Source organism: Sinohyriopsis cumingii, chromosome 17 (assembly GCF_028554795.1).
Source record: "Sinohyriopsis cumingii isolate HCF-2022 chromosome 17, ASM2855479v2, whole genome shotgun sequence".
Lineage (NCBI taxonomy): Eukaryota > Metazoa > Mollusca > Bivalvia > Unionida > Unionidae > Sinohyriopsis > Sinohyriopsis cumingii.
Window position 1 is genome coordinate 26,318,681 of NC_142977.1, and position 121,896 is coordinate 26,440,576.

General features: G+C 36.8%; 1 protein-coding gene across 5 annotated transcripts; it reads left to right on the forward strand.

The window, feature by feature from the left end:
- Positions 1-59,215: 59,215 nt before the first annotated feature.
- LOC149778289 (uncharacterized) lies at positions 59,216-110,115 on the forward strand. Of its 5 annotated transcripts, none has more exons than XR_016415492.1 (3): positions 59,216-59,401; positions 93,727-93,821; positions 94,979-95,309. XR_016415492.1 is itself a non-coding variant. In XM_089939092.1 (3 exons), exon 3 carries the CDS (start codon positions 107,460-107,462, stop codon positions 108,276-108,278), a length of 819 nt encoding a protein of 272 aa, XP_089795218.1. In that variant the 5' UTR covers positions 59,220-59,401; positions 93,727-93,821; positions 107,387-107,459; the 3' UTR covers positions 108,279-110,115. The 5 variants fall into 5 exon arrangements, 4 of the variants coding, with proteins under 4 accessions (XP_089795218.1, XP_089795222.1, XP_089795221.1 ...); XM_089939092.1 differs by lacking the exon at positions 94,979-95,309 and adding an exon at positions 107,387-110,115 and having other exon boundaries at positions 59,220-59,401; XM_089939096.1 differs by lacking the exons at positions 59,216-59,401; positions 93,727-93,821; positions 94,979-95,309 and adding exons at positions 99,611-99,701; positions 107,387-110,115.
- The last annotated feature ends 11,781 nt before the right edge of the window (positions 110,116-121,896 follow it).

Consider the following 121,896-nt stretch of genomic DNA (forward strand, 5'->3'; position numbering starts at 1 on the left):
ACTAGTTATTAGCTTATTAGGTAGTTGGTTTCGGTATCTCAGCATCGTATACAATTCTCCATTTTTTGTTGTCTCTTCCGTTGACCGGAAAATTGACTGACTGCCACAAAGTTGTTGATCTTTCATTTCATATATGTGTTTTATGTTAACAACTTGGAAACGTCAAATTGGAGAAAAAGAAAACAAACGACAGTATTTGTTATCGTAATTGTTCAGATGATGATGTATTCATACGCATGAGGGTAACACAGCACAAAACAGAAAATAGTTGTTGAGCAGCAAAGAAAGAGGCAGACCTTTGTTTGTAGGCAAACATTATACTTTGTATTGTCCTTCTTATCATCGTCATTCACTCATCATAGTCATTCAATTTTTTCATTTTCAAGAAAGTCAAATAGGGACTAATGGCGTAAAATTTGTCTTACACAAAATTAAGATTAATTTAATAAGCTGTCAATACATTAAAATAACAAATTACCCAGGAATATTTTCGCCGTCACCGAAATTACTGCAGACTGCAGAATAAAGTTGTGGATGAAGATATTCCGGGATAATTAACTTCTAATACGTTCAGTAAACACCATACAAATTTTAGAATCTACATAAAGGATTTACAAAAAGAGTCACCAGGCAATAAAATAGGTGATATTTGAATCATTTCGTTTGTTTACATCCATTTCTAATTGTTAATCTTTGTTTATGGTCAGAGGTGGTTGAAATTAGTATATTAGTCAGTAGTTAGTATATAACATAATTACTATCGTTTCAAACTAATTACTAGATAACCAGAATGGCAGCGACTGCTTTTGATTTTTACCTACGATTCTTCCAACTCCGGGCAATCGTTCCTCCGCATCTTTTACATTTAGTACGTTTAAAAATAAATAGGGATTTAAAACAATGCGACAGTGTTATGAATGACGAGATCATGACAAAATATCAGTACGAGAAACATGATATTGCCACAGTGGCGATGTCACCTTTTGAACTAGACCGCTCCGGTGGCCTAGTGTTAGAACGTCCTCCTCGGATGCTGGAGGTCGTGGGTTCAATCCCCGGCCAAGTCATACCAAAGACTTATAAAATGGTACAAACAAGCTGCCTCGCCAGCAATAAGATGTTAGTATTAGGACTGGTCGGCCTGGTATCAGGATAATGTTACTGGGTGGGACATCATGAGACATGTCTGCGGCATGATGCCCCAGTGCTAGACATCACTATAAACTGCCACACTGCAGACATCGTAGCGCTATGACTGAATTTGTTTATAAAGCTACGTTAAAAGTCCAAATCACACACACACACACACACACATATTTGGAACTACTTTCTTTTCTCATTTAGGAATGTTACGACTCTTTGGTCTTAAACTAGGTAACAAGAAAGAGCGAAAACCAGCAAGTTTTGCAAAATTCAATAAATAATTTATTTTCCTATAATACGAGATGAAACGTTAAAGGTTATTTACGGATTATGAATTAAATCCCAAATTATCCAAAGAGCCCTATCACAAGTTCAAAACTATAAATTATTCCGACTCACTTTGAGTAGTGTTCCAAATGAATTTCTGTCTTGAATTTGCCGATGTACTAATACCATGGAATAGTGCCGAATGTATTAATAAGAACATTGCAATTCCAGTGAATAATTTAAATCCATAAATCCTCTTAAATATTAACTGGAACAGAACTAAAAGACTGATTCCACTACAAATGTTAAGACAGGAATGAAATAAGTATGTTCACTTCAAACTTATATAAAAGTATTTTTTTAAAAATAAAGTGACAGGATGTGGCTTTTTTTTCTCATCAAATTTGTATGAAGTAATTCTCTTCTAGAACATTCTAAGGATTGACCGTAAACTTGAACGTCAGTAAAACAACTTATTTATAACTTACAAAAAAGACAAGAAACATGTACCTGCTAGAACCTTCCAAGGTCAAATGCTATGCCAACATGTTTACATTATCTTAAAGTACAATTTACAATCATGGAAAAAGTGAACTATTCAATACGTTATTTACAAATGACCCTTACAATCTACAATCATCGACAAGTTAAACACACAATATAGACAAACATAGCAGGAAATATATCTGCCTTAATGTATCTTATACAAATATGCAGTTCCATATTTATACCAATTTCATTCTCACCCCCACCCCATCTCTCTCTCTCTCTCTCTGATTAGAGCGTCCGCCTCGGATGTGGGAGGTCGTGGGTACGATCCCCGGCCGAGTCATATCAAAGACTTACAAAAATTGTGCTAAAAGCTTCCTCGCTTGGCGCTCAGCATTAAAGGAGACCAGAAACCAATGGAAATATTGGATAATAATAAAGGTACTATAGCAGTAAACCTTATTCTGAAGTATCATCTGCGACCGAAATGCCAATATTAAAATATTGGCCTATCTTCTAGGAGCTGAATTTCCGTGACCTGGTATGCAAAATTTCCGCGCCTATTCGGTTACTTTCGGGATGTGACGTCATAGTAGCGACTCCAGCAGCCCAAGTGGGAGTTGCCAGAGTAAAAGACAATACCGTTTTGCGTTGCTTACGGGTGTAATAAAACATTAAGAGAAGCCAGTGGACAACATTTTTTTTTCTTTTCCGAAAGATAAAGGCATACTGAAAGAATGGATACATTATTACAGACGAGTCGATTTCAAAGCAACACCATACAGCCCTATGTGCTCGTTACATTTCTCAAAGAACTGTTACGAGAGGGATTCTGAAAAAATGGCAGCTCAAGGATACGCAAATGCTAGGCTTAGACAAAAAGTTGGCTCTGTTCCAGACATAACGTTGAATATTTTAAATCCTGGGAAAAGTGTTGAACGTGCGAGTTACGAAAATAGGCAGAAGGCCGAGTAAGTGACCACAAAATGCAACAATCAATTCACAGATCTTTTATCTACACCAGCAGTGCTAAAATAAATCGGATAGCCCGACACCCTGGGTCCCTCTGGTTTTAGTTCCGGCCCATCCTGTATTCAAAATGAGGTGCCCGTCAGGCTTGTCCAAACAAAAATTGTTTGCCTGAGGAAACTTTGATCGCGCTGGTGAAATTAGTAAATGTATTTTCAAGATGTTGACATGCATGCCTTAACACGGCACAATCTAAATCAAATCACTACTGTCCAAGGTGAAATTTAGATTTGATTTTAATCAAATGGAGGCTTTGCCAAAAATAATATTCTAAACCTGTCGTGTTTCGAGAAAACACAATTTTCAGTAATCTTATAAAAATTACAAATTTTAAAAAAAATCATTGTATACATGTAGTATGTATAAACGGTAATCTGTAATGATTGGAACTGATATAAAATTATTCCTTGGGCAGTTTAAATAACAGCGATTAAAAGAAAAGAGGTCAAAGTTTCACATTAGATGGCTGACAATAGAAACTGGGGGGGGGGAGTACTATTGAGCCAACCCCTTGCCCCAGTGTGCAATTGATTGCCAAAATAAACGATGCCTATTTTGTTGTTACTTACGATGCCATGGACTTCATGTTTAAGTCTTAATGCATGTAACACTGTATGCTGAACAAAATATTTATTCAGAATTAGTTCTTTAGGGCCACATATACTGCATGGTATATTTTGTTTTATTCCTTGTAATTTAATCATGGTAATTAAACTTTACATATACGGTCGAGGAATGTCAGGTGTTAACTGGCCGAGTTTCTTTGGCGGAAATGGAGATGCGATTTTTGTTTGCAGAGAAAATTTCACAGTGATCATTCATTTAAGCTAATTGGTGACAATTGTATTCTTTTAATTTTGTTATACTATAGTACTGTTGTAGTTGTTTAAAAACATCTGAAATTTACTTGAATAATGTTTAATTTTCACGTTCTATTTACTGAAGAAGAAAAAAAAAAGAAAAAAAATGTTGTGTGATATTAATTATTTCGTCCAGTGCCGGATTTAGACGTGTGTGCGTGTGATTTGAATTTTTAACGTAGCTTTAACAATTTTTCAGTCATATCACTACGATGTCTGCAGTGTGGCAGCTTAGACTGTGGATTGCATACGTTATACCTATTTATAAACGGTTTGGGGTTGGTTTTTTCTTCTTCTGACAAATGAAAATTGACAGACATAATGTAATTATCGGGACTTCGCTGCGAAAAATTTAGAGATATTACGAGATCGAGATGTAGATGAGGAAATACCCCCAAAATCAGGAGGTTTTTCTCCCGGCTTGAGAGTTGACAGGTATGAACTGTCCGGGCTTGTGGAATTTCAGTCAGGGCTTGAGTTTATTTAAGTCACCTGCCCGGGGCCTGTGCCTAAAAAAATTCTTTTAACACTGACCAGTACAGTACATAAACTATTATATCAGACTGCAGATTCAAGTTTTGAATGTGCAACCCAAATGTGGTCTCCTTCCGTCTGCCTCGCTCGCCAATGTTGATGTTTGTATTCGAGGACTGGCTAGTATTGCGTCACGGTACCACGTGATCTGTCGTCTCATTAAAACTCGGAAAAACTCGGCAATTTACGGAATCGTGGTATCTTCCATGCAATAAAATCACTACCCGCTTACGATATTTAATTTATAAACATGTCAGTCGAATTAAAATCTGTAGAGAATTACATACGTAGAAGGAAAATTGTGATTTCTAGTCTACTTTAAGAGGTTAGTGTTAGGACTGGTCGGCCTGGTATCATGATAATGTGACAAGGTGAGACATCATGATACATGTCTGCGGCATGATGTCTCATTGCTAGACATCACTATAAACTGCCACACTGCAGACATCGTAGCGATATGACTGAAAAATTGTTAAAGCTACGTTAAAAATCCATATCACACTCTCCCTTTCTCTGAACAGATCTAAAAATATGTCACGAATGTACACATTCTAGTATACGTTTGTTTAATCAAAAAGTAGGTGCCATCGAAATGGATAAAAACAAACTTCAAATCACATGACCAGAAATTCACGTATTAATTTTCTTTTAAACATTTCTAATTTTCCATATGAATACTGCAAATTATTAGCGACTGAATATTCACTAACTGTTGATGTCCGATAACTGTTGGTGTACGATATTTTGTCTCTCGTACAGTATTGCATGCCTGCTACACTCTACGCTGGAACTATTTTTTAAGAAAAACGCTTGGTTAGATATAGTAATAAACTTGCTTAAGTAGCAATTCTAAATCTCAGCACCATATTCATGTCTAAACTCAACACCATCATATTCATGTCTAAATCTCAACACCATCATATTCATGTCTAAATCTCAACACCATCATATTCATGTCTAAATCTCAACACCATATGCATGTCTAAATCTCAACACCATCATATTCATGTCTAAATCTCAACACCATCATATTCATGTCTAAATCTCAACACCATTATATTCATGTCTAAATCTCAACACCATATGCATGTCTAAATCTCAACACCATCATAGTCATGTCTCAATCTAAACACCATCATATTCATGTCTAAATCTCAACACCATCATGTTCGTGTCTAAATCTCAACACCATCATATTCATGTCTAAATCTCAACACCATCATATTCAAGTCTAAATCTCAATACCATCATATTTGTGTCTAAATCTCAACACCATCATATTCATGCCTAAATCTCAACACCATCATATTCATATATAAATCTCAACACCATCATGTTCATGTCTAAATCTCAACACCACCATATTCATATATAAACTGGACGCATAAATCTGTCTTACATGAGTGCTGATTGCAAACCGAAATTAAATTAAGTGACGATCGAAATTTCGGTGCAGCGTGTGTTGCCAAACTAGACTGCAAGCTTGCCACGGGCAAATATTCACGTTTGAATGTAGCAATGAGCCAAAAATTCTGAATCTAAATCTATACATGTGAAATGAACTCTTTTGTTTAAAGATACTACACTCTGAAATCTGTCGGATTTATCTGCAATGATGTTTGTTCGGTACTTCCACCCAACAATGTTCGCTCTATCAATCCGCACAATAAATGTGCTGACGAAAGTAATAATTGCTAAATTCTGCTTGAAAAAGTAATTAGTTTGAAATATACACAATTTGAAGCATTTTTTTTAACAAGTTAGATTTTTGCCTCAATAAAAAATGTGTGTGTGTGTATATATATATATATATATATATATATATATATATATATATATATATATATATATATATACAATAAAATGACAACTGACAGTGCGAAACTAGTATCCAAATCTTTGATGAGTCTTTTTCAAAGGCAAATACAAAACACAGAAAAGACAAATAAAACAGAAACAACGGTTGTGTTTGCGAAACTTTACATGGCTGATTCTACACAAATTAAACCTTTTCACTTTATTATATTTCAACTAGTTTATTTCAGTTTGTTGCTGATACTGGAAAATATTTGTATTGACCTCGAAATCGACGAGCCATAACGACAAATTATTTTATGTAAATTTATGTAAGCGGAAATTATATCCCGGATATTTTATTGTTATAGTAGTCCTATCCTATTAAGCAAATTTAGAGAATTATTTAAAAGAAATGTGCTGGCTGCACAGGCAAATATATATATATATATATATATATATATATATATATATATATATATATATATATATATATATATATATATATATATATATATATATATATATATATATATACATACATACATACATATACCAAGGAAATACTGGGTATGTACCTCTTCACATCTTAACCACATATTTTTATCTTAGGGGCGGACATAAAAATAGTGGTTGAATTGAGGGCAGTATGTCCATGTGAAGATAGATTCACCCCTCATATATGTGTGTGTGTGTGTGTGTGTGTGTGTGTGTGTGTGTGTGTCCTTATCTATAAATTATGTTTAAAGTGTTTCTGCATTGGAAGGGATGGGTCTTTTGCATTACGCCGTTCTCACTGGTTGTAATGTTATACGGAAATGTAGATGCATCGTAATTCCTTCGCGTATTTATTTGTATAGGAAACGCAGCTTTCGTGTGAACGCTAGTCAGGCAGTAAGATCCTGCAAGTAAGGTTGACGGTTGTTTGCGATTTTTGTTTTATATCAACAGGAGCCGTTTTGTAGAAGTTCAGTGTGCTTCTCTTCGCAACTCCCTTTGTCATGTGGAAAGATAAAATGCCTCCTGAACGACTCACGGTACTTACAATTTGAAAGAATGGGAACCCGTCTAGAAATGGGGAAGATAAAATTGGTTATATATCAGTTTGGCTGTCCAGAATTGACTGATAATGAAAGTACAAATTTAGTGAATAGAATCTTTTAAGATTTATCCTAGTTGTAACTGAAAAATTCCAGGCATTGCTTAACTGGTGGAATTTCAGTCCTTTTACAGACTTGATTTTGGAAAACTCATTACTGACATTAGCAGTGGACTCGTGTTTCAAACAAAAGTTGTCATCAAGGATGTGCATATACCGATAAATGCAGGTTTTATCAAGAGCATTCAGAAATTTTAACTTATTGAATTTGTAATATCATGATATTTTTACTATGGGAGCTGAATTAGTACGTGAATCCACAACGACTTCCTATATGTGAAGGGACAGTACTCTCGTACTATTAGACTCTTAATTGTAAAACTGTTCCTGTTTTAAGGCAGGTAGGGTAATGATTCCCATTTAATTCACTGCCAGCAAAAGTATTTGTATCACGTACTTCCTTATAAGGCGGTCTCACTATACAGCGGTATACTCTATGGTTGCCATTTACTGTATTGTAGGGAGAGAGTAACGTGTTTCAGTGGATACCTACATAGCACAATGGATTGCAAACTATTTATTTCTCCAATCAGACTTTGGTTTAATTACACACTTGTAAAGTGCACAGTAGCAAAGTTCTAATGCTTGTATAACAGGACAATTTAACCTCGTTTCGTCCCGACAGATGTCGAATGTAAATGAAGACTCGTATATGGTTGCCCCAGGCGCAGAAAGAAAGAAAAAAAATAACACTTGTACCTGTGAAAACAAACGATTTAAGAGTTTATCTGAAATCAGAGGCATCAAACTTGTTTTTTTACCTGGAAAAGACAATGACTATTTATCTATATGTGTACAAAATATAATCAACGTGTATATTTCCCTAATTGGCATTGAATATTGCATGCAGATCCATTGCAGGATACTGGCAAATGCTCATCCCAGATAGCATCAAGGCGGCACGTGCTGCATATCGCTAATGTTCATTTGTTTCTGAATGTACCCATTTCCCAAAGCTGGTACACACACGTTGGTATTTGCATTTACCGTAAGAGGAGACAAAACGTAGAAACGAGTACACTTGTTCGTCTTGTCGAACTCGTTACCAGATCTATGCGGTGAAACACTTTACAATTGCATACTAAACAGAAATTTCATATTTTTATCAGACCTATTTAAACATACAAATGTTTTTTATCAATGTTTTGTGTCAAAATTCTTTTTTAAAAATATCTAAATAGTCCCAATTAATATTTATATTTTTGGGACCGTTGTCTCAGCGGACCATTTGCGTTTGTATTAATTAACGTATTATCTTCCATAAAATACAAAATTCAAACTGCTTTTTTTTAAAGTATGCTTAAAATTAGCAAGTTCTCGTTAAGTAACTGTAAGACAAGATATGTCAATATTCTGATAATTGATTGCAGCGCCACCTAGTCAATGTAAAAGTGTCTGTGACCTTATCTAGAATTTACTAATCGCAGCGTTCTCGCATTACTCGCATTCCCACTCTCTATTATGTTGAGCCTAACTAGATTCTTATCGCAAATATCATCTCAGTATATGCATACATATTTATAAAGCATCTTCCTTGAGAACCTTTACAAGGACAAATGTAATGCTGTACATGCTATAAATAATAAATGTGTTGGTTGTGATAAGGATTTTTCCTTTTATATATATATATATATATATATATATATATATATATATATATATATATATATATATATATATATATATGCGTGCGCGTCGCCCTCTCTCTCTCTCTCTCTCTCTCTATATATATATACATACATGTATATATGTATGTATGTATGTATGTATGTATGTATAGTGTGAAGGCTAGATAGATAGATAGATATTTGCCATCTGTCATCGGTTTTCAAAACCAATTAGGCAAGACATTTAGGCAAGACATCCAAACTTTTCTAGCGAACTTTCCATTACGCTTAGTCCAGTAAACTTCAATGCTTTCTTTTGTCTTTATTATTTGTCTTCTTTGCCTGTTCTGCAATTGCATTCAAGAAAAACTCAATGAGAATCGAAAGCAGATAGGCTAATGAAAATTTCACTAAATCACTGTGCCTTCGTGAACCGCGACATGTGCTAAAACTAGATTGTAAATTATCTCATGTTACAAAAAAAAAACTAGATATTTTGAGACAAAGTAAGACGTATAAAACATTTCAAGATTTCACTTCAGGGTTGATTTACAGAATTTACTTTCCTTCGCAAAAGGTCCGCTGGAAATTAAATTACTGAATGGCGTTCTATCGTTGTGGATAATTTTAGACTATATCTAATAGTTCTTCCATATAGGGACTTTGGGTGTTTATAGCCCTTTATCACTTTCATTCTTCGGTGACTATACCTGCAAATTAAAAATTATATATCCCGTTGGACACCCTTAATGTCCGTACACGCTTGCTATGTTTTACGTCGCTGCAGGGTACTTGGGTCAACTCTAGCGGGAAGACACAAGCTCAAACGAGCTGTAAGACAGCTAAGGGATATTACAATCTAACAGTGTAAAGGGAGGATGGATCAGAACCCAATTTACGGCGCCCCTAAATTAGAAAGCTCTGGATCATGTGCAAGTATTAGGAGAAAAGTTTTGTATTACTGACTCACACCAGTTGTAACGTAATACGGTACTGCAGATGTTTTGCAAATGTCATCTCAGCGCGTACATACGCGGTTGTAATGATATTTGGTTGAGAAATCAAAGGGGTTAGTGCATATGTTTATTATGGTTCCTGCCGCATACAATCCCTACGTAACATCGTTATTTCCATATTGTCCAGCTTCAACATTTATACCTGTTCTGGATTTGTCTTTCTTGGTATGTGTGAAAACAAATTCAGATTATGCTAGTACTTTGTGGTTGTGGTGGAGTACCCTCTCCAAAAATCACCAAAACATATCCATTCAGAAATTTCAAAAAGTCCCGTGATTCTTAATGCGATTAAATATGCATTTGACATCTCGGAAATTAGCTGCATTCGCGAGTCATAGGGCATGTTTTCCCGGTATCCTAAATTAGCAAGCCAATATCACAGGCCAGCAACTAGCAGTCTTTGTCTTACAATTAGTCAGTGACGTCATTCACAGAACATTAACGCCATTTCCGTAACTGCAAGTTTAGAAACTTCCCCCTGAACTACAGTGATTGATTGGTACCTTTGCATAGCGCATGGTATCATTGGGGAAAAAAAGTACGGAGATTCCGTACTTTCATTAACGAAAGGTTTGACTCATATGTGAGCGAATAGACATGAAATGCATGCCAAACACTTGTAAGGGAGGCAACTTGCAATATCACTAATCAATTCTGTGTCCCACTTACTTCATTCTTTTTTATATATCCCTTTGATGTTTATTTTATGTTATACTTCTTTCTGTTTTTTCTCTCTTTATTTTCTGTACTTTTTGTTCATTTTCCCGTTACTCTTCGATCATTTTACTTAATTCCTTTCGTTTACGGTGATTAGACTTCTTCAGCTTTGCCCCATCACTCCCCCAACTATGACCTAACTAAAGATAATCGAAAGTAAATGAAGTGCGAGTTAGACGAAATGAATATGCTTGAGCATGATACCAGATCTGACTTCAACTGGAGCGCCGAAAAGGGTATTAATAAAGAAATCAACGGCACTATCCCCAGGACCGACAAGAGGGGGGAGGGCTACCGGGGATATATCACCGGGGCCCGGGCCAAACAACACTTTTTAGTTTGATAAAAGAACAAATATGCTGAACAAGAACTAGAAGAGGCCCAGGACTATCTTGTCCAGGGCCCGTGATCGTTCTCTACAGCCCTGACTACCCCCACTAAGTCCCCACCTTGCAATGTATGGTAAGACAAGGGAGAATACTGACTAACTGATTGAATGATCGCAGCTTTATTTTCGAATTTTAAACACCAGCTCCCGTTATATCCCATTGCGTCACACATGTTTACATGGGGCCCGCTTTCACGCCTCCAGTTTTCAAGGTTACGTCACGTACCAAGATAACGTGAATGCAGCCAGTCATTCTTAACTGCTCCCATGCTCATAATGTTGCTTCATCAACATTTTAACATCGTAATTTGTACATCTATGTTGGACGGTGCTGTTATGGTTTTTGAACAAGTCATGTCACACGTTTTAGACCATTTTAAAGCCATGGCGGAAAGTGAAGACATCCATGTTTGCTGGTCTTACTAAAGAAAGTTCATTGGGATATTATGAAAACGAACGTCAAATCTAATTAAGAGTTTTGTTCAGTTTGGCCTGCAAATTTAATTCTTCTTGAAAGCTTTCTACTATTTAAAGAACACTGCCTTGAAAATGCAAATTTTTCCAAGAGGTATTGCGTTGCTTATTTTCCAGGACATGTTCAAAGTTTGTTAAAAGAGCTTAGTTTTATGCAAAATATTCCTACAGTGTGTCAAACTTCATACGGACTTAAGAAGGTTGTATTGGGGTTTTTTTTGCATGCGATCTTTAATTGTTGTTCGCGATACGATGTTCTCTCTTATTTCTCATGTTCAAGGTCGCGTGATAAATGCAGTCAATTAACCATGTCTCTCATTCATTTCACCTGCCTAACGATTTCCACAATCCCCACCGCCGATTATAATTTGGGTATATTTGACCCAAGACTGTACTGACGTAAGTAATCAGTATCGCATTTGGTAACACCACTACTACTACTTTGGATTCAAGTCGCGTGCACCATTTGGTATGTGCGACTGGTTACTTTGTACACGTTAGTGCACATTTTGATTTTTGCGATTCACCGATATTAGTACAATGCCTCCCAAGCAAGCAACCGGATGCAGAGGAGCCCCAAAGGCCCCGCCAAGGCCCCCGTTACAGCGACTATTTTGCCAAACAGGTGATTACCACATTCGATTCAGATATTTCTGAGTTGTGAATTTTCCTACCTTATGTTAGTTCTTTAATTTCGTGTACTGTGCGTACTTAAAGTTTCCGAAAAGTTCGTTACATCGTGTAGGCTTAAGTAGCCTTTTTTTTGAGATCTCAGTCTAGGTAAATATTTCTCAAGTGGGAATTTAAACCAATCGGTGTTTTCAGGGCCAGCAGGTTGTTGGTCTAAAGAGGGCTTTCCTGGGTCGGAATGAAAGCCCTATGTTTTAAACTTGTGTGTATGCTATATATTTTTTTTTTTGGGGGGGGGGGGGCGGGTGAATGGGTTGGTGTGTGTGCCATATTTGTGTGGAGGCTATACCTATTTATGTTCGTGTTTCTGCTAGTTTTTACGTATATTCTGACAACACACATTAACGCACACTTTCTGGCATACATGTGTGGGTTGAGTTGAGGGTGTGTGTGTTAGTATTGGCCTTGTTTTTTGTTTCGGGATGGCAATTCTTTTCAGACGGGGGGGTGTATTGATTTTTTGTGGCAAGATCGTTTCGATTATTCTTTCCTTCCCCCAAGTCATCAGGAGGTTTCTGTCAGGTGGTCTGTTCTTTCTTCTCTTCCTTTAGGCCTTCTTCTTTACCTCTTGCTGTGCCTTTTCCTGCTCTTCTTTATTTCAGCTCTTTTTCTTCTCTTTCCGTGCCCGTTGATGTTTTTGGTATTCTTCTTGTCTCCTGATCTTCTTTAATACTGCCACGCTTGCTATGAGATGTCTGCTTCTAGGAGGGGGGTTGTTTTGTTTGTCTCCCTTATTTATTTATTTTATTTATTATTTTTTAATTTTTTTAATTTTATTTTTGTTAAGACAGATATCTTTGCCGATTGCTCGGGTCGCTAAGACGTGTCAAAGACATCTGATCTTATTTATTCCTTAATTTTAAGTTTGTTAGCCTGTCTACTAGTTGTAAATGATTGTTTGGTATTTATTTAGCGGGTCAGATTCATGTATAAAGTTAATTTTACTTTTTTATGTTAAATTTTTAGGTGTACTGGTTTTAACTTTGTACAAGACACATCTTTATTTCTAACACTACCTTAAGCTAAATTTGTCCCCTTTTGACTATTTTGTTAATGAATGCCAGGATGTTGTTATAGGTCTTTCCTATGTTATTGGGGTTTTTTTGCCACTAGTAACGCCGGGTACGTGTACCGTTCCCCTATTAGTTCCTGTTGGGTTTTTAGTTCGGCTCTTTCCTGGTTGTAGTTGGGGCATATATTTAGCACATGCTCGATTGTTTCTGGAGTTGGGCAGTAGGGGCGGTTTGTAGTTGATCCCCTTTTAATGTATTTCCCTGCGCATCCTGCCAATAGGGATTTACCACATCCGTGGAATATCAACGGAACTTAGAGCATGGTCTGGCTGTTGAGTACCAGAAGTTAGAACACTGGATTGATCATAAGTGAAAGCCGTCGTCATACAATAAGAGAGCAAACAACTTGCCTGCAAGTGACTAAAACACTTCTAAAAATAATATTATTTATTATGACGTACCGTATTTATTTCTGAACCTGAAAACAAGCGGTCAAAATCCGTCCCCACCCCCAGTAAGGTAGCTTGCATTGTCATCTGTGTCATTTTATTAACATAATCTTGAATCATGTGTGATCTTGTTTTATCTATTTATTTATTTATTTGTGTATTGCACATTGACCTCGTTATAACACTCTAAATGAGTTCACCCAGGAAGTAAATATTAAAAGAAATATCACAATCAAATTTTGCACCCAGAATTGAATAGAAAAATTCGATAGTATTTTGTTTACATTAGTATCGTATTAGTACTGGCGAATTAAAACAGGTAATGGAACTATCGCAATCACACTTCCTTTTACTGTGAATATCTTTCTAAAATTACATGAATGTCATACTAAATTTAAATAGTAACGTTGTTAAATTCTTATACTACATCCCTGATATACAAAACATTTAAACGGTATCAGGAGCTAAAAACTTTCAGAAACATTAAATATGTACATGTCGATTACGGAGTATGGTTCCACCTATGAAGTTATAATATTTATAGCTACGTCATGTTGAAATTACGTCAAAATTTTCCCCACTATCCTATGGTGGGGGTGAGGGTGCAATTTTGTTGATATTTATTTGCACTGGCCTTACAATTATTATGCAGTTAAACATGTATCAACAGTGTAATCGTCTGTGTTAACGACAGTGTCGACGCAGTACATATCTGTATATCAGGGAGCTAGCTTTCTTCTACAAAGAATTTCAGCACACACGAAAAATGAATACAGAACATGCAAAGCTAGAACCGAATGTTTAGTATCGTATGAACAGGACTGTGTTTTTGTTTAGTATGTTTTTCTCCCATGAACCCATGCAGATCTGTGGGAAACGATGTTCTCATTGCTCTGGATCATAAAGCTATGCATTTAACTAACACTGGAAAAAGAAGAATCGCATCACTGCCATGTAGTCTTGCAGTCTCAGGGAAACGGGACAGTTTCTGATGCACAAATATGAAGCCGTATAAACCTGCCCAATATAATAATTCAATAAGAAGATAAAATACATAATTAATGTCAAAATGGGCTATATCTTTAGATAGCCATAATAAAAAAGGCATTATAATATTATTCACATGACCTTGCAAGCCTATGAAAGCTCATAGGAAAAGTTTATGCACCCCACTCCCAAATTCATACATGCATAATTAATGACACAAAGTGATGCTCACAGAGTAAATGCAAGCGCCTTCCCTGTGCGATAATTTATCATCCACTGTATACTAAGCCCCTTCCATGTGTGATAAGTTATCATCCATTGTATATTAAACAGCATGATGCAATTCAAAATAATTGCAAATCCAAGCCGCTTTTTTGAATATTCTAATTGCCTTGAACCAACATGTCTACTGCTATGAGTGGCTAGCTCTTCTTCCCAGCCGACTATTAGCATTTCCCTGTCTACGTACTGAGAAGTAAATATGGTATGTGTATATGCCTCATTTCAGTTTCAAGGACAGCAGCAACTCCATAAACCTAATTCACAAATATATCCATATCTTTAATCACCAAACAATAATAGCTGCAAAAATCACACCACAGCCATAAATTAAGAAATTTGACAAGGACCAATGTGCGAAACTATCCCCTGCTTCCTCAGCAGCCAGACAGACCTGCTTCCTCTCGACTGACCAACTAACCCAAAGGACTATCTGCACCTACATCTCCAATGACGGTAATATTGCCGCAGTTGCTTCGTAATCTGATAACTGGATACTTGTTTGTAGCCGAAGAGGAAAATCTGAGGTATACGAGTTCTTCCGAATCGGGATACTTAACAGACAACACATGGTCTTGGTATTTGCTCCACTGTTTATTCAAACTGCCTATACCAATTTTTAACAGCAAATTAAATTGCTTTCAGAGTGGACATTCGATCGCCCATTGAGCTGACTAGAATTCCCCTAATGAATCTGCTCGTCAAGTCTCTGGTTCCAATACTGTATTGACAAAATTAACTGCAATGTATAAAGCATAAAAGTTACAACAACACCTTTGCAGATTTACAAATGTATACCGCCCCTAAAAAAGGGCAGGAAAGGAACTAGCGACGTGGTTAGTTAATGATTAGTTACTAATGATGAATTGTATGGGCTTGTTGCTACTTTGCTTGATGGACAGTGGGGGCGCATATTATACACCACTCCGTCATACATACTCTGTCAATCGTATCTCCCGATATGGTGTCGGACTAACGACGAATCAGCATCGTCCTGCACATACAGTGCCGAGGAAGTTAGGTATCCCGAGAAATGCACATTATATGTATGTATGTATGTATGTATGTATGTATGTATGTATGTCTAATTGTTCGGTACAATAAAAGAAACAAATTACTTAGGTAGCGGGTAGTATTAAATATATGCCCTACCCTCGGGACCCAGGCCTGACCAGCTGACAATTCAGTCATCTACAAGTAACAATCACTAAGTTATACAACACTTCATTTGTCAAGATAGTAGGTGTTAATAGCAACTTTGCCTCAACACAGTATACAAACGTTTCCATTCCTTAATTTAATAATAATTAATCAAAAGTGACTCAATACACGATTTTGTTAAAAAAAAAAACACAAATATGCTTTAGTTTGACTTTGGAACATTATTTTCAAAAGATATACTAGCCCAGTATATGTCCTGAGAAAACAGTTTAAAAAATTATTTTTTAAAAATCTTTCAATTTCACCATTTAAAACTGAGACATCATTACCATATATTTTGACTATATCGGAATTTAAAATATAAAATGAACGGCAGTTTTATAAAAATGGCTCATATTTTCTTTGTATGTCAAGAAACAATGACGGTATAGAATGTAAATCGAGTAACTGAAATTCACTTGTATCAGAAAATGTGTATTTTCCACAAATATACTACTTAGGTACTAATAGAAATCGCACCTGCATAACAGTTACGGAATACTGGCATTACCCCAATACACACAATATTCTTGATAATACACATGATAGCATAAAAGCACGATACCCTTATTAATATACAGAATATTCTTGATAATACACAAGATACCCTAAAAACACGATACCCTTTATAATACACACAATATCTTTGATAATACACAAGATATCCTAAAAACACAATACCCTTTATAATAAACACACTATCTTTGATAATACACAATATACCCTAAAAACACAATACCCTCTATAATATACATAAAACCTGCATGAATAACTCAAGCTGATGTATCTTCATTTAATACCTCGTTTGACGACGACGGCGTTTGAGCCTTGACCTGACAGTTACGTGTACAAATTTCCCCATTTCCATCAAGGAACTGATTTTATCAGTCAATTCCATCGGCTTTTGTATTTGTACGAACTAAATATGCAACGTGTAACATAACAAGTTGAGAACATAATCCGTTGGACTGATGAATACTTTTATATCCACATACAGGTTGTATTTAAATTTCTTGTGAATTTTATCATTATTAGATAAATGCAGAGTGTAAGACCACTTTAATATTCTCATAAAGCCAATTCATTTATTAAGAAAGCACACATGAACTATTTTTTATAAGAATAATCAATGACGTTTATTTTCTTCGACGAGATTTCTGAGAGATTTTCATGAGATTTCTTAAAGATTTCAACGAGATTTCGAAACTATTCTTCTTAACAGATTCTGAATAAATCTTTTGCAAATAAATATAAGATAAACCAATGCCAAAATCGCTCTTCTATTTTGTTTTCTTATTTTTCTTCCATATGTTTTATTACTCTGTTAGGAAAGGTGATCTTTATAATAACACTTGGCTGGAAGTTACAACTTAGTAGTTTAGTATTAGTAGTAGTAGTAGTAGTATCATCCTCTTCCTCCTCGTCGTCGTTCTCATGGCGATAATGATGAAGGCGACAGTCATAATACTAACGGCAATAAAGCGATGACTACCATATATTCTAGGCAATACTTCAAACAGCCTTTACAAAACAAGGGTGTACTTATCCAAAAAAGCTGTATTATATATGTAAAGAGAGTCGAGAGGACTGAGAAACACAGTGTATGCAAGAGTCGTTCAGCGAAAACAAAAAACAGTTTACGCAGCTTTATCGCTGAAGTGAAAGATGGTATTCACGTAACTTTCTCACAGCGTGGATAGTTATGTGAGGATGTGCAGACCTCTCTCTCTCTCTCTCTCTCAATGTTACTTTTAACTTAGATTGACGTAAAGGAATCTCCAGTCGTTTGTAATATTACAATTTCACTATCATACATTAGTCGTTTCGTTTAACATCTATTTAAAATTTAACCAAGTTTGATTTGTTGTTTATGTTGAACATCAGATTTCACAATATTATTGTACGTAATGGATATTTACCAAAAGAAAATGTAAGAAATCTCTAGTGAGCAAGAATTCAATGTTTGAAAAACATATTCCATCCCAAATAGAATCCTTCTGGCTTAACTCACTTGGGTAAGGACACAAACAGTAGACATTGTCCCCTTACGTATATGAATTAATCCAAAAATTCAAATCCTTTTAACTGATTTAACCCCAAGAAACAGGGGACACCCTCAAGCTGGAAACAGACACATTGTCGCACCAATATACATTATGAGGAAAGTACACCAAAACGTTTAGCGAATTGGCTTCTACAAGCGAGGGAGCTAACGTAACGGACAGACATATGTTTTCATTTTTCAAAAGTAGAGCTTTCAAGAGAATATAAAGGAAAAAAATATTCCCGTTGTACCCTTACTTTACCGCTGGAAGTATTTCCATCTATATTATATCATTGTTGATTTCCGTTGAACCTTTACTTTACCGCTGTATGGATTGACGATCTATATTATTATTATATCATTGTTGATTTCCGTTGTACCTTTACTTTAACGCAGTATGGATTTCCGTCTATAATCATGTCATTGTCAAGCTGTGATTAAAAAGTGTTAGCTTCTTGTATAGCCTTCGTACTTTAACCTCGCAATTCCCGACCACAACGCGGTTATTATTAAATCGCGAATTATTTCAAAGATTACTTGAAGTAGCATGTGCAACATTCCTCTTCAGATTCATTACAAAGCTACACTACGCTTTAAATTAAATGTGTAGAGTATGAAATATTCTGTCATTTCACATATCACCTCAACACGGTCCTATTATAGCGTATACAACATGTAATCGGACGCTTGTGCACATTCTAGCTAATACTATATGTTTAACATAACGAACGCGCGTACACGTGCTGGCTGATAATATATGCATACCACCTGTATGAATGCTTCTGCACATCATATATTATTATTATTATTATTACTATTATTATTATTATATCGGAACGAGTGTGCATATATACCTGCAAAGGATTGTCAGCTTTATATGCCACTCTAATGTAATAACTGATCTATACTATGTGATAGCATCTCGCCACTCTAATGTAACAACTGATATATACGATGTGATAGCATCTCGCAACTCTGTGTAATAACTGATATATACTATGTGATAGCATCTCGCCACTCTAAAGTAATAACTGATATATACTATGTGATAGCATCTTGCCACACTAATGTAATAACTGATATATACTATGTGATAGCATCTCTCCGCTGAGCTCCACCACAAATGGAATATGTTATTTCCACGAGAGGTTTCGCCAGACTAAACATCTGTAAGCTCTCTTCCTTTTCCTTTTCATGTAAAATCTATGTATAACCGGAGGTTAAACGCTCGTGTAAACCGTTCATAGACGTTACACTGATCATATCTGGCTACAAAGTGCAACATACTGGGCACGAGCTATATACAGTTCCAGACTGAAATATGACTAAACCTATTTTTAGTTTATTCAAGTTTTTCGTTCGTCTCAAATTTAAATACTCAAACACTTGAGTTAAATTTGTAAGAAAATTTTAGTAAATGTTGCTTTCATGCTAATTGCTATCTGGTTTTAAATGTATCATTTATTTATTTATTTATTTATTTATTTGCTTTCCTGAAGCGGGGGGGGGGGGGGGAATCAAAATAGTAGATATCTTTCTAAACCAGTAGTATGATTCATCACTATGAACTGTGTTATGTATATCTATATTTTTGTATCTCTTGGTAGATAATTGTGTTTATATTATCTGTAGCTTTTAATCATGATTATAAATTATAATAATAATTTATAGTCTATATATTAGATAGTTAATTTTTGTACACGATGTTTTCATGAATTCTTGTTTGAATGACCCAATTACAGCCGAAGAAATATTAAAAGTCGTTAACAATCTAAAAATAATAAAGCCAGTTCAGTCGATAATATGTTAAATGAAATATATAACAAGCTCAATTGCTGTAGTGTTAAATGTAAAGTAAAATAAACCCAACTTTTTTTCATATAATCTTGAATACTGTCTATGTACCAGATAGCTGGACTAAAGGCGTTATTGTACCAATTTATAAAAATAAAGGTCACAAAACTGATATCTCAAATTATAGACCTATTACGTTAGTAAGCTGCCTTGGTAAAGGATTTTATTTTACTGCAATACTAAACTTAAGATTGTCTAAATTCCTTGACAATAGTAAGTTATTATCTGAGACTCAAGCTGGATTCCGGAATGGCTTTTCCTCAATAGACAATATTTTTCTTTTGTATATTCTTATTGAATTATTAGAACATGCAAAAGAAACTTTTTTGCAAGTTTGTTCATTTTAAAAGTGCCTTTGATAATGTATGGAGAGTTGGGATATGGCATAAATTGTACTCGGTAGGCATCAGAGGAATATGTTTTAATGTTATATGAAGTGTTTACACTGATATAAAATCATGTGTTTGTGTAAATAATGAATGTTTGGTTTTCTTTCATGTGAAAAATATGTAAGACAAGGTGATAATTTATCTCCGTTATTGTTTTCCTGCTTCCTAAACGACTTAGAATCTTTTTTTCTTCTTCATATTAGTAAACGGATGTAGAGGATGCGCTGTCCCTAGTGCCGGATTAAACCCTGTGGACGCCCTTAGGCAGTCGAAATCTTGGGACCTACCCCCTCGCAAATTATATCCGAATATGTTTTATCAATACTATTTTGATCCGTTGTCGCGGTGCCCTAGGCCAGTGCATACTCTGCCTATTTGGTAATCCGGCATTGGCTGTCCCTTCCAAAGATACTGACTTTTTAAATGTGTTAAATGTTGTGTTGCCTTTATACGCTGATGAAACTATGCTTGTCGAAGATAGTCCTGCTGATATGCAACATAATCTTAGTAGTTATTGCGATAACTGGAAACTTACAATCAACACAAAGAAAAAAGAGTATCATATTTGGTTAAGAAAATGAAGCACACATAAATTTAAGACAAGCAATGTCGATATTGATGTTGCAGATGAATATAAGAACTTAGGTCTCATATTTCTCAAGAACGGTAAGTTCTCCATCGACCTGAATAGCCTAGTATCCAAAGTTAATAAAAGTATGCACTTCCTAAAACAGCGTATACACAATCTAGATTGGATTATTGATTGTCAACTGAAACTACTCCATCTAACCGTTGTACCGATTTTAACATACGCATGTGAAATTTGGGGATTCGTGAAATCTCATATAAAAATTCAACTTTCTTTCCTCAGAAGTATATTGAATGTCGAATAATGCACCCCTCTATATGACATTAAAAGTCGCATGGTAAATTGGTTAAAGTGGTCAGTGATTAAGAAGAAAAATTATCTTATTGTATATATTCTCCTTTATACAAACACTTTGGTGATAATTGGTATGACAGTAAATGGTTACATGGAGTAAAATCTATATTATTAGATCATGTTGGGTTAAGTTACGTATGGATAAATCAAAGTTGTGTATCAGTTAAATGGTTAACAAACTCGGTAGAACGATCAATACACATAAGCCTTAGCAGCTAACATCGATACACACAAGCCTTGGCAGCTAACATCGATACACACAAGCCTTGGCAGCTAACATCGATACACACAAGCCTTGGCAGCTAACATCGATACACATAAGCCTTAGCAGCTAACATCGATACACATAAGCCTTAGCAGCTAACATCGATACACACAAGCCTTGGCAGCTAACATCAATACACACAAGCCTTAGCAGCTAACATCGATTCACATAAGCCTTAGCAGCTAACATCGATACACATAAGCCTTGGCAGCTAACATCGATACACACAAGCCTTGGCAGCTAACATCGATACACACTAGCCTTGGCAGCTAACATCAATACACACAAGCCTTGGCAGCTTACATCAATACGTCATCTAAAGGTCTAAATTACAAGTTATTTAAAACGTGTTTGGATTTAGAAAAAGATCTATTTCTCATTACCAAAAAGTATATATCTCAAAATTTAATTAAGTTTAGAACTGCAAATCATAGGTTTCCTGTGGAAACTGGTAGGTTGGCTAATGTTCTCTGTAACGAAAGATATTGCACACTTTGTCAGTTTCAAGAAATATAAATATCACTACCCACTATATTGTTCTTATTTTCACGATGAAAGACAAAAATGTATGCCTCACTTCTATACTTCCAGGACTAACGTTTATAAATATAATCAATTAATGAATACAGGTAACGTAGGAATCTTAAACAATATTTTCGGGTTCTTAGTTTGTTTTCCAAATATTGTAAGCCCTGTTCAAGCATTATGTAATATCAGCACACGCTATATCTATTCATGTTCTTTTTTTTGTATACCTCATATGTTGTGACCTTTACAACCTGAGTGTAGTAAAATATTGTCTTGCTTTTTCTTGTCTTGTATTGTCTTGTCATGTCTTGTAAACAGGTATACAATTCTGTTTTAACAGATTAAAAGTGTAGATTGCGTAATTTCTATATATAGTTGTTGACGCAGGTGTTTACGACCATTGAAAATAGTATTAATAATGAGACCAGTTTATGACTTTGAGGTTGTTTCCATTAGAAAGGTCGATCAAGTAGGTTCCCAGAAGAATTAAGATATTTCCCATTAGATGGATTAGGTCACATGAATAGGTATTTTGAAATAATAGATTGAGTAGTTAGATCTGTCAGCTGGGGTATGTGTCGACATGATGTCGTGATAGACTCTTGAAGGTGTATATCAAGAGAAAACTGGGCATCAGACTCATTCCTATTTTGGATTAATTCCTATTTCAGATTCTTGTTTCATATGTTAAAATCATTCTGCGGGTGTATTTAATGTTATGTTTAGATAATTTGAGAGTAGACATTTGCTATGATTTTTCTTTGGAATTTCAAAGTGCACATTGTACTAAAACATTATTCTGGGACTATTGTGAATTATTCAAAGGAGTTCTGGACAATGCCATTGTGATACGTACATTCAAGGATCTGACATGCGTTCAAAACATTCGATTCTTTTGGGTTTGAATATAACTTTCAGGAATATTTTGGATTCAATTTAAAATACTGCAAGTTCCTCTTAGATTTTCATTTTATAACTTTGATAATTAAATTATTAAACGTTTTACAAAATTTGTTGGTTTTGCTTTTTTATGTTCCTTAGCTTATGACTATATGATTGTAACAAATGATATAAAACGAATATTACTGAAAACAAATAACTGTTCAAATGAGTTACGGAAAATAAACGTTAAGCCTGATAAGTTCATTGCGAGTAATGACGATATGGCAAATAGTTTTGATAAATTAATACAATAAATGACAAGTGGAAAATCGAACTACAATGACATAAAAATTAACACAATTCAGAAGATTAGAAAACGACACAAAAATTAGGAAAGGAAACATTTAGTCTTAAAAGGTTTTGATTTTCTTGGTATGAAGGCAGTTTTGGCTAATATGGGATCTAATTGCCTTTCCCAGTGACACACGGGCTATCCCCTGGGCGAGTTTCGAACCCGAGACCCTTAGATTACAAATCTGACACTCTATCAATTGAGGTACTACGGCAACCTCTTGTATAAAGATTGTCAATTAAACTTGTACAAATTAGATTAAATGAAATCTTCACTGTTTGTTGGATGACTTGCTTTTTTGATTGTCGGATGGTTGTTTGTTGGGTGACTTGTTTATTTATTGGATGACTTGATCTGATTGTTTGTTGGGCGACTTGTTTGCTTATTGGATGACTTGTTTGTTTGTTGAATTACTTTCTATAAATGTTTTTAATGACACGTTCGCCTGAATGTTTGGTGGATGACTTGTTCATTGGATTTTTTATTTGGTGACGTGTTGATCTTATCTTATGTACGTATTTACTTTTCAATACTTGTTGACATTTGCAAAAACATACATTTGATTTACTAGAAGAAAAAAAATATCCTGCCTTAAGATTGTTTTCAGACATTAAAACGGTTAGTGAGCATGCAATTTATAAAACCATGCATGGCGACATGTTACAATGCTATTTAAGAAGCTAATTTGGGCGAATGAATACAGCATTGACAACTTAGGATTAATATAATTCACTAAAAATCGTGCAACGTTACGATGCTCCAAAATTACATTAATATCATCAGATTAAATCGCGACAATTGTAGGTAAATTCCAATAACCTAGACCCAGACCCAAAGTTTCGATTCGTTCAGTGCAAGAGAAGCTGATTTTGGGGGATACTTTGTGTCCAGGTTAGTGCCTAACAGAAGTAAAATAGTCGAGATACATCCGACTGTATAAATGACTCACTGTATTTTATTACAAATGTAAAGTAATAATAAAATAAAAACAGTGAAGGAAATATACAAGGAACTTAATTCATGTAGCAATACCTTAACTAGCTTAACAGAGAAAACACAAGGCGAATTCATGTTTCAGTGATTATGTATCCTAGATCACTCAATGCTGATTATAGTATCATATGTTCGTAAAAATAAAATTTATTTATTTGGTGCATATTCAGATCAATGCTGAAAGATATTGTTTGTTTCCTTTAAAAGTTAGAAAGCATCCGATTTTAACAAGGTAACCAATAGAACACCAGCACATTTGTCACAGGGCTGCATACTTCAGAATTGATTTGAAACTTCATTTGTGTGCGCCTTTGGGATATTGATAAAGTGGTTCTGATGGATAATTTTCCCATTAACAATTACCTGCGGTAGACGGTACATATAGGTACGAGTGTCATGCATGTACTTTTCATGTTCCTCTGATTCTTATCATTATTTGCATTCCATCACAAGTAAATTGTGGAATTATGGACCTATTTTTCTTGGTAAATTTGGCTATGCCAAGTTTTTGGATTATGAACAGGCGATGCAGGCAAGACACATGTTTCTCAGAATTTCCTCTTAGTTCATTTTTAGCACAGATCTATCCGTTTTTTATGCGTGAATGACGAGAAAATTTTTTAATTTTGATTGGTTTCATGAATATAACAAAAAATGAATAGATCTGTTTCATGCAATTCACTCGTGATCTCTCGTGACTCTCCTTCTAAAATACCGATGTTATTCTTCAGTAACCATTTGAGACTGAGTTTGAGATTGTGTGTCGAACATTCGCAACAAGATATGACTTTTGAAATGTGGTTTTTAATGGTAGTGGAAATTCAGTCTCAAACTCACAGACCCGGCCCTAGCGCAAGGCGAACGAGCCAACTGCTTGGGGCGCCGCTCATCGCTTGCTGCCTTGGGTCCCGCTTGCTGCCAGTGAGCCCCGCACATCCTAGGATGCTGCCTTGGGCCTCGCACATCCTAGGACCGGGCCTGCAAGCTCATTAACTCGGAGCTCTTTGGCCTGAAGAATTTGTCCAGGCATGAGTCAAGTTGCTGGCATATGGAGCGTTTGTGCCTAGTACTGTAAAAGATCTGTCAATGATCACGAAGGATTAAGTATTCGTGGCACGCAGAAATGGCGGAAAATTCCAGACGATCTGACGTAAACAGACGGTTTATTCTATAGCGTATTGTCGTTTCATAAGAATATTTAGTGTAAACTAAGACAAAGTAGTATTTCTAATGTGCTGACATTGCTAAAGCGTTCCGAATGAAGAGCTGAATCAGTGCAATACCAATATTCTTGCATGGTTCGGATAGAAACATGCAAAAACATACTGCATAATACGTAGATGGGAACCACTCGAACGAGAAAGAAGAAGCAGATGCTGTGGGGCATGTTTATACCAAGCTCGGATTTAATAATTCTTGGACAGAACGAATTATCAAATCGGAATGATTTAATATTGTACATGTATTCTTCTGTCTTTAAGGTCATTCGTTTAATAGGAACACATTTCACCGACTATTGGTTTTCTTCTTAAAATATGATCTTGGTTCTGTCTTCAGCGTCTGTATTTATTAAATGTTATAGACCCTCCAGTATTCACAGAACAATATCGCTCCGATGGCCTAATGGTTAGAGTGTCCGCCTAGGATGCGGGAGGTCGTGGGTTCGAACCCGAGCTGAGTTATACCAAAGACTTTTAAAACTGGTACTTACAGCTGCCTCGCTAGACGCTCAGCGCTAAGAATTTAGTGTTAGGACTGGTCGGCATGGTGTCAGGATAATGTGACTGGGTGGGACATCATGCTGCCTGTCAGCAGCATGATGCCCCAGTATAAACTGGCACACTGTAGACATCGTAGCGATATGACTGGATTTTTTTTCAAAGCAACCTTAAACATCCAAACCACACACACAGAACAATTAAAGTCATTCGGTTACATTTTACATTTATCTGACCAATCAGTATGAAAGAAATGAACAAAGAAATTATCTGATTGGTAAAAGTGAAACATAGTTATGACTAGTTATCATATGACTGTCAAAGGTAAAAGACAGTATTCATCATCTGACTGGCAAAGGTAAAACACAATATTCATCATATGACTGGCAAAGGTAAACACAGTATTCATCATCTGACTGGCAAAGGTAAAACACAGTATTCATCATCTGACTGGCAAAGGTAAAACACAGTATTCATCATATGACTGGCAAAGGTAAAACACAGTATTCATCATCTGACTGGCAAAGGTAAAACACAGTATTCATCATATGACTGGCAAAGGTAAACACAGTATTCATCATATGGCTGTCAAAGGTAAAACAGTATTCATCATCTGACTGACAAAGTAAAACACAGTATTCATCATCTGACTGGCAAAGGTAAATACAGTATTCATCATCTGACTAGCAAAGGTAAAACACAGTATGCATCATCTGACTGGCAAAGGTAAACAAAGTATTCATCATCTGACTGGCAAAGGTAAAACACAGTATTCATCCTCTGTCTGCAAAGGTGAACATGGTGTTCATCATACATTTGGTAAATGTGAAAATGGTGTTCATCATTCGACTGGTAAACGTGAACATATCATTCATCAATCCACTGGTAAAGGAGAACAGAGTTTTCAGCATTCGAATGGTAAAGATGAACACACTGTTCATTATTCGTTTGGTAAAGGTTAGCGCAGTGTTCATTAAATGGCCGTGTTGCTGTAAATATTTTAAAATATGGGACTGGTAAACGTTAACATATTATTCATCATACAACTGGTAAAGATAAATTGATTCGTAAAGTTGCTTGTTTGTTTTGTTACGATCTCAACAACAGTGCTCATCGTGTGACTATGTGGCTGTAAATACTCAGGGGAAAATGTATAATTCTGATGTTTCTAACCTAAATACAATGGCAATGAGATCTAAACAACATTTGTCTCATTTAGGGTTTTATTAACCCTGCCATGCACTATGTGACATGGTCACGTGACTCATAACAAAATATATGGTTTTTGTTTCTTTTTGAATTACTGAGCTTAATTAAGTCCCAGTTCCTGTACCTTTTACCGCCCACTGCGACATGGTTCTGATGTAATATTTCAGCCATGAAAATCCTAATTTTTGTTTAACACAAGGACATCTATAAAGCCCTTACCGCTGATTTAAAGCGCTGTACAAATTTGCCCCAAAACCCAAGATAGCAATAATAATAATAATAATAATAATAATAATGAGGATTTTGTATAGCGCCTAATCTTTAGAAGCTCTAAGCGCTTTATAATATCAGAAAACACCTATAACATAAAAAACATAAATAATCATATGATTACAAAAACAAACACCATAAAATTACAAAACATAAAAAAAAATGCTGAAAATATTTAAGGTAGGAAACATCATTAGGTATTTAAGTTTGTTCTTGCAGTCGAAATAAGTGAGTTTTAAGAGCACTCTTGAATGTGATCACTGTGTCTTTATGTCTAAGTTCAGTGGGCAATTCATTCCACGTTGCTGGGCCCTTGTATGCAAAAGAACGCTGTCCATATGACTTTGTTTTCATAGTGGGAATAATGAGTATACGACTGTCAGAAGAGGAGCGTAAGTATCCTACTGGTGTGTACACATGGGTGAGGTCGGATAGGTATGTTGGACTGGAGTCCGTCAGTGAAACGTAGCACAGAGAACAAACCTTGTGTTTGATTCTGGATCCTCAGAATATAGAGATACATGAATTTCCTCATGATATAGAGATACATGAATTTCCTCAGAATATAGAGATACATGAATTTTCTCGTGATATAGAGATACATGAATTTCCTCAGGATATAGAGATACATGAATTTCCTCGTGATATAGAGATACATTGATTTCCTCGCGATATAGAGATACATGAATTTCCTCAGAATATAGAGATACATGAATTTCCTCATGATATAGAGATACATGAATTTCCTTAGAATATACAGATAAATTAATTTCCTCAGAATATAGAGATACATGAATTTCCTCAGGATATAGAGATACATGAATTTCCTCATGATATAGAGATACACAGATTTCCTCATGATATAGAGATACATGAATTTCCTCATGATACAGAGATACATGAATTTCCTCGTGATATAGAGATACATTTATTTCCTCATGATATAGAGATACATGAATTTCCTCATGATATAGAGATACATCTATTTCCTTATAACAGAGAAATGCTTGAATTTTCTCTTGATAGGGAAGTGCGTGGATTTTTCATGTTAGAGAAGTACGTGGATTTCTTCATGGTAAGGAAGTGCATGGAATTCTTCATGGTAGGTAAGTGCATGGAAATCTTCATGGTAGTTAAGTGCATGGAATTCTTCATTGTAGGGAAGTGCATGAATTTTTCATGGTAGGGAAGTGCGTGGATATTTCATGGTAGGGAAGTACGTGGATTTCTTCATGGTAGGGAAGTGCAAGGATTTCTTCATGGTAGGGAAGTACGTGGATTTCTTCATGGTAGGGAAGTACGTGGATTTCGTCATGGTAGGGAAGTACGTGGATTTCTTCATGGTAGGGAAGTGCAAGGATTTATTCATGGTAGGGAAGTACGTGGATTTCTTCATGGTAGAGAAGTACGTGGATTTCTTCATAGTAGGGAAGTACGTGGATTTCGTCATGGTAGGGAAGTACGTGGATTTCTTCTTTGAAGGAAAGTGCATGGATTTCTTCGTGGTAGATAAGTACATGGATTTTTCATGGTAGGGAAGTGCAAGGATTTCTTCATGGTAGGGAAGTACGTGGATTTCTTCATGGTAGGGAAGTGCAAGGATTTATTCATGGTAGGGAAGTGCAAGGATTTCTTCATGGTAGGGAAGTGCAAGGATTTTTTCATGGTAGGGAAGTACGTGGATTTCTTCATGGTAGGGAAGTACGTGGATTTCTTTATGGTAGAGAAGTACGTGGATTTCTTCATGGTAGGGAAGTACATGAATTTCTTCATGGTAGGGAAGTGCAAGGATTTCTTCATGGTAGGGAAGTGCGTGGATTTCTTCATGGTAGAGAAGTACGTGGATTTCTTTATGGTAGGGAAGTACATGAATTTCTTCATGGTAGGGAAGTGCAAGGATTTTTTCATGGTAGGGAAGTGCAAGGATTTCTTCATGGTAGAGAAGTACGTGGATTTCTTCATGGTAGGGAAGTACGTGGATTTCTTTATGGTAGGGAAGTACATGGATTTCTTCATGGTAGGGAAGTGCAAGGATTTCTTCATGGTAGGGAAGTGCGTGGATTTCTTCATGGTAGAGAAGTACGTGGATTTCTTTATGGTAGGGAAGTACATGGATTTCTTCATGGTAGGGAAGTGCAAGGATTTTTTCATGGTAGGGAAGTGCAAGGATTTCTTCATGGTAGAGAAGTACGTGGATTTCTTCATGGTAGGGAAGTACGTGGATTTCTTTATGGTAGGGAAGTACATGGATTTCTTCATGGTAGGGAAGTGCAAGGATTTCTTCATGGTAGGGAAGTGCGTGGATTTCTTCATGGTAGAGAAGTACGTGGATTTCTTTATGGTAGGGAAGTACATGGATTTCTTCATGGTAGGGAAGTGCAAGGATTTTTTCATGGTAGGGAAGTGCAAGGATTTCTTCATGGTAGAGAAGTACGTGGATTTCTTCATGGTAGGGAAGTACGTGGATTTCTTTATGGTAGGGAAGTACATGGATTTCTTCATGGTAGGGAAGTGCAAGGATTTCTTCATGGTAGGGAAGTACATGGATTTCTTCATGGAAGGAAAGTGCATGGATTTCTTCATGGTAGGAAAGTGCATGGATATTTCATGGTAGGGAAGTGCAAGGATTTCTTCATGGTAGGGAAGTGCGTGGATTTCTTCATGTAGGGAAGTACGTGGATTTCTTCATGGCAGGAAAGTGCATGGATTGCTTCATGGTAGGGAATTGCATGGATTTTTCATGGTGGGGAAGTGCGTAGATTTCATCATAATAGAGAGATACATGAATTCCTTCATAATAGAGAGATACATGAATGTCCTCATGATACTAAGTTACTTGGATATCCTTATAATAGAGAAATGCTTGAATTTCCTATTGATAGAGAAGTGCTTGGATTTATTAATTGTAGAGAAGTGCATGCATTTCCTCATAGGAGAGAGGTGCATAAATTTCCTCATAATAAAGAAGTGCATGGATTTCCTCATAATAGAGAAATGCATGGATTTCCTCATAATAGAGAGATGCATGGATTTCCTCTTAACAGAGAAGTGCTCATAACAGAGAAGTGAATGAATTTCCTCATAACAGAGAAGTACAAGAATTTCCTCATAACAGAGAAGTGCATGGATTTCTTCATGGTAGAGAAGTGTATGGATTTCCTCGTGAAACAGAAGTGCGTGGATTTCTTCATAATAGTGAAGTGAACGGATTCCCTCATACAATAAAGGTGAATGGGTTTCCTCTTAATAGAGAGGTACATGGCCTCCTCTTAATAGAGAGGTATTTGGACTTCCTCATAATAGAAAGGTACATGGCCGCCACATAATAGAGAGGAACTTGAACTTCCTCATAATAGAGAGGTACTTGGGCTTCCTAATAATAGAGAGGTACATGGCCTACTCATAATAGAGAGGTACTTGGACTTCCTCATAATAGCAAATAAGCCCTATTTGTGTAGGAAAAAAAGAATGCTTCACAATGACCCCCTCGATCCGGCCCTGAAAGTCCTTTTCAAACACCTCACCCGTAATAAACTGGCATTGTAAGTTGTATTTCTGTCTGTCTGTAATAAACTGGCATTGTAATTTCTCTTTTGTCTCCATAAAGAAAATGATTTGGCCGTAGGGAGACAGATATATGTACCAGTCTAACACACTATCAAGCCTGTTTATTGTCCATTAAGTCCCTGAACATTTATTTATAGTTCCTCTTAAGACCGGTTTCTGGACGGGATCAAAATGTCACGGTTATCCACATCACATACAGTCTTATCCCAGTTTCTTTATATAAAAAAACTTAATGTTTGTAAGAGGCAATAGTTTTAAAGCTGTTGATAAATTCGGATGCTGAGCTCCACAGTTGCAAATGTATGCCTTCAGTATTTATCTCCCTTTGACATTCTGAGCGTAGTAAAATCAAGGTGTAACACCACAATTAACATTTTCTTGTATCATGTAATTACCATTCCTAACAGGAAATAAATATTTCGTGAGTATTTCCTTTGTGTGGACGACACTTCAGCAGGCAATCCCAAATACCTACCATGTTATGCGTCACGTGGTAGAGCTGCAAATAAGCAAATAAATGTAAATTTGCCTGCTACAACAGGTGCACATATAAAACGTGTATGACCAAATGAAGTCGTAATAAAATGGCAAAATTTGATGTCTACCAGGCAAGAAACATTCCTGCGAAGTTTTCGCAGAGAATGAGCTATTTTCCTTTGGATCGCCTAGCAATGGCTCGTTTACCTTACTAAAACGAGACATACATAGCTACCGAAGCAAATATAAAAATCCACTATTGGATCACATTACAACAAGAACCGTTTAAGTATGTAAACATCAAAGTGGTTAAATATATTTATAAAACAAAGTCAGCCACTTTGATATTTTCCAAAAAATGCCGAATGTTGAGGAAAGGCGAAATACTGTTTCGCGATTTTCCCAGAATTTATGAATAGGCACATTTGTTTTCCATCATCATCTCTATCCATGTCAATAAGGCGCTCTAGAGTAGATAAGGTATAATACTACAAGTTAATAAAGAACATGGTTTTAGCAGGAGGTCATATCAAAGTCGACAAAGTCTCCAAATAAAATTTATTTCAATTTACCATATATCGATGTAGTAGTGCTCATCGGGAACAAATCACTTGCTAATCCATTTGTTACTGCTCTTCATAAGTGATCCCGGGTCTAAAATGCACGCGTTTACCGATCACTGCCATCTCACCTCTGTCCGCGTGGGGTCGAGTCTCGGGCTCAGCCAATGTGGTTATGCGAGAAAAATTGCGTGTAGCTTCCCGTGGGTCGGTGGCTCTTACCGAGGTTTTCTCGGGTTCTTCTACCTGCTATACTGGCCGCCATGTGTAAGGGTATCGTGTGCTGAAAAATGGCGTTACACCCACAACATTATCATCATCATCATCATTATCAACAACAACACTTCTTTACAGTTCGTCTTCAGCACGAAAAGCGTTCTGCCAGTTTTCGTCAACATTATTTCACTTTTTCAAAATTCGTTTTCATTATTTTGTAATATCTTAATAATGTTACTTTACTGCTATCTCTACAAGAAACAAACATTTGAATCTTTCTACTGAGAATACTTTTCCCTATATGCCACCCACCACCCCAAGCCTTATTAGGCAGACAACCTGGCATTCCTGGACTATTTCTCGTCACAAATCTTTACCGGGCTATACTTGCTTTATCTGAGTGATTATTTTAGAAAGTACATTTCCCGCTAAAATGTGTATACCTAATATATTTCTACGAATATTTATTTCGTTAGGTACCGTTAATCTAGAAATAACGTTGCAACATTTCATAAATTTTGTTCCTGTTTATTCAAGACAGGTGGATCTCAAAATTACGTTGTTTTGACATTATCCATGTGGGGGGAAAAAACGTAGAACTGGCATTATCCATGTAATAAATATGTTGTATTGGCATTATCAATGGAATGACTACGTTGTGTTGGCATTATTAATGGAATAAATACTTTGTGCTGATATTTTATGTGGACTAAATACGTTTTGTAGGTGTTGTCCATGAAATAACTACATTGTGTCAGCTTTGTAACTACGCTGTGTTTGCATTATCTATTGAAAAATTACGTTGTGTTGGCATTATTAATGGAAAAGTTACGTTGTGTTGGCATTATTCATGGACTAAATACGTTTTGTTGGCACCAACCATGGACTTAATACGTTTTGTTGACATTATTCATGGACTAAATACGTTTTGTTGGCATTATTCATGGACTAAATACGTTTTGTTGGCATTATTTATGGACTAAATACGTTCTGTTGGCAACATCCATGGAATAAATACGCTTTGTTGGTAATATCCATTAACTAAAACGTTTTGTTGGCATTATTCATAGAATAGATACGTTTTGTTGCACTATCCATGGACTAAATACGTATTGTTGGCATTCTTCATGGAATAAATGCGTTTTGTTTACATTATCCATGGACTAAATACGTTTTGTTGGCATTATCCATGGAATAAATACGCTTTGTTGGCATTATCCATGAAATAAATACGCTTTGTTGGCATTATTCATGGAATAAATAAGTTTTCTTGGCATTCTTCATTGAAAAAATAAGTGTTGTTGGCATTAACCATGGACTAAATACGTTTTGTTGGCATTATTAATTGAAAAAATAAGTGTTGTTGGCATTAACCATGGAATAAATACGCTTTCTTGGCATTATCCATGAACTAAATACGTTTTGTTGACATTATTCACGGAAAAAATACGTGTTGTTAGCATTATTCTGGAATAAATACGCTTTCTTGGCATTATCTATAAACTAAATACGTTTTATTGGTATTATTCATATTATAAATACGTTTTGTTGGCATTATTTATATTATAAATACGTTTTGTTGGTACTATCCATGGAATAATTACGTTTTGTTGGCATCATTTATAGAATAAATACGCTTTGCTGGCATTATCCATGAAAAATTACATTGTGTGGGTGTGTTTGATTTGGATTTTTAGAACGACTTTAACACTTTGTCAGTCATATCGCTGCGGTGTCTGCAGTGTGACAGTTTATAGTGATATCTTGTACTGGAGAATCATGCCGCAGGGGTTCGAACCCACGACTTCCCCACGTGTGAGGCGGACGCTCTAACCATTAGCCCACCGGAGCGGTCCAAGTTGGGTTGGCATTTTCCATGGAATAAATGCAACTGCAACGCACGATCTACTGCTAATTTAACTCTTCAGTGCATCTACATGTTTATTTAGCAGTTCACGATATATATGTACAATTTAATAAAATAATAATTAGTACTCATTTTCCCTTTTAGCTTTACCGCTCCAGTGGCCTAGTGGTTAGAGCGTCCGAAACGGATGCGGGAGGTCGTGGGTTCGATCCCCGGCCGAGACATACCAAAGACTTACAAACATGGCACTAGCAGCTGCCTCGCTTGGCGCTCAGTATTAAGAGGTTAGTGTTAGATCTGGTCGGCCTTGTGTCAGGATAATGTGACTGGGTGGGACATAATGATACATGTCTGCGGCATGATGCCCCTGTGCAGACATTATTATCAACTGCCACACTGCAGACATCGTAGTGATATTAGTGAAAAATTGTTAAAGGTACGTTAAAAATCCAAATCACACACACATCACACACACACACACACACACACACACACACACTTCTGTCTTTCTACTGCGCACTCGCAAACTCAACATGTGTTTCTATCTGTAGAGTAACACATGTAAACAAACTAGATTCACTACGATATCTATCCACTTTCTGGAGTAAACGAGTAGGCAAATCCATGTCGATAGTTGATATTCCAACTTATTGTGACATGGACTTACTAATGGCTAAACACTAATTTACATAAATATACAAATTTATGCCTGTTGAGAATCATGACGAAAACTAATTGCCGACCAAAACTGATAGGAAGTTAGTAAAGACACCTTTCTATGGTACTAACATTAAAGATAAACATGGAAAATAACACCCATCTTGCATATGAGTTTACGAGAAAGGTTTCCAAGATAATCCTTAAGCGATTTACATTACTACATTCAGTCTTTGCGATACGGCTTGGCAGGATATGGGGCTAATACACACCAAAGTAGACAAATTAAACAGCATGGATTTGATACGTTTATAAGCATCGCCGAATATTGGAATTCGATTTGAATACATCAAACAAATACGGCATTTGTTCCAGCTCTGAAGGTAACCGTGCTCAATACACTCAGTTACCTCCCTTTGATAAGATAGTTTCTAGAAATATCCACTAGATTGGGCTTTGCATACTGTATTTAACTTCCTTGTCATATAAGCACTGTCTCGTAGCTATAAATTTATTCTTTTTATCAGGGATGTCTGCGAAAGATGTTGTATCCAGGGATCGATCTCTTGTAAAATTGCCTAGAATCAAAACGCCAAGCTATGATAAATTGGGTACACAAGAAGAAAATTGCATCGTGTGGTATTCTTTCACGCATTTTTAAATCCCCAATTCTCTATAGCCCCAGTGTTTTCCTTGATAACCCTTGTGATTCACTCTGATCTTTAGACAAATAGTAGGCCTCATTAGTTACTTAGTAAATAAATCTTTGTGTGTCTTCATTGTTCATTAATAAGCAGACAGTGGGCGATCCTAAACTACCGTACACAAACACATACACACACTTTTGCAGGTAAATACATATGCACGTGTACCTACACACATCAGATATAGAAATTTTCGCCCGAATACTGTACATGTCACTATTAGATGTCGGTGCATCTTGGTACACCTTCCCCCTAAATTACATCTTGACCATGCCATCTGTGCTCTTATGAGTTATATGAGATTGTTTCACACACTGCTTCATTCTCAGATATTTTTTATATTTTATTTTATTTGTATAAGCTGACACTTTGTACAATGTTCACTCCTCATCTGGTTTATACTTCATAATATGTAAATAGAAATAGAAAAATAAACAACATATTAAACCAAACATTTCATTGTGTGTTTTAGCGGCAATGTTTGACAGTAATTCGGCACAACGCTCAATCAACATGAATTATTGTCAACCAATATTCGCGTACGCCCGGTAATTTTGCACGTAGACACCAATGAATTAAAAAGATTAAGTTAAATAATATCATTTTGCGAAAGTATCATATTAAGAAAGCGCATATATACGGTACTTTACGGTACTTGCTACTATATCACCTCATTACCAGTTGTATGGTATTGACCCTAAAGAAAGTCCATATTTGTCAAATTTAGAAGTTCTATTCAAAACGCCAGGGGGTAACGAAGCTTATTTATTATATGTGACGAAGATACAAAAAGATTCGGTTTTTATTTGATAACTATAAAAGGCTGGCTGTCATATTTGACTATTGGTGTGTTTCCACAATGATTAAAAAATGCGCTTATTACAAGTCGATTAGGAGCTCTACTGGAGATATCGATAATTACAACCCGACACTGAGAAGTAAAATAGATTATTGATGTCAACGACTATTTGAAGAGAGATTAGTACTATCCGTTAATTGTGATAGTGAAGTCTATGGTGTTGATTTGAAATGACAAACCAAATACATGTCTTGGGCTGTTAGACTTCGAAGACGAGCCAGGAGTTTTGAGGTAAGTGAATAATATAATATGTATCTGAGACTTCTAAACCACCATATATTTATTTATTTATTTATTTATTTATTTATTTATTTATTTATTTATTTATTTTGTTGTTGCTGCCGGTCTATAACTGTTGTTATATTGCAGTCAAATCTTCATTGATGGTCACAAGGGCCTATGAACCCACCTACTGTAGAAATTAACCTCATCACACGTCTGTAGAGCCCAGATATTAGCACTTCACAGGTTTGACTTCTCAGTCAGGTTTGACTGTATTATTTAGTTTTCCCTCTGTTTTGTTTGCTCTCTGTTTTGTTTGCTCGTTTGATTGATCTTTGGTTGTTCACTTGCCTTCCTTTTGCTTGATTGTGCTGTTGTCTTTGTTGGTTGTTGGTATATTACTAGAAGAACTGTCTAGGTATTCCTTTCTGGTTGTCGCTGTTGTACAAGAAGCCATGTCTTGGTATTCATTGCTGGTTGTTACTATTGTACAGGGAGAACTGTCTTGGTATTGATTGTTGGTTGTACCTATAATACAGTGAGTACTGTCTTGGCATTCCTTGCTGGTTTAACTATTGTATAGGGAGTACTGTCTTTGTATTATTTGCTGGTTGTACTTATTATACATGGAGTACTGTCTTGGTATTCCTTGCTGGTTGTAACTATTGAAAAGGTAGTACTGTCTTGGTATTCCTTGCTGGTTGTAACTACTGTATAGGGAATACTGTCTCCGTACTCCTTCCTGGTTGTTACTGTTGTACAAGACGTACTGCCTTGGCATTCTTTGCTGATTGATATTATTATACTATAAGTATTGTCTTGGTATTCTTTGCTGATTGTTACTATTGTACTATGAGTATTGTCTTGATATTCTTTGCTGGTTGTTACTGTTGTACATGGAGTATTTAAATTATTCTGAATAATAATGCTATGTACAACAAAGTTCTTTTTAGTGAACTGTATGAGTCAGTGCATCCCGATAATGTACTCCCCATTCACATATGTGCACTTTCTTAGTTTGATTGTCCAATTATTAAATACCATTTGGTATTCACTTTTTAGTACATTGTTCATTCACTAGAAACTGTACTTTCCTCTGCATGGCAGTTTTCAAACTGTCTGCTTCTCAGCTAATCTCTTAATATCGGGATTCAGCCAAAACTCAGTTGGAGATATATGGACTGTATGGAGGATGCGGTGAAGATTGGATGTTGTGTTCCAAGACGAAATTTGTCAAGACGGCTGACTTGTGCGTTGATATGGAGTATATATGCAAAAATTGGGCACCGATGCGCTTGAATCAGTAATGTTTTTAAAAAAATGGCAAAATATTCGAGGCATAAAAATATCCGATGACACTAACAATGTCAGGCACAGACACCTGTTTTACCAGGCCCTTTGCATTAAAAACTGTGTTTAAAAAGCCCTTTTGACAGTTCGAATACGTAGAGCAATTTTTTTTTTCGTTCTGCTATGAAATAGAAATATCTAATTGGAGACAACAATCTTCCAGGTCTCAGGCCATCTTCCATGGATTCACAACCACCTTTAAAACGATGAAACCACCTCAATATTGTAGAATATTAAAGAAAATTACATCGTGATTTTTTTGGGGGGCCCAAGGCCGCACTATACAGGTCAGAAAGAACACTACGATCGCTTGTACTCTACAGTATGCTCTTTTATTGTAGCAGAATTGTTTCTCCGACATTTTTTAACGTCGTTGTAATCTACCTATTTGACGTCCCACGTGTATATATATATATATATATATATATATATATATATATATATATATATATATATATATATATATATATATATATATATATATATATATATATATATATATATATATATATATATATATATATATATATATATGCAGGTGTATGGACTGCTCGGATGCGGGAGGTCGCAGGTTGGAACCCCAGCTGAGTTAAACCAAAAACTTATATAAATGGTTCTAACAGCTGCCTCGCTTGGCGCTCAGCATTAAGATTGTAGTGATAGGACTGCAGACATCGTATTGATATGACAGAATATTTTTAAAGACTACGACAAAAATCCAACACACACACGCACGCACACACACACACACACACACACACGCACACACACACTGCAAGTGCCTGTCGTGCTGTAGGTGCAGTTCAGATCCTTGTATAGATCGTAATTTTTTCGATTGATCGGATTTAAATTTTGTGAAAGGGTCAAAGAAGTAAAAACGTGACAACATAATATTTAGAACTTTTAAATACCCCTTGTATGTATGGGACAGTAACTGATCACTTTCCCTAACTTCTTGATTTTGTATTCTATGAACAGTGGACACGCTTGCAATGCAACCCACGTTTAAACCATACATTGTTTTAGTTATATAAAAAATAAAAATAAATAAACGAAAAACATCAATTAAACGTACTATAATTAGTTGTAGCCATAGATTGATTAAATATGGTAAAAGGAAAATGAAAATGGACAAAGAAATAAAAATTCTAGTCACCGCTAAAATATAACGATGGTACTCACATCGACGAGTAATACAGAAACAATGTACACATTTGCATATTGTTCTCAAAGTTATCGCTGTGCAGGTACACAAAAGGATATATTATTTGAATAAAAGATCTCAAATAATCTTAAAAACTATTTGCATAACTTACCTTTCAAAAACTACTAGCACACAACAATATAATTGAATTCCTTCAGAAAAATAACGGAAACTTATTTTCATCGATATGTTTTATGTTGATCTTTAACGATTCCTTTTCCATCCATATTTAGTCATCAACATTTTCTTTTGCAACAAAGATTGAGCCGATGTAGCTCAATTGATAGAGCGTCACGGGTTCGATACCCGCCCAGGCCAGTCTGGGTCGACTGCCTCTGTGTGTCCTTTGTTAGCAGCACGTGACTCCAACTACCTCTGCATGATATAACTAATAATGTGCTAAAACATTGCTGTAACGATTGGTGGAGCGCAGAGAAGGTAGGATTCGTCGATATAGCCCTAGATGATATTGCAAATTGGATGCTTGGATACCGTGACGGTCATTGCTGATTCTAACTGACAAAATTGCAGACAACTGTTTAAAAAGAATTTATGAATAGTGGGGAATATGTTTTTTCAAGATATCAACAGTTTTTTGTGATCGGTTCTTAAAATCAGCTACAATACAGAACTATTAGTAATTTTAAATAGACTTTGGAAAATTGTTCTATTTTCAGAAGTTACTCGTAATGAGTCGTTCTTTTATACTAAGTTGTTAGACTAAAAGTTTCGCCTATATAGACCAAGTGAAATAAACATTTAATTCATAGGTAAAATACATCAGTGTCTATTTGACAATGATTAAATTGAATTCTGCCAATTAGGTGAAAATTTGAATCACCTCCGACCTTGAAATTGGAAGATATAGAAGTTCTAGATCTAGTCGCTGATCTCTTGAAATATTTGTATAATTGGACCTGATTTGAAGGGTAATTTAACTGAGAGATTAAGTGATCAAAGATCTTCTTAACTTTTTTCCATTATTTTCTTTATCAATGACCTTTGTAAATCAAATCAACAAGTACATTGACCTTGACTTGTCGTATGCGATTTTGGAATACTTGTAACGATATTTTACACAACTAATCCAAAGACTCCAGGTACAAATGCATAGAAAATTAATGAATGTCATGCCTTTGATAAAATATATTATATTTATTCAATACATATTTCATTTTTAGGTTACGCAGTTTAAATAAATTGCCCCTTAATTGGGCACTAATATTCAGAAGTCATTTCTTCATTGCGAGTCTTCTATTGGCAACAAATCAATCAAACATTAACTGGAGACAGTGAGATATGCATACACACACAGACACATGTACATATTTCTATATAGTCTTTTATATTATCTTTTTATTTCTAGTGGTGATAGAGGATACAAATACGATAAATGACCTAATATTTGAAATTTTAAATTAAGGTGTGTATAAAATAAGACAGATTGATAAATATATAGACGAGGCAGAGCAAGCTACGTGAAATAAAATAGACTGATAGATACAGATGACGGTCGGGCATGCTACATTCAATAAGGTGGTCTGATCGATACATATATAACGGTAGGGCAAGCTACATGGAATAATACCAGGTACGGATATCTTAGAGACAGGTTGATTGAGACATTGATGACCGTAGGGAAGGATACATAAAAAAATACAGATTGATAGATACATACATGACTGTGGGACAAGCTACATGGAATAATACCACGTACGGATATCTCAGAGACAGGTTGATTGTGACATTGATGACCGTAGGGAAGGATACATAAAATAAGACAGATTGATAGATACATACATGACTGTGGGACAAGCTACATGGAATAATACCACGTACGGATATCTCAGAGACAGGTTGATTGTGACATTGATGACCGTAGGGAAGGATACATAAAATAAGACAGACTGATAGATACATACATGACGGTCGGGCAAGCTTCATGAAAAACGATATTTACATAGATGATTGTCGGACAAGCAAGATGAAATAAGATAATTGATATATTAATATATGTCGGTCGGGCAAGCTACACGAAGGAATATAAAGTATAAAGTTCAATGAATCAGTACGTTTGTACTAGTGTTAAGGCTAACACACGACGAAAATTGCAACGCATTTATTGGGTTAAGAGTGGCTTCTGGATTTCAAAACAAGTGTCAGTTCGTCAATTTGAAGGGGAAGTAATGTTGGCTCGAATTACCCCAACCTTGATTGTTTTTGTAATTTTTAGATTCGTTATCATCTATCATATTCAGAAAAACTTCCATGACAAAACTAAGATAATGTATTCATTGCTGTCAGGTTTGTAACCCATATTTTGGCTTTTCACCATTGATAACAAGATTTCATGTTTCACTTTTAAGCGTAACATTTTCATGATTTTAGCGAATTCATTTTGATAATTAACACGTTTCATACCTTCAAGATCTCATGAAATTATTAGTCTTTATTTCATCTTTGGACACATTTTGCAGTGTTAATTACAATAAAAAATAAAATTATGAGTAACTGTTTTCAACTAGAAAGATTTCTTAGTACAAATATTATTGAAAACACATAAGTTTCGAAATACCAATCTTTGCGTCACACTCGACATTAAAGATTGCCCAGAGAAAAGTGTATAATTTATCATTCAACTTACTAAATGTTATATCGAATCATCGTAATTTTATATTTATTCCAAAATCATGTTTGGGAGCCGCAGTAGCTCATTTGGTCGAGCTTCGCACTTCGTAGGCCAAGTGTCGCGTGTTCGATACCCGGCAGCCTCGGTGTGTTCTTGGGAAGAATCTCATATTTCATCGGCATGATATGGCTAATAATGTGTCAAAAGTGCCATTGAAACCATATATAAATTCGACAAAAAATATTATCTGTCACATGTCTTTACCTTGTATTTCATGTGTCTGTCATTTGTGTTAAACAGAATGAGAAAATGGAATATATTCAGAGTAGAGATATTCCGAATCAGTTTATCTCGCCATGTCTCAAATGTAAATTTTAATACTGTCATAGTATTTTGTGTATCTTGTTGCATGACATCCGTGTCCAGCAAGTGTTTTGTGAAATTTGCCAGATGTCACAAAAAACATTCCTAAAATGCACAAGAATCCACCAAATCCACTGCCTAATATGATTTCCATTTCTTCCGCGATAACATGCCCCCAGATCACTAATATCAGCATACTAGCTTCTTCGCCATTCACGACTAACGTCGCCATTCACGTCTAACGTCGCCTATGTTCCTCAAATTTCTTTCAGAAAAAAGTACAGTTTCTTAAGAGTTTGCAGCTGAAACTAGTTCATAAACTAATAACAGTCGGTAATTATATCTTGTATTTTGAATATAATTACATAAATTGCACATGTTCCAATGTCGACAGACCTATCTGGGCTGGCATACATGAATATAGTTAAATAGCCCGTTAGTAAACTGTTGACCTCCACCATCCCATCCCATCCCACATATATACATAATTTATTATATTTTACATTATTTATTTTGCATTTCGCCTAGGAATATATACAGTGGTATCTGAAAGAACGGATGCAATGCAGCTTACCATTTATTACTTTGCAAATTATTACGTCCAAAATAGTAAATAATTCTACAAAAGATATGTTGCTGCAGAATATGTCAATCAGAAAATCTCTGTCATTATTTCTCATGTGTAAACTTGAACCTGTCTTTATTCTCGTATCTTTGGTTACTGACAACAACATAAATGCTCATTGTACTTGTTGTTGTCAGTGGCACTTGTAGGTTTTAACTGTTGCCGATATAGTACCGACACCCAGAACCCGTCTTACCCTCACAGCCTTACCGGCAATAAATGTCTTATTGGTACTGCGTTCCTGACCGCACCTGCTTACTTGCACCACTGGTTGTTCTTTTATGCAAACCATTTTAAGAATTTTAGCCTTTGAAAGATTAGTTTTGACGCATTTTATTGTATTTTTGCTCCAACATTAGAAACGTTGTTCTTGACACTTTAATCGCGACATTTAGACTTAAACCCGTCTGAAACAGCGTACCGAGCCTCCCGTGAAGATTTTTGCCGGTAAAGAAACGAACATAAATAAACGTCAGTGTAATATGTATATTCTTTGAATAATTGTAATTATTAAATATCTCATAATGTGTTTTTGATACTGTAGGAGTTTATGTTTTTTAGATTTATATTGCATGCATTAAGGGGGGGGGGATGGGTGAGAGAGAGAGAGAGTAATAAAGTGTGTGTGTGTTTGAAAAAAATACGGATTAACGAGTAGTGATACCTGCCGGTGTTTCAGTGGCTATAAATGTCCTGTCATCTAACACGAAGACAAAATATTAGCAAAATTAAGGACACATCCTTTATTTAATATTTTATTTATGAAAACGTAAACAACATACAGAACCTAAATATTGCTCGAACATATCATGAGAGGTGACATTCCAACTTTCGAACATTCTTTTTCTATACGAGGTTTGGCATTTTTTGCGAACAAATTATTCTCTGACAGATCAAGTATTAACCTTTTCTCAGCCGCGTAAAGTACCGAGTTTTGGAAAAAGCTGTTGGCGAAGATTCTGATAAACAAAATGTGCTTATTGAGCGTGGATAGAAATTGTTTTCTGTTGAAACCTGATTAAACAATGGTGATTGACCATATAAAACCTATTCCCTACATCATTATTGTGAATTAAAGGGTACAAAATTGGACATCACTGACCAGTTTCCCAAAAAGATAGCCGACTGACGCAATGTTCTTCTTTCAAAGTATAATGAAGCGAGGAAAAACAACTGAATAGCAGTTTTAGTGAATGACAGGCCTTACGTAAGCAGAAAAATCTGGAAAGGACGGGATTCAGAATAAGCGCAAACATTGCCCCTGATAATCTTATTGTGGAATGTTGAAAGACTAGAGTGAATTTTTAACATGTACTATAGGTTATGATTCTGCCTTAGCTGTGGAAACAAGGCAGAAAAGAAAGATTGCCTTTTATTTTGATGAATTTGAGTGTATTTTGTGCACTAACATAGAAAGTTCTTCAAATGAAAATGAAAACTAAAACAGGTCATGGTGGATGAGTTTGACTTTATAAAAAGAAAATAACTAAATGGAATAGGAAACATGTTTGCGGTATTTGGTAAAAATAGAAAGAAAGTTGTTCAAAAATGACCGTGATATGCTTTTATAGATTTGGTTTATATACCTCCAGAGAATTTCAAATACTATTATAAAACGTTTTTTAAAAAAATGCTGAAAGTGATATTAGGCAGCTCAAAGAGGAAGTGGTAGGATAATACAAGTCTAATTGATTGACAAAGATGTGTCGATTGGCCTGCCGGAAGAAGAGTGCAGTATCAGTGATATTGCGCAATGGAGTATCTTTGAATAAATATGTTAATATATATGTTACAAGGTTTTAAATGGGCAGATATAAAATGAAATAGAGATTAGTCGTTCTACACACTATTCAAATAGAGAAATAGTGTAATTATTTATGCGATTACCTCACCCTCACAATTTCATAACAATAAGTGTCTCATCTAGAATGCGGGATTGCGGGATTCGCGCTGATTTCTAAAATTCTTAATACAAAGTCAGCCAAATGTGTGACAATTGCGCATGATACATTAGAAAAACCCAACCTTCATCTCTTTATTAAACTTCTTCTATATTGAGAACCCCTCCATCTTATTTTGAGATGTCGGTAGAAATTTGTCCCTTTAATTTTCAGTTCTAGGATAGACCCTCAATCATAGATCTGTGTGTTCATAACTTTACTCTCTTTACGGCAATGCAGCAATCAGTTGTATATTGGAATCAACTACAATGCGTAATTGGAAATGCAATATACTTTCTTTATCGTTGGGGTAAAAGATCAATGAGAGTAGTTAGGTTCTTCTAATTTGATTGGACCGTTACATTTTGCTTAAAGGCACTGGCACAATATTTATAGTAATGCAATGCCTGTCTTTAAAAAAAGTATGAACTCAGACATGTCATTATCAATTTCTACAGACCGCTGATATCTTTTCAATTTTGTATTTCTGGATATGGCCCATGGATCTAAAAACCTCTTACAATTTACCTTGGGATGCGATCCACTTTTTTTTCGATCCAATTATTGAGAAATTATCTTTACCATTTTTAAACCTTTGGGTGCATCTTACTTCAAAATGCAACATCCTCTAAGGAGATTTTGCGAAAATGTTTGATATTTTGTCATTTGAAAGAATTCAAATATAAAACACGCATACCAAAATTGAATAAAATCCGTATTTACAAACGAAATCATTATTTACTTGTAAAAAAACCCAACATAAAACAAAATATATCACAACTAGCTAAAACTATCGCAGAAGCTAACTTCTTTAATCGGTGTTGTAATTGTGACTATTTGAATGGACCTTACCTTTGTAAACTATAGCAAGACACTCAACTATATATGTTTTATAAAATAAACTGTACACAGCAAGTGCAAGCAAATTTGGCATATAAACTTTATTATTGCTACACTTCGAGAAAAAGCCAATAGGTCCACGTCAGAGTAATGTAATGTACAGGAGAAAAGTACGTAATGTGTAAACAGTAGAGTGTACACGACACAAATCAATGACACGATGTCCTATCTCTGCTTTATATAAATACTTAAGGTGGGGGGGGTGCTTTAGGTCCAGCCAAATCGTGACTATTTACAAAATTAGGTCAGTGTGACATACTTTTCAAAGTCAGGCAAACACAAACACATTTGTATATACAGTCATGAAATATGATGGGTGTGTTTACATCCTACATCACCTCATGTACAAGGTATCTACAGATAGAATAGACATGCATGTACTTTTCATCATCGATATCCTCCAATCAGCAATAGCACTTTTGCATTTTCATGTAGCTCATTTTGCAATACACTGTTGGGTGTATGGTTATGAAATCTCATGTGTGCATTCACCTTTCTCATTTATAACAAGTGAATTGTGGCTACAGTGACCTACTTTGCTTGCTATTGTGTGCTACTTTTTGGATTATGTACTGTCTAACCAGGCGTGACACGTGGTCTTTTACGTGGATTCTTATCTCGGACCTATCAGTATTTGATAAGAATGGAAGAAGAGAAGAATGGTTTATTTGACAGATTCCACAAAGAAGCAAATCCGTTTCATGCAATTCCCTCGGGTCTGTTTTGATACTGTCCTAAAAGCACCAATGTTATTCTTTTCAAACATTTTGAGACTGAGTTTCAGATTTTATGTGGACCATTTTCAAAGACTTATTACTTTTGAAATGTGATATTTTATTTGCTTGTAGTGGAATTTCAGTCTCAAACTCACAAGCTTCGAATTTTATGCCCAGCAGTATCTATCAGAATATGAGCCAAGTTACTGGCATATGGTTCGTAATTTTTTGTAGCTGTGTACCATTAAAGTACAGTCAATGAGCACCCTTGGGGATTATTCAAAACAAATATTCGTGGCCCGCAGAAACTGCAGAAATTTCCAGACGATCTGACGTAAGGAGACGGGTTATTTTATAGCGCATTGTCGTTTCATAAGACTGTCTAGAACGAACTAGCTAATTAGTAAACATATTCATAATGTACCGATATTGCTGAAGCAGTCCGAATGAAGAGCTGAATCGATGCAATGCAAATATTCTTGCATGGTTCGGATAGAAAGATACAAAAACATAACGCGTAGATGGAGACGCTGATAACGACAAAAGTAGAAAATGATACAGTGGGAACCGTTTATAACGAGCTCAGAGTTAACGAATCCTCGAATTAAAATATAACGAAGTATCAAACCAGGACGATTTAATCTGGTACATGTATTTTTTTCTTCCGTTTCTAATGAAATTCGTTTATAAGGAACAACATTTACTGGCCATGTTGATTTCGTTACACCAAGCATTTTACTTGAATTTGTTTGCATGCTAGCATATGGCTTTAAAACGTCAGTATTTGATATATATTCAGCAGAACAATACATACGGTAATGAAAGTCATTCAGATACATTTTACCGGGCCGGATTGGGGATGGGGAGTCTCCAAGGTTTCCGGACTCCCACCCCGCGTTAAACGTACACACAGACACACACACACACACACACACACACACTTTTCACTTGAAATTTGACCATCGTTTTATTTTTGCGCATGTTTATTGAGTATTATACTCACCTTCAGTAAATATATTGACTTTTTTGGTGCCCTTTCGAATAAAGTCAGAGCCTTTTTTAAATTTTGGACCCGTCACCACCAGTTTACCCGACCCGTCCCCAGGCCCCGCACTAGGATGTGGGCCCAAGGCAGCAAGCCGTTAGCGCGGGGCCCAAAGCAAAAACATTGCATTGCCTGAAAGCGCGGGGCCCAATGCGGTTGCCTCATTGGACTTGCCCTAGGTCCGAGCCTGCCCGGCCCTGTTTTACATGTATGTGACCAATCAGATTATATTTCAACAAACATGGAGTATTACGAAATGAACAACTACAAAAATATCTGAGTATCCATAAAATACATAGCTATGTCTGCCTACGGTTCGATGAATCAAATGTCTTAATGGTAAATCCTTTATCAAAGCTTGTTTCCTATTTATTTATTTATTTTTATAAGTATGATCTTTTCTACTATGCATGATTTTCTAGAATTAAGCAACTTAAGAACATGAACACATCATTACAAATACTAAATAATGGTCTATGTACTAAGATGTAGCAAGATATACCGTAGTAACAGTGATACATTTGTCATAAAACATTAGAAGCTCCCGCTGTATGACTCAAGGTACTATCTGTATGGAAAAATGGGAACCATTCTCAAAATGAGTGTTTATATGGGTTCGGCTAGCCATGATTGGTTGATAATGAAAGATATATTTTGTAAAAAGAATCTTTTGAGAGCTGATCCTAGTTGCAAACTGACAAAAATACAGACATTGTTATATTCATGGAATTTCAGTCCTTTAACAGACTTAAATTTGGAACACTCGTTACTGAAATTAGCACCTGACTGTTTGGTACTGAAATAAAAGCACACGTTTTAAACACACATAGATCCAGAAAATGCCGTGGTTCATATGGTTTTCTCTGCACAGAAGCTGTCATCCAGGATAAAGCTATGCTGATAAATATAGGTTTGATCATGAGCACTCAAAAACTGAAAGTTGTTGAATTTTTAATATCATGTTGTTTGCATAGGTTTACTATGGGAACTGAATTAGTACCGTGAGTCCTTTAAGAACCGCCAAGGACCTAATTTGTTTGAGTATACTAATGAATTTATGCTTGTTTTAAACATTGAATTTCATATCTGATATGATTAATGAAGACGTGAATTTTTAAAGTGAATTCTGCAAAATATAAAATGCAATTGCTATAATTGCAAACATTCTAATCACAATATCGAATCTCAAGAAATAAATGAAAGATTTTATTTTAACAGTTTTTTTTTACAAATGTTGCCATAGGAAACAAGAAAAGCATATCCTTCATGGTGTTATAAACAATACCTTAAACTTTTTCATTGTCATATGATGCTATTAAATTTTAAACACAGAGTATAATTATCAAATAATGGACATTCTCTGAAAATAAGCATATGATCAATATTTTACAATTCTTGCATGAAGTTATCATTCAAATGAAACTACCGTTATCTTTTTTCGTTAATTTTAAAATTAAATTATAACGTAAAATGCTAACGCTGTAATGTAAATTAAATTGTTTACATTATATAAAATCACATAACCATTTTGCTCAAGAGCCGATACCTTGAGTATCATATGTGACGTCATCATTTTTTTGGGGGGAAGGGGTCGTCAAACAAAATGCGCAACTACTCGCTTTTAATATTTCAACGATAATACATATTAATAACGTTTCTTATTTCATTTTGAATGCAGTACAATGCTGTCCTCAATAATACGTTCAACTGATTTGCATGTCTTTGATAAAACCACCCAACTTCATCGAAAGTAAAATTGGAAGAATCAACATTTACGTAATACAGTCATTATGTGTTCCTGTCAAACAACACTAAATAGCACTTTGTAACGTACAAATGTAAAAACGAAACATTTGGCAAGATGCATGTGTGGGTTTTCTGTTTGTTACGGGGTGTGGGTGTGAGTTGTTTCATAAATAGGGAAGAAGAAAAAAACGTTTCTCAAGTGCTGGATGCCCTCAACAATCCAGTCTATCACACGTTTTGGAATTTACCTCTAGTCAATATTGTTTGAATCAGCTACCTTACACCCTGATACTATCGGTGACAGATCTTGTAGGCATATTCTAGTACAAGCAAATAAACCCTATTTGTGTAGCTATTTATGTCAGCAAAAATGTAATGCTTCACAATTGCCCCCAAAAAATGGATTTGTCATACTTACTCTCAACGTGTCCACTAAACCAAAAAAGAAAACAAAAGAGTATTTCTTAATATTTAGTATATATCAGCCCGCCACTTTCAAAATTATGGGTGAAAAAAATCAGAATGAGAGTTTGAACAAACGGGATGGGCCACGATGGATTTCAGTCTCTAAGTCAATTTGGTTCGTAGTTTTGCTATCAGAGTAGTCTATCCGTGGTATATGGTAAATCGAGTTGCCTGTTGATAATTAGATGTATTGATTATTACCTGAAGAATTGAGAGTAAACGGAAACTATGCTCAGTGCCAGAATAATCTAATTTATGTCAAAGGACACTGATAAGCAGTTGCAACAAATAAAAAGTGACGAACCATCTGATGATGGAAATTGTGGAACTGAGTTATTGACCTGTGTGAAAGAATGATGAAGACCTCAGTCACTGTTTGATTCAGAGACAGCAAGGCAGTCTAGATACTATATTTTTACCACGACATTTAAGTTATTTAGAATCGTTACCAGACGTGAACCATTACATCATTATTTTATCGAATCACTTTTTAAAGACTTTACTGAGTGTAGTGATGTTGTATAAATAATCAGCTGATGACACTGCATGGATCAAAAAAAGGGAATACCTTCGTAGATAAATGACGCAAATCCTTTCTATAAGAGAGATGTAAATTTCGAAGGCTTAAGCAAATTTGGCTTGGATTGCACCTGTAACACACATAAGGGCACTAAAATTTAAGTTTCAATCCAGCAATGCAATTGGCTGACATCTAAATCTAATTCAAAATTGCCCAGTGAATTGCCTCAAGTCGAAGCATGATTATATTTATGAAAATATCGCCTATAAAGTTATCAGAATATTTGCAAGGCAGAACTCTTTTACAGTCTTTTTCAAACACTCCACCCATAATAAACTTGCATTGTAAGTTGTTTTTGTCTGTCTGTCTCTCTGTATGTCTGTACGTTATCTTCTTTAAGAATCCCATTTGGTCATACGCCGACAGAAAATCATAGTTGTACAACATGAAAAAAGGCACTTTCTTATTTAAACTTTTTTTTCTGTTTCCAACACGTCTTTGAATGGAAAATTTCTATATGTTTCAGCTTTTAAGATTGGTTTTTATAGAGCGACAAACAAAATGCTCTGTCTTCAACATCATACAGTCATTATTTATATAGTCTTAATCCAGTATATATATATATATATATATATATATATATATATATATATATATATATATATATATATATATATATATATACGTTTTATTTTCTGCCATTTATCAGCTCGAATACTTAACTCGACAGTTTCGAATGTATCCCGCATGAGTAAAATTCGTTTGACAATGCAGCTAGCCGTATAACACTCAAGGTCTCACACCACGATTAATGCATATGTGATCCTATTGCCGTATGGTGTTCACATCGATTGAAAACATTTAAAAGAATAATTCTTGGCTTCCACTGTCATAAGTACTGTTAATACTTTTCAAAGTGTTCAAGTAAATAAAATCAATACGTGGCCATTTTCTGAAAAATGCGGAATAATCGAGAAAAAGAGAGGTAATATTTCGCAATGTTTCCATGGATCTATGAAAGGAACGTTTAAGGGAGACTAATCCTGTTTTCAGAACATGTATGATGCTAACCGAGGACAGCAGAGAAAATAAACTGTATTCAGCTAATGAATCCACTCAGAGTCCACGAGGCGAAGTTAGCCGTGGTGTCTCAGTTTTTTGCGTGGAAGACTCTTGAATCCTACCGTCGAACCGTTTTGAGTCAGCTACTGTGATGTGTACTCGGTCAAGACACTTGATTTCAGTTACTTCGGCACCGAATGATCTACTTGTTTTACTATGCCGTAAAACACAAAACCAATGACAAACAAGGAGGCTATGCTCAATAATTGGTACTACCGGTACTTCGAATTTTACATAAAATATATAAATATTCTTTTGGAATTAAATGGTTCCAAGATGAGTTCCAAAGGCGACAATACCTCTGTATTTGGAATTAAAATCAGAACTTTCTCAAGTTGCTGGACTGGAATAATCAACAGCGAGTAAAAAGAATGAATTTTCATGGACCACAACAATTTATAACAATGTCGATGACGATGATGATGATCAAAATGACGATTATCATAGATACCATAAAGAAAATAAGTTAAATGAAGACAACCAGTATGTTCTCCAACATTGCATCAAATATAGGTGTACGAATTTTCAAGAGAATCCGGACCCACCCACCCCTCTCGTAAGAATTTTTGGACCGCATTTGTTCCATGCTGCCACCTATCGGTTCCAAGGGAAGATGATTGGCTAGATCCCTCATTATCACCCAAATACTGTACTATGGGTGATATCAGTGCACTGTGCAGCAATGTTCTTTATTAGTGAACAAAATTCAATGCATACCTCCTACAGTAAGTCTGTCATAATGGCGGAATTATACGCTAGTGGGTTGTCATGGCGTAGATGGATGTCTCGGGTACAGAAGCGCGGACAAGTGGTTCTCTCTCTCTCTCCACGTTGATTTGTTTGTTAACGATGTACGGAACAACTACATGATCATTAATTAACTGTTGGTGGTTTTAAATCTTCGGCGTATTTACGCAATGTTATAGAAATAACACAAGTCAAAAATAAGGAAAGAAATAAATACGAAGAATCTTTGAAGAGTCTTTAGATCTCTAATATCTATCTTTTTTGCATAAGGTTAATCAATAATCCTTTGCAAACGATTTTCGATTTCTCGATGTAAGCTTTAGCGTTCAGTACTCAGTAGGCGTTACATTACTCTGAGTACTGAAAGCAGTCTGGCTTAACTATGCTTGTCACAGAGTACCAATTCAGCTTCCATAGTAAACCTATGACACCATGCTTTTACAAATTCAATAACTTTTACATGTCTGAGTCCTCACGATCAACCCTATATTTATCAGTTAAGGTATATATTTGATGCAAACTTCAATGTATAGAAAACCACTTGAACAGCGGCATGTGTGTATTTAAAACGCGTTTTCAATTCTGAACAGGTGATAATTTAAGCAATTTTTCCAAAGTCAAGTATTAGAAGAACTGAAATTCCATCAATAAAACATTGTCTCTATTTTATCACTTTCAAATGGGACAAAGTCTCACGCAATTCTCTTTAATAAAAGTTTACTTTTCACTGTCAATCAATAATGGCCTGCCAAACCCATATATACGTTACTTTTTATCTTCACTTATTTCTAGACTGGTTGCCACTCTTTGATTTAATTAGTAACGTGAGTGTTATAGGACACACGGCACTAATTGTATCCAAAAATGGGAACCAGCCTGGAAATGTTTGAACATAAAATAGAGTATATATGGGTTAGGCTAACCAGGATTGGTTAATAATGTAAGTTATTTCTTAGGAAAAAGAATCTTTTGAGAGCTTATCCTTGAGGTGAGTAAATTTTTTTTAAGACATTGTTTTATTGATGGAATTTCAGTCCTTTAACAGTCTTGAGTTTGGAACACTCATTACTGAAATTAACTCCTGACTCTTTGGTGCGGAATATAAATCACATATTTCAAACACAAGCAGATCCAGAAAATGCCGCGGCTCATATCCTTTTCTCTGCACAATAGCTGACATCCAGGTTTCATCTATACTGATAAATATAGGGTTGATCATGAGCACTCAGAAATTTAAAGTTATTGAATTTTAATATCATGGTGTTTGCATAGGTTTACTATGGGAACTGAATTAGTACCGTGAGTCCTATATTCACCCTTGATTTCCCTAATATACCTATGGATAGTAGTAGTATGGATACGTAAACAGTGCACATAGTTCTGCTTGTCAAAGATTCCATTCGTGAATATTAATTATATTGCGAGTCCATCTATACCAACAATAGTAATAGTGCATTCTAGGCAAAATTTAAATCGCTTCATTTCGGAAAATCAAAAAGAATAATAAACTAACTCTGTCTAATAAGAGTAACCTTATTTGCTATGACCATTTATCTCTCTTCAATTTAAGATTGAAATATATTATCAGCATTGTCATGTTATGCAATCAATGTCTAACAGTTTTATATGGCCATATCAATATGTGTATGTAATATATTACATATGAAAAAGAGTTTTTAATGACATAAATTACTTTTAAAATTCCTTCACAACACATAATTCAATACTAAAAGTAAGGTAGGCTAAACCAATTTTAACAAAATTTTTTTTTTAAATTCACCGGATGAAATTGGTGGGATAATAAATCTCGAGGGGTCATCAGCATTACGTATGGTCATTGAGCCCTAAGTGATTATATCCGTACCATAATGTTTCAAAACACAACTAGGAAATATCATATTGCTTACCATAATTACTCTATGAATGGTAAATTGTCTCAGCTTAATATATTTGATTACATAGATATTAACCAAATTACAAAACACCCAACTAACATAGACAAATCTACTCTTCAACATCCATCCCATTTCATTGCAACTGTTGCCATATCTAAAAGTGTTTTTAATATCCCAGTGAAAGTCGTTCTGAGGTAAACAAAACGTGTTCATTTTGCTTTTGTTCACAAATAGAAGCAGAGGTTGCATCTATAGGTGGAACCGTTGTTTGTTGTACTCTGGAAGACTCGCGGTATTAACTCAGCTACCAGGGTAAACCTAAGGAAACACCATGGCATTAAGAATTCAACAACTGTAATTTTCGGAATGGACATGACCAAATCTATATTACCCGTATATATATTGTATGCATATATATATATATATATATATATATATATATATATATATATATATATATATATATATATATATATATATATATATATATATATATATATATATATATATATATATATATCCTTGACGCAAGCTTCTGTTCAAAGAAAGCCATTTGAAGAGTGGTATTTGTTTAATCTATATGTCTTTGAGAGTCAGGTGCTAATTTCAGTAATGAGTTGGTTTTGTTTTAAATCATGCCTTTAAAAGGACTGAATATCCATCGATAAAACATTGTCTCTATCATTTTTTTTCTGTTACAAATAGGATAAACAACAAAAAAAAAACTTTTTACGAACGCTTTCTTTTCATTATTAACTAATCATGATGAGCAAAACCCGTGCATACTCTAAGTCAGGGGTGTCCAAACTTTTTGCAAAGAGGGCCAGATTTGATAAAGTGAACATGCCCGTGGGCCAATAGCTCCTTCTGATGTTTTTGTTTTTTTTTAAACACAAAAGTTACATGCAAATATACACTGTCATAGAACAGTAAATAAATAAAAAAAACAAATAAGCAATAAATAAATAAAACAATTTTCATTGTCACAATTATCTTTATTTTTCAAATGGCAATGTAACTAAATATAAGCCACTCAGGCAGACATGAACAACTCTAAAAACACAATTATGCCTTTCATTCATATCTGGAGAGTCTTTTAACATTGAACTGTATGTAATACCTTAAATTTCCATGAGTTAGATAAATATCTTTGCCTCATGGTCATTTTAAACAAGAGTTATAACTAATGCAAAGTTGTCTGTTATCATTAAAGTTTAAAACAAGTGAATTTTGCTTTTGTTTTTTTAAAGATCTTTCAGAAAATAATAGTTTGTGCCACATATACAAGTACATAACATCAAGAGTTATATCCAAATCTTATTCAAGAGTTTAATAAAATAAGTGTCATAAGTCCAAGTACATAAGTGTGCATCAGTCGCCATGGCAGAAATGAGCGGAGAAGGGTTCGGGTGCTAGCGGGCTATAAATAATACATTATATGACCGAAGCTGCAAGCCGTATGAAATCTTACCGCGGGCCGTGATTGGCTCGCGGGCCGGACTTTGGACACCCCTGCTCTAAGTTACCATCAGGAATTACATCACAATTAATACTTCCAGTTCAGTACCCACGAATGTAGTTCTAGTCTATTTTTAGAACATTTTTTCCTCTCTCATTTTGGTGGTGATAGAACAGTTTTATTTATGCATTTTTGGTAGGGATTTAAAGGTAACTGTTTATTCTTGATAATATGAGCTCGGGGTGTTGTTGTCTGTATGTATTTTGGCGACAGTGCACAGTGAGTAATAAGGCCTTGGTGATGATCCGGAAGTGAAATTCGTGTTCTGGTTACATGCTGTTATGTTGACAGTCAATAATCTAAAAAAGAGCAGGTCAACCTTTGACAAGAACTTCACCGTGAAGTCATCTTTGAAGGTATTTTAGATTAACATATGATTTGCATTGATTGTCACACAGTGGAAAGGTCAGTACTGAGAAACAAATGTAGAGAACATATAGTAAAATTAATTGTGTACTATGTCCTGTCACCCATTTCCAGACTGGTTCCCAATCTTTGATATAATTAGTACCTTTCGTCCAAACAATACATCACTGCCAATAATTCTTTGTTGAACCGTCTAGTCATCCTAACCTTAGTCCGTCGTCTTCGGGCATACTACACGAGAACATGGACTAAATCCAACCTTTAATCTCTAAACAGTGATTTAAATTAACCAAAAATTGAGCGAAAGCAGAATGTATACGGCGGCTCAAATATGCTTCATTGTGACGTTATCGGTATGTTATTACGTCTGCTCCGTGTTATCGAGTAACATCGTCAGCAATGTGCCCCATCGCTAAAGTAAATAATTTCCTGTCATTTTCCTCTATCTTATTGCGACTGGGGTGAAATTTTAACACAAAGTCAACAACGTTGTGGCAGTGGTGTTTCCTTTCATATGGGAGATAAGCCACTGTGCATGATGCCCTTTCACAGGATAGTGAAAATTAACCACACTTACATACATTGGGTTACCTCGCTTTGGTAGTGTAGTTTCGTAAAATGTGTACCAGACTGAACTGTACACAAGTAACTCCCTTGTTAAAGAAGGTTGTATCGTAGCTATGGAATTTTAAATTTAGTCTTGTTATCAGAGAGGACTAAGTAGCATGTCGTATCCAGGGATCGATTTCTCATAAAATCGCCCAGAATCAAAACGCCAAATCTATGATAAATTGAGCACAAGCGAAGACAACTGCGTCAGGTGGCATTCTTTCACATATTTAAATTCCCAGTTCTCTATAGCTCCAGTGTTTGCCACGATAACCCTTGTGATCCACTCTAATCTTCAGACAGATAGGAGGCCTCATTAGTTACGTTGCAAATAAATCTTTGTGGATCTTCATTGTTCATTAATAAGAAAGCGGAGAACTATACTATAGCACCGTATATATCCACGCATGCATTCATTCACAAGTAGAAGAATACACACACGAACACAAGAGTACAGGTACGAACGTATATTTATGTAAAAGTGGCACCAGTAGAATTATTTTCAAGGGGAGGGAGGGGGCAAACATGTAGTGGTCAGATATAACGTTTTACCGATATAGGCCAAAACATGTTTAGAGGTGAAATCCGGCCCCCACCCTTGCCCCTATGTGCGGGCGACAATGTCATGTACCTCAACACGTACGGTGTGGTATCGCCCAAACACTGTACGATGGGTATCGAAAAAGTTGTAAATATTAGTGCGCTGCGCAAAAATGTTCTTTAATAATGAACAAAACGTCAATGCATACCTCCTTGAGCAAGTCTGTCACAGCGGCGAATTATTTATACGCCGGAGAGTTGTCATGGAGAAGATGGATGCCTCGGGTACAGAAGCGCGAACATGTGGTTCGGTAGGGTTTCACAATTTCTGGCAACACTATGGATTAGCTTGGTACCCTGGCCTCCCGTATGCTTCGTGCGAAGCATCATCGGAGGCCGGAGTACTACACTACGCTATGTAGGCGTAAAAATGTCCAGTGCACTAGTACGTTCACGCATAGGACTTTTGCGACGGGGCCTTTCCATAACTAATAAAGCTTTTTCTCCCATCTAAACTTTAACATTTTCTAGAGTCTGGTCCGAAAGAGTAAATCATGTTTCAGCTCCTCTGAAAATTTACTTCAATCGTGTCTGGTCGCTCGTTTCATATTAATGCCACATAACAGAAATTTCTTCCACTGATTATCGCAGATCTTCCTGAATTAGCCCTTTACGACAATCACTTCCCGCTCACCAATCGCAGACATGGGTCTTCCCGTAATGTCCATCATCTGCGATGGATTCGCGACCATCTTTCAAACGACGAAACCACCTGAAAATTGTTGGATATGAATGAGAATTGCATCCATAATCTTTATCCAAGTCTACCTTGACATTAGTCAGTATCCTAACAGGCCATGAATTTATAGTATGCACTTTGCTCAATGGCAAAAAAAAAAATTTCTCCCTCTGTGACATTTGTGAGAGACTGGCACTTAAGTATGTCTCATCAAACGTAATTGTCACTTTCTTATGTTACTTCATACGTAACTGTCACTTACGTATGTTATGTCACATTAACTGTCACTTACGTATGTCACGTCACACGCATATGTGTACACGTGTCCGGTGTGCTGGACTTGTAGCTGCGGATCAAGTTATAGAACGTTATTTTGTCTATCTATCGGCGTTAAATTTAATGACATGTTAAAAGAAACAAAAACATTCTAACAAAATAGTTATGTCTTCCCCAATACTTGTCGTACATATCAATATTAGATTTTCCGTTCATCTTTGTGTATCTCATTTTGAAGTGAATTGTATGTTGATCATATCAGCCGTGCTTTTTTTCATGTGGTCTATGTGCTGGCGTAGCTAGGATATTTTGGGCCCCTAAGCAAAACTTACCGTTGGGTTCCTGCAATGTTAATAGCAATTTTGCGGTTCCAAAATGACGGTATTGGACGGGTGGTATATTGCCTGTTCCTAGTTTCTTTCTATAGTGTAAAACAAAAGTTTATTTGCATAGGCTCGTGGCCCCCACCCCGTATTCGTCGGCCCCTATGATTTGCATACTCTTGCTATATGGTAGCTACGCCCCTGGTTTAATGAGACTGTGTTGTGCACATCCTTTCCTTCTTGGTTATTTTATAGTTGGGGGGTTGGGGGTTGGAGGGGGGTGTCTGTTTTGTTTGTATATGGCGACACTTCTAACTAAATTCACTCTTTTGTTTAGAAATGGAGTTTGTTAATGGGACTAATGTCGGAAATATGGGAGAAAAGATCTTGCTTTCAGCTGATTTATATTTCTTAAAGTTACCAAAAAACCATAAGTAGAAAGAAGATGAGTCGAGTGTCATTCTAACTTGGTAATTGTTGTTCATTATATATTTTACGCCTATTAACAACAGTACTTCCAAACAACGCTCAGCGAACATGATCTTCTGACTACCAATATTTGATTTTCACCTGTAATTTGTACAGCACTGAATTTAAATTACAATCATAACCTTTAACATATGCGTCGTATTTAGGACAGCACACATACGGCACTTTACGGTACTTGCTAATGTATGCCCTCACTGCTAATTATATCGTACTGACCGTAAAGGAAGTCCATATTTGTCACATTTAGAAGTTATATTCGAAATACAAAGGGTAAGGTAGCTAATTTAAATATCCTGAAGAAATGTATAGGTACAGCCTTTGTTTAACAAAGCTAAAAAGTCGGCTGTCATATTTGACGATTGGTATGTGCCACAGTGTTTTGTAAATGTACACATTAGAAGTCGAGGGAACACTAAGGGAGATACTCACAAAATAACCAGACACTGAGAACAAAAATAGATCATTGATGTCAACGACTATTTGAACAGAGATTTGTATTATCCGTTAATTGTGACGGTGAAGTCGGGGGTATTGATTTGAAATGACAAACCATATACTTGTCTTAGGCTGTTAGACTTCGAAGACGAGACACAAGTTTTGAGGTAAGTTCACAGAAATAGCTATAGCAGACTTTAAACCACCATTTATTTAATTTTTTAAATTTATTTATTTATTTATTTATCGATTTATTTATTTGTACGTCCGTTCGTTTTATTTATTTCGCAGTCAACCCTTCACTGACGGTTACCAGTTTTGAGCAATCACCCCTCTCAAACATACTGGTTTTTAAGAGAATCTGAACCATCCCAGTTGTAGAAATTAAGCATCGCTATTCGCTCGAGACCAATCACCACTCTCCAGATTTGGCTTCTCAATCAAATTTTACATTTTTCACCCTATTTCGTGTTGTTGTTTTTTTTCTTCCCATTTCATTGATCGGATTTTACTTTCTTCACTCTGTTTTGTTCCTTCATTTCGTTGATCGCTCATTGTGCTCTCTCTAGCCTCTTCCTTCATTGCTTTGACTTAACTGCCGGTTGTTACTATTGTATCTGGGATATAATAAATATTATCGCATTGTACAACTATGTTCTTTATTATTAATCAAGTACATCAGTACATCCCCTCGAAATATTCCCCATGATTTCTCAACCTGATTATCCAATTACTAGATGCCATTTTGTATTCACCTATTGGTACGTTGTTCGTACACTCGAAAACTGTACTTTCAACCGCAAAAAAATATATTAATTGCCCAAATTCAATGGTTTTCACGTAGACCAGTGCTCCACGAACAAAGTAAGCATTTGTTTAATGTATACAAAAAGCGCGCAAATTTAATATGTAGTTATTGTGAATATGAAATATGACTAACGGCCATTAAAACTAAATTTGTTCAGTTATTATGTCCAAACCTACTAGCACATGACAATGGAATGCCTTCCCGAAAGTAGCGGTAACATATTTTCGTGTATAATGTGTTTTGTAGTTTATATGTGACCTATCTTTTGCCCTCAGGTTAATTGTTTGTGTCAATTTGTAAAGATACGTTTCTTCGCCGATCTGTATTCAGTCATAAAAACTAATACTAGAGATTAGCGGTAACTCAAGGTCGTATGTTCGATACCTGCCCAGGATTGACCGTGTTGGCTACCTTGGTGTGTCCTTGGAAAACACACTTAGCTCCAGTTTTGTTGGATTTATAGTCAATAATGCCGTTTAAAAAAAAAACAACCCACCCCCATCCATCACCCCAACAAAAACCCCGTTGCAACTGTCAGAAATGGTATGATTAGCTTACAAAGACTTGCTGATAGTGGCTGGTTAACGTGAATATGTCGCTGTTGTTTCTGATTCTACATGACAAAAAATGGTTACAATTATTGGCAAACTAATTTATAAATATCGGCAAAGCTTCCTTTTCAAGATAACAACAGTTTTCGTGATCAATTATTTGAATCAATAACAAAATAGAGCTATTATATATTGAATAATGTTAAAAAAAAAACTTGGAATTTTACTATTTTTCACGTGTTATTGGTAATGAGCAGCATGTGCATGTTTCAGGAAGTTTGAAATTAATGTCGAGTGCATGGACCAAGTGAACTAAGCGTATAACTCATAAAAACCGCCAGTGTATGTTCGACAGTGATTAACGTAAATTTTAGCAATTGTTTGATCTCCGACCTTGAAATTGTTCTACATCTAGTCGCTGATCTGTTAAAATATTTTCCTACTTAGACCCCATCTGAGGGGTAATTTAGTTCAATAAAAAAAAAATGAGTAAGTGATCAAAGATCATTGCAGATTTTTTCCACAATTCTCGTTATTAACGATCTTGTTTTACAAATCAAACCATAACATAACACTGGCCTTGGCTCGTCATATGAGGTTATGGAATAATTTGGCATCATAATTTAGGCTACTAAGTCAAATCCTATAACACAACTGCAAAGAAAATCAATAAATAATGTGCCCTTGATAAAATAATATACCATATATATTAAAGCATATCTCGTATTTAGGTTAAACAGCTTAAATAATTTGCGCAATCATTGGACAAAAATGTTCAGAAGTCCTTTTTTCTTATAGACACATCTATTTGCCCCAGTCAATCAAACATTAATTGGAGACAATGTATATATATATATATATATATATATATATATATATATATATATATATATATATATATATATATATATATAGTGAGATGTTCAAATATATCAGTGGGGGATAAATTATAGATCAGAGGAGGGTAAATGAGATCGCCACAGCGATATCTTTTGGAACTACTTTCTTTATCCATTTAGGAAATATGTCTGCCCTTATGTATGTTATTAAGATCAGTATTTCCACACTTAGGCATATTTGTTTTTTGGTTTTCTGCTTCTCTCTCTCTCTCTCTCTCTCTCTCTCTCTCTCTCTCTCTCTCTCTCAATCAGTATGAAAAGAAAAAGAACCCCAAAATGTGTAAAGACTGCAGACCCTCTGTTTAATCAATAGGAGATTCGCTCTTAAAGAAAAAACTCCGAACAACAAAAAGTAGACTTCAGTTATTCACATTTAGGTTTAAAAAAAAAACATTTCCACACGAATCCTGCAAAGTATTAGTGATAGAACTTAAATGAATTGCTGATATTCGATGTTCTCCGACAATACCGTATGCTTTTGCACTCTACGACAAACGGACTCGTTTTTAGGAAACACGCTTGGTTGAATATAGTAATACAGTTGTTTAAGTAGCGATTCTAAATCTCAACACAGTCTTAATCATGTCTGAAAACGATGGAAAAATTGGCCATTGAAAAGTGTTGGCTGCAAACCAAAATTAAGCGATAATAGAAATTCGGGCGCAACTTCCGTTACAGAAGTAGACGGTTAGCGTGCCAAAGCCAAAGGTTTGAATGCAGAAATGAATTAAATGAAGAAACAAACAAGTAAACTCACGATCATTTAAGTATGTCGTTTAAAGATTATACACGCTGACATCTATAGTATGTAAAAGCTCTGTGATATTTCTACAGTATTCCCACCCCAACAATGTTCACTGTATCAATCCGCGTAAGAAGTGTGTTAACGAAAATAAAATATTTTCATTTTTGTTTGAAATAGACATTAGTTTGGCAAATACGCAACACGAAGCATCATTTCTGCAAGATAAATTTGTGAAAGGTACAATTCCTGAAGTCATTCTAAATTTTGGAACTTCTTTTTTTATAAATGTAGTAATGCCCACGTAGATTAAGAAAATAGTTCACTCGTACAATAAAAAATGTTTCCACTTTACGAGTGAAATAATTCCTAATATCTGCTAAAAAAAACAACAACATTGATTTTATTTTTATTATGTATTTTAAAACGCAAAAGAAACCGTAGATTTACAAGGATTTATTTCTTTATTATATGTCAGTGGTATTTGCCGTTGCATTACTACATCGATAAAAAGTAGGTCCACAATTAAACATTATTATTGGACATTAACTAATAAAAATAGATTGCACATATAATGAGTCAAATTGTGCATTTTTGGCCAAATTGATGAATATTTTCATGCGAAAATGAAGATATCTTTCTTTTCATTAGCACATTTTTAATGAATAATATTGATACAGTGAACATCGCTAGAACTATAGCAACATGACAGTACGTTCCAACTGATTTCAGAATGTAACTTCATTAACATCAGATTCTTACGATTGTGAGTACACCTATAGGTATTTTGGCTGCCTATTTTGTTCTTGTTTTCATTGAGAAGTTCATTTTGTGTGTTGGCAGGCTTGCAGAGTATTTCGGCAGCAGACGCGGAACCCAAATTTTGATTATGGCCTAATTTCGGTTTGCAATTGACACTAATCACTGCAAAATTTCTCCGTCGTTTTCAGATACGATTATGGTTGTGATGACCGTTAAGATCGATGCATACAGATTTTTTTTTACTGTATTGAATCAAGAGATTTTTAAATAAAAAAATTGTGTACAACTTGATCGTTGAATGTAACAGATACACAATATTGTATGGGTAACACAAAATATCGAATAGCAACAGTTCATGTAACTAACAATTTGCATGATTCATATGGAAAACTTATTATAAAATACCTGCTTTTATTGATTGGGTTCATTCTATGCAATGGCTCCAATATATTTCCTTTTATCTAGTATACCTATTCAAAAAAGAAGATATCCAATACGTATATATATATATATATATATATATATATATATATATATATATATATATATATATATATATATATATATATATATTGCTTCGTCATAATCGGAGATATCAGAACTTTCACTGAAAAACAGGACTTTTTATCAGATTAGAATGATACAATGTCAGACACAATTTATCCCCGTATTCTTTCAGCGTTTACACCACATGGGAAGAATAATTAGCACGTAGTCTTTTATCGGTTATTTCATCTAGATAGGTAAATAAATAGGTAGGAAGGTATACGCTGTTTGAGGATAAGAATATGATAGGTGACCTAAAACTTAAAGGTAAAAATGAGAGACTGACAGATATATAGACGATGGTAGCGCAAGCTACATGAAATAATACAGTTTAATTGACACATAGATGACGGTCAGGTCAGCTAGATGAAATAAGATACGTTGATAGATACATAGATGACAACAGGGCAAGGTACACAAAATAAGATACATTGATAGAGACACAGATAACAGCAGGGCAATCTACATTAAATAAGATGTGCTGACTGATACAAGAATGGCGATACCAAATGAGAAGCAAATGCATAAAGTAGTTCCTGTTTTTGAAGGGCATGAAACATTTCGCATAGGTTTAGATATTCTGCCGCATTTGAAAATTCTGTCAGCGATCCAAGGGTATCTCCGTTTTGCAAGCCTGTATTGATTTGAAACCAGACACAGACGGTGATAGATATGTATATTGTCAAACATGAATATACTTAGCTCAACTTTGTAAACATATTTTCAGGTTTTTGCATAGTTAGTTCAAAATCTACGTCATTTGTCCACTTTAATTAATAATAATTTTCACAGATATTGAACTGAATTCGTATCCTTTTCGATGCCATGAAAATAAAAATAATTGAAGATAAAGTCGATCTATTTTTAATATGCTCATATTTGCAACAGAAATAAACATAATTCGTTAATGTACTAGGACCAAATCACAAGAATCAATAACTTTTGAATTAGACTTCAAGTTATGCCATGAGGTGAACTGGGACTCATTCTTATTAAGTTAATAATGGCTTCTGGAATTGAAAACACGTGACAATTCGGCAATAGAAGGGACAGTAATGTTGGCTCAAATTACCGAAAACCTTGATTCTTTTTAAATTTTATGTTCATGATCATCTATCATATTTGTCAAAAGTTCTCCTCGCCAAAACTCAGATAATTTTTTCATTCCGGCCAGGTTTGTTACCCATATTTTGGCCGTTCGCCATTGATAGAAAAGGTCAGAAAGTTCATTTTTAAGAGCAATATTTTCTTAATTTAAGCGAATAACATGTTTTATAATGAACACGACTAATACTTTTGATATCTCACAACAGTTTTAATCATTTTGGATTAGGATAAATCCAAGGATACGTGAACATTTTTGTAAAGAAAATAGATATGATAAAGGCAAACACATATTTAATAATTTCAAAAACACTTCACTGAAATCATGCACAACATGTAAATAGACTCTAGTCATTCAGTTCGGTCATTTTGAACAGCGGAATCCTACATAACTTTCATTATCCCAAGCGTACTTGTTTTTATGTCTTGTAAGTAGTGGGTGCGGGCGAAATAGGGTCTATGGGACTTCTACGTTAAAGTAGGGTCCCGCCCCATAGGGTTTATGGGACTTTAACATGGGTGGGCTAATATAGGGTCAATGGGAATTTAACATATGGAATGTATAGCGACAGTAGATTGGGCCTGTCTTGGGTCAATAGGAATTGGAGAGGGGTGACGTCATGTTACTGGACACTGGCAACAATGTTGCAAGTGGCTGACCTCAATCAGGCGGAATAGTGTGGCAAAGAGAGCTGACCTGAATACGCTTTACTCCATGGACAAATAGAGACATAGACATAGAGACGTGGTTAGAGACAGGGTAGGAGACACAGATACATAAAGAAACAAGCAAATGCATCAATATGGCAAAGAGAGGATTCTTTTGCATACCAGGGCCCAGAAACGTGAAATGAATTGCCAACTGAATTTAGACACAAAGACACAGTGATCACATTCAAGAGGTCTCTCAAAACTCACTTATTTCGACTGCAAGAACAAACTTAAAGACCTAATGATGTTTCCTACCTGAAATATTCTTAGCATGTTTTTTTATTTATTAATGTTTTTCTAATTTCATGGTGTTTGTTTTTGTAATAATATTATAATGATTTTTATCTTATAGGTGTTGTCTAATGTTGTAAAGCGCTTAGAGCTTCTAAAGATTAGGCGCTATACAAAGTCCTCATTATTATAATTATATATCTTTTCGAGGCAATGGAGTGGAAAAGGGTCTTTGGGTTTCTTCTTCTAATTTCTGCCTTCTTTCCTTCTTTTCCACCAACACTTTATCTTGTCCCTACATTATTCTTCTTTTTCTGACACCTTTGTCCTCCTCTTCCTCTTTCTTTTTTTTCTCTTCTCGTTTTCCTCTTCTTTCATTATTTTCTTATTGTAAGTTATTATCTGTTCCTTTTCCTCTTTTTCATTATTTTCTTCTCTTTCCTTCTTTATCATTTCTCTCAATCTTTCCTTAGCCTTCATTAAACTGTTAATCTCCATCTTTACACGGTGTGGGCTATAACACCCATCATCCAATCTGATCAGCATCTCTTCTACCATCTACAACTTCCTTCAATTTAAGCATCTTGTCCATATGATATGTCGCCATGGCTAAATTATGCAATGTTTAATCGCGCGATTACGTTACGGTAGTTGGATTTAAGTCGCATTCTCCCAACAGGGCATGCGCGACCAGTTAGTGCCCCCACTTGATTTTTTCGAGGGGGACGTAATAGTACCACGTCCCCCATCGTTATAATGAACACATAGTGTGCTAATTGATTTGTCCGTTTTCGGGACATTAATGTCACACGGGACATGTGGTGAGTGGAAATAGACCAACACGCACTCACAGAGGTACAAAATGTCCGGCAGTGGAAGGGAGGATCGGACTTTATAGGAGGAAGGTGTTGTACATCCGGGATCTTTTCGTTTTAGCTCCCCATTTTCCGCAAGGTAAATGATGTCGTCTTGCCGTATTTATAATTTTGAAGAAAAAAAAACATTATTTGTGCTGTTCGTAGTAGAAGTGATGATACAGTGGATCTACCTAAGATATTTACTTGGGAGTTTATTTAATGAGTTAATAATTAGGGAAACTTATTTTAACTTTAATATTTTCCGCATTGTGCGGGGGGGGGGAGGGGGCTGATGTTGGGTTTAGCCACCTTCTAATTCTACATTTGGGTTATATATCCTGATTAACTTGTTTAGGTGCCACATTGTGCGGCTGAACTTGATAGCTTTGGATTTTTAGCCACCTTATAAAGCAAATTTTGAGTCTTACGCTATACTTAATAGTTAGTCCAATGGTTGCCGCATTGTTCAGCTGGTCCTAATGGCTGTGATTTAATCCACCTTATAATAACTAAGTTTAGTGGGCCAGTTTTGTTTGCTTGTGTTTTTAATGATCCACTGTATCAAGAGATGTTCACTTCTTTTTACCTACAAACACACTTTACTATCACTCATACATATAAAAAGCACATACTATCTTACAAGCTAGAGAAACGAAATGTTTATAGGCATACTTCTATTTTTACTTACAAACACACAAACATACATACACACACTATCTTACAAGCCAGAGAAACGAAGTGTTTATTGGAACACTTATATTTTTACTTATAAACACACACACACACACACACACACACACACACTATCTTACAAGCCAGAGAAACGAAGTATTTATTGGAACACTTCTATTTTTTAACATACCAATACACAAATACATATAAATTTGGCTCACATGATGCATGTATTTTCTAGATTTTTGGGGGTAGCCCTGAAAAGAGCTGTTTTGTTGTGGTTGTGGCAATCTATTATCGTCTAAGATTGCGTCCCCGTCTGGCTACAGGCTTTCAAGACAGGATACGATCTGCTTCTTCTGAAGGAGAAGAAGAACTCTTTTGTGTCCACTCTACAGTCCACAAAGCCTCTGTCTGACTTCTGATGTTGTTGTTGCTGTTGCTGCTGCTGCTACTGCAGCTCTCTCTGCTGTTTCAGAAGTCTGTACTTCTCGGACCACTCGTATTGCTCCTTCTTGATTTCATTTCTGAAGACCTCTTCTATCAGGTATTGGGCCACATTTAACATCTTGACATTCTCTATCTCTTCAGGCTTGGGTATCAGGTTTTGCCTGACACAATGTAATTTCACGTGTGCTTCGTGCAGCTTTCCTAGTCTTGAAGACGTCCTCACAGGTTGACGCATTAACAATGGATTGTCAGGCTGGAGACCTCTGCGCTTTATATGGCCTAAGCGCAGACGCGATAGAAAACATCCCTAAGGTTGATGTGTAGGAACGCTATAGCTCATCTCATGGTAAGGGATAGAGAGAAGTCAAACAGCATTTATAATGATAATTGTTGGTAAAAACAAATCACCAACAATTATTTTTTTCATAACATTTTTATTCAACCATCAAACCATCAACCAAAAATATAACAATTCATACAATATCAAACAAACTATTTTTGACAAGGTTGACAACGTTTGAAGTCACATTAGACTTCCAGTGATGGAGGTTATTTGGTCATTGATGTACACTACATTTCTTAGCTAAAGACAAGAGATATCCATAATTGTCACAAAACAATCGATCCACTTGTTCATCATTTCTAGAAGAGTCTCGATCAAAATAAGTCACTAAATGTTCTAAGAGATATCCAAGACTACGTTGACGAAGAAAATACACACAATACCGTCCACACACCATGGAATATGTGCCATATAATTTCACATTACTAAAGCGTGTCGTCTGGGCATTTTTTCTTCATAAAGTTGATGATGTCGTCTTCCATGGCTACACAGTGGGTTCCTGGGTGATGACTTTCGTCCGTGTTCCTGATATAAGCTTGATGGTTTTTAGGTTTGTGATGTTGTGTTCAACTTTAGCGCACACGACAGGATTCCAAGAAGCGGTGTATGAACTGTTTTTCAAATGGTAATAGAGTTCCCAGGTAACCTATTTGTTCTGGTTTCACACGTAATGATAAGTCATCAGTTAAATCCTGAATTTTCACTTGAAAATCTCTGTCAAGTAATCGTTTGTTCGCTTCGTCTCCATGCTCTGTGCAAAGAGATTCGATGCGATGGATCTCTAGAGCAGTCAATGGAGGGGAGGAATAATCACTCAAGTCATTATACCACTGATGCAACACTGCTTCTTCCGAGATAAGGCCCCAAGCGTCATTCAGATACTCGTCAAGTTTTTTTCTTGATTCGTCATCAAACATCGATCGTGTTGAATTTGACTGGGATGATCGTTTTGACATCCATAGCAATCTTTCTTGGTAAACCCTGTAATGGTTTCTGCCAGGCGTTTGGCAAAACATGAGACTAAATGTTGTTCTTGTTCTGGACATCTCGACATGACCATCACCTCTTTGTGTTTGTCTTTCTGGTGCATGGGTCTGCTTCCCTGATATCTTCCCATTCAATTTCCAAAGATTCTCTACCATTCAAAGAACGATAAGCGTCTTCCATATTTTCTAATAGTCTAGAATGACTTCTCTCAAACTGTTGATTTCTAGACTGTTGTAGGATTTGGCATAAAAGATGACATTCACCGTCTCGGTTAGAGCTGCAAACTGAAGTTACACACGCAGTTGACCGCCCACAAAGCGTAACCTCCTGAATAACCGTTGTACGAAATAACGTAACTGGTGTTGGTCCCTAACTCTCCCGTGGCTTCTTACACTGACAAGTACGATCTCAAGTAATTCTTCTCGGCAAACTTAGGTTCGAACCGTATGGTACACAAGCTTAAGCCATCGCAACTGACTTCGATCTTGGACACTCTGTAGTACTTAAACTGGAAGGGATTGGCAGTATCGGCTCCGTTGAGAGCTTCGTTGCTGACGATACCAATGATTAAACGTTTGGGTAACTGTCCTTGGAACACATGCTTTTTGTTCTCCTCAAAGTGTGACTGATGTTGTTTCCCACTTTAGGTAACACTTCCATGCGTCGTACGCAGAGTCTGGCTTCTTGAATAATGGTTTTGTACTCGTTATCCCATCAGACTGAAAATGGTACTACAGACGTATATCCACTCCGTTCAGCAAATACTTTTCTTGCAACCACCTGTCCAAATGCAAAAGATCCACCACTTCTAATGTACGTCCTAGCAGGATTTCTTTTGACGGACGTTAAAGCCCACATTGTGAGGATCGTCAGCTGCTGTCACAGCTGTGTCGTTAAACTTGTCCTCGCCTGCTGTCAAGTTTCCATACGACGCAAGCATCCAGATGAGTGTTCTTGGCATCCGTACGTCAAGAGATTTTCCAGGTACGCTCGCTAAGTGTAAGCATCCATGTTGCTGATGACTAGTTAGTTATTCAAGTACAAATCCACTTCGCTGAACAAGGAATACATGAAATTGTTGACGGGAGCTACTCTAGCATCAGCTATTGGAGCGGTGTGATCATTTTGACTTTCAGGTACAAGTAACTGCTGTTCAGTTCGACGTAATCTTCTGGCTGTCCTTTGATTTCTAATTCAATGGGGGCTAAGGTTGTCAAAGAGGAGATGGGATCAAATTATATCCATTGAGATTCTTGCATCGTCATCATGGTGGGTGGCATGGCAAACATATTTAGTTCCAACTTGGAACATTCGCAAGACTCTCGGTGCATCATTTTTTCTCTCTGTTATTTAATAATTAAATACGTCTAATTTTCGGACGGTTCTTTTCCTTGGTCTTCTGGAGGGGTGTCTTCGTCGTTTCTTTCTGGCTTGTCTTTGCTGTGGCGTCGGGGAAGAAACTTCCAGGGCGTTTATGGGAGTTTCTCGTTTGCCCAAAACACTTTTCAAGTTTGAAGGAAAACATTTTTGCCTGCTTTTAAGAAAGGTTCTTTGGGATTTTGTTTGTCGATGAAGACATTTTGGAGAAATTATTTGCCTTGCGTCAAAGCGGCATCTTTTAAGGCGTACAATCATAGTATCACCATCCTTTCAAACGGGGGCAACCGAACGAAACGCCGATTTCAACATATCCCCTAAACCATGTCCTCGCAGTCCAGCGACTCCTCGGTACACAGGATACATGACTTACGAGTCGTTAGAGAATCGTTTTCGAAAATGGAGTTTCACCGTAACTTTCCCTTTGGAGAATGGAATATTTTGTCCCAGATCTCCTTTTATAATGTTGACACTGTCGAAATACGACTTACTTTTAAATAGTGAGCATGTGCAAATTCACGGTGAACGTGACAGGTGTTTCCACCTTCCTCCTGATTGGTCGTGGCAGAATCTGCTTTGAAAGGAATGAATCACAGCAGCTAAAGAGGTGGAGGGTGTCGACGCTGAAGGAGAAATTCCTGGAGACACGGGTTTCCTTTTTTTTTATCAAATTAGGAAAGACGCATCACAAATTTGGTTTGGCTGGCATCACTAGCAACGGAGAAATGGAAGAACCTGAAGCTACTGGAGACGCGGTAACCGTCGCTTCAGGTCGTTGCTTGGGAATGTAAGTTTGCGTCCTGGCCGCAGTGCCGCTCATGCGGGTAGAAGCTGCTTTCATGGCTCTTTTCTGGGACTTTTCTTTTTCTGGGGTGGTGACCTGGTCTTGACACCACTGCTCCTTTTCTTCTGGGCCCGTTTGGGTCGGGGAGTGTCTTTTTTCTTGGGTAATGTATTTTCTGGCATTGGGATCCCATTTTAAGCGCGAGCGAATGATGACACCTCCTAGAGAATCGCTACCTCCAGGTTTCAAAATTATTTGATTTTTGGTTTGAATGTCGATGCGGGATCTTCCAGTTGTGTCAAGGCTACTTTGTTTCTCTCAAAAGGCGCTTGGTTTGACGAGGAATGTGAATGACGCTGTGCAGTAGTTGACGCTATGTCACCGTGAACCATCTTAAGACTTCTGTGAGACTAGCTTCTAAGACACAAGCACGCATTTGTGGATTTTTTTCCGCGACTGATGCCGTACAGTGCACGAATCAATTTGACGGAAGATGAGACAGACCAAACGTGTCCTCTGTCTTGGCACCAGTGGTGAAACAGATGGGTACGAAATCGCAAATAATTAGGGATAGTGGGTTTTAAATCAACGAGTTAATAATCGTGAGGGGTTTGAGTGGCATCGTCGTAAGCCTGAGTCAGCCAAGAAATTCCTAACCGTTTAGCTATCACTTGCACTTTCATTTTATCACTATGACTTTTAAATAAGACCACGTAATGAGCATTTAGACTGGTGTTGCGATGGACTTTACTTTGCTGAAACAAATTTTGGGTGATGGAAATGACACTGTGATGCCCTTTGCGCGTAAACCACAGTTTAATTTGTTCTGCGTCTTCTCCTAACATGTTGTCGAAGATGACCAGATGGGTTTGACTGGTGTCAGATCCGATCCCGTCGTCTTCCCCAGGAATGCCTATCACAAACACGATGTAATCGCCTTGACTTTCTCGCAGGAGACTGTACGCCGACTGCCGATCTATGTAACACCACACGATACGCTAAGGTGGACGATCGATCAAATGATTATTACGTTCGATCAAACGTTTGACAAATTCGGTTTTGCCTGAACGGCTCGGTTCAGCAATTAACATGTTAAAGGGATGGCGAAGATACAAGGCCTTCCAACTGGCAAGATCTAAGTTTTCGTTGATGGCTTTGAAAGTAGAGGAAGAGTGAGCAGAGACAGCAGAGGCAGTCATAGTGCAAGGAATGTCACGGTTGAAAAGAAGACAGAGAAAACAAAAGTTTTATACTTTTTTCAGGACACGTTTATTTCAAAACATTTTTTAAAATTGAACACGAAGGACAAAAATACATAGAAGCCAGACGGTTAAGTACATCGATAAAATACACATCAAAACGATCAAAGTGGATATAAACAAGTCACATTTTTTGTGACGAAGGACACTATGTAATGTTCTAAGAGTCTCTACACTTGGCACAGTCACACAGGGTTCCTCCCGGAATGGCCTTTCGGGGGTGTCCATGTCGATGACAGTCCTGTCCTGAATGGAGTGGTTTTCCTCGGTGTCGAGTTATTCATCTGGCACTGTGGCTAACACAGGTTTAAGAGTGACTTTTTTCACTGAACGTTTGACTTTATGATTACAAATCTTGGGCATAGTTTGCCACTTCTTTTGTCCACTCCTCGAAACCAAAACTTTTCTAGTCACGTACATCTTGCCAGTGAGGGTGTAAGTCACAAGCTACACACACATCTTCGTAAACATCTTCAGTGACTAAAAGTTGACGAATTTGTTTTCCCGTATAGGTAGAAAAGTATCGAGATGAAAGCGCAATTTTGTTTACATAATGAGTCTTTCGTGTACATTTAAAGGTACCACCCTCATATTTTGGAGGTTGGTACAGTTCGTAAAGAGTCCACAAGGAATCGGCTGGGAAAAGAAATCCCAGAAAGGAAGTCACTAAGACACACACCACAAATCGACCCCAATTCAATGGACACAGTTCTTGTAATAAGCGTTGGTAATTCTCCACTGTCTGAATAGTATCATTGATTTCATTCTACGGAATCTGTTGTATCACAACTGATAATTGTCGTGTCATGGTAGCAAGTTTTTATACCCTCTTTTGTTGAAGGTAATAAACGTACTTTTTGAAAAAAGTGGTTTTATTTCAGTACCTTACCGAAATTGTCTAGTCACTAACTCACACATTACACGTCGCACTGAAGTTTCATCTTGAACCAAGATTTGTTCGTGTAAAAGAGTTAGGTAATCCTCTAACTCTTCCGTAGGAATTTGGTGAACTATAGTCACCTTATAATTAGAATTGGTTGCAGCCAAAACTTTATTAATCTCATGTCATTCATCAATGTCTTACTAATGGAACACTTTTAAATGAATCAATCCTCTGATACCATTCAGGTACAAGTGGTTCCAACATCGGTGACGCAAAGGAAGCAATTGTTCTTTGCGTTTGACTTGTATTTTGACCAGCTCTCGGTAAATGCGTTCTCTCAGCTCCAGAGGTATTGTAGATTGTATTCTTCTAAAGTAGACATTCACAGCAAGTATGAACACCTTGTAATTAGAATGAGTAGCAACCAAAGTCTTCTGGCCCTTGGGTAGTTGATCAATGTCTGACCATTGGTACGCTTTCAAATGAATCAGTCCTCTGATATCATTCAGGTACCATCAGTAATTTAAAAGTTGATGATTGTTCGGATGCAATTGTTTCTTGTGTTTGACTTGTAAGTTGACGAATTCTCGGTAAATGCGTTCTCTTAACTCCACAGACAACCCACGAATGTTCTCTTGTAAAGTATCCATGAAGAGATTACTGAGTCGTCCCACTAAAGGTAGGTAGTGACAGTGCGGTGACCATCGAGCATGTTTTAGGTAAGCTGAATATTTCTGCTCCTATTAGTGAAGTGAACACCGCCACTGAAGCACTTGACTTTATCACCTTCTCCCAATCAGATAAATCTGGCTCTGGCTAGTTCTTCGGGGGTAGGTCCTCCCAGATAGTTAGGCCATTTTCCTTGGAAGGTTTGGAATCGACTTTCAGAGTCGCAGTATTCAGACAAACGCACAGGAAACGAATATTCTTTCACAGGCTCATTTAGATGAGGGAATGGAGAAACCCGCAGTAGTTTGCTTAGGCATAGATGACAGCCGTAGGGTGATAGCCGCAGTGATAAGATGTACGATAACGAGTGTCATCGCTTTCGCATCCGTCAGGTTTGACACGCACATCATAACTTTGCACGGTAGATGTAGTAGTAGTCATAGCGAAGTTCCCATGATGTGATACTGAATCGATGAGTCAAGGTACAGCATCGCACTCCACGTGAGAATCACCGTACTTGAATTGTGGTAATCACAATGAACTATCGGTCTTGAACGTTTTCTCTTTATTTACTAGTTGTAATGAAGTCTGTAAATCTTTCCTTTTTTATGCCTAGTTTAAGAATTCTTCCTTTATTTCTTCCTGGATAACTGTACTACCTTCTCTAAGGTACCGTCACAAATGTTCTGCAGTGTGATAGGTGAAAAGGCCATGGGAATGTAAGGACAGTGCGGAAACCATCGAATATGTTCCAGAATAGCTGCATCTTTATAGATACATAGATCCATACTCAACATCAGACCACAACTGAAACACTGTACTTCGTATCCCAATCCAGTCTCAGGTCCCAAGTAGACAAATCCTGTTCTAGCTAAAACATTCGAAGTAGTTAATCCTTCCCTATCCGTGGGCCATTTTTTAAACGTTTCCATTGGACTGGCACAATCATAATAGTCTGGCAAGAAGACAGGAAAATTGTATTGTTTGAACTTGTATTTCACAGTGGGGCTCTCACTCGATTCTCGCTTTGTCTAATTCATCCTTCTTAATGGTGACAATCCTCTTGGAACCATTTTTATACCAGTGTGTCCGTACGGCAAAGTGAAGTGGTTAGGTCGACTGACGATTTGGTTTGTGGCTAAACGAACAGTCTTGTGAGGTTCGTGCGTGGACACTTTAACATTTTGATCCTATCCAGACTCCAAGGCTTCTTTCTCTATCCCAAACTTCACCACTTGACTGGTGCGATCATGGAGAGTCAATCCTTACACTTTATACTCGGTGTGCACTTCTCCTTGGGGGTCACGGTGTTCGTAGCTATAATGTGTGGGACCGCCACAATCAAAACTTAGAATCTTATCGTCGGGGTCCTCGTCTGTCCAGGCTCCTAAACGGTCGCCTTCAATGTCAGGGCGACAGCGATCACGTCGATCAATGTAGATGCAACTGTCCGTGTAAAAATACAGCACACGATCTCCTAACTGGTGTAAGGTTTCGTGTAATTTTAAGCAAGCATGGGCTCTCACGTAGGCTGCAATGATGACATTTCCAAACTCACCGGCCTGTATAAAGTCCAGTTCTTCTTCATAATTGACTAAGATCAAGTCCTTGCGAAGGACGTCCATGTGTTTCATGTATTTGGTTTTCTCGTGAATCATCTGGAAGTAGCGGCAAGGATCTGTCAAATAATCCGTCTTGGGTAAACACGGTCGTTGTGCCATTTTTCCCCACAAACAATTCAATATCACTTTGGCAAACAAACGCCTTCCTTCCTTCCTCTCGATGTGGTCTAAAGTGATGCTTTCCAGTTCTAAGTACTTCTCTTTGAATTTCCCTTCGTCTTCGAGAGTGTGGCACCAGGAAGGATAACCGCTGAATATTGTTTCAGTTTCGTAAAGGCATCCACGTAGTCTGCAAAAAATGCCTTTCTGAGTCTGGTCGCCTTTGTGGTACTGTTCTGTCTTGGAAAAGTGGTAAATTTCGTACACTTCTAGCAATTGGTATTCCAGGTCCAGAGCTTTGAACAATCCAAGCTGACCGACGTTCCTGCCAAGGAGCGTTCTTCCTGGGTATGCTGACAAGTTTGGTTTTGTTTGCACTTTTCGGCTCAAGGGAGACATCAGTTTTCCTTGGCAATGGTGACGTAAAACGGGACGTACGAGTCTGTGGGAGGCAAGACTTTACACTTAATCAATCCTTCGTACTGTCGAATGTTGTCCATATCGATGTGTTTCGTCATCATTTGTGGTTGCCCTGCTGGAAACAGGCAACATTTAAACGTGTAAGGATACAGCGAACGCACGTCCAAGTATTGTATTTCTTCTTTTTTCTCCTCGTCGGCGTGGTACAGCAAACAGGTGGCATTCGGCCACCCTCCTTACAAACTGTTCCGCGGGTTCAGAGGGTCCACCAATTTGTAACTTTCCACGATACGCTTAAATTCGAGATCGGTTTTCAAACGGTGATCGTACTCGTGTTCCTACATTTCCACCACTTGGTATCATTGCTGTTCTAACTTTAAGCCTCGCTGACAAGTGGCCTTGTACAAATCTTCCATGTAAAGACTGATTTTGGGTGTACCGTTGAGGATATCAGGTCGGACATCCGCGAAATAAACAACCGTTAAACTCGTACACCGAATACGTTGCAATGGTCTTTTCACCTACTCCTTTTCGGGCGTGGTGGATCCATTTGTCTTCCTTGTTTCACAAATAATGTAGCTAGCATAGAGCTCTGACCGAGTATTTGACGTTTGACAAAATTCGTCGTTTTAGGGCGGATGACAGCCAGGGTATTCTCGGGCATGAATCGGTTGTGGTACACTAAGGAACACGCTTTGGCGATGGCTCAGGTTTTTATTCAAAGGATCTATCCTTCCGTGCTCATGAACAATTCTCGAACTTTTCCACAGCAACGCCGTACGATTTCCACGTCCGATCGAAAATACTTTAACATATCTTCCTGAAAATCGAAGGGACTCGAGGTGTGAATGTGGTACTAAGCGTAGAAAGCTTCTCGTTGTTCGGCGCGCATGTTGTCGGGGTCGTAGTAGTGAGCATTGGGCAAATGGGGTAGAACGGCATGTTGATTGGCTTCGGTATTGAAAAAGTGCGGAAATAGCCTTTGGCCATTTCTGTCATTCCAAATGTTTAAGACATTCGACGCAAAGGCGTGGCCAAGTAACTCATCGAATCTTTAAACTGCACTTGCCCCACTTGCATGGAAATGAGCTTGGTTCCGTTCAAAGTCACTTTCGGACGTTCGGTAATTTGGTCCGTATAGTATTTGAGAAGAAGCTGTCCATCGTATCCCTAGAAATTGTGAGCCATTATCGTTGGCATGGCGATGGCAATCTCCATAACGTTCATTGTTTTCTTGACTCGACATTTCGTCGATAGGGTCTATGATCCATTGGGCGAAATCGGACAACGTGTTCGGTACCTGAAAGATTTTTTCACGAAAAGTAGGAATCTTGCTAAAGTGGGGGAAATGACAAACGATTGGTTCTTGGATGTACTTCTCTCACACTTGATGAGCCACGCAGAAATTATGAATGTGAGTAACGTTCTCTTGCATGTATTCGAAATCGAAAAAGGTGAAATTGCCTTTCTTATGGTCATCTTCTTCTTCCTTCCATGGTGGTTGGTATTTTTGAATGTAGTATTGGTATTCCAAGTCCACGATTTGGTGACAAATGTGACATCGTTTCTTTCCTGGACATAGGAGTGCCTTGGCACTATTGGTACATATGACTTTTCTACAAGCAGGACACAATCACAGCAGTTGACAAGAACTTTTCTGCTTAGAACCATGCATTATCAAAGGTTGTTTGTAACAGGTTGGGCTAACCAAAGTTCGCTGACATGCTGAGCAATGCACTCGTTTTTGTCCTTCGTCAAGGCCGAGTCAAACATCCTGGACATTTCGATTCACAATCATTGTGTTGCTCTCGATTGTTATACCCAATGTCACATGTCTCGCAATAATAAATATATCCCAGGAATGCGGTGATACTGTTTATGGCATCGAAATGTTCATCACGATGATAGACGTGAATGTATTTTCCGTCTTTGAAATGTTTGCCTCGAAACAACAGAGTTTCGTGCACCTCTTGAGGGTGTACTTCCAAGGTGTAGCGTGGAGCCAAGACCTCTTGAAAGTTTTGCATTTCAGGAATGCCACAGGGTGTGTCTTTGGATAGGCCAGCCTGCTCTAACAAGAGTTCTGATTCTCTTCGTTGTTTGGCTCGGTCCGATTGCCGAATGTTCTCCCAGACTCTTTTCCATTCTACCGTGTCGTTCTTGTCGGAATACGTTCGCCCCACCACGATAGCCTTTACTAAACACATCTTGTCTTGTGTGTTGCTAATTCGGACGAGACTGTGTTAGGTTCTGCGAAGGTCGTCCGCCAATAACACTTGTTTGCGTTGTCCGGTCCCTTTGGGAACAGAAACCTGGGCTATGTACAGTGTCGCTTTTCCGTGCGTTGAATCTTGTCTACGACTTTGGAAGGTATCAATTCTGCTGGTCTGCTAAACTCGATTCAAACGGGGAACTTCGTACCATCGTGATAAATGGAAAGTGTCAAGCGATCGTCTTCGTTGGCTTGACGGTTGCCGTTTCAGTTTGGTTAGCAAAGAATCCCACAAATCGGTGATGAACCCCTCTGCATTCTTTAGCAGCACGTCTGGCTTGAAATCTTTAAACTTCGCCGTGTATGTGTAGGCCGTGGTTCTAAATTTTCTAAAGGAAGGTTTATCCGTCTCTCGAATGTGGTAGTAGTTTTCAGGAGTTACTGGGGGTGGACTTTGGTTTGACGTCGATTCTCTGGGTCTGGATTCTCGCTCACTCATGTCATCTTCAAAATCGCTGGCATTGATTTGAACCAAGACTTCAGCTACTGTGCGAGACGATAGATCACGTTTCTACCTCTAACTTTCTTTTCCTTTCTTCGTGAAATGATGCGATCGTTTCATCTTCATTGCAAAAGGTCATTTTAAACGCAATGATCCCCTTTATATAAATGTAAGGCCAGTGTCTTCCCTATGTAAATGGTCAGTGTCTTCCCTCAAAGTATTCATTTCACTCTCAATCCTACCAGAAAGATGGAGGAGTTAACACAGATCGAACTTCTGATCAGAGCTTTGCGAGTTGTCATACAAAAGTTTCTTCAGAGAAGCCGACGGTCTACTATCCCTCCAAGGCCTACTTCTGGAACTGCTAGTGTCGATGACTTGGTAGAAATAACTAGTGTTGGTATCTCAGGTGTAGTAGGTGTGTGGACGGGGTTGAAGTGCTTGCCTCGGGAAGGTCTATTTCTATTGTGTCGTATTAAAGAAGTATGATACATTTCTTTCAGACTCCTTAACTCTGCCAAAATGTCTAAGAGTACCGTTACCGTTTGACTTTCACCGTCCTCCTTCTCTTGTTTCTGCTCTGCTTCTTCTTCCTCCTGTCGTTTTTGTCCAGCTCATCTTCTTCTCACTGTTGATGTTGAATGAAAAAGGCTTGTTCTGCTTCTTTCTGCTGTTGCAAAAATTTCTCCAGTTTTTCTTTCTGCTTCTGTTTAAAATCCTCAACGTACAGTAAGGAAGGGGAAATCGGGGAAAGTACTGGTACCGGAACAAATTATCGTAAAGAGAGAAAATCCTCTAATCACAATTAAAGTTGTTCTCTTCTGGAAGTAGGATTGTTGTTGTTTTAGTGTCCGCTGCTATACCATCACTCCTCGTCTCCACAGCCGGTGCACCTCAATTCATTGTCTTCTTACTTTGCATCATGTTCTAACTGTCGCACAGATTCACTGCGCACAGACGCTAGCGTACCTAATATATGGATTGTAACGTAACATGTAGCTCTCATCGGATTGGAAGAGAACCTCCGCACTGTGAATGAATTTTGTAACGCATGTTAGGATTGGTGAAAGAACTCAATCCGTTTCGATCCGCTCTTCCAATATAAACACCCATGGTTCACTTCATTCCATTCACCTATTCTCGTCACAAGGTGTGGACTAATGTAGAATCGTCTACCCTCCTATCATCGATGCTGTTCCACCCGGACTATCCCATATTTGTCAAACCATCATAGGCTATCACCAAGATCACCAAGACGGCTCTTTGAAAACGTAGAATCTATGTGGAGAGGCAAGGCTGTCTGAAGCGAGTCTTAATCTACGGTCCAGAGGTCAGAAGAAGTTTGAGGAAGAGAAGAAGACCTGTGCGATGTTTCCTATGTTAACTGAGTGGTGCTAAAAAAAGAAAACCAAATGCCCTTTTCAGGGCCATTCCATTGTCTCGAAAAGATGCATATTCTCTCTTGCCTAAAATAATGTTTAGTCTATTTTTTGTGTGATAGATTTATGTTCATAAAGCTATGCTTGCTTGATATGCTATGTCTCTTTATGTGACTAACCCTGTCTCTAACTACGTCTCTGTCTATGTCTCTATTGTCCCTAGAGTTACGCGTATTCAGGTCATCCCCATTTGCCACACTGTTCCTCCCCGATTGAGGTCAGCCACTTGCAACTTTGTTGCCAGTGTCCAGTACCGTGACGTCACCCTTCTCCAATTCCAATTGACCCTAGACAGGCCCAATCCATTGTCGCTATATATTTCCAATGCTAAATTCCCCTTGTCCCTATATTAGCCCACCCATGTTATAGTCCCATAGACCCTATAGGGCTGGGACCCTATTTCAACATAGAAGCCCCATAGACCCTATTTCGCCCCCACTTACTACTCTTGTACGTCCGTCTGACATTAGTTCAGTTTTAGTTTACTTTGGTTTCTCAAGCTCTGCTTTCTACAGGGTAAACAACAATTTTCTTGAGATATTCGTTTTTTAGTTTTGAATATCATAAAAATAAAACTATGACTCTACGAAGTAAGTTTTCAAGCGAAACGATTTCCTTATCTAAATGTTTTTGAGCAAAAATAACGCATAGATGCATGGCCCATGGTAAAGTGTATACCTTATCATTCAGATCTCTAAATGTTATAATAACTCCTTCTATTTAATCCATGTTAATTATTCCATATATTTAATCCATATTAATTAATCCATATAATTAGTCCATCTTAATTAATCCATATAATTAATCCATCTTAATTAATCCATATAATTTATCCATCTTAATTAATCCATATAATTAATCTATTGTAATTTCATGTTTATTCCGAAATCATTTTGGGGCTGCAGTAGCTCATTTGGTCGAGCGACACACTCGTGATCCAGGTATCGCGTGTTCGATACCCTCCCAGGCAAATCTGAGTCGGTTGTCTCCGTGTGTCCTTGTGAATGGTATTCAGTTCCTATTTCCTCAGCGTGACAAAGACAGTAATGTTTAAAAAGTGCCGTTAAGGCCATCAGAGACATGCTATGCATAAACAGGACCGAAAATCCTCTACCATGCATTTGATTTTCACGTCATTTGTGTTGAACATTTAAAGGCATGAGAGGACAGAACTTCTCCAGAGTAGAGATATTTCGAATCAGTTTGCTTTGCCATGTCTCAAATGAATATTTATGTCTGGTTCACCTTTCTTAATCCTTTGTGTATTTTTGTTGCATATATAACGGACATTTCTTGTCAATGTTTTAACATATTGGACAGATGTAGGCACACAAAAAGCACCAAAAATAACGAACAAACAAACAAACAAACATTTCCAAAATGTACCCGAACCCACCAAATCCACTGCTTAACACGAATTTCAATTCTTCCAAGCCTGCATGCCCCCTGCATCAGACACCAACAAATTCCATCCCCAGCCTTTCACGTCCGTCGTCGCTTATATTTTCTTCAAAATTATTTCTGAGAGGAAAAAAAACATCTGGAATTCGGTCAGCTACAAGAAGAGTCTGTCAATTTATCTTATGCAATAATAGAACTCTGTCCCTCCCCCTCACCCCCGAGATAATTATATTTACCATATTTTCTTATATTATACTCAGGAAAATATGCGTTGGTATTTATTACTTGGCAAATTATCTACATTTACTTACTCACTTTCAAAAATAGCTCAATAATTATACAAACGGAACGTTGTTGCAAACTATATCAGTCAGTAGATCTCCATAATTATTTCACAAGTGAAAACTTGCTCCTGTCTTTATTCTCGTTTCTTTACTGTCAACAACATACTTATTTATTTTGATGTGCTGTTCTTTTACGAAAGTAGTTTTATGAATTTTGGACCTTTGATAAGTTAGTTTCTACTCATTTTATTGCCTTTGATAAATTGGTTTAGAAGCATTTTATTGCTTTTGATAAGTTAGTCTGGAAGTATTTTATTGCCTTTTATAACTTAGTTTCGACGCATTTTATTTCTTTGTACTCAAACATTGCAGACGTGATTCTTCTCGGAATTTAGACTTTAACTCCTCCAAAATAGCACACAGGATTCCACATTAAAAACAATTTGTCTCGCAAAGAAATGAACAATGAATAAATGTTAGTATAATAAGAGAGAGAGAGAGAGAAAGAGAGTTTCACAAAAATGTGTTTAGCCCACTCATCAGGACATAAACCAGTGCCGTACTAAGGGTAAATGACGCTGGCCGATTATGGCCCAAAGGCGTTTTGGCGCCCCAAGTCCTCTTTCGTCCGCAGTTTTGGCGCCCAAGAATTATGCCGCCCCGTCCGCCAATACCTCCAATCCGTCCGTTAGTACCCTACTATTTGTGTTATAAAGCTTTAGCTTTTTTTTAATCCTTTTTATGATAATGTACTAGGTTATGTTTTTGAGATTCAATGTATTTAGCCCACTCATCAGGGCATAAACTAATATGCAAATTAGTGTCGTTGATGATGTCTCGGCGACTAAAAATGTCGTAGTCAGTTAGATACCTAACTCGAAGACATAATGTTACTATAAATGTCGAAGTCATTTGGATACCTAACTCGAAGACATAATGTTACTATAAATGTCGAAGTCAGTTAGATACCTAACTCGAAGACATAATGTTACTATAAATGAGGACAGAACCCTATGATTAATATTTGATTTATGGAAATAAGAACCACACCTAAATGTGGCTCAAAACCCCACACAAAACATCTAAATGTGACTCAAAACCCCAAACAAAGCACACAAATGTGGCTCGAAAACCCCATATAAAACACTTAAATGTGGCTCAAAGAACCCACACAAAAACACCTAAATGTGGCTTTAAAAAAACACAAACGCACCTAAATGTGGATCGAAGAACCCACACAAATGCACCTAAATGTGGCTAAAAAAACACAAAAACGCACCTAAATATGGCTCAAAGAATCTACACAAAGCACCTAAATGGTGCTCATAAAACTAAACAAAGCCCCTAAAAGTGCTTAAACACACACACACGTACACACACACACACACACACACACAAAGCAGCTAAATGTGGCTCAAAGTTACAAAAGAGGTGACATGTCAAACATCAAACAATCTTTTTCTACCTGCATTTGCCAATTTTACGCGCACAAAATATTCACTGACAAATCAAATATTTACTTTTTTCTCAAAAAGCGCTGTTAAAATGTTCTTCAATGTCTACCTTTGCAAAAACTTCTTTATTTTAAATTAATCATGACATATAAGTCTTTAAGCGATCTTTCTCCGATTATATCTCTAACATAATTGAACTTAGATCATTGAATACTGAGTGTGATCTCCGACATAATTGAACTAAGATCATTGATTACTGAGCGTTAACTCCGATAAAGAACTAACAACGATCTCCAGATTCCGTGGTCAAAAGCCACTTTTTTCATAAGTTATTTTACTCTATCAGCATCTACTCTTTGAAATTCATTAACCCTGAGGATGCATAATTCAAATTCCCTGGCTTCATTTATAACCTAATTAAAGAAGTTCTTTCTTGACCAGCTGGAATGCGAATTTTATCATTCTGTCCAAATAATATGTACATGTTGTACGCGATGTATGCATATACGCCTTCTAACAAGCTGAAATGCGTATATATGTGTGAAATATATTGTTCATAGATGTATGTGTTGAAAAATATAGTTACACATATTAATTTATTAATATTTATATTCGAGAATCATCGCACACGTACTCACAGAATTTAAAAAACAAGTATGTGTGAGTACGTGTACGAGGATACATGAGTATACGTAATATTTGTTTAAAATTATAACAAAATTGTAACATAAGTTGAGAAACACATGGCAGATGGGTCTTTCATGACCAAGTGTGTTATCCTCGTTGTATAAAGATATTATTATTATTGTTATTATTATTATTATTATTATTATTATTATTATTGTTATTATTATTATTATTATCGCGACGTGTTTCTGGTTATGGTACATATACCTCCAGAAGACCGCAAATACAATACTAATAAACTTGCTTCAATTTTTATGTTGTTTTGTTGTTTGTTGTTGACATTTCGGAAAGCGATATATATATATATATATATATATATATATATATATATATATATATATATATATATATATATATATACATATATATATATATATATATATATATATATCGCTTTCCGAATATATATTTATCCAGTGTCAGTGTATTTGAATAAGTGTACTATATGGATAATAACCTAAATAGGAATTGTTATGATAACATGAAATTGGGAATCTTTCGATAAATGTATTAATACACATGGTAAAAAAAAATATTTGAATTTACTGAATGTTACAAACACCAGAGTTTTCAGTAGACAAATATCAAAACATACAGATAATGTTCCTTCTGATTACTATCCTAACAGGCAAATAGTGTAATTATTTACGCGTTTACACCACCCTCATAATTTTATAAATTACTAAATTACTTAGAATCTATTATGTGATGTGCGATTGCGGCATTTGCGCTGATTTCTAAAATTCGCGCTGAAAAATGAATTGAATCCGTGTAAATCGCACTTAGAAATAAATGCGTGGGAATAACTCCCCATAATTTTTAGTTCTAGAATAGGCCCTGAATCATATAAAAAATGGGGTGTGATGATTTTACTCTTTTTAATGACCATGTTTTACACTGACATTAATTTTAAGGCACGAGATAAATTCTGGCACCAAAATATTCGGAAAAATGTGTATATGATAGCAGTAAGAATTCTGATATCAAAGAAAAAACTGAAAGTGCAGCTGCTGAATTAATGATAAATGTATTGAAATTGCGGTCGCTGAAAATTATGACATCTATAGTGAACGTACGGCTGCTGAACTGAATGACATCTATAGTGAAAGTACAGCTGCTTAAATGGATATCTGTAATGAAAGTACAGCTGCTGAAAAGGATATCTGTTGTGAAAGTACAGCTGCTGAAATAGATATCTATAGTGAAAGTACGGTTGCTGAAATAAATAGGGGTGGCTTAATGTGGAAGGTTAGCCTAGGGCGTTATAATTTTTAGTGAAGTGGAAATTCAGAACGTAGTTTTCTAAATTTAAAACGAATAAAAGTACATGTTTTGACGGATTGATAAGCGAATTGTTTATAAAATGTAAACAGTTTCGCCTCCATTTTTCACAAGATTATTGAATCACGTGTACTAATATTAAATTTGCTTTGACACTGAAGAGTGGGCTCAAAAATAATTGCTTTAATTTTTCCTATACCTTGATGAGTAGGGTAAATTCATAATTGTATAACGTATTTAATTTGCCCTTTACTCTGATGATTGGACTAAATACATAATTGTATTAAATTTGCCTATACCTTCGTGAGATGGCTAAATGCATAACTGATTAAATGTACCCTGGTGAGTGGGCTAAATACGTAACAGATCCTGCTTCCATGAAGGACGATGCTAACAATATTGAAAATTGATGTGGTCATACTTCAATTAACGGGCTTGAACATCTTGTTGTTGTTGTTGTTGTTGTTGTTGTGGTTGCTGTTGTTGCGGGATTAACGCCATTTTTCATCATAATTGAGGCTATAAACGAGGACCAGTATATTTGTGTGAGGAAGAGCCCGGGAAAACGCCAGGAACCTACCCACGGGAAGACTGGTAAACTTTCTTCCATACCCACACTGGCCGAGCCCGAGACTAGAATCAACGCAGACAGAGGTGAGATATCGGTAATCAGTAAAGGCGAGCGCCTTATACCATTTGGCCACTCGTTGCCACATTGGGTTGCGAATGATTATAGTATGAGTAGATTTTAAGGTAGTTCTTAGTCTAACAAAAACAGCATCGATGGCACATTTATTCTTTGTTTTATTATTAATACGATGTTATCAGCAAAGCAGAAGCTACCGTATATACTCGAAATACACAAACATAAACCCTTATCTACAGTCATATTAAGCGATAGCAGATAATTGGCAATGATATTTTTTTCTGCTGATTGCTCAAACAAAGCTATATAGAATCAGATCTGCCGCCGCGTTATGCGACAGCAGATCGTGATCTGTGCAGCTGTGTCCAACGTATAGGGGAGTATAGAGGGTATACAAAGCTTTCGTCGACTTCCTCGCCAGGAGCGTGAATTACGAATAAAGTATGCCATTCTCTGCCATTGTCGTGACAGGCAAGAAATTGCATTGTCCTGTAGACGTTGCTTAATAAATCCATGAACTGTTTAATAACGACATTAATAAAACAAATATCTTTGACACAAATCGTTGTCATTATTGCAGCAAAATGAACTGTGTCACAACTGCTAGAGGTGAAAAGGCGTCTCCATTCAAATTAGACTTGGTCCTTTTGTTCATCATTTGAAGGCCTGTGTTCATCACGTCAAGGCCTTTTTATTCATCATTTGAAGACATTTGTTCATCACGTCAAGGTCCATTTGTTCATCATTTGAATGCCTGTGTTCATCACGTCAAGGTCTTGGTAGTTATCTTTTGAAGGCCTTTGTTCATCACGTCAAGGTTTTTTGTTCATCATATGAAGACATTTGTTCATCACGTCAAGGTCCTTTTGTTCATCATTTGAAGACCTGTGTTCATCACGTAAAGGCCTTTTTATTCATCATTTGAAGACATTTGTTCATCACGTCAAGGTCCTTTTGTTCATCATTTGAAGGCCTGTGTTCATCACGTCAAGGTCTTTGTATTTATCATTTGAAGGCCTTTGTTCATTCGTCAAGGTTTTTTGTTCATCATTTGAAGACGCGTTCATCGCGTCAAGGCCCTTTTTGTTCGTCATTTAAGGCATGTGTTCATCACGGCAAGGCCTTTTTGTTCACTATTTTAAGGCGTTTGCTCATCGCGTCAAGGCCTTTTTGTTTATCATTTCAATGATTGCATCGTCATAACTGAGTCTGTGCGAATTTTTCTTCATCCAGAAAAGTTATTTAAATTTTCCGATTGGAATGTCGCCTGCTTGTGTTGTATTACACTGGTTCTTATAAATCTGATGACCCCAATACATTAAAATTTGCTCAAACTTTATACTAATTCGAAGTAATTAACGCGCGGTCGAACAAAATAAATAAAGTTTATACTTTAAAGACAGGTAGGTAGGTCGGGAGAGAAAGAGAGAGAGGGGGTTGTATTGGATCAAATGAAAATGTACCTTCATGGTGTATATGTATATATATATATATATATATATATATATATATATATATATATATATATATATATATATATATATATATATATATATATATATATATATTGGAATCAATAGATGGTGCGTCTAATTTAGTAACGAACTTTTGATTCCCTCTCTTCGTATGCATAGATCCCACAAATTGCATTTAATATTCTTTGTTGCACGGAATGTGGTCTTTCAGAGTGAACAGTGCAAATAATAATAATAATAATAATAATAATAATGTGTGTTTATGGTTTGGATTTTTTAACGTAGCTTTAACAATTTTTCAGTCATATCGGTACGATGTCTGCAGTGTGATAGTTTATAGTGATGTCTATCACTGGGGCATCATGCCGCAGACATATATCATGATGTCCCACCCAGTCACATTATCCTGACACCAGGTCGACCAGTCCTAACACTAACCTCTTAATGCTGAGCGCCAAGCGAGGCAGCTGTTAATATCATTTTTGTAAGTATATGGTATGACTCGGCCGGGGAACCCACGACCTCCCGCATCCGAGGCGGACGCTCTAACCACTAGGCGACCAGAACGGTTAATAATAATAATAATAATAATAACAATAACAGCCCATGAGACATAATGCACAAGCAATTGCGCATAAGATGTGTTGGCTGCTCATATGTAATAAAGCTGGAATATAAATTCTTGTATATAAAATCTTCACCCCCACCTCCAGTCCCATCTTAGGAACCCAACGCGCTAGACCCAATTAATGTAGATGGTCACCACAGGGACAAAATAACTGCAAAGTTTTGCGAGCCCCTGCTTAGTGGTACATTAGGACATGTGCTAACGGAAAGGCGGAGTGTATCAATATGCCCGATCCGATCTTTTTCATTCAAAGAGCAGGGGATGATGACGATGACGATGACGACGATGTTGATAATGATAATAACGATGACAACGCCGAAGACGATCAATTGATTACATATTGGCTACAACTTACACTCCTATATGACACAAGAATGTCACGCAAAAAAGTAATAAGGTTATTTGTATATTTGTCCGGAGTATAGTTTTTTAACCACTGAAGAGATTTTAATCAAACTTCAACCAACTAGCTATCATGACTAGTCAGTGTGTCACATATCACTGTCACGCCATCTGTCTTAAGGCCAAGTTCATGACCAGGGAATAAATCGGTGATCCATATATGTATATGTGAAACTTGCGAAATAAGGAAATCGTTTCATTCATATTCATACCTCGACATTACGGGCAATGTTATAACAAACGATAATGTGAGTCGCATTAGAAACCATAAGGTCAAGGTTACGGATAACACCTCGAATGTATGCCGATAGCTTCCTGTTTGGAATCCTTTGGCTATTTACAAAACAATGTCGACCAAGAATGCATTGAACTATTTTTTTTTTTCATTCGCAACTTCTCGTTAATCCTATGGCGAATACAATCGTAGAAATAGCCGATGTTGTCACAATAGAAAGCGGTTTCTTCTTTTGCGAAGAAACTTCTGGCGAGCAAAAATGGGTGCTTTTATTGCAAATTACTACGCCAAAATACATCGGAAGCATATTTTGTCTCAAATAAATAGAAGAGGTCGTCCGAAAGTGTAAGTCAGTGGCTTTTTTCCTCACCCAGTCTTCCACTTGTAGTACCCTACAGATCCTTTAATAAACTAATTTTACCCATGTCCACATCGTATCAAGACCCTAGCTTATAATGTGTTGAGGTCATTAGTACAGAGAATGTCACGAGACATGCTCATCGTGTACCGTTTTGCTATACTCTTGTTTTGCTTTCTTGTTTGTTTGTTCGTTCGTGTTGTTTCGTTATGCTTTTATGTTTATGTTAATTTTAATTTATTTCTTGCTTAGTATCATCAGATAAAGATGTACCAGGGCTATATCTGCCACATTTCTTTTAGTATGGCGAGTCCATAAATACGACCATGAATTAAGGTCGGGTGTGGGGGACAAGGGGTGTTAGGGATGGTTAGCATGAATGATCCCAGTGTCAGGCCTAGGGATTTTAAATCGGTTATATTTTACTGCCAAAATTCTGGATATGAGTTTATATATTGCCTGTCCGGCACGAGGTAAAAATTAATAGTAGAACATATTTTCACGGATAGCAGAACGTTTGATTTTCACCATGTAAATTGAAGTAGGATATAAAAGAGATGAAAGGAAATAAGACACGTACAGTAACAACATTTCTCTCCCAATGTATATTCCCAGTTTTTTTGTGTCCGTTGTTTACTCGCTTCACACCTAGTTGACATTAACTATTTAAAGACATTGCGTCATTCCATAAAGGTGTGTCAAAATATGTCTGGAATGAACCATGGGTCCAAAATCTCCAGCGACACCCCACTCCACCATTTTTCAAATGAGTGCACACACCCGACCGCTGTTTCCATGATAGGAAAAAGAGTTAACAAAATTAAGCGTTTAAACAGAACCCCCACCATCGCCACCCAACAAACTTTCTTTATGGGTGATAATTTGATCTCAGCGCGCTCTTCTTTAAAAGCTCAATACATTTCCACAAATTTGACTGTACCATAAAGTATCGATTATCAGGGCCCATTGGGTGCATATATTTCGTCCTTATGCTCGATTTTGCTCCAAAAAAGCGGAACTGTGAATGGAAGCATATGGATTAAATACGTCTAATAATTAAACTGTTGATTTCATATGTATCAATAATTAAAGAAATTTATAAGTTCTTTTTATGTAGATATTTTAAATATTTAAGAGCAACAAAAATTAGAAACAAAAACAATTGTATTACTAAGATATTTTAATTAAATACTAAACATTATTATTGACGTATGAGCCGTTTAGTAATTACATTTTAGCACCCGTTTTGTCACCACTGATATCGTTGATCAACAGTTACGTGCGTAGGCTTGCACTTCAAAATGCCTTTGATCAGACCTTTGTAAGTCTTTATTCATCATTGATTAGCTTGGTATTTGTAAATGATAAATTACATATTGACATAACAGAACTGACTCAGTGACAATTTGGGGTAATAATAGACTTTCTCTCACACTATCTTCCTTCATCTTACATTTATTTTTAGTTTCAAGAGTATCATTGAAAATTCGTAATACCTGATTGTAATTAAAATCCTATCGGATTATAAATTTACAGCGTTCTGTTTGTTTCTGAAGTTTGTTTATTATGTGTTGGCATGGTGATCAGAAAATTAATTTAATTTATTGGTACATATAACATTGTAAAAAGTACAACTTTCGTGGGAAAAGGAAGTAGCCCATACAAACGAAATCCGGATAAACCGCGTCCGGATAATTTACGTTATCCTTATTATAGTCCCGGTCCAACGTTTGATACGGTCATGGTTGCACCGACTGTACTTCCCTTACGGCAATGTGTACGTAGTTAGATTTTAAATTTCGTTGTCATCTCCATTAATATATATCTTTTAGACTCTGCTGGTGTCATTTGATACAATTTTGAACCGGGTAACATTACTGCACTATTTCAACTACAAAATTAACATGGACAACAATAGTATTCCGCTAGAGTTTTATGGTACAAATATTTTACATCTTTAGATAAGAAATACGAGATGCCCTGTAAACACAGAGATCTATCCGTTGACTGTTATTTAATCAATAAATCAGTTGATACCCGTGTGCTGTGTTATATGTCATAGGTTTTATGTCCAAACTTGCCGACAAAGTTCATTGTCTGTTATCTCAAAAATTCATTAGTCTGAGCACAGCTAAAACTGAGATGTTTCTAATTAAAGGCCCTTCAGTCAGAAACTAAATCCAGCTTCGACTAATTAGTGGCGGCATGTTACCGGCAATCGTGGTCTTCCTTGTCTCTTCACGACTTCCCGTTCATAATTAGTCAAATCGTACTGTTTGCTACCATCGTGACGCTCAAAAGCTGGCCTTTAACAGCAGGTGGTTATGTGTAGATATGGAGACCGGGTGTTTTTTGTGTTTTATGGATTTTTAACGTAGCTTTAACAATTCTAGTCATATTGCAAGCGTGGCAGTTTATAGTGATTTCTAGCACCGGGGCACCATGCCACAGACGTGTAGCACATTACCTGATACCTCCTTGACTGTCTTAACACTAACCTCTTGTGCTGTTAGCTGAACGCCTGGCGAGGCAGCTGTTAGTACAATTTTATTATTCTTTTGAATGACTCGGCCGGGGTTAAATCCCGCGACCTCCCTCATCCGAAGCTAACCACTTAGGCCACTGGAGCGGGCAACATGGAGAGAAGGCTTGGTTTGGTTTTATTGGTTTAACGCCATTTTCAGCACATGACTTGCTTTACATGGCAGCCAGTATAATTGGTGGAACATCCGTGCAAAAACACCGAAAAGAACAACCGACCCGCGGGATGCTACTGGCAAGATTTCTCACATAACCAAAGTAGACCGAGCCGAGATTCGAACCTATGCGAACCGAGGTGAGATATCGGTGATCTGTAAAGAGAGCGATTTAGACTACTCAGCCATCCTGGAGAGAAGGACAGTTTGTGTAAATACATAGACTGATTGATCGATATATTTTTAATATATATGAGTGGTTGACATGTTCCACATGACCTTTGTAACAGATCGTTGATTGCTATTACAAGGTGATTGTATAGGACATTTGTTTGCTTTTTTATTTTTGGATCCTCGTACTTATAACATAACCTTCATGCGGATACTTTTGATAATGATCCCATGGAACACATCAATATTCATCCTAAGGGAAACATCAAAGAAAAAGATTCACTATTCCAGCGCTTTTTGACTGATACGCTCATTATGTCTGTGCGTTCGTAAGTCTGTCCGTTACCGTATCTGCTATTATTTTCCTTTTGCTTCAAATTTACTCAGTTTGGTAGTTATCTTTCCCATATAATGACAATATCGAAGATTGATATTTCTCTCTCGTACATCTCTTAATAGCCTCGCTTAGGTCAAAGCATTTGATTGACGATGATTTATGACCATGTTATGATTTTACTGACTGAGTTAATTATGTAATGCAGTTCGCCGTTGGGAATGATCAAGCTTGTTCTTGCTGGAATACAGTCTGTTTAGTAAGCCCAACTGTGCATCCAATACATGACATTCTGAAATGACGAACAATGGAGCATTTCGTCTCAAGAGCTGGCCCAATTCTAATTTTGGAATCAAACCGTCGTATCAGCCACCAACACAATCGCAAAAATTAAGTGTTTACAATCTTTATAAATGTTAACATGAACATTTCAGGAATCTCCATTTATTAAGATTGCATTTTATATTACACATGGACATAAAGTTAGCTTGGAGAATATGAATTATCCAGAGGAAAAAGCACCAATCAAGCGTTATCACGTTTTACAGCTTTTGTAATCTTATTTGTCACATCACCCTGGGTCACACTCAGGAGAAAGAGAGGGTCCAGGATATTTTGTTTTTGGCTTGAAGATTCGGTGGAGGGGTTTCAAAAGAGTGTTCGTTTTGCTGTGTTACACTGAAAAATGTATTATTTTTTCTGGATAAATGGTGTTCAACAGGACCCCTGAACATCTTCCACATCCGCCCCCTGTACAAACAGAGAGAGAGAGAGAGAGAGAGAGAGAGAGAGAGAGAGAGGCAATTTTGGCGTGGCAATTTAAAGTGATGTCTAGCACTGGGGCATCATGCCGCAGACATGTAGCATCATGTCCCACCCATCCACTCAGTCACATTATCCTGACACCAGGCCGACCAGTCCTAACACTAACCTTCATGCTGAGCGCCAAGTGAGACAGTTGGTAGTAAGTCTTTGGTGTGACTCGGCCGGGATTCGAACCCACGATCTCCCCATCCGAGGTGGACGCTCTAACCACTTAGACCACCAGAGCGGTGAGAGAGAGAGAGAGAGAGAGAGAGAGAGAGAGAGAGAGAGAGTGTGTGTGTGTGTGTGTGTGTGTGTGAGGGAGAGAGTATCCCGAACACATATATACCATATAAACTATTCATCCTATGTTAAAATTACCTGTATTGTCGCACGCACGGCAGAAAATACACTGGATATTTTCCAATCCAATTGGACAATAAAGCATCAATCTACCGAGTCAATTATCTATTCAGAGATATACTCTGGTATATTAGAAAATAAAAGCGGAAAGAAATATGCTATTAAATGTCAATAAAAATTCTATGTTCGACTAGTGCCTTTGACTACTTAATTTATATCAAGATTCTGGGGTTATATGGTACCATAACGGGAGAGTGGAGACGTGACAGGTAATCTAAATAACAATATATAAAATGGGCGTGAAAATGGGTGACTATATAAACATCCTGGTTAATATTTTACAGGTATTGGACTGTATGCTAGTCACATGTGAACCTACATGCAAGTTTAGCTGTATTGGATGATATATACAGTGAGATACAAAGTGGTTACGTCTAGGGTAAGAATATCTCTCTCTCTCTCTCTCTCTCTCTCTCTCTCTTTTCCGTGTACATGTGTTGTGGGGTCATTTTTATGCATACACAGATAACTGCGCATTTTGAACATGTTTCCATAAATTTTGGTTTACATTTGTATTAACTAGAAAATTATTCTCGAAATTCTGACAATCTTTGGTACACATTTTATTTTAGTACCAGTATGACACAAATGTAAGAATATGTTGGGTCGCGCTGCTGTTATTTTCTACATACCTTTAACTTTCCTATATACATGTCGTATTTGCCCTGTTTTGTTCTGTTAGGTTGGTTGGCTAGTTGGTAGGTTGGTAGGCAGGTAAGTGAATTACATCAAAGTATAAATTATAACAAACAATTATCACATTAAGTATTAAAACAGAATGATTACATAACATGTTTCTGATCCTTCGAGTTTTCTGGCATTTCTATTTTTTTATTTAATTTTTTATTAATTTTTACATTGTCGTGTTTTGATGTTATTTGCGTCTCATGTATGATACTGTACTCAACTTTTATTCTTTACGAGCGAGGAAAATAATGCGCAACGCAATTTTCAAACATCCGTGCAAGCAAAGTATAATTAAGTTGTGCAGTGCGTGCTAGCTAAGCACAGGCATGAGCAAATTTACTCCACAGCACGGGCCAGAAAGCCATTTTAAAACCACACCGTTTGACGCAAATGTAATGGATAAAACCAGGTCACGTGCGGCCCGCGCGCTGTAGGACTCACGGTACTAATTCGGTTTCCGTAGTAAACCTATTCAAACACCGTGATATTAAAGAATCAATAACTTAAAATTTTTGAGTGCTCATGATCAAACTTATATGTATCAGTATAGATAAACCTGGATGTCAGCTTCTGTGTAAAGGAAATGATATGGCATTTTCTGGACCTGCATGTGTTTGAAACACGTGCTTTCAATTCCGCACCAAAGAGCCAGGTGCTAATTTTAGTAATGAGTGTTCCAAACTCAAGACTGCTAAAAGACTCAAATTCCAACAATAAAACAATCTCTCTAGTTTTTATTCACTTACAACTAGGATAAGCTCTAAAAAAGATTCTTTTTTCCTAACACATAACTAACATTATTAACCAATCCTGGAAATCCTAACCTAATACTCTATTTTATGTTCACAGATTTCCAGGCTGGTTCCCATTTTTCCATACCATTAGTACCGTGTGTCCTGTATGTTACATATGCCGGAGCTGAACGTCTGATGTCGTCAGCGCCTAAGCATAAAAAACAGCCTCCATACACTTAAAAAATCAGGCGAATCGCTGGATAGAAAGATAACATGTATTCAGCATGTAAGCTGTTCCGCACCGTACGTGGCAAGTTGGTTGTGTGTTTTACGTGTGATACGCGCAAAAAGGGTACTGTGGCACCGCCTTTTTAAAAAAAAATCTGATTGCTTCTCTTGCTTGTTCAGACCATGAGTCGATACCGCGAAGTTGTAAAACGTCTGTGTTAAAGTCAAACTGAAATGATTATAGTCTGTCGTTGCTTGTTATCTATTAAACAGAAGTGTTATTTTCGGATATATAGGTAGATACTAACAGCCAACAGCAGTCATAAATAAGATAATACAGTGTCAGTGTATGAAAGAATTTAGCAGGTTATAGATTAGTAAGTAAAATGTATGTGTAAACAAACTTGATTGGAAGTTAAATTAAATTTATTTATTTATTTTATTTCATTTTATCTTATTTTATTTAATCGTATTTTATTTTTGCTCTCCTCCTTCTCCAGGCTGTTAGAGCCCAATTTCAGAGTACCAGTAGAGTGAAGCGAAGTTGAAAGATATTGATTATCGAATCCTACGAAAGATTGTATTCGTGAACGAGAATCCGAAATGGCAGTAACTAAAAATGTTCTAAATTATTGATGGATTAATTAATATATTTGTTAATAAGGTAATTGATAAACTAGGTAATCCCTTTTTTAAATGTATTTGTTTCAAGTCCCTTTCGTTCCTTCTGACCGTATACATGACTGTGACAAATGGCGGTTTGCTTGTTTTCTACCTCATGTGTGTCGTGTTCTTATTTTTTGTTAATTCTTTTTTTCCTCTCGAATTTTTCCCATTTTCTCTGTTTTATTCCCGTTTGTAACATACTATTGATAACTAACAATTCATAGATTGGAACTTTTTTTTTTGCAAATCACAAAGGAAAATCTCAAGAGAAAAATGCATGCATGAAAGAGAACGGAGATTGTAAGATCTACAGCAGTGTTTTTTTTTTATTTTTTTTGCGGTGGTGGTCTTAAATCTTCATGAACAAGTATTAAGGATGGGTGGATCTGGAATTTGGCCTACTAGTCAAGTTTCGTTATAACTTGATTATTTGTTTCTTTTTTCATCCGTTTCTAACATGTAGGCCATCTTTTTCACAGTATCATTTTTTTGAATGCACGAGACTGTAACATCGTCTGTCATTCAGATCAATAAATTGTGAGTGTGTGTGTGTGTGTGTGTGTGTGTGTTAGTGTGTGTGTGTGTGAGAGAGAGAGAGAGAGAGAGAGATCATCTTTTGGCCTTTAAGGGGGCAATACTTGTATTGGTGTTTCTAATTATAAATTCAATTAATATGGGTGTCTGGATGCAGTTTTCTTTAGGTTAGACCCTGTTTCACTTAGCAATATCTAAGTGATCTTCATATTACATTTACGTGTAAAGTACCTTTCAGATTCTAATTAACCCTCCTAAGAACATAAGATCATATTTCCGATTGAGACCCTTCAGATGAAAAGAACCGTTCTCACAGGTGTCAAAAGTTTGGATATGGCAAAGAAATAGAATGGTTTCATGACGTTAATTTGAGGTTTTATTAGCGTCAGATAGTTTATATTTTTTTCTCCTGTAATGGGCTAAATATTTACATGTAATTATATTAGTCTGAAATAACTGTTTGCCCATGTGATCTGGCTAGAGTTTAAATAAAAATGTAATTAACTTGACGTGAAAGTTATTCATTGGCGCCAGCTTTCCTTGTGAGCCTGCCTGTTTATGATGGGATGACTATTTCTATTAGTCTGTTCATCTGCTGGTTTGACCATTTCTGCGTCAGTCAGACTGTTTGTTCATTTGCTGATTTGACTATTTATGTGTTAGTCACACATTCCGTTTATTCACCTGCTGGTTTTAGTATTTATTTGTCAGTCACACATTCTCTCTGTTCATCCGCTACGTTTTTTTAAAAGTATGTATGTGTCAGTCACACATTCTCTCTGTTCATCTACGGGTCTTAGTATTTATGTGTCAGTCACACATTCTCTCTGTTCGTCTGCTGGTTTACCGCTCCGGTGGCCTAGTGGTTAGAGCGTCCGCCTCGGATGCGGGAGGTCGTGGGTCCGATCCCCGGCCAAGTCATACCAAAGACTTACAAAACTGGTTCTATCAGCTGCCTCGCTTGGCGCTCAGCATTAAGAGGATAGTGTTAGGACTGGTCGGCCTGGTGTCAGAATAATGTGACTGGGCGGGACATCATGCTGCATGTCTGCGGCATGATGCCCAAGTGCTAGACATCACTATAAACTGACACATTGCAGATATCGTAGCGATATCACTGAAAAATTGTTAAAGCTACGTTAAAAATCCAAATCACATCACACATCACATCTGCTGGCTTTAGTATTTATGTGTCAGTCATACATTCTCTCTGTTCATCTGTTGGTTTGACTGGTTTTATGTGTCATTCAGACTTTTTTGTCAGCTCATCTGTTTGATTGAATAATTTTGTACCAGCCAGACTGTCTGTTTTTCATCTGCTGGCCTGGCTTGTTCTTAAAAATCCATGTCTGTTGTTTTTTTGGGTGGGTGGGGGTGGGTGGGGGTTTCTCTCTTCTTTTTTTCTTCTTCCTATTATGGTCTGGTTATTTCTTCATCATTCTACTTGTTTTGTTTTTTGACGCATGATAACTCCTAAAATCTAAAAATCTAACTTTTATGAAAAGTCACTGCTACTCCCGCTGAGATTTGAATCCAATTAAAACTTTTTTTTATTAGCACTCTTGTGTTGAATTTAATTTCGTATCAAGTGTAAACCGATTTGCACCTGTACAATTAGTATTTTAATTTACATCTATTAAAGTGAACACTGCCTATTCATCATTCAAAAGTCATTCATTGTCATAGAGCGTATTCAGACTGGTACTCTGATATGATATAAAAAGGTCTTGATTGATCTTCAGCTGTAATAATGGCTTGCCTTCCATTCTGTGTAATTGATAAACCTTCATCCTATCAGTGCCAGTAGCATATAGGCAGGGAATCCTGGCCGGAATTTCACCACAGGTAGCTCACGCAGGTTTAATGTTTAAAACGAAGACATATGTCATACCGTGTGTGTGTGTGTGTGTGTGTGTGTGTGATTTGGATTTTAAGGTATCTTTAAAACATGTTCAGTCATATCGCTAGGATGCCTGCAATGTGGCAGTTTATAGCGATGTATAAGCACTGAGACATCATACCGCAGACATATGGAATCATGTCCCACCCAGTCACATTATCCTGACACCAGGCCGATCAGTCCTAACACTAACCTCTCAATGCTGAGCGCCTAGCAAGGCAACAGCTAGTACCATTTTTTTTTTTAAGTCATTGGAATGACTCGGCCGGGGTTAGAACCCGCGACCTGCCGCATCCGAGGAGGACATTCTAACCACTTAGGCCACCGGAGCGGTGGTCATACTGAGTGACAAAAAATACCAGAGAAAGTACTGCTGTGACCCTTCACACCTTAAAAGAGACAAGGTTTTCAACTAAGAAACATACCGTTGCACACCTGCTCCTCGATCTTTGGTTGTTATTTCCGTCCATGAAAACGCTTTGCCATAATATACGGTTCATTGTAATCCTGATATATTTTTCAAAAGTAGAAGGTACAAACGACAAGGGTACAAACAATAATGGTACAAACTACAAAGCTACAAACAATAATGGTACAAATTGCAAAGGTACAAACAACAATGGTACAAACTACAAAAGTACAAACTAAAATGGTACAAGGGGGCCCCGAGTGGCCGAGTGGTCTAAAGCGCTCACCGTTATGGATCATTGTCATCTCACCTCTCTCTGCGTGGGTTCGAGTCTCGGGCTCGACCAATGTGGGTATGTGAGAAAACTTGCCAGTAGCTTCTCGTGGGTCGGTGGTTCTTCCTGGAGTTTTCCCTGGTTCGTCATCCACCATTTATACTGGCCGCTATGTATAGCCTATCTTGTGCTGAAAATGACATTAAACTCTACAACAACAACAACAACAAAATGGTACAAACTACAGTGTTACAAACTACAAAGGTACAGACAACAAAGGTACAAACTACAAAGGTACAAACAACAATGGTACAAACTACAAAGATACAAATAGCAATGGTACAAACTACAAAGGTACAAACTGCAAAGGTACAAACTACAAGTGTACAAACTGCAAAGGTACAAACTACAATGGTAGAAACTACAAAGGTACGTTTCTACTTACCATTCACTCGAACACACTCGGAATTATATTACATTCGAAATGTTGCTACTTAACATAAAAATATAATATAATGAATCTACTAACTGTTGCCTACTTACATGCAGAAAGATGTAAGGAGTGCATTTTTGAAACAATCAGCTTCTGCAGCTGACGTGTTGCCTGAAGACTCTTTATTCAGGAGGTTGCGAATTTTGTTTTCATGGAATTAAAAGTGGCTCTTTGCAAGCTTGCGAGTAAGTATTCCGTGGAGTAGGATTCCAAGCGTTAATTCGAGGGAATGGTATTTGGAAGCGCACCATTGTATACAATACCGTAGTGATAAAGAATGTTTCGTAGAGTCGAATAACTCTGTTAGTACCGTGTAAGTACCGGTAATTAGTAGGTGAGTGTTACTTTTTTTTGAGATTTGGCAAAGCTTTCCGTAATTCTTACATTTCGGAGCCAGTAACTTGGTCCACGACAGACAAATAAACTAAACGACTGCTCATAGAGTAGAAAAACATGTCAGAAGTGTTCTGAGTCATAATATATGGTTGAGCGCCTGTGACTGGGTCAGGTGGGAAACGGAGTGTTTTCGAAGTTTCTAACCATGTCTCTTTTACAGCAATATTGACTGGGTCGGGTGTGAAATAGAGTGTTTTGAAGTCACTAACCATATCTCTTTTATAACAAAATAGACAGGGTCAGGTGGAAAACAGGGTGTTTCGAAGTTACAAACCATGTCTCTGTAATAGTACGTTCGACAGGGTCAGGTGTGAAACGGAGTGTTTAGACGTTACTAACCGTGTCTCTTTTATATTGTGATAGACATATCCCAGTGTCAAAACGGGTCATAGCAGTAACCTGAGAAATCTTTATCGCTCAGTATAATATTTTGGTTTCAGGCCATTGCTGTTGTTTCAACATTAAACTTACATCTGGCAAAAGTGCATTTCACCAATAAGAGTTTGTTGTTGTTGTTGTTGTTGTTGTGGGGTTTAACGCCATTTTTCAGCACACGATAGGCAATGTATGGCGGCCAGTATTAATGGTGGAGAAAGAACCCGGGAAAACCCCAGGAAGAACCACCGACCCACGAGAAGGTACTTGCAAGCTTTCTCACATAGACACATTGGCCGAATAAGAGTTTTAAGTATGGACTTAAAATAAGGTGTAGAATTCATACATCTGATGAAATGACGTTGAAGGCATGCTTCAACTCGCCTATGTAATAATGTCTGTAATCTTGACATAAAGTTTACGAAGTTTGTAAACTATGGCATAATTGATTGAATGTTAAGTGATATAAATTTAACCGGTCAACATTTATAATGCGCGTGTATATGAGATTGTGTAGCTTTTGTACATCACTAATTTTACTCTATCATAAGATACCATAGGCTGAATAGCTTTTTTTAATTTAATGTGAAATGCATAATTTATTATGTTTAAATACAAACACTACTACGTGCTGTTTATAATCGTATTTTCTTTTCTTCCTATCTTATATTATCTATTATATCGCCTTCGTGAGTGCGTTGTTTTGGAATGGCTAAATTTCGATACCTGAAATCCCTTTCATGTTATTGAGAGTATCGTATAGATGTCTCAAAATGAATTCATTCCCGTGCAATAAAAGTTATTTATCTTTTCATCGAGACGTGATATTCTACCTGAATATAACTGGACCAGTTTCTCTCATGTATTATTTTGTTAGATGTGTGCGTACATTGGAACTGAAAGAGCTGATTCATCAAAATTAAAATGACCGTTTTCAGTGTTTTGTCTCCAAATAAACGTTTTAAGAGGTACAGCATATATAAATAGGCTCAGACGAGTTAAAAAGCTATAAACTGATTTATTACAATCAGTTAATATAAAATCACGCCAATAATGTTTCATTTCCCTATGAAGTTGATATGTTATCTCTCTCTCTCTCTCTCTCTCTCTCTCTCTCTCTCTCTCTCTCTGTATTTATCACACTGCATACGTACCTGATTTGTTAATGGGGTACTTTAAAATTTCTTGGTATTTCAGATATTCCAGTTTGTTTTAAAATTCTTTACTTGTTATCAATATTTATTAGGAGATAAATTAGTCAAACTATCCATGAATCTGTTCTATTTCCATCTCGTATACTAAGAAAGCAATCGTAAGAGCGATATTATCTTACTCACGCGCAGCGAATAACAGACTCATGAATATGTATACACAATAATGCACATAGAAATCAATTCCCTGCTTACGGTTGTAGAACACTTGTTTAACAATTCAATAAACTGGTCCCTCTGTAATCTGGTCACCTCTGCAGAAGCAAAGAGGCCAAATATTTTGGTCCCATAAAGGCCATACTTGTGCCAATCGAATCTCCATATATTTGAATATTTTTCTAAAACGGCCAAATTGTTTGGTTATAAAAGAGTTAGGTAAAGGGACCTCTCTTATGACTCATTGTATTACCTATCCCGAACTGAAGATAAAAAGCAACCCTGGCATCTAATTATCTTTTAGTAATATTTTGCTTGCCCAATTTTGTGCCTCTCCAATTATGTCGACCACCTGGTCAAAGAAATCAACCGAATGAAATGTAAAAGTGATAGAATTCTACTCTCCAATTAGGTCAAAGATTTAGGAAACTGATTTACTGCTTAGCATAGCCCGAGGCCGGTACAATTTTCAGATGCATTGTTCCAATGTCAGTTTATTATGGCCTTTATGTCTTAAAATTGGTTAACCTAAAATTTTCTCGTTAATGCTCAATTCACTCCAATAGTCCATTATTATCTAAATTGGACGCGATTTGTCACTTTTTTATGCTAGTGCAGTTTATCACGGGCTTTCAAATTCGACACCATTACTTATCCATGGTACGCTGCTCTGATTACACGACCAAGTACAACTAATTGAAATATTATCGCAATTAGAAAAGCTGTTGTACAATATTAAGTACGTATATATAAGTAAACACGCAGGTATGTATAAGAAAGACGTACTGCGTAGGGTATGTTTGCACTTAGTTAATGGTTACTGTCTGGTAGAGGAAGGATTATTGGTAAATTACGGCGAACTATTGTGTAGGAAATGAGAGTGCACGAACATCTAACAGTGAGTAAAGGTACAATTTTAAAAGAGGTAACTTCTTTACACAATCTCATTTCACTACTTATTTTTGAATATTAATAAAAGAGTTTGTGATGTTATAGAGTTGGTTATAAGTTCAAGTTTACATGCTGAAAACTGTGACATGTGCTTAGTAACGCTTATTTCGCCAAGAACCAAACAAGAAATAAAAATAGAAAAAAAGAGAATATATTCTGTCAAGACAGTTTGCGAATACTGCGTGTCTAAGCTTCACCTGATGCAGAAATGACATTGATGGCACCCCCACCCCACACACTTGCTCTAGCATAATTGTTTAAAAGGGCGGGTGGGACCAATTTCGCTAACTTCGGGTTGTCGATCTATTTCCGTCCACATCAACCTTTGGCATATGTACCTTGTCAAAACAGAATCTGCCGCTCCGCTATCTGATTGATTGCAGCTGAAAAAGAAACTTATCCAACCAGATTGAATGTTTCATTTACCGAGGAAGATACACTGGAATAATCATATCAGGCATAGGAGACAATGTCACATGTTAAATGTAAATTTCATCAATTTAAACCTTTAATCCTCTTTTTTTTTTTTGTGGAGGGAGTTCTCTCCGGTTGATCTTTACAGGCCATGTGGAGACGCCCTCCTGCCCTAATTGTAAGTGTTTGCTATATTGTTTTTGTTTCGAATAATGAATTGGTTCTTTATAATGGTAAGTGTTTGCTATGTTGCTTTGTTTTCTTGAATTAATTAGTTCTTTAAAATTCTAAGTGTTTGCTATTGTTTTGTTTTCTAATTTTTTATTTTTTTATTTTTTTATTTTATTTTATATAGTAAAAAAAAATTATATTTATTCTAAACATTCATCTAGTGCTAAAAAATATTCTTCTTGTTCCCTTTTTTATCTTCTTATTTCTTTCCTTCTTTGTCTGTCTTTTTCCCTTCTTTGTTCTTGGGTTTCTGCCGCTGGTATTGACTTTGAGGGTTTGGGTATCTGATTTCCTTGTGATGCCGAGATTATTGGTAATGATTTTGCTTGTAAGGTTTTCCCTTGCTGTTGTTGCTGGTGCTGTTGACATTGTTGCTTGAGATCTTGAGAATTTTGCATTTTTCCTGTTGTTTCTATTTGTTCCGTTCTGTTTGTTGTTGTGGTTTCCTGTTGACTTTGTTGGTGGTGTTGTTGTACTATTGGTCTTGGATTTAAAATTAGTTTTTCTTGCTGATCTCGTTGCTGGTTTTGTTGCTGTAGTTGTTGCTGCTTTGTATTATTTGCTATGTCTTTATTTTCTGTCACTTGCCCTGCTGTTGTTGTTTTTGTTGTTACATTTATCACTCCAATCTCTGTTGTTGATGTTATTGCTATTGGGGCATGTGCGTTCCGGTCACTTATTGGTTTCTTTTGTATTGTATTTTCTGCTGTTCTTGTTCTTCTTCTTGGTTTTGTTTATTCTTCTGTCCAACATGTTGTTATTGCTTTCGGTTTCCTTGCAGTGATTGCTGTGGATGCTGTGTTTGTTCCTTCCGCAGCTGTGTTGTAGTTAAATTTTCTTGTTCTTGTTCTGGTTGTTGTCTTCCAGGTTGTTGTTGTTGTGATTTGTTTGATGTTTGTATTTCACCTTGGTCTTTTCGTCTCTGTTGTTGTTGTTGCTGTTGTTGTTGTTGATTTGTCCTCACTAATATCGGTCTTTTCTGACTATTATTTCTGTTTTCTGTGTTGCTTGCTGCGTTATTTTCTGGGTTATTCAGACATTTATGAGGTGTGTGTCCTGTCTGTTCGCATTTTTGCATTTTCGATGGTAAAAACACCCCTTATACCATGTCTTGGCCAAAAAGCCATGTAGAAAAAAGCTCGTTTCACCTCTGACAGTTTACTCCTTTCTATTTCCAATATTCTCGTTCCATTGTAGATTGACGTCATAGGGATGGTTTCTAGTCTTGAAGATATCACTTTGATTTTCAGTTTTGTCTTAAACTTCTCAACTGTTGCTTCCAAGGGTATCTCTAGTGGTATGTCTGAAATGTGTAGTTCTCCAGTTTGTTTTTTTTTATTTTGCGTAAGATAGGTGTAGGCTCTTTGATTGTAACTGTTTCTCCCGCAATATTGAAATCTCCAAACGGTAATATAAATTGGGTTCCTCTTGGGGCGTACGATATAACCTTCGTCCCCTTTCCGATTTATTGAGTATATTCGTTGCAAAATTTCCGGATTTTGAACTTTTATTGCAACCATTACTGTCGTCGTCCCTGGTATTCTTTCTCTAGGTATTCCGTTCATATCTATTTCATGTGTGCCTTTCCTATATGTGCATTCCAGAAAGGATTCTCCCTGTATTTTTATCCGTCTTGTATGGAAGTATTTTTCAAGTTCTCTCACTGGCTTGTTCGCTCTGATGGTCGCCATTTTTTCACGTGAATCCATTGCTGATAAAGGAGCGTGTTTAGTACTCATACCTGTGGTCTCTGTTTTAGCGTATTAAGTAATATTCTGCAAAGTTGTAAGTTTTTTTATATACTTGAAGCATATTCCTTAGCGAACCTTTAATACGTATTTTACTTTCAAGTCAATGTATGTGAACCTCATGGGAGTCGCCATTGTGGAAAACAAACTGGTCAAGAAACGACCTCAACTGATTTTGCTAGGTATGGGCAGTAACTCTTCGTCCGCAGGAGGCCATGTACCACAATGGGTTTTCTTCTATTTTACGTATAAGCATTCAATAGTATGCCACCTTTATCTTAACTGATCGACCTCTATCGTTCTTTGCTACACATTAAACCACTTTGTCTTAGAGTCTTGCCAGGTTTCATTATACCTTGACCGGCTCATTTTTGTGCATTACTAATGTAACTATTGTACACAAACGGATGTAGAAGCAACAAAAAGCGTCTGTATGACCCAGAAAACAGCGACATTTCGCATTCCATTATTTTTCTTTAAAAAAAAAGCAAATGCAACTTTCTGTACAATTTCATAAAGATTCAAACCTTTGCTCTCATAATTAAAACAAAACTTAACTTTACTACCTAGGTCATTGGCAAAATCACCATGCAGTGAAGACACTAGTACTTCGAAATATTTTCCTGATATTGGTCAGCCTCAAGGGAGGGAGGAGGGTAACTGTGGGCACTTGCCTAAAACTGTTTTTGGCTAGCTACGTATCCCAAGAGTCAATGTGGAAAGAAGAGGGTCGATGATTCTTGGCTAGCAAAGATTGCTTGAGGCTAGAAAGACTCCATTTTACGACAGGGGCACTCCTTTTTTTAAAAAGAAAACCCTGTTTTAAATTAAATGGGCTTTCTATAAAAGAACTTACTGCCGGTGATGAAATTTAGGACTTTATTTACTCAGAAATAATAAGAGACTAAATAACAGTAAAATATATGTTAAATTAACACAAAACTATAGGGAACAAAGAAAGAGAAACAAGTTTTCTCGAGAGGATTGAATGCTCAGAATAGAGACAGAGGTAGGACTCCAGAGGGACAGAAAGTTGGGTGCACAAGGGCAAGGGGGAGAGCATTATTTGGCTTAAGCTGTGAGCTTATATTTGTGATTTTATCATACTTGCTTTGTTTCCGGTAGATGCAATCATTGCTTCATAGGGGTTCTATTGTAAATTCTGCTTAATGTTCTAAAGAGTGGAATAATAAAATTTCTCATCAGTATTTTAATATAACGGGAATAACTATTGTAAAGAGATTATACTCATCATCACAAAGAAATTAGCAGAATAAACACTGATTATGTCGCCTCATTAAATGCACAAGAGTCCCAATATCATCCTCTGATTGGTTGAATAATAATGATGACGTAATGGTAAAATGATGGATTTCTTTTCTATCTGAAGCACTGAGCCATGAATCAGGGATGTTTCATTTGATTTCCGTCAATGGAGTTGACGGGGGTCTCAGTGATTAACAGGGCCCTGCAGAGGAAACAGAACATCTAACATGAGGATTTCATTTAACTGCATGATACGACAGATGCATTAGACATCGACAGTAAAGCAGCCTTTCCATCACACCTGCTTCTAGGTTATACGATTTGCATTAAACCGGTGAAGGTCATCCGTCTCTTTTCTAAAGTTCTGGTGCCGGAGGATAGATTTAAATTTTAAACCAATTGTGCAATTCTGCTAAACCATTGCACCTATAGTCAGAAGTTTAAAATCTTTGTCTCAAAAAAGATTATGTTAGTTTAGAACATAAACGCAGGTACTTGCGCTAGTATACATTAACGGACAACGCGCATTCTGATATAGCCTGATATAATTAAACAATAACTAGTGTACATTACATTGTTGTTGGATGAAATGTGCATTCTCTCGTGTCTTTTATTCGGTATTTACAATATCAGAAACTATGTGCACATATTCTCTTATTTTCACTAGATCTGTATGACCTTTTCCGGCGTTTGTGACAATATGTTGAAAACGAAACGATAACAAATCGCGCGGAATGACGGGAAATAAGGCAAATCAGCATATATTATAATAAAATACAACAAAAGCATGCGCACAGATTTACTGGCAAAACGAAACACGCGCACACGGTTTCCAATGTTATGATAGTAAAGAGATTTAAAAAAAAGAATGGATTTTTTTGTTTTCGTTGTGTAAAGGCGGGTAGCCATCATCAAAACTTATTTTGAAATTATTTGATCATTTGTCTTGTTATACAATATGCGTTCATCATCATCGTTATTGCTGATGTCAGTACCGGATTAAACCCTGTGGAGGCCTTAGGCAGTCAACATATTGGGGCCCCTCTTCCAAATTATCTCATAATATCTTTTTTCAATATTATTTTGATCCGTTGTCGCGGGGCCCCCAGGCCGGTGCATACTCTACCTATTTGGTAATCCGGCACTGGCTGCTTTTATCATTGTCGTCACTGTCATCGTTATCAACATCAGATCCACCACAACAGCGATGCTAATGATATTATTATTATTATTATTATTATTATTATTATTATTATTATTATTATTTTCAGTTCTTCTTGGATTCTTAGATGCAAAGAAAATTTGTACATCGTGTTTGACTGTGCTGAAAATTAACGTTTCAAAATGGATGAAGGAAGACTTGGATTCGTACACAAACAGGAAAACAAACACCGGAAGTTCAATGTCGTAATGAATGACGTTATCAAGAGTAGATGGGAAACATACGACGAGTATATAACAAAGGAGAAACTTCGGGTGGATCATCGCTTCCAGAAATCGAAGATGCTTATAAGAAGGGCGATGGTCAGACAAAAGGTGCTACAACGGTGTTTAAAACTGCGACAAGAGACCGTAAATAAAAGACATATATCTTCAAACTTTGGCAAATATGGCGGCAAGCCTTTAGTAGCATTTAGTAGGGATATCGATGCATACATAGCTGACAATCATCCGAAGATTAGACGATTGCGTAAAATTAGAAAACTGATAGACAATAGTATCGAAAGTGGTGCAATATTGGATGAAAAAAGAGCATATGAAAAAGTGCAAACTTATTTCAAAGAAAGACTGGAAACCATGGGCACAGAACCACCTGTAAGGAAAGAGAAAAAGAAAGAAGAAACCAAAGAAAAAAAGAAAGACTATTCTCGTTACGGAGTTCCAAAATTGCCGGTATTACTGAATCCATTTATGGTGTCTCAGACAATTCAGGCAGATGGGAAAGTGAAAGAGCAAGTAAAAGTCAAGGAAGTTAATATATTAAAGCTTACGTCTGAAATGGAAAATTTAGACACAAAAATCTCAAAGCAAGACGGTGACATTAAAATAATAGAAACAACAGATAGACCTCCCTCGTTCTATAAGTCCAAATCAAAAGGAGCGCTGAGATTACCTCCAATTCTACCTACCAAATCTCTTGTACAGACAAAAATAGCTCAGTGAAAGGTGTACACGTTCGATTTCTCATTTACAAGTACTTGTTGTGAAGTGTGTGTGTGTGTGTGTGTGTGTGTGTACTTAGGGAATAGTTGGCTGACGGAGATCTTGAACTGAACAATGTAAAGAAAGTACGTATCGTCTTTACTTGCCTATAGGTAGGATCCGAATGCCTGCGACGTAGACCCTAATCTGCCATCGCATAATGCACCGGAAAATCAGAGACTATTTTGTTTGTTCTATTAATCATAAAAAATACATAGTACCTTTTCTGCCGATGTATTATGCGACATTTGATCTGTATCTATGCAACCGCAGTGGGATTGGACTTAATACTGAAATGTGTATGATAAGATGACTGCTGAGGATTATGGGACTGTTCTGATTTGTTTAAATTTCGGGGTCGACACTAAGAAATTTAAAGAAAATTATATATGTATTTTTGGAACATACATGTTCCTCCTCAGTGACCTGAATATTTAACAATGATCTCAATATTCCTTAGTGACCTTAATGCAAAACCTAGCCGAACGAACTGGTAAAAGAACTGCGTATGCGACGTCTACATTTGAAGCGGCCAGTAGAAAGACTTAAAGATTCAGGCTAAGTATTCACAAAACTCCGCAAAATGAGCGAACACTTTAAGTTTTATTTCTTGGCTCCATTAGAGATTGTTTGTGTATTATGACGTCTTCAACGGACTGACTGTATGTAATTCGTTCGTTCGATGCAAGAAATATGTTCATAACTACGAACGCCCAGTGGTGACATTCACACTTCATATGTTATAGTTCACACAGTTAGTGCTAATATAATGGCATATTCATACAAACTTTTTTCAGTTCCACACAGTTATTTGGCTAAAATATGGCCAATCTTTGGTTACTTCCCGCATTCACCCATCCCCAATCTTCTAGTAATTTAACAAAACTTACTCACACATTATCCAGATCGTGTATGTATACAGTAGACATTTTGGTTCTTTGTTTCAGTTATTTATGTATTAAAAAATGAAAACAAAAAGCTCTGAAACATATCACCAAATTTAGAAATCTATACTAGTTTAACGCTATCTAGCGGCAGATAAGAGTGACGGATGATTTCCATTCGAATGTCGTATAGCAATTTTGTAGGACACACGGTACTAATTATACGGAAGAACTGTGAACCAGTCTAGAAATGGGTGAAGAAATAATAGAGTATTTACAGGTTTGGTGGTCCATAATTGGTTAATAATGAAAATTAAAATTTTAGGAAAAATATCTTTTGAGAGCTTATCCTATATGTAATGTAAAAAAAATATTGACAAATTTCTACTGATGCAATTTTAGCATTTTTACCGGCTTGACTCAGGAGTACTCAATACTGAAAGTAACACCTGATTCATTTGGTGCAGAATCAATAACACGTGTTTCATGCACATGTATGTAAACAAATTGCCGCGGGTCATATGGTGTTCTCCACACATAAGCTTGCACCAAGGTTAGATGTGCACGAAAAATTATAGGTGTCATTATCAGCACCCATAAATTTTAAGTTATTGAATTTTGAATATGATAGTGTTTCCATATGTTTACCATTGGAGTGGAATTAGTACCGTGAGTCCTGTAAGCGACGGGCCAGGGACGACAATGGGTAACTGAGTGACTGTACCCTCAGGATGGGGAGTTTAGTGAATACAGTCCAGAAAAATTACCTCAGGACGAAAACATGTTTGAATATCCGTAGATGTTATGAGGAGACTGAATGTCGCTGGATCTGTAAGAAATTATGTGATATTTTGTATGCATATATTATTGGATATATTTATGCATATATTTTATGAGTAAAATTACAAGTTTGACATGCCGCCTGTTTTCATTTCTTGTTACGTGCACTTTAACTTCCAGATGCTACGTGACCCAGATTGTTCTGTAGATGTTGTGTAGCAATGGTTGCAGTGCCGGATTCATGACCAACGGTTTGCGGGTTCGAATCCTGCTCAGATCAGCAATGGGCGGATTACATTATATGTCTACAGACAAGGGACTTTTCTCCCTTTACATCGGCACTAAATAGTTACATACCGACTTAAGTTTTGTCTCGCCTGTGTAAGCTTAGTTGATACGTCGACATCATTTTATCCCCACAGCGTTGTTGTTAGTGTGTATGTCATGTTTGACTTTAATCATTAAACTCAATTTTCTAACACTGTTGCAAGTAACGACACAACTCAGTCAGAAAATATTGGTCACAGCGACCCACATGTTCGGAAACCAGTATTTACATTAAATTTTGCAATTACCTCTACGTCTTTAAAATATATGATTTAGAGAGCCATGAAACTTAATGGGTGATTTATCTCGAAGATTATCCCTCAACACTATCTAGAGTCACAGCGACAGACTTTTCCTAATCGGCGAATTGCGTAAAGGTTTGGGATTTAGCGTTATTGCTTGGATAGAATTGATTATTACAGTCATGAGACTTGATTTAAGCACTAATAGTCTTTATCATTAGAGATAAGTTCCAGTGACCTACTCTTCTTGCTCTAGTTACAATACTTGTGTTTTTAGTTATGCAGAGCAGGCGAGACGCGCGCGCGTTTGTGGGTGTGATTTGGATTTCTAACATAGCTTTAACAATTTTTCAGTCATATTACTACGATGTTTACAATGTGGCTGTTTATAGTGATGTCTAGCAGTGGGGCTTCATGCCGTAAACGTCTAGCATCATGTCCCACCAAATCACATTATCTTGACACCAGGCCGACCAGTCACAACACTAACCTCTTAACGCTGAGCGCCAGGCGAGGCAGCGGTTAGTACCATTTTTTAGTTTTAAAAAGTCTTTGAAATGACTCGGCCGGGGTTACCAACCGCGACCTCCCGCATCCGAAGCGGTCGTTCTAACCACTAGGCCACCGGAGCGGTTTAGGCGAGACGCAACATTATTCTACTATAATTAACAACTGAAACAATCAATGATAAAAACAAAGGATATTCTAACATTTCATTTTAACAGAATTATATGAAGAAATGAGATAAAGTCTTTGGCGAGAAAAATCAATACCCTGTCACAACATTGCCTATCAATTACATCGGGGATTTTTGGCAACAACTTTTAGCTGCAAGTACATATAGGTGGCATAGAAATGAGAGAGAGAGAGAGAGAGATAGAGAGAGAGAGAGAATCTATGAACATACATTCCTGCAATATTAACCGTTTGGACAGGTTGGGAATAAATAGTTTTCAAGTTCTCAATCTTTAACTAGCCGCGACTTTTTTATTAGAAGTTTTATTACAGATTCGTATGAAATAAGACCTAACGATTAGACTTGACAAATCCGTTGGGTCTGCTCGACTCCAGAAAGATAACTGTTTTCATCCGATGACAGTTTGCACAATTGTTGATGCTCTCAGTCTGAAAGTAAATATATACTTTATTAAACAAATAAAGTGGTCAGCTTGCTGGACTCGCACATGAAGGGTGCGATATCGAATCCTGCCCAGATCAGGTCGGGTCATCCACAGTGGTTTGTCTCTTGGAAATACATATTACCCTAGTGGCATCGACAAGATATAAACCAAAGACTTTTAAAAATGGTACTAAAAGTTACCTCTCTTGGCGCTCTGCATTAAGAGGTTAGTGCTAGGACTGGTCGGCCTGATGCCAGGATAATGTGACTGGGTGGGACATCATGCTTCATATCTGCGGCATGATGCCCCAGTGCTAGACATCACTATAAAATGCCACACTACAGACATTGTAGCGATATTACTCAGATTCAGCCAATGTGGGTATGTGAGAAAGCTTGCCAGTAGCTTCTCGTGGGTCGGTGGTTCTTTCTGGGGTTTTCCCGGGTTCTTCCTCCACCATTAATACTGGCCGACATGTAATCCTATCGTGTGCTGAAAAATGGCGTTAAACCCTACAACAACAACAACTGAATTTTTTTAAAAGGTTGGTTAAAATCCAAATCACACAAACACATACACACACGAAATGATATAACCATTAATGTAATGATATACCTCTAAACATCAGACACTTCCACTCATTCAATCTTTCTTATGCAAGTAATATATATATATATATATATATATATATATATATATATATATATATATATATATATATATATATATATATATATTAGGTTACTAAAGACAGGAGTACATGACACTTAGCACACATAAAACATTTATACCAAATTTGTCTCTACGTCTGAAGTACAGTTAATAACCTCTTTATTTGCTTGAAGTGCGATACACCAATATATAAATTATGTTTTCACTGACAATCAGATACAGTTTATTATCAAATGTGTACATGTATTTTGACATTCACACACAGATGGCTTAAATATTATTAGGTTTGATTGAAGATTGAGTGTCATATTTCCAGACATTGACAAGTATAGTTAGCGTAGTAATTAAATAGCGTCAGTAGTAATTGAATCCGATCAAGTATATTAATTAAATACCATACTAATTAAATACCATCAAGGATAGTAATTAAATACCATTAATGATAATTAAATACCATCCAACATATTAATTAAATGTCATCAAGCGTAGTAATTCAAACATTGAATAATATCAATGGCTATTAAATACCATCAAGTATTGTAATTAAATATCATCAAGCGTAGTAATTCAAATATTGAATAATATCAATGGTAATTAAATACCATCAACTATTGTAATTAAATACCATGAAGCATATAATCGAATACCATCGAGGATAGTAATTAAATACCATTAATGATAATTAAATACCATCCAACATATTAATTAAATATCATCAAGCGTAGTAATTAAAACATTGAATAATATCAATGGTAATTAAATACCATCAAGCATAGTAATTAAATATCATAAAGCGTAGTAATTCAAACATTGAATAATATCAATGGTAATTAAATACCATCAACTATTGTAATTAAATACCATGAAGCATATAATCGAATAACTTCAAACACAGTAATTAAATACCATCAAGTATATTATTTAAATACCATCAGGCATAGTAATTAAATAACAGTAAGCATAATAATTGCATACCACCATACAATAGACATGTTACAACAACTATACTGTGACTATTGCTTGATGTGGTTTTTCAAAATTCGTGAAAGCTTGTGAGTAATTCTGTGTCTTGTATGTATCCTGTAATTTAAAAGTTGCTATGAGATATATTTACCACCTGTATCAGAGGACACTTGGGGGGGGGGTCTTCATTTAAAAATATGCAAACTATCTTAAGTAATAATAATAATAATAATAATAATAATAACAACAACAACACAACAACAACAATAATAATAATAATAATAATAATAATAATAATAATAATAACTTTATAAAATTGATTTATTCAAAAGCATATTCCACCTTACTAACTGACACACAACCATTTTTCCAGATTTATTTTCATCGGTTTTATTAAACTTTTCATTGCATTATATATATAATTTGCTTATGCTTTCGAAGTTATGGATTTGTGCTACTTATTAATTTATGTGTGTGCCCGTGTGTTTGTTTATTGCATATATTTTGATTTGATTGGGCATGACGCAATGCATATCAATACCCTCTCTAATGCGTACGATTTACATTCATATAATAAGCAATGGTCAGAATATATACGAATGAATTAACTGCATGCCATTACACATATATTGACTAATTAAGACTTGCTAATTCACGGTAAGGAATAATGAAATAAAGACAAGAAAGAGAAGATGAGAAGAGGTATGGATCATTTACAAGATTAGGATGTCCCTCGCTCTTCTTCCAACAGTTATATGACCGCCACATATAGCATATCATATGATGAAAAATGGCGTTCAGCCCGCAACAACAACATCATCATCAGACTGGAAAGAATCATGCAACGTTCTTCTTAGTGAGTGAGCCGAATCAGATCACTGTATACCGTGCTATTAAAACAGAAACTGCATCATGGTTCGATCCCGCTAATAGCGCGAACAAAGTTTAACGCGCACGTTAGAGACTTAACGTGACAGCAAATGACAAGTAGAAGGGTTCGTAGTCAACAGTTTTAATATGTTAATATTCTGTTCAAATGGATAATGAGCTGGCCTTAAGTGTGTGTGTGTGTGTGTGTGTGTGTGTGTGTGTGTGTGTGTGTTAATAAAAGATAAGTTATTATTCGAGACGGAAGGTTAGTGGAAATAAATTTTAACGAGCATAAAAGGGAGCGAGGGTGGATGAGTCATATTTTTGCCTGAAGATGTGCAGGTCAACTACATGTCATCTGGGCAGAAATATAAATACGCAAATGTAAAACGAGCAAAGTTATCATTTTGTAATTACTGTATGACGATTTTACGTTACTTTAATAAAAACCATGGGTCGCAACCCAAAACTGAATCGCCATGCGCTTTTGATTGAGTCGCCAAGATCAAAAATTTAATAATTTGAAATTTCCTACCCGAGTGGCTATTTATTTACGATGGATGACGAGCATAACACCACAAAACTAAGATGGGTCGCTGACCAAAAAGGTTAAAAACCACTGATTGTTTATTTTAGCCAAAACTGAATTGAATGTAGAATATACCACAGGACGTTAAAAAAAAATTGGTTGTAGTATTTATCGCTATAATCGTCAATAAATGGGAGGGAGAGTGGTCTAAAGCGCTCACCGTTACAGGTCACTGTCATCTCACCTTTGTCTGCGTGAGTTCGAGTTTCGGGCTCGCCCAATGTGAATACGTGAGAAAGCTTGCCAGTAGCTTCTCGTGGGTGTCTGGATCTTTCCCGGGTTTTCCCGGGGCTCTTCCACACCAATTTATACTGGCCGCAATTTATAGCCTATCTTTTGCTGCAAAATGGCGTTAAATCCTATAACAACAACAACAATATCAATCGAGGCTTTTGTATCGATGATTTGCAAAGACCACTACTATAATACAACATAAACTTTGAACATTCATCATACTTGACAAAAGAAAATGTCACGTTAATTTTAACGTATGCTTTCCCTTGTCACCATTAACAGCCCATCCTGTTATAAATATTGACTAATGATAGTTCCCACTGTCGCCATAACGGCCTATTTGATATATGGCGGCACGATCTTAATTCCCATTATCGCCAGATCAGCCCATTTCTTATCAAAATAGCCCCCATTATGGCTGTTAGCTTGTTTGTTCCTTTTCCAATGTAATTTTATTCCTATATATACACAGAGCAGCAGGGAAGTTGTACAGACCAGACTCCCAGACCAAAATAAAGCTTCCTACGAGAACTTTCTCCGTAGAAGCCTCAGATTTCAAAAATAAGCCTTCCTGCGAGAATTAATTTGCGTAAATTCACTCCCGACTGCAATTTTTTGTGTGCAAATTCAATGATTCTAGACAAAGATTTGGGGGGGGGGGAATTTATTCCGTCGATGAAGTTTGCGAAGTTTGGCTGCCTTTTCATGAATAAATTTGATCGAGACCGATTCGATATCTACTACGCGGATCATGAAGATTAATCGTGACGAAACCATGCGGTATTGCCTGAGCGCGGCTGAAGAAATTTTTAAATTTGTTTATGTCCATATCGCCGTTGCACCAAGTCTGATGAATATTTCTCAGCGTGTGAGTATCAACGCCATTGAACACCGACAAAATGTTACAATTGTCCCTAATGACTTTAGGAATTTGCGTATATCGCTGCGTCACGTAAATCACATCGGTGTTCTTGTGTCTGCCACGCGAGAATATCCTAGCTGGATTAGTTTGCTTGTCCAGCATAACATCATCGAATACGACAAGATTATTAACATCGCCATCTAAATTTTCCACGGATGGGGTATCATTGATGTCTGTGATGAATTCTATCGTGCCTTCGTCGGTATTGTCGCTAAATTCTTTTAGTACCTGATAGCAACGCTGATCATCAACGGACGGTGCAACCAAATACAATTTATCCCATTTTAGCCATCGCATTATCAAATTTAGCAACAACTGCGTCTTTCCAGAACCGGACGGGCCGATAATTATCATCCTTATCGAATTCGGTAACACCGCGTTATATTTCGCTTGCTCACGTTTCTTCGTGGCCGAAAAATCAATTACATTCATGTTACTAGAATATTATGGATCTATATTGTGTTAAGTGTCGCACGCGTACAGCTACGATAAATCCAACCGAAATCGTCACACGCAACAACAGGAACGCAATTGCAGGAGAATGCGAAGTTTGCAAAACACGCAAATTCAAATTTGTAAAAAAAAAAATAGAAAAATCGGAGGAGACTTCGCATCCCTCTTGTCAAAATTACCCGGAACTCCCTGGGCGAAATATCCCGGAGAGAAACATTTGCCAGGATACAATTACTGCGGACCCGGCACAAGGCTCGATATAAGACTCAACGATAATAATCAACCAAATCCCGGCGAGGATCCAGTAAACGCCATGGAGCAAATATATTATTCTCCGCGAGGATTCTGGCGAGGAAAATCAGCAATTGCCAAACTCGCCAAGGCAGCAAAAGTAAAACAGTCCGTTGCTGAATCGTGGCTATCGAAACAGGCAGTCTGGCAAATATATCTTCCTCCGCCTAAGAAAATACCGTACGCGAGTTTCTCTGTCAGTGTCCTTAATGAAGTCCATCAGGCTGATTTAATGTTTCTTCCTTACGATACCGTCGACGGAGTCACATATAAATACGTGTTAACGGTTGTTGATATCGCTAGCAGATACAAGGAAGCGGAACCGTTATCGAATAAAACAGCAACGGAGATCGCTAAGGCGTTTAGCGAAATTTATTTACGATCTCCATTAACATGGCCGAAGCTTCTCCAGGTTGATCCAGGTCGAGAATTTCTTGGCGCGGTTACTTCACTGATGAAAAAGAATAATGTTAAAATCCGTCGCGGTATTGTAGGTGTTCATCACAATCAGGCTATCGTTGAGAGATTCAATAAAACTCTTGCAGAACGATTATTCGGATACCAATACGCGCGTGAATTTATTCAAGATAATCGATCTCATGATTGGGTATCGAGGTTGCCTCATGTGATTAACGCACTAAATAACGAGACAACGAGAACAATAGCAATGAAACCTGCAATTGCAATTACAAAACCAAATATACCCCTAAAGCGAGATTCCACAATTTCGCCTGTGTTAGGTAACGTCACGGTCAGGTACTTATATAAGGAAGGAGAAGCCGAGGGAGGAAGAAAAAGAGCAACCGATCCAAATTGGAGCGTAACAACACACAAAATATCAGCCGTAACAAGATCGTCAGGGAGACCGGCAATTTATTTCCTAGATTCACTAGCACCACAGCGCGGATTTACCAAGGAGGAATTACAGATAATACCGAAAGATACTCAACTACCGCCAGCGTCATTAATGTAAAACCGAATTCTACCTAACTGAGATAATTTTCTTACCCTCGACACGGCTAAATAAACTAAATTTGACCAGGAAATTCTATCATCGACGATCCAAACTTGGCCATCCACGGTCAATCCCTGTGATGAATGTATCGTTGTTGCATATCCAAGTTTCCATGGCGATCTTTCTGCGTTTATCGCGTCATTAACAAGATTAATATCAACAAGAATAATATCGTTCAGTACCAAGATCTTTTCCTCTCCGCAGGGTAAAGTAACACTAATATTTTGTTTCCTGGTATCAGCGGGCCTGTAACACAACGGCACCTGTAATGTTGGAAATTTCTCGCAATGAAGCTTGAATAACATTTCCTGAATAATATCGCGAACAATTTTCCTACTAGCAACGATCAAATGATCGGGACGCCACAAATTTAGAAAAATATCCATCGGAGTCTCGTCGATTATTCTTCTCATCACATCGCATTGAATTTTATTCGGTTGTAATCGAATTATTTTCTTAAATTTAGTCAGTAAAATATCATCGGATCTATAATCAGCGTCGATTTCCTCATAATAGTCAACGAAATTCCTGAGCCATTCGTGAGGAGATCGGATCAGGCTGGCCATGATCTCCGCACATTATCACGGCGGTATTTTTCTCCTCCAGCCAGATCAGGAACGATTTTAATACAACTAAATTTACTGTGCAAATTTCATCAAATATTATAATTCTGTTGATATATTTATTTCCCATACGAGCCGAATCCCATAATCCACCGCTGTATTTGAAATAACTGTGATAAGTACAAGAATCAACGCCGCGTTGCCTTATTTCTCGCGCTAATCTGTGAGTTGGAGTCAACACTATCATATCAGATTTCGCAAATAAATTTATCGCTCGCGTTGTTTTACCGCTACCACCAGGTCCATTTAGGTAAACGAATTTACTACGTGAAATCGGGTCAAATGCAGATGCAGCCGTTGATATTTTCTCACATTTATCCCGATGAAATTTATCGCAATCTTCGACATCGGCGTCCTCACAGTAATCTAGGATATCTTCGTTTTTTATCCTCCAAGTGCCCCAAGAGCCATCGGCGATTAAATTATCCAGCCTATACTGATATTTCTTATCGATATAAAACGAGTCCGTTGCGACCCTTACCGCGATATCAGAAAATTTATTTATCATCGACAGTAAATTTATACTCACATAAGCGAGCATCGATGATCTCAAATGCGTATACTGCGCTGATTCTCCATCGAGATAAGTGATTACGGTACCTAATTTTTCTCCGTCAATAATAATATTTTCTCTGTTGCAGAATATTCCTCGCGATACCGTATCGGCAATAATAAAGTCCATTTCGGCATCGTTGATAAACAACCTAGCGTGTCGGTGTTTATGATCAACGGATCCTCCTTGAGTAAATTTGCCAATTATTTTTCTTCCAATATCCTTCGCGTTTTCACAATCCGTCGGTAGCCACACTTCAGATTGTTTTCTATACGATATAATCGCCTCGCTCACCGTCAACGATACCAACATCGACGAATCCAGCATATATCTCAACAACACTATAGGGACCCAACGACGCTGCGATAAATGCCGACCAAACCAAATATAACAAATTTTATGCAAATTTTCAGCAAACTCGAATGAAGTAACACAAGCGAATCCGGTCATAACAAAATCTGGCAACGGCCCGTTAATTGCTACCCTTGTCATTTCGTTGGTGGGATGGCCAAATTTAGCAAAATAATCCACACAATCGCCATATCCAAGAAAACTTCCAGGATAGCACGCGCTCATATCAACGGAGATCATATCTTCGAAGTAATATTTGGTATTCCACAATCCGCCATGGCCGTATTCGATACAGCTAAGTTGAATATCAGTGAGAAATTCGTTCCTTGTAGGTTTCCACGAATTTCTTTCTCTGGCAGCGTGAGCAGCAACAGATGGAACAGTAAAACAATTTGTCAGTAATTGATCAGGATTTGACGAATATTTCACCGCGATATTTTTCATAGATTCATGTAATTTTTCATCTCGATAAATATCCTCTCGAGGCAAGATAAACTGATCATATTTTTCTTCGCTCGAGAATAACCAAACCGATATCGGATCAGATGCGGCTAATATTTTGATATATCGAAACATGGCATCGGAATTGTCTTTTGCGTCTTCCACGGGATAAAATTTAACAGCGCGATCTCGCGGGAATATCATTACCGACTGCGACCACGCATGTGAATTATGATCAACAATCTCGATTGGTACTCCTCGAGATTTATACGGCGACGAGTATAATATTTCTCCCGATAGCGTTTTCACCGTGATAGGAAATTTAAGTTTCTTGCTCAACACAGCAACATCGTCAATCGATGCGCCATCAACAACTGTCTTCGCCCACGCGTTAATTTTATTCAACCTCAACTGAGTCAATCCGGATCCGCGACGAGCGTTTTTCATGTGCTCGATAACGCGCTCGGCAACGCAATTTATCATCGGTGATTCTTTCATCGCGGGTAGATTTTTCACATCCGGGTTGTTATTTAGCCGATAAATTCCATAAACAACAGCACTAGATGGATACGCCCTAGCATAATAAGGACCGTCAATTCCCAATAATAATCCTGGCTTCGAATTTTTATCAAGAACGACGTTTTTCTTACCGCCACGCACGGGATCTCGTTTATCGCGAATAATCCAAGTGTCGTCAGGCATTTGCGCAATAAATTTTATCCCAAAGATAAATCGCTCCTCGGAATGCGAGTTTTTTATATGCTCGATTATCTTCTTGGCCCGTTCCAGATTCATCGTAGCATCAACAGCGTTAGTTTTCCATGTCGACCAAACATGAATCCCCCCATCATCGAAAAATTCTTTTTTGGCGCGATCGACCTCAGGAATGATATATTCTGCCTCATCAAGATCAAATGTATCCATTATTATATTTTAGACAAATATTTAAATTATAATATGCAGTGCAAATGGATACCAATCGGATCAACAAAATCATGCGACAAATCCTGCAGAGGCGATTATTGTGGCGCTCATATATATGCAATTCGACGAGGCAGTAAAGGACCACAACGGTGTTTAGTTTGTCAAGTTGGCACGCGAGGAAAGACTCGATTGTGTCTGGCTTGTGGAGGGAAAAATTATCGGGAATTGCTCAGATATTACAAAAAGAAATCTTCCTCGGTGATAACATGCGAAGAGGATTACATTAATCGATTCAAGGCAAATTATGATTTAAACAAATGGAATATTGTATATGGAAATGAAATCGACGATTCCTGCAATGAAAATCACACACGAGTATAGATCTCATCCAACCATCGAGGGTTACGAGGCATCATCTGATGGTACTGTCAGAAACATCAAAACAAAGAATCAAGTCGGTAATGTTAATAATTCGGGTTATCTTATGTTTACTATCAACAAAAATAATAAAAGAAGAGGAACAAATTATTATAATCACAGATTTGTATTCGAGTGTTATCACGGACCTATCAAGATAGGCCTTGTTATCGACCATATTGACGGAAATAAACTTAACAACAAAATATCTAACCTTCGCGCAGTAACTCAGAGTGAAAATTGCATATCCGGCAATACCGGCGGTGGACGGCGACTAGCTAAGGCGGTTAAATCGATAAATCAAGCAACAGGCGAGGAGATGATATTCACGTCGATGACCGCCGCCGCAAAATATTTCAGTATTGACTCACACTCGGTGAAATTCGCGGCAGAAAAAATATATAACGCGACATTTTCTTATAAAATTGGCGAGTGGATCAAATTTTACTATATCCCAATAATATTCGACGAAGAATAATTGAATATTACAGGATTAATATAACATGAATGAACAAACCATAAGCAATATCATCGAAGCCATCGATGACCTGAAGAAAAAAATAAATCTTCCATCGGAGTTGGACACAAATAAAATCCGATCCGAATTTGAGACGATTGTTCAAGGGAAACTTGAATACAAATACACGCTGCCGTCAGAATACAAATTAATAAAGAAAATCCAAATTGCGATGTATCAATCGCTTGCGACTGTCAGCGATGATCGCGTCGAGGATTTTGTTAAATTATCTACGCTGGTAGAAAAAGCTAGATTGATTTTATCCGACGAATATGAATCAAGAAAAATTACAAGCTCGCGCATCAGACAGTTGAAAAAGCTTGTCGATGAGAACAAGGCCAAGGAAATATCCTCCTGAAAAATTCCACAAATAACAAAAAAAAACAAAAA

What these genes read in the sequence shown, in the direction of transcription:
- LOC149778289 (XM_089939092.1), top strand. Translation starts at nt 107,460, where the DNA reads ATGGATGAAGGAAGACTTGGATTCGTACACAAACAGGAAAACAAACAC.